This window comes from Miscanthus floridulus, chromosome 19 (genome assembly GCF_019320115.1).
Source record: "Miscanthus floridulus cultivar M001 chromosome 19, ASM1932011v1, whole genome shotgun sequence".
In the NCBI taxonomy this organism is placed as follows: Eukaryota; Viridiplantae; Streptophyta; class Magnoliopsida; order Poales; family Poaceae; genus Miscanthus; species Miscanthus floridulus.
This window is the reverse complement of record NC_089598.1, coordinates 9,710,889-9,855,067: the sequence shown is the minus strand read 5'-3', so window position 1 is coordinate 9,855,067 and position 144,179 is coordinate 9,710,889. Positions and strand designations below refer to the sequence as shown.

The following is a 144,179-nucleotide window of genomic DNA, read 5'->3' as shown; positions in this document are numbered from 1 at the left end:
CCACTACACCTAATAAGGATATCTTCAACAATAACACTCAAAATACAAGACCCATTTGTCCTTTGGGTAGCGTTATAGAACCTATTCGGCATCTTCTCCGACCCAAAAGAGAATCATTTCTGCAAATGGGTTTTCAGGAGAGAGGATGTCCATATTTTGGTTGTGCCTCTCAGGCAACCCAAAATAAGTCTCCCGTATAGGTACTCTATTAAAGACTAATTTTAGGTCTCTTGCTACCTATTTTGGGTTTGAGTGTCCATATGAGTTACTTGTTGAAGACACTCTAAGGCCTCAAGTCAACGCCGCCGCGGCGCGGATCCAAGTCCAGTGCCTCCACCATCTCCACCGACACCGTGGACTTGACGAAGTCGGCGTGGGACACGTCTGTGGACACCGAGACCTTCCACACCGGCTGCATGTTGTCGTCATCGAAGGGTGCTTTGGTGGCGGACACCGAGTAGCAGGAAGCAACAACGCCGCCGCGGGAATGCTGATCGAGGTGGCATGACACTGTGTGTGCCCGTGGGCGATAGCGGAGGGCAGCTTGCCCGCGTATGGCTCGACACAAACATCATCCGAATCGAGCCGATCTGGCGCTGCAAGACGACACCGCAACCAGCCACGATCTGAGCTGGTTTGAAAAAGGATCTTAGAGTGTCTAGCCAAATTTACTTTACCAATCTTTGGCAAAAGTTTCTGTTCGACTTTTGCTAGGCAAATTTGTTAATGCAAAGTGTAATAACAAACCAAGTATTCTAGTAGGGGCTTAAAACCCCTCCTGTTCCCTACAAAAAATAACAAACCAAGTAGAACCTCAACTTCGGTACAGAAAATTTGCACATCCCTGCGGTGACTAGTGTGTGTGTGTGTGTATATATATATATATATATATATATATATATATATATATATATATATATATAGACACGCGCGCGCCCTACTGATTTTGACGCGAGCTATGGAAACGGAGGGAGTACATTTAATTAGTTAACGGTAATGTAGCGCTAAGGACGTTCGTCCTTCCGTCTGTCGTCCGTCCGGACGCTATCGTTGATGAGCCATGACACAAATTAAATGGCCCAACTCTTCACTTGCGTATCTGCTCGCCTCAACCTTATTTGCTCATGAGCCCGTTGTCTGTTTCTCTCCATTCACCGCACCACCGTCGTGTCCGCACCGCCAAGCGTGTGCTCTAGTGCGACCATGCCGTCGCGGCGCTCTCCGTCGCGCCCGACCGGCCGTCGTCCTCTTGCTCCACCACACTCCAGTGCCACCGCCCGCCATCTTTCCTCTCCACCAGGCCATCTGCCTGCCGTGGCGTTCTCGGCTACCTTCTCCACCAAAGCTGCACGTCACTCCGTGGCATTGAGCTCTGCGTCGACGAGCCTCCAATCGTCCAGGCATCAAGTAGATGTTGCGCTGAAAATACATGTTGCAAGCGTATGTTTCAGATGTTTTAGAGGTATGTTACAAGTGTTTCGTATGAATGTTGCAAAAGTAGATCGAGATGTTGCATATGTTGCAATGGTTGTACATGTATGTTGCAAACGCCTATTCCCACTGTTTCATCTGTTTTCAAACATATGTTGCAAGTGTGTTTATCTGTATGTTGCATATGTTTCATACATATGTTGTAACTGTTTTATTTGGATGTTGCGCATGTTTGCAATGGTTTTCAAGTGTTTTCATTTGTTTTTGCAAGTGTTTCAGACTCATATTTTAAGTGTTTCATCTGTCCTTAGACATATGTTGCAAGTGTTGCATTTAGATGTTTTAAAAGTAGATCAGGTGTGCGGAAGTTGTTGGATAGGGCGCGAGGGGTTGGGCGGGGGCGCAGACGCCGCGTGCGGTCGGGTTAGGCGCAAACGCCGCGTCAGTTCGGGCATGGCGGCACTGTCGGTTAGTTAATTACTCTGTTCTGAATTGTAGGTCTTTCTTACTTTTTTTTTGAATGTAGAAAAATACAAGTCCCCAAAGGATGAGACTCGAGAACAACCCAAACCGTATAATAAAGCTTCAGCGCAAATTAATTTGAGGCATGTCCTGAGGCAGCACAACTCTAACTCTTTAAGTGTTCAACATTTTTTTTTGCTAATATGCAATCTTCACATAATTATAGTATATAGCAAAACTGAAGAACATATATGAATCTAATTATACTATCTCCTACAACTAAAAAAAACAAAGTGTGGACATCTTTTGGTGCGGCATTTATTTTGGTTCGTCCGTCTGCCCACCCCGTGTGATACCCCGCACGATAGAAAAAGAAATTGTCATCCCTGCGATCCTCGCCTGCTTTGAAGGAAACAAATCGATCACATGAGGCCACATGCATGAAAGGAAAACTTACTCTTAATTGGATTGCGAGCTAGAGATGTAGCACTTCAATGGGTGTCTTGGTTGAGTTCTACAATTGCCAAAAATTGATGGTGCTGATAAGATTGACAATCCTGTAACTCTGCAGTACCTTTCTTTTTTTCAAAAAAAGAGGGCAAATGCTACTTATGGTCGAATCTATGTTCTTTTTGTTGTTTTGATTTGATGCCCACATCCCACATGTTAACTTTCAGATGTGTTTGTAAAGAATCAAAAGAAGTTGGCCTAATGTCAATCTTTTTTGTCGTCTTTTTCATTCTTTATATTTATACTAGGTAGCGTGCCCGTGCGTTGCTACGGAATAACTAACAATTTATACTAAAAACACACGGATCGCACGATAATATAACAATACTGTAAAAATTAAATACCAATGTTAAAATGATATTTAATCCAAAAAGTAAAGTTTATGAATTTAAAACAGTCACGGAGTGTACGGCATCGCAGGCTCACAAACTCTACTTTATAGACCTTTTTCGTGATGCGGTTAAGATAATATTTTATATTGGTAGGAAGAAATCTCCGATATCTATTTCTTTCATTGTAATCCATTTATCTGGACAATGTTTAAGGTGAGGGCACGGTTACAGTTTTTAGTAGCTTTGCGATATTATCCGAAGCTATGAGATGATTGATGTCTTGCAATGATCCTTTTATTAATTTAGTTTTCTATCTATGTTTAATTGTTTATTCAGTCTATTTTATAGGCACGCCAGTAGATAATGGATGACAAAATTCAAGCAGCCATAATTTATCTCTTTGACTTTGAGCATGAGTTTTGTTTTTATTTTTTAATTGATATATTGTCATTTTGTTTTTACCGTAGCGTTAGCACGGGCATGCATAAAAAACGAAGATGTCTTTATACCGTAGAAATCTTTCAAGAAGATCAGACATAGATTATTCTTGTATTGAATATTATATATATACAATCACCTAAATATTCTAATTAAACTACAAAATTTTGAATTAGGATTCAAGGTAAGACATGCAAACAGATATTTCAAAACTACCTGTAGAGTCCAAAGAACTTAATAAATAAATCCTTCTGGAGGCAATGCAAATTCTCTCTAATATTTCATTTGGTGTAGTTAATGTTATTATAGTACCCGCATGTATTCATAGGAAATAAATCGTAGACAAAATGTGGATACTTTTTTGTGCGACATTCCAACATGGGTCCATCGTCCTATCAATATCCTTGAGGCAGATCACATAAAGAATGAGAGTCATTCTATGAGATTGCTCACAAGAGATTCAAACTTATATCTGATCATGGTAATGTTGAATTGCTTTGCATCAAAAGCATCGACAATGATAAACGGGGACATAGGTTTTAGTATGTTAGTGGAGAAAAACTCAACCTTGGCCTTCTCAGCAGCTTTTCTGAGTCTTTGTAGTGCTAACTTATTTTTACTCAGATAGTCAAGAGGTGCACCATAAAATTATGCACCACTAAGAAAAGTGTCACTATTGGTTGCCTTGACCTGAATAATATGTCAAAATTAAGAATTACAACACCTAATTCAATATCTTGGAACAGACACTCAAGTGGATATCTTATTCTACAATATATGTTTGTATAGAATAGTTCTAAAGCCACACATATTTATACGGTGAGTATAACATACTTTGTTTTAAAATTTTATAAGAGATTTTTTAAGACACGCAGTATTATCCATGTGACATGCACTAATATTTATATATATACTCGAACCTGTATGTACTGGATTATATGGAGATGTAGCGGAACTTATTCATGGATTTATTGGCGCATGAAAGAAATGGATATCAGAGAATTCTTTCTGCCGATATAAAATATTCAGCCTGTTCGTTTGGCCGTGGCATGTCGTAAACGATCGTAAATTTTTAGCCGGAACAGTATTTTTCTCACACACAAACCAGCCAGCAGTACTTCTTCACGAACCAGCAACGATACGAACCAGCCAACCGAACAGGCTGATTATCCTAGTGATATCACGAAAAAGTCTATACAGTAGAGTTTGTGAGCCTGCGACGCCGCGCTCTTCGTAACTATGTTAATTTCACGAACTTTGCTTTTTGAATTAAATATCACTTTAACATCGGTATTTAATTTAACAGTATTGTTATCTTATCGTGCGATCCATATATTTTTAATACAAAAGATTTAGTTATCCCGTAGCAACGCACGGACACGCTATCTACTTATAGTATATAGCAAAACCGAAGAATATATGATTTGAAAGGCTTGCCGCCATCCGCGCCATTAGCGGAGGTAGGGATCGATGATGTCAGACTAGACTACGTCCAACGCGTCGCCATTGCCGCTGTCGCCGCCATAGGTGCGAGCAAGCCAGACCCAGAATCCCACGAGGCCGACGATGAACGCGGCGGCGACGCCGGTGCAGGCCGCCAGCACGCGGTTGTTCTGGACCTCGAGGGCAAGGACGGCGCTCACCACCCCGTCGATGACGAGCACCCCGACGCCCCACATCCCAATGTTGTGGATCTTCTCGACGATGGCCACCGGCGTGCGCTGCAGGAAGAGATAAGCGTAGTCCCGAACCGAACCATGCAGAGGAGCGAAAAGCAGGCGCTCAACGAGATGAGCAGCGCCAGCAGCCAGGGGTTGCTGCTGAAGGGGGAAGGAGATATTTTTGATTTGTAGGCGTAGTATGCCAAAGCCAAGGCAAAGTAGAGGCACAAAATCTGGGAGAAGACAGCCATCGTCCACCTGTTGCAACGAGGCGCCAGCGACTCCCCGAGAGTCACCGGCGGTGGCGGCGACTCCCCGACGGTTAGCGACGGCGTCGTCTGCGCCGCCATGGGTCGATGCTCTTGCAGTTGCTACGAGCTAATTGTGTGTACATGCGTACGGATTTCCGAACTACGAATATACAGTCTGTTCGGTTAGCTGGTTCATATCGTTGCTGGTTCGTGAAGAAGTACTGCTGACTGGTTTGTGTGAGAGAAAAATACTGTTCCGGATGGAAATTTACGATCGTTTACGACAAACCACAGCCAAACGAATAGTCTGATAGCTGATGAAACGGCAAATAACTAAGCCAAGTTTGTTTGGACTTGGATTCTACCTTGAAGAGATAGGGAATATGAAACAAAGGGCGTGCTTGACGCTGCTTGAATCAAATTAAGATGGCAAGACATATCCCCCTTCGTCCTGAAACAATAGATTTTAAGTTGTCTTATTAAGTTAAATTATTCTAAATTTTGTCCAAAATTATAGAAAAATAATAATGTTTAGGATATCATACGAGTTCTCTCAGATAGATTATAAAATGTATATTTATCATTTACCTCTTTGATGCGATAGATGTTACTACTTTACTCTATAAAGTTGCCAGATGGAAAAAGCTGTTTTTCCCTCTAATTTTTGCCATATTAGGGAAAATAAAGCTGATTCCAATGCGTGCACATTTCTACCACCACTGTTTTGGCAGTGAACTTGTGATACCGCTCTTGCTAAGGTTACATCACTTTGATCTTTGTGAGTTGTGACTGGTATTCGAGCATCGTGGATGCGTGAGGATAGCGTGGCTTGCCTTTCCGGAGTATGTTGACGTGGTATTTCCCTTTCAATGTGGTATATGTATTGTTTTGGTGATTCGTTTAGATCTTTCCGTATTATATATAATGTTTAGCTACGATGATGAAGCGAATACACATGGGATACAAAGGAACTTAGAAAAGTATACATATGTTCAGTTTGATGTGTTCGGCAGGACTGAAAAATAAGCCAAAATACTGTTCCAGCTGATTGTTGCGAGAGAAAAATACTGTTCTGGCTGAAAATCACTGTTCACGTGAGGGGGCTGGCCAGCCAGCCATCCACCGGCCAGCCAGCCGAACAGCCCAAACGTTCTTTGCAAAAAAAAATATCCAAATTTGACCAACTATGTATTGATTATTTTAAAAATACATGGACACAGGACACATGATTTAAAAATAAAAAACAGTTCTGGCCGAACCCGCTAAGGCTCATACATCGTGACATAAGCACCGATTCACTTTCGCAAGCCAAATTTCCTAACTTTCCCTTTCACCTGTAACTTGAAATAAAAATAGAGAACATATATCAAATGAATAAACATTATACAGATTGGGGTTTGTCAGAACAAATGGAGTGTAGTTCCATTTGAACATTGGAAATTACCTTAGCTTTTATGCAACAAAAAAGAGGTGGTCTCAAGCTTTGAAGATTCACATGTTTCAAAATTGTGAAGAGGTGGTTTCAATATTCACAAGGGATCATAAAAAAAATGTGAACTGACCTCTTCCAGATTTGGTGCTCCAGCTAGTATTGTATTATAACCAAGTAAATAGTTAGTCCCCACTAAAAATATATAGAAGCCAAAAGAGTCATGTTGTAGAGGAAAATGACAGATTGTAGATGAAGTTATCTGAAGTATGACAGGATCTGGTAGCTTTCTGGACATAATGTAGAGTAGTTCTACTCCAGGTTTCATACACAAAACTGATAAAACAGAGGTTTGCAAAAGAGTGTAAAGCCATCAGGAATATATGGTATTTTTTATCATAATAAAATCATGATATCACTAACCAAAAAGACTGTCAAGCATGAATATAATTTAGTGTTAATTTTATATGCAAATTATGCTAGCACCATGAATATAAAGGTCACCTAAAGCACATTATTTCATAGTATTTGACTGTACTATAGGTTTGAAACTTTGGGCAAGTTCATTTTCTTTGAACAACTGCTTTTTGTCATGATCAATAACATCATTCAGAGGTTTTCTGAACACCTTGTCCATGTAATGATAATAACAAATGTGCCACTGACCTGTTGGATGTTGGATCTCCACTTGCAGTATGAAGCTCACAGCTGGCAGCTCCCAGGCAAGGAACCAGTCATTGCTATTCTGAGTGGTGTGTGCTCGATGCGTCATGGCTTCCATTTAGCAACTCAGTATTGTAAGCCTTCAACATTACAATTAACTTTTAGAGCAGAAACAGATCAGCAACACTACTGATCTCTCTGCTACATGATTTTTATGACAAAGAATACCACTGCAAGACATGTGTTTACCTTTTTATGGGAGAAGAGGCTTAACAAAACGATTAGCTAAAAAGATATAATGTAGAAAAGATTCATCAGGTGAACAACTTTCCTTTAACATTCCCCCCTCCCACGGGCCAAGAAGAAAAAAGAAAAATAGATTCCCAGCATTTAGTGCAGTGCAATTCAAACACAAGACGACTTATATTGTAGGCATGCAAGTTTTGATCGAAGTCATCACTCTAGTGTCCGGTAAGCACAAACATAAAAGAAATCGCCATATAGGGAACATCCCGGCACATCAGCCAAAGATGCTCGACGCATATTTTATCAGAAGTGATAATAGCAAGAAGAATAAACAAGAGTAGTGTAAACTTACATTTTAGAATCACATGATTGAGGAAGAGAATCTGAGCGCTCCTATCCATAGCCCAAGTCTTTTAATCACAAAAATTCTGTTATGATAAAAGAATTCATAGACCTGCTCCAAGGAATTTATCATTCAGTAAAATTATCTAATTTTTAAACAAATAAACATAAAGCAAGTCCTTACAATAATTACCATTGATATTTTACAGGCATAAATTATATAGGGATTCATTAGAGCTAGTTGAAGTTAGACACATAACATTGCCGATTTCCCACCTCCAAAGGCTTTTTAAAGCAAGCACATATAAGATGCTTGATTTTGAAACACCATAAAATGTACAATTTTTAGCACATGTGAGCCATCCAGGTGAGCAGAAACAGGCCAATGGAAAAACTGCGCCATCTAATTTAGACATTTTTTTAATTTCGTACATTCAATGGCAGGTACATATTTGCACAGTCAAAGCATCAGGATAAAACATTCAATAGCTAGAATCATACCATGGCATACAAGTAGCAATGTCTTGTAGCAACTTTGAATCCGGAAGAAGGAATTAGGAACATTTTGCCATTAGAAAGGACTACATGTTTGCGCTGCATGTAACAATATTCACATATGCTGATAATGCGATCCATTAGAAGTACCATGGGTGCAACGTGGGCTAGAGTCTGACATACGTCCTTCTAACATGATAGGAAGCTCTAGGATCGCTGAAGCTGATGCAACCGCCGTTCTTGAGGTCTGCACGACAGAAGAAATCAAATTGAGTCAGCAACAGTTGAAGCAAGCCAGACATATACAATGGCATACTGCAAGCGGGATGGTTGAAAAGAATGTTCTGTCTAATGTCATGAGATAGAAACATGTGTAAGAGCGATTGCCTACGAAAATAAACTATTTCAGTTAGAGAAAAAAAAACAGAACTATTTTTCCCAGGCTAGACATATAAGATGCAATAAATACTAACCTTCTATACATATGGATGCTAGGTCTCAGTTCCATCATTTGGAACTACAATCCACCATGGTATGCCCATCTACAATTCTGCGATCTCAGATAGTCTTAAAAAAAATCCACCAAAGGAAACTAAATTTCTATAGGGAAACTAAGAAGAAATCAATCTCAAGTACTGTAGTTAAGACCTAACCAAAGTAGTTAAGATGTAACCAAACACATTTTTTGTCCAAGCAGATCAAGATCGGACACCAGATCGAGATGATCAACATGGAGAAGGAGGGGGCGTGAACCTCAATGCTAGGAAGACGGCAAGGTAGACTTGGGGAGCCGCCTGCTGGCGGAGATGAGGATGAGTGCGGCCTCTGACCGTCGCTTCCGCTCTGTGGATGCCGACGCCCTAAGCACCGCCGCCTCTCCGTCCTGGTTCGGCGAGGCAGTAATAATTCTGGCAAAGTAGTAAGGATTTAGGAATTCCACCTGCAGATGTGTGTACCTTGGTCCAGCTGCTTGGTCCACTAAATTTCCAACTCTGTCAACCCAGTCGCAGAAGCACTCACATTACAAACAAGCTCACCAGGTGAGCATGCTGATGACTGTGCTAACCTATTACAAAGCACCCACACACCTGCAATTAGTTAGTCAATGCATAAGAATTGATAATTTTTAGCATACTGGTTGACAACGTAGGAATTCAGAAGAGGAGACTGAGCAGGACAAGTGACCTGAAGATGAAGAGCAGACTCCAGACCACGCTAGGGCCTCCACGTCAGGGGCCAACCTCGCTGGATCCGCCGGCGCTGCCGCGGACCGCGGCCCTCCGTGCCAGGGCCGCCCTCGCGGGGGTCGCGGAAGCATGCCAGGGCCTCCACGTCGGGGGGCCACCCTCGCTGGATCCGCCGGTGCTGCCGCGGACCATGGCCCTCCGTGCTAGGGCCACCCTCGCCGGGGCCGTCAGAGCTGCCGCGCCGGGGCCCTCCCGCGCCGCTGAGAGAGAGGGGGAGGGAGCAGGAGAGGCACGCCAGGGAGGGGGGAGGAGGGGGGAACGCCGCATCTGTATGCCGCCGCTGCCGGGGGAGAGGATGAGGCGATGAAGCCGTCGACACGCGCAGCCTTCGTGAAGGCAGGACGCCGCATCCGCGTCCGCCGCCGCTGGGGGAGAGGAAGAGGAAGAAGCGCGGACGGAGGCGGTGAGGCGCGATGCCGCGGTAGGAGAGCGGTTTTTCTGTTTTTTTTATTTACCTTGATTTGACATAGGCACGGGAAGAGACCCAATCCTGAGAGAGCAAATCGATGCGTGCACACGCACGAGACCACGTGGATGCGCTAGACTGGCTACCTTGATTTGACGCAGGCACAGGAAGAGACCCAATCCTGAGAGAGCAAATCGATGCGTGCACACGCACGAGGCCACGTGGATGCGCTAACCAAATCGCTCTCCTACCGCCGATTCTAATAACAGTATTTGGAACAGTAACCAGGTCGCTCTCCTACCGCTGATTCTAGGAGCTTTAATAATAATAATAATAATAATAATAATAATAATAATAATAATATATAATAATATATAATAATAATATATATATATATAATATAATATATAATAATATAATATATTCCAATGCGTGCACATTTCTACCACCACTGTTTTGGCATTTTGAATACTAGTATACACGATAGTTCCTCACTAGACTATTCTTTTAAAGACAGTACAAGTGCCATCAAATCAAATTATACTAGGAAGGTTATACCATCGCTAGAGGGGTATATTAGCAATCTCTTATATTTATTTTATAATTTCATATATATATATATATATATATATATATATATATATATATATATATATATACACACACACACCTAAAAAGCACGAACTGATTTTGTCCACTAGGGGCTTTGTGAACGTGTCCTGCCATCTATGCCTTTCCAGTTGAGTTCCCTTCTCGGCTCCATCTGGTTCAGTTCCCTGCTTCACTGCTTGGCTCCTCAAGCAAATAAAGGAAACAAGAATCATCGGGCCTTCGTGATTTCCAAACCTGTCCGGATCACCGCAATCGCACCCGATCCATAGGGATGAAAGCGGCCCGGAACGGTCGGGAAAACACCGTAACCATTCCCGCTCCGGCATTTTATGACCGGGAACGGTAGCGGGAATTGGAAAGCTGGACGGAAAATGAATTCGATATTACGGGATATCGGGAACGAAATATTTCGATCGGGAACGTGTCGATTACGATCGAGATTCGATAACACAAAAACGGGAACATCGATATACATGTAACCACTTAAAACAGTTAGCTCGACGCAATAATTGCAACCATGCATAATCCATATTCAAACAAATGACAGCAACATATCCACACCACAGCTTGAGTGCTTGACAGAATGACAGGTTGACAGCAACACAGAACAACAGTACGTCACATAGCCACTGAGCCACATAGCACACAAGTCACAACAGTACATCACAGTTCACAGGCAATGAGGCAAGACAACCACACACACAGGCAATGGCACAACACAGAACGCACAACCACAGGTCCAACACTCAACAAACTCACAGACAAGAGACAGTGAGACAACCTACTGGTCCAACACTCAACTCACAAGTACAAGTCTAAATTAAAAATAAAACATGCCCAGCTGCCAACAGCCCAACACACAACAGATGAACATATCATAAGCAGACAACACTACATGTCAAAGAAGCCCATATCATCTCCATGTGGTCCATCTACTTCGTCATCGCTGTCCGCGACATCGTCGTCCTACAAAAAATAGGAGGCATCAGTGTTACAGTAACAAACAATGTAGCAAAATGACTTAAAGATAACTCAATTGACAATACCTCAATGTTCAGCTTTGAAGCAATGGCCTCAATAACTTCAAGATCACCAACAATAGAACCAATCTTCTTATCTGAAATTCAAAGTAAGCCAAGACTCATATATCAGCAAACATGATTATGATAAAATATTGTACAACTAAAACTAAGATGCTTTTCTAACTTCTTCCTACAACAACCCAATCTTTCATGCATATCAAAGCTTCAACCATTTCAGGGTCAAGGCGGCTACGGAAAGGATCAACAACACGTCTACCAGCGCTAAAAGCAGACTTAGAAGCGACAGTTGAGACTTGTACAGCTAGCAAATCAGGAGCTACTTTTGAAAGAATAGGATACTCATCGGTCTGATTCTTCTACCATGCCAAGATATCAAACTGACCACTGAGCCTCAGAGGCGGATCTGCCATGTACTTGTCCAGCTCATTCATATCATCAGCACCATGCCCACTAGACTCATATAAGAAGTTCTCTAGTTCATCATCTCCACTGTCCACTAACATGTCAGTTGTATATATATCCTTAGCATCATTTGACCCACTTTTAGGCCTTGAAGATGAAGGAGCAGCAGCAGCATAGAACTGGTACAATTTCTTCATGACATCAACATGAACTTGAGATGAGATGCCATGGAATTTTCTCATGTAGAACTCTATAAGCCTTTTCTTATATCTAGGATCTAGAAAGCAGGCAACAACAAGTGTAGTGGATGATTTCTTCCAATATTTTTCAAACTTCCTACTCATAGAACTAGCCATTGCACTAATAGTGGTATCTTGACAAATAGACCATTCATCTAGTAAAATCTTTATCTCACAAAACCCTCTATAGAACAGATTTGCAGTTGGATATAAAGTACCAGACAACAGTTCAGTGAGATCAAAGAATTTCTTCAAGCATTGGAACAATTTAAATGCCATGGCCCATTCACCAGGAGAAGGAGTGATTTTTTAATACGTATGGCGATTTGATGATTTAAGCCTCATGAATGCATTCTTGTAGTACAAAGCATCTCGAAGCATCAAATACGTGGAATTCCATCTGGTTGACACATCAAGTGAAAGACCCTTGTTTGTATCCAGCCCACACTCAGTTGCACGCTTCATGAGCTCCTCCCATTGCAATGGAGATCCCTTGACAGCAAGAACTAGTTGTCTAATATTCTCAATTGTGGGTGTGATTACACTCAAACCATCCCTAGCAACAAGGTTCAGTATGTGACAAGCACACCTCACATGGAAGAATAGTCCATCACATATCAAAGACGTTGAAGTAGCATTGACCCTTAGATCAGAGATGATGTCTTTGACTGCTACTTCATTTGCTGATGCATTGTCCAAGGTCAGAGCAAACATTCTCTTGTCAATATACCACTTAACCATAAGTTCAGTAAATGTCTCAGAGAGCTTTGTACCAGTATGATGGCCCTGTACATGCACAAAGTTCACAATCCTTTTCTAGATACACCAATTGTCATCTATCCAATGTACAGTACACACACATGTATGACTTGTTCTGATTTGAAGTCCACATGTCCATGGTGGCACTAAATCGACAAGAGACAGATTTGAACATGCTATACAACCTCTCCTTTTTAGCTAAGAACATGTTCATAATTTCCTTCCTAATGGTAACCCGAGATCTGATTGGAAAGGTAGGACGCAGGGATTTGATGAAATCAACAAAATACTCATGCTCACATATATTAAATGGGTACTCATGCATGACTATTGCCAAGTAAAACTTTCTCAAGCTAGCCTCTTCATCATACTTGTATGGTACCACAGCAGTCATGTCTTTCCCCCATCTTTTTCCACTTTGAGCTGCTACTGGCCCTTCACTATAGTATGTGCCACCCACAGATGGGTCCAAAATCCAGTTGTTCTGTAGTTGTTCTCACATCTGCCCTTGTGATTGCATTTGGGCCAATCGCAATAAGCCCACAACTGAACATATGTCTTGCCATTGTCCTCAACGACCACTCTCTTCTTGGTAAAGTACTACCATACATTGGATGTGCACCTCTTGTGCCTCTTTCCACAAGGTACATCTCCCTCTTGCACAGGCTCATCTCCCTCAACGATGATTGTACTTGCAGTACTTCTTCCAGCAACAACAAGACCTCTATCACTTGCACCAGTAGCACCTATGTCACTTGCAACAGCAGCACCTATATCACTCGCACCAGCAGCACGTATGTCACTTGCAACGGCAGCACCACCTGAACCTAAACCACTGCCACCAGCACCTAGGCTAGCACCACCTAAACCACTGCCACCAGCACCACCTGAACCTGAACCACTGCCACCAGCAGCAGCACTGCCACCTTGACTTGGACTAGATGTAGGAGTTGCACTTGCAGATGATACAGACAGACATATACCAAGATCTTTACCATGGCTTTCACTTGACCTCTTAGATCCTGCCAAGACAAGAATAGAACACATCAATATGAATCTAAGACACCAGTATGAATCAAAGACACCAATAAGACAATATCTGATTTTTTTACATGGCTGTACATTTATATTAACATGGCCAAACAAAAACATTCATTTGGGAGTCAAAATGACAGTAGCAATTGGACCTTACTCGATTACTTTTACTCATGCATCTGTTAGTTTGATAGTTTCATCTAACACACAAGAAATAAAACACAAGGGGACAATATTCATCTGTTAGTTTCATCCCTAACAATAGGCAATCCCATGTAGTGATTCACACATCTAACATCTTTGCCAATAAATGAAACATACACTAATTCACACATCTTTACCTGCCATTGGAAAAGGCGCGAGGGTGCTGCTGTTCACCGGTGGGGGTGGCTCCAGGAAGAGGCAGCGCTTGGAGGCGGATGAGGCAGATGCAGAACCAGAAGCTTGCTCACTTGGTGGTGGCTTCATCTTGGCGTGTGGCCTGCCTCCCTAGCCCCCCAAGTTGTGGATCTATTGTCGCCTCATCGGAGAATCGTAGTAGGGGTGGCCGGCGGTGGAGACTCGGAGTAGGGTGGCCTAGACGCCTGGTGGTGGGCGGCGGCGGCCACCGGCTAGGCAAGGCACCAGGAGGGACCGAGGGAGGCCAGGCCGCCAGGCGCCAGGAGCCCAGGAGAGGAGACGCGCTTGAGAGTTGAGAGAGACTAAGAGTATGAGAGGGAGAGCCAGAGAGGGAATGCGGCGCGGGTGAGTTGTGGTGGGCGGCGGCGTGCCGACTGCCGAAGCCGAACTACCGATTGAGGTTGGCCCCGTGGCTTTGGGTTTGCGGTTTGCCTAGACGACGGACGAGTGGGCCGCACGGCGTGGGGTTTGGGTGGGCCGGCGGGGTGGGTTGGGCCGTTTGCAGACTTGAGACTTGGGAGGCCTTAAAATGGGAATTTCCCATGGGAGTTTTCCTTAACAAATACTGGATCCGCTAATTCGGTCGAGAAATCACTCTAACCGATTTTGATCCCAGATTCGCCGAATTTTCCTGGATTTCTTCCCGAATCCATTTTTTCCCAAGAAAATGATATCCGGTCAGGAATTCCGGTATTCGGTGTCGGTCGGTACGTGAATTTCCCGTTCCCGCTTTCATTCGTACCGATCTAGGGCGCCCCGATGGACAAGCATGAGCGATCCCGACGCTTTACCCAAAAAAAAGGGTGAAGCTGGTGTAGGTGCCATCGCGCGAGACTTAGCGCCGGATGGTAATCTTTTTAGCCTAGAAATCTTTTGACAGGTGTGGGAGTGTAGCTGAGGGCCTTCGCTGGGCAAGGGCTCGGTTGGGTTTCTTGTGGTGGAACCTGCCCAGCCAGGTTTAAGTCCTTGACTTGACACATGTGCTCGTATTTTCCTAAATTTATTTCAGGATTTAATGACACTGTGCTTTTAGTAGCAGGCGACGTCCCCGTCAACAGCGAGGCGCCTGTGGTGACTTTGTGAATCTCGAGGTCTGTTAGCTCAGTCATACTGTGTAATTCTTAAAAAAAATCAATGGGGGCTTACTCGGGTTATTATTGAATCGGACTGCGCATGTGTTATGTCTTCCTTGAAAAATCATAAACCGGATAGGTCCGAGATTGGCCATATTATAGGGGAGGTGAGAGACTTGACTCGATTGATGAATGACTGGAAGTGTTCCCAAGTAAAGAGAGAGTGCAATCAAGTAGCAAATGCTTTAACTTTTTTAGCTAGACGTTGTAAACATTCCGCGCCCTGGCTTGGACAAGTGCTTGCGTGTGCTCTGTCCTTCCATCATGCCAATTGTAATTTGCCGATACCTAGCTAGTAAAGTTTCTCTCTTTGCTAAAAAAAGTCTTGCAATGTCTCCCACTCCTCCTCTGATCTCGGTGCCATTCACCCCCAAATCCTCCATATGAATTCCTCCACGCAATCCCCCAATTCGGTGCTCCTTGAGGACACGGAGTTGATCAGGGTGCTTCACCCGCATCACGCGGCTCCCGTGAAGAAGGCAAAGTGGCACACCTTGAGGGTGACACCAGGCGATGCACACCAAGCACTACTACAAAAAAATCACGAGCCATTGCTCAAATATTAACGAAGGGGGCCAAAAATCCAACCGTGTCATAAAATACATGAGGATTTTTTGGTGCGCGGACGTCTCATTTATGGAGGCGGCCACAATTGACCGTCTCGCAAAATACATTTATAGATGTGGATATTTTATTTATGGAGGTGGTCATGATTACCCGTCTTGTAAAATCGATTTACAGAGACGGTCGCAAAATAACCACATTCTAAAATCAATTTACGGAGGTGGGCCTTTTAAGAGGTCCGCCTCCGAAAATGGAGCCTCGATTAAAAGGCCCGAGGCCCATCAGCAGCCCACTCCAAACCCTATCTATAAAAGGCAACCCTCTCTCCACCTTCTCCACCTCTTAGCCGCCGCACACACTCCTTACGCTTGGCTCTCTTGCGCTCGCAACTCCTAGAGCAGAGCACCTGCCGCTCCCTCTCCACACGCTCAGAGCAGTAGCCACTCCCTCACCACACTCCGTCTCCCACACGCCTCCTACTCCGACTCCTCTCTGGGCTGTGACTCTCTACACGCTTGCCTTCCTCCGGCGTGGGTGGCGACGCATGGGCCCTCCTCCGTCTCGTGTGGCTGGGCACCCAGGCGATGGATGTCCACGGTGAGGCCCCAAACGTCCAGCGAGCTCGCTTCTCTGACGGCCGGCGTCCTGCGTCCCGCGGGCTCGATCTGATGGAATCTGGTGGAGGGTAGCCAGATCTGGTGGAAGGCGGCAACACAGGGCAGGTACAGCTCTCTCCATCTCCCTCTCTCTCTTCCCCTCTTCATCTCTCTCATTCTTTCCCTCTCCCCTTTGCAGATCATCGGTTAAAAGCAATTATCGCAAACCTTTCATTACATATGGACTGCTTGCCTACTTGGGTAAAGCGATTTTGATGGCCTTCCAAAAAAATTCTGTAGTAACGAAGAAAACCTAGCGGTGAACATCAAGGACGCCTTGGACGTGCACCCATCTGCTTAGACTCTGATCTGGTAGCAACAACCACATGGTAATCCCTCCAACCATCTCTTGATTAAGTGCCACCATCCCCACAATAAAGGGGCAGATTCGGGCCTATTTAATGTTGTCCCATGACAAAAATGAATTTTCATGATTTCCATTATAATATGGGATTCATACATGAAGGTGACTCGTATATATAGTATAGGTGACATCAATGTATTTTTAGACTGAATCCACCCCTGGCCGTAATGGATAAGCAATAAAAGCTTTGCTTCTCCATCACCTATCAACGTCGTCGGCCGTCCTTGGGTTGTTGGTCCTTGCCGCTTTGAACTTGGGTTGCTGGCCGTCTCACCATCACTATAGCCAAACTACAGCTTGTGAAGCTCGCTCACAACACTAGGCTTGGTGTCCCACAGCTTCGTTGGCTTTGCTAGCCTTGTTCAGCTTCTTGATGAAGGTGGTCGGATCCATCGGAAAGCTACCCCATGATGCTAGTTTTGACGGCCCACAACTGCATTAGATTATCGACCCTATGCAACTTCTTGATGTCGGTTTCTGTATCCATGAGACAGGACACCAATCACCTTGCCCTGCTCCACATCTATGCTAAAGGGAAGGTGATGGTGTCCTGCCTGATGAATTCGGACACCTTCATCAAGAGGTTGAACAAGGTTGGTGCAGCCATGGGGCGCCAAACCTAGTGTCGTGATCCATCTTCTCGATGAATCCGACCACCTTCACCAAGAATGCAACTTCTTCATGAAGTTGTCCGTGTCCATTAGGCCAGACACCCGTCACCTTGCCCTACTCGCATCTATGCTACCCTAGTACATAGCTACAGATGATCCTATCATGTTTTATCTTCAAAAAAAGAGATTTTTTTAGGAAAAAAGAATAAAGTAGCAAAATTTAATACAAACACACATTCCATGTAGCAAAGTTCTTATTTTTTTTTAAAAAAAAATCTCTCTTTTTTCCTAAGAGAAAATGTGTTAGACTCATCTACGACTGTGTACCAGAGTAGGTAGCATAGATGGGTCAAGGGAAGGTGGCGGTGTCCTGCCTAATGAACTCGAACATCTTCATCAAGAAGTTGAACAAGGTTGGCGCAGCCGTGGGGCGCCAAACCTAGCGTCGTGATCCATCTTCCTGATGAATCCGACCACCTTGTCCAAGAAGTTGAATAAGGCCCACAAGCCAACATAGCTATGGGACACCAAGCCTAGCGTTGGGAGCCAGCTTCAGAAGCTACATCTTGGTTGTGGCAGTGAGACACCAGCAACCCAAGTTCGACGACAAGGATCAACAACCCAACGACAGGCGATGGCTTCTGAGAGATGATGGAGAAGCAAAACTTGTGTTGCTTCTCCATTGTGGCAGTGATATGGCACTGAATCAAGAGATGGTTGGACGGTTACCTTGGAGTCCCAGACTGGAGTGTGAACAGATGGGTAGTGAGCCTCGCGGCTGATAGCATGCTCGACAGGCACCCTTGATATGCACTACCAGATTTTCTTCATGCGGCTAGCAGCGATGGCCAGCGTCTTGGTATGTGTTGCCTAGTTGGTGATGGCCAATGTCGAGAAATGTTAACCATTGTTGATCCATGAGTAACAGTGGGACTGACAATAGGGCTCGATGTGCATTGCTTTAACTTCTTTGAGGAGGCGGCGGTGATGGCTAGGAGCGCGATGTGGCTGAAGCACCTTGATCACCTCGGCGTCCTCCTCTCCTCCCGCGAGTGAAAAACCCGATTGGGTTTTGGTAATTAGGTGACAACATTAGTGGACTAATGCATTTCATGTGAGATGAACATGTGACTTAATCCACAAACTTATCTTGAGCCAACATCATGAAGGCCATGATGAGGTGGCTAGGATTATGAAGTGCAAAGCCTCAAGATGAAAAGAGTTGATGGATGGAGATGAAGGGAATGAAAGCAAAGCAAAGCAAAGGTATATGATAGGCTTTTGCTTTCAATGACTTAAGGTGACTAGAGAAGTGAACTGGACAGACTTAGGATAGATAGTCATACTATAAAAAGGAAAAATCTTTGGTTAATATGATTATCAAGTGTCACTAGGTGAGTTCTAACATTGTATATGTGTTAGGTCGAGTGGCGCGATATGGAAGTAAGAGAAAACCTTTTAAAAATATTTTGAAATTGCTAACTTAGTGCTAAAGGTGTTGGTTGTCCTATGGAAGACCCTTAAGAGTTAGCTATTTGAAAAAGGTGTTAGAGAGGATTTCCCCGGTAGTCACTGGAGCTTCGTTTACACAGCCATGCACAATGGTGTTATGAGTGTGAACCTTACATTTCCACACTCACTAGAGTGGTAGCACCGGCTTAGGCTCTGACACATGTCAATGAGAGGCTATGCGCGGGTGTTTTCAAATGGAGCACCGAAACCCTCCAATGTAGGACACTAGAGACTATGGTTGCACCATAGCATAATTCTAGAGAGGTTATTTTGTGTGCAAAGTTGGCTTGAGATCACACTAGAATTGTTTGGTGGTCATCGGAGTTTAAATAGCGTAATGGCTAGATTCTGACACAGTTGTCAGTGATCGTTTGGGGCTCCGGTGCTACCATTGGAGACCTTTGGTGAGTATGAAGACTACTCATTAAGTGGGTAATGACTAGTTTCTTGAGTTGGCTTATATATAGAGGGTGTGGTCAGGCATGTATGCTCTCTTGGCACTCCTAACTGACACCCACGCTCATTAGAGCTCAAGAAACCTCTCCACTCACATTTTATTGCTAGAGGTTGCATTTGTTGTGATTGGAGTGGCACTAGTGGTTTGTGTTCCCTATAGATTTTTTATTACTCTTTGGTGGTTGCCGCCACCTAGATAGCTTGGAGCTACGGTGATTCCGTGAAGCACTCAATTGGAGATTGTGAGGTGCTTTAGAGATCGATTGTAAGGGGCTATTGGGTTCATTCTTGACAGAGAGGCGAATATACACTCTAGTGGATATCGAGGCTTGTTGGAATAACTTGTGATCGAGCCGGTTCATACACAAGTGCTCATGTTGGACCAACCTTGAGGGATTGTTGTGCTTATTTTAGAGGAGCGGTGATCCTTGGACTCGCAAGTCACTGAACCACGGAGATATATCTTGTGTCACCCTCTTTGTGTGTTTTGCTCACTCTACACATGTGCTTTACATTTGTGCTATTCAATCCTTGGTGTAGAAAGAGTAGGACTTGTCTTCCTAGGGTGTTTGGCTTGCTAGTTGTTTCACTTTTCTAGTGACATATCTTAGTTGTTCTTGATCACTAGGTTGAGTAGCTCTTGTTCACCCTAGGTTTGCTAAATCATAAGTTAGAAGTAGTACTTATTAGGGCCTCCTTTTATTCTAACAAGTTTGCCTAGTTATCATTCTTTGTAGAAACATTTATGCGAAGGAGTATATGAACGGGGAAGGAGATTGCGTGAAGGAATTCATGTAGAGGATTTGTGGGGAGAATGGCACTGGGGTTAGGGCAGCGACCAAGGAATAGGGGCGCGTTGCAGGATTTTCTAGCAAGGCATTGGGATCACTCACACTTGTCCATCTAGGCACCCTAGATCAGCGTGCGATTGCGGTGATAGGCCAGGTTTGTAAATCACCGAGGCCCAACAATTCTTGTTCCTTTTTTAGATTTTTTAATTGCATAATTTGTTAAGAAAATATTTTAAAAAATAATTGTTGTCCAATTTACCTCTCTAGATTATTAAAGAAGTCAAGCTTACCTTTTTTATGGCTGACGTGGCATTACGTTAGAAAAACCACCCAAGGTAAAAACATTTTTAAATGTTAAATTAAATAAAAGGGTTAAAAGCCTGGTTTTATAAAGAAGAGGGAATTGGATTATTGTCAAAGTTGAGGGTGTCTAAAGTATTTCTTTTCCTTACTATGAGCTCAAAATATGGGAGTTTGGAGAAAACTGGTGCTCGTGGGCTCTGAGGCTGGCCCATCAAGATAGATTTCCAGGCAAGGCATGGGTAGGGCCCAACCCATGGCAAATCGCCATAGGACCCGAACGCGAACGGCCGCGTAGCTCGCCGCGATTTTTCCATTTCTCTCTCCTCCCGCGCCCCTCCCTCCGCCGGTCCGCCCACCTCCCCGCGCCCCTTGCTCACACTAGTGTTCTGTTCCCCCAATGCCCCGCGCCTCCCTTCACCCCCTCCACCGCCTGCAGATCTGCCGCTCGCCGGAGGAGGGCTCGTAGTCGCGCCGGTCGTGGCCTCGCGCACTCTCGCCTGCTTGCGGGAGGCAACGGTGACCCCGTTTCGTGTGGCGACCAGGGAACTGCGTCTCCGTTCCAGCGGGGGCCGCCTCCTGTGACTCCACTCTCCGGCCCCGCGATTCCCTGCCTCTCCGGATGCTGAGGATCAAGGCCTCTCCTAGTAAGACCCTGCTGCCACATTCCAACCCCACCCCACCCCGATTCCGGCGGTAAAAACAAGCTGTCGGTTTTGTGTGCTGTGGCGTGGGTTGCCCAAATTCATGGTTGCTTCCAGTTTTCCACCACTACTCTAGGATGGGGTTTTGCAGCTAGTTAGTGTCCTTGTGGTGTTGGAAGGAGTAACACCATACCTTTGTAGGGCTCTTAGACAACTATCGTTACTTCGTTAATGTGGAAAAGGTAGAGGGTTGTTTTCTATAATGCAATGAATGCTGAGAAATGTCGAGAGCCAAGCCTTTCACGAAATCCTTGTGCTATTGGTTTGTAAACTATTTCTCAATGTTAAAAAAGATATTTGTGCATGTAGGCGAATACACCATCCTACGTTGCACTGATTAGAGGATGTGATGGTGGTTTTAATATTTGAGGATTTGTATCAATCTCGACGCATATTTGATTATGGTGATTGTTCATGTACAAGAATAGTCTTGTACTCAAATTGTTCTATTGATTTTCTCCTTTTCCTTGTTAACTAAAATATTACTGAAGTGAAGAGCTCAGCAATGATGTCCAGTGAATTGTGTTTTTTCTGGTAGTATTAGTGATTTTGAATGTTTTCAGCTAAAAAAGTGAGAAACACAAGTAAGCGTTATGCCAAATTCTTCAATGAAGATTGGTTTAATAAGGATACAAGAAGTGTACCTAAAAGTAAAGCGTAAGTACATGTGAAAAATCAACATTTTTTCTTCTTCCCACATACATATTTTCCTTATTGTGCAAAGAATGTAATTTATCCCTATGTGATTATATGACAATATGACACGGTAGTATTCTGTGGACTATCAATGAATAGTTTTTTCCCCTAGATATCTTATTTTTCAAGGAAAAAGTGTGGTTTCAAGCATGGTTTTGGGTGCTGCTAATGCATTTGAGTAGTTAGCAATACCTTCTGATAAAATAAAAACTCATTTGCAGAAGAAAAAGTTATCAGACATGCTTGGGTCTCAGTGGAGCAAGGATGAGCTCGAGTGCTTCTATGGTGCCTACAGAAAACATGGAAAAGATTGGAGAAAGGTCTGTTTTTAAGCTTTCATAGGCACAGCTGATACAAGGGAAAGGCATCAATTTGAGTTGCACTTCCCTACATTCAATATGTTAAATCATTAACTCTGGTACTGTTATGACCGGCATTCCCTATAGGCGCAGGCCCAACAACAGCTAGGGAGGCTGCCGGTCAGAGGGGGCTAAAAGCCCATAGTTATTCTATTTTATAGTATTTTAGAGATAATTTCCTATTATTTATTAGAGAGAGGCTTATATATATTGTAAACACCCTTTGGGATTAATTAAGCAGAAACAACTATTGTTTCCGGCTTCCTCAGGGAGCCGGGAGAAACCCTAGCCGCCTTCTTCCTTCTTCCTGCCGTGAACAGTACCGCGGCACTGTAGCGACGGTCCTGTAGCGCCTCCATCCTCTGCCTTCTCGCGCCTCCGCGGCGTCTTCCTCGCTCGCTCAAGCCTCGACCTTCCCCCTCCCACTCATACAACCTGAGATCAGTTCCCGGTAGGACTAGGGTTCCTATCAGGTACCTTCTTCAATTTACTGATTTTTCATTTCACTTTCTAGATTGCTGGTGCTATCCATGATAGAACATCTGACATGGTGGAGTCTCTTTACAACATGTATAAGGTAAGTATTGGGCTGGTCATGTTATACACCCACTCCCATTCCATTTGATAACCTAAATTTCTATAGATCAGTTCAATGGATCAAGGTAGCAATGGTTGGTTTGCTTGTTCTCACATTTTTCTGCTAATTTCGCAACTATATTCCTATATACGCTTTATTGTTCCAGAGTATTAAGTTATGTGGCATATCCAGGCATACTTATCTCTTCTGGAGGGAACAGCAACTGCTGCGGGGTTAATTGCAATGATGACCGATCACTACAATATTCTGGTGAGACTATATTTAAGTGGTCAAACACTATAGGGGTTACTATTTCCATGTCTTGTTTAATTCTTTTCTCAAATACATGAAAAATCGTGTGAATGTTCATAGAAGTTGACACTTGAACAAGACATTTTTCTCCTTTTCTGTTTGCATCTTTGAGACCAAGTACTTAAGAGTAATATCGTTAGCAATGCCTCAAAAACATCCCAAGAGAGCAGTGAAGCAACAAACGGTGGCTCAAGCTTTGCATAACAGAAGATGGGTGTCAGACATCAAGGGGGCCCTAACAGTAGAGGTCCTGGTGGAGTACCTGCAAATCTGGGACTTGGTTGATGATTTTAATCTCCATCTGGACATCCCTGATCATCATCAGTGGTGGCTTACGGGGTCTAGTTCTTCGTTGAGCAAATCAGCCTACAGGGCATTTTTTTACTGGGACCATCATTTTTGCACCTTGGAAGTGGGTTTGGAAATCTTGGGGCCCTCTCTGTTGCAAATTCTTCATTTGGTTGGCAATTAAGGGCCGCTGTTGGACAGCTGACCGCCTTGCAAAAAGAGGACTTCCTCACCGTCTGTTTGCCCCCTATGTGATCAAGCTGATGAAACAATACAGATTATCCTGGTTGCTTGTGTTTTCGCAAGGCAGGTTTGGACGACTATCTTTCATGTGTTGGGCTTGCTTCCCCTTGCACCGAAGCTAGTGGATTCTCGTTTTTCTAGCTGGTGGTGCAAAACAATCAAGGATGTTCCAAAAGAAATAAGAAAAGGATTGAATTCACTCATCATTCTGGTTGCTTGGGAGTTGTGGAAGCATAGGAATGCTTGTGTCTTTGAGGGTGCTAGTCCTTGTGTTCAAAGAGTTTTAGCTGTAGTTACTGATACTGAAGAGTGTATGTTGTGGTGTTGGGCTGGAGCTAAGGCTCTGCAACAGCTTCTTAGTAGGTTGCTGCCTATAGCTGTTTAGGCGCTTTTTTGGGTAGTGGTCGTCTGTTTTTCATAGTGTGTGGTGCTAAGAGTCTTGTAATTGGTTACTTGGGGGAACAGGCTCTGCCTCTCCTCCATTTGTTTTTTGTTCTCTTAATGAAATGACACAGCTCTACTGCGTCGTTTGAGGAAAAAAATGCCTCAAAAACATTTTTTTTGCTTATTATTATATGCAAAATCAGTAATTAGTTTTGCATCAGTCACAAATGCTAAGATCTGGAACTATTTGTTGCACACAAGTAATTGTACCGAATTGTCTTGCTGGGTTCAACTCCTTATGTGATGGGCTATGTGGCTTCAGCAGCCATGAATTACATTTCAGAATAATGCTATATGCTTCAGTTACATTTATTGAAAATACTGACAAGGAAATCTGTTATGGACTGTAGGATGGAAGTAACAGTGATCGAGAAAGCAATGATTCACCAAAAGCTTCTACGAGGCCACAGAAGCGTGGTCGTGCAGAATTTCAATCTGTGTTTAAGACATCTGATTCAGATTATACTTATCTATTGCAACCTCAGCCTGCTTCATTGAGCTATGGATGCCTTTCTTTGTCGAAGAAAAAACGTTTTGGAGGTAATTTGACATATTCCAATGTACACATGTCTGGTCTTTGTAACAGGACAGGAGTGATTTTTGTACAGCTAGGAAACATACATAATTTGTCAGATATTATATTGGCTGTGGGAATCTGGGATATACAGAATTGTATGGAATAATGGTTTGGTTCCACAAATGCAATATTATGGGAGCTAGTTCCAGCAGGCCAATGAAAATCGGTGATTGTTCTCTTCTGTCACTGAACTCATAATCGACTTTGATATGCTTTGGTTGCTATAGCTTGGAGTACACAATTTAGTTTGCTCAGAAGAATGTAAGACATAATCTGCTGCTCCCCCAATCTCTCTTTTGTTTGGTTGCTGCAGATTAAGATTGGCAGCTAGTAAGATTGGCAGCTAGTGAGATTGGCTTGCAGGTGCTGTAGCAAGAATGGCAACATAGGCCATCTAGTACAAAATTGGACAGGTAGTGGGCTGATATCAGCCATGTCCTAGAGGACATAGGAGTAGTTTGTACCTTATATGGTACTCGTAGCTTGCACATATACTACACCAAAAGGCAATGGAAGTTAGCTCAGTTTGCCACACCTCTGAAGCAGCAGAGCTGCTGTGTTCGTGTTGTGCTGTGTGTGTGCTCTCTGTCCTCAAACTTCTTCAACCTCCAGCCGAGTGAGTGTGTGTGGGTGTGCTGGTAAGCTTGCTGCTTACCTGTGCAGGGAGATCGAGGGCCAACAAAGAATACGGTCCTATTTCATACTAGAACCAGAATGCAGATAAAATAATTCTGGATTCTGTTTACTTTGTTAAGCTCTGTAGTGTATGTCAGTCATTTTGGCACTGGGCTTTTAGGCAGCAGAGCATCAGTCAATTGACATCTTGACTGCACAAGCATCTATCTTAAGTTTGGATTTACAATAGTATGAAGTTACTAGTACCCTAAATCTATGGCTATGCTTCGTATCCTGTTTTTGAAGTCAGTAATACGAATATCTTTTGATGATCATAAATCTGATATAAGATCCCTCATAATAACAATCCGGATGCTAGATATGATTCTGCCAAGTATCAATCATGCAGATAGCATAATCTTCTAGTCTCATGAGATCTCTTTTTGATTTGTTATTACTATTTAGTAGGGATCTGAGTTATGTCTAATTTTCTTGTTCAAGAACATACCGTTTATTTTTTTTATACTGTGAAAATATTATTCTTAAATTGATTCTGCAACTTACTAGTATTAGAGCACAAAAAAACCCATCTGATTCCTTAATGTGGCCAGTCTTGGTGTCAATGTAGTCGGCCATTAACCTTGCAAGTCCCTCTGCGGTTTCTTTTTGCACATGAGATTTTTGTCTCTTTCAGCAAAGCGAATTTTATCACAATTTATTTTTAGAGAATGCGCTGAGCACATTTTTCCATGAAGGAAAAATTAATGATTTCATTTTCTTTTCTTCTTCTTAACCAGAAACACTTGTTTTCTTTTCTTTTACCTACCTGTAAAACCTTTCATGTTTTCACCTGATTTATGTGGTTGCATTATCTTCCTTGAATGTCAAGAACTCATGTTTTGTCATGATCCAAATTCTATTATAATATTGTTTGTCTTATGTACGTGTTGCATTGCACTATAATATAAGATTTAATGATTTCTGTAACCTGGGAAACATAGGTAGAACTATAAATTTTTGTCAGGTATCAGACTGAGTTTTTCCTGCCATAAATATGTCCTAAGTGTTCGTTTTAGTTTAGTCATTTGGTTTTGATATACACTCATGCTCTACTACTTCAGTGTGATGCTTATTTAGTTTTAGGGTAACCTGTTAGTTCTTGTTTCATTACGTCTATACAGTGCAAACCATCAATCCGCCCTTGTTTTGCAGATGAAAGTTCAGCTCTTGATGCATTACATACTTTAGCTGACCTATCTGTGAATATCCTACCACCATCTCCAGTTGTTAAATCTGGTTAGTCTTATCTTATACCATATTGTTGCTGGTACTTTTTTGTGTTTATGTTTTAAATGCTACATTCTGGTGCAACCCATTTTATTCCATTATCATATTCTTGTTGGCTTATACTAGGAACATGCAACATGACTAAGGGGCTGCACATAAACACCTAGACAAAACAGGAAGCTAGCTAGACAAATTGATTGACACGATATCTGGTGCCCCCCTCCTTGTCATGATCACTACTTCTCCAGTAGTGTCGATGATGCCGAAGGAGGTAAAGAAAGGGCTTAATTCACTGATAATCTTAGTTGCTTGGGAGATTTGGAAACATAGTTACGCCTGCGTTTTTGAGGGCGTTATACTGGTATAGCAAATGTCTTTTGAATCCCTTTGGTAGAAGTGTTCCATCGATGCCCTAATTGCTATACCTTGAAGGAAAAATCAGTTTGTTTGGCTACATTGCAAGAAATCAAAATTTGGGTGTACACTGCCAAAACTGGCTTAGCTGGTTTCTGAAACCGGCTAAGCCTGATTTTGCAAAGAACTCCCAAAATTGAGTTTTGAGAAATGCATCCAATCTATCCAAGCCCTTGATCACTTCCATTGATTACATCATTGTTATATCTCTCAGTTGAGCATGTTTGTGTAAATTTTTGGCTGTTTACAAAAACTGGCTAAGCCTGTTTCTAAAATTGGCTAAGCCTGTTTCTAAAACTGTCTAAGCCTGTTTTTGCAGCCTACCTTCAAATTTGCACAAACTTAAATTCCTTGTGCTTCAAATGTTCTATCTTATTTACCTGATATCTTATGCAAACTTTATCTATCTTTTGATCTCAGGGTCAGCAAAGATGTATATTAGAAGGGATCCCCGTCAGAGAAGGGCTGTGAGGGGAAGGCATAGCACCGACACCGGGGCCACAGGAGCAGCAAATGCTCCTGAGGACAGCGGGGCTGTTCACAGGCCGAGTAGATTAGCAGCTAAGCGGCTAGCTAGTGAGGATCTTCCCCGAGGCACTTCGCACATTGATGAGGAAGCTGAGTTACCTGGCACCTCCACAGATGATGAAACTGAGGAAGAGATAAAGGAAGATGAGCCATCTGAGCGTCCTCATGGCAAAAGAAACGCTCCAAGGCAGCATGAGTCAAGCTCAAGTCAGCAAGCTCCTATTCAGGATCCAGTCATGCTTCAAATGAGAAAGCCATCAGCTCCTGCGCATATAACTCCAACCAATTACATGGGTGCTGGTATGACTCCAAGGCAGCATGGGTCAAGGTCAAGTCATCAAGCTCCTATTCAGCATCGATTCATGCTTCGAATGCGTTAGCCAGGAGCTCCGTATAGAACTCTAACCAATTACATGTATGAAGGTATGACTAAGGTTGTGAGAGATTCGAGGAGAGTGGATCCTAGGAGTACACCTAGAGATGCTTTTGACTTTAGGTTTCACACTCGCTTTCAAGAGGATTTCTGTGAGACTGTAATCATTTCAAAGGCTAATCCAGTCCTGGTGTCTCAGTATATAGATTGGGAAAGCATGAAAAAGCACAATGACCCAATCTTGAACCAGATCATTGATGCATGCACTTCTAGAGGGTTGAAGACACTTTTGGGTTATAGGAGAGATTGGAATGTGGAGTTGATAGCCCAATTCTTTGCTACTGCTTTCTTTGATGAAAGGGCTGAACATAGAAGAAACTAGCATTGGAGACTTAATGGAGGAGATTACTCCATTACATATGAGATGTTTGCTAAGGTACTTGGCTTTAGTGGCAATGACTTGAGTCGTCCTCAGATTCACAGCGAGCATGTGTTGCCTGCATCGAGGACCAAGTTCATGTACCATGCTGCAAATCAAGGAAATTTTGAGAAGGTAAATGGCTTGTACACTTACTTCTCCATTCTCAACAGGATGTTCAGGAAGACGATCTATCTTAGAGAGGGATATGGTTCTCATGTGCCCAACTACATGAGAAATTTGCTTGCTAGGATGAGGGAAAGGGCCCCACCTTTTAGTGTATTTGACTTTGTGTGGGAGGAGATCAAGATCATATCACAGAACCCTCAGAACTATTGTGGCTTGGCACCTTACATCAAGATCATGTTAGAGAATGTGGCAGGGGATGTGACAAGGATAATTCTGAATGATCTCAAGCATAAGCCTCTGCAGTTAGTGCCAGCCAAGAATCCCACTGTACCTCCCCCTCCAGCTCCCGAAGGTGAGCCAACAGCAGCAGGCACAACAGCACCCACAGCAGCAGGCACAATAGCAACTAGCACCTCAGCAGGCGCCATGGGTGCCCCCTGTCAGTCTGGCATTCCCCATGTGTGGGACTTTCCAGAGTTTAGGTCAGATAGGGACCATGACTCCTCGTCCATCGTAAAGGTTCTGAAGACCATTTTGTCTATGTGCAAGAGCACACATGAGAAGGTGCACAAGGAGAGGCAAGCAAGAAAGAAAGATTCACAGAGGATCCGAGAGAACACGAGACACCTAAAGGAGCTTAAGATGCATGCTGGTTTAGATGTGTCTCCGGCAGGCTCAGAGGAGACAGAGACAGAGGCTGAGAGTGAGCCTGAGCAGTTCCCAAACTTTGAGACACTTGTAGCTCGGGGACAGACCGAGTAGCAGAGCATGTATGGACAAGGGTTTGCCTGAGGCGGTGGATTTGTATATGGTGGTCAGTACCACACTGGTCAGTCTTCGTCCTCAGCACCACACAGTGGCAGAAGCACTGTATTGTGGCTTCTAAAGCCACCAGACCCTTAGCACCGGCATGGCACCACATGTGTATCTTATCATTCACTGCTCGTAAGGAGTAACTGGGCAGATGGAGAGCCATTGTTGAAAAACAATGTCATTACACTGCTTCCAGAGCATCCAGGCACCAAGGATGACTCAGTTTTGAACCCCTTATGCAAGTCCACACCTGTAATCGTCTATACCCTGTGCCACCATTAGGCGAAGACCGTGCCCTCAGGACTTGGCGTGAGCTCCTGCAGGCCGAACCTGCTGAAGAGCTGGTGCCACAACTCTAAGTCTCTAATGCTGAAGCAGGCTCTAGTGCTAAGATTCAGTTTCAGATTTGTGATTTTCTGCTGAACGTTGATCTCATCATTAACAAAGAGGAGGCACCTGTACTGTACTCCTACATGCTTCTCCCAAGCCACACTCTCTCTCTCAAAGAAAAAGAAAAGAAATCCTGAAACCATCTACTTTTACCTGAATTGGGATGTTAACCTTTACCTTCACACTGTACTCTAACAGTGCTTGTAAAATTTGTCATGCTTGCATCAAGCAGAGTTTATATATAGGTATATATAATGAAAGTTTCATTCACATTATACAATTGTCAAATCCTGTACCCATTCCACCAATTCGTCCGTAAATGAAAAGTGCTATTCGGAGTGCAGCAAAGGATCATGAGTCAAAACACCCGAAACCAACCCCATTTTCTTTTTTACAGCAAAAGAATGTTCCTCCTTTCTTTGTACAACAAACCAATATGTTACACTAAGCTAATGCCAGGTGAACCACCATAAAAATAAGATAAAATAAAATAAAATCCACCAATGCCGCCGGCAAGCATCAGCAAACAGAACCAAACAATCTGTCCGTCTCTGCTGTGTGTATCTACCCATGCTGTATCCTGCAGATTTCTACCGACGAAGTGATGATGCAGTAGCTTCTCTGCATCCTGTAACTGCATGCCTGCATCGCCGGTCAGGACTCAGGACTCAGGACAGGACGGCGGGAGGAGGAGCGCAGTAGAAGGGGAGGATTTCCTGGTCGGAATCCGAGCTCCGTTTCTTCTCCGGGCTGGACGACGCCTGGTGGTCGCCGGAGCCGCGGCGGCGGCCACCGCCGGCGTTCACGTCAGGCTCGTCCTCGTCCGCCGCCCGTCTCCTGAACGAGGCGATGCCGCTCCGGCAGAGCGGGCAGGGGATGGTGCCGGCGATCCCCGGCACGTCGTAGGACTTGATCACCGAGCACAGGTCCAGCGCGCACTTGACGCACAGCTCGTGCCCGCACACTGTGATGAACGAACGAACAGGGTTAGCATTTCCAAGAAGAGATTTGTAACTAATAACTAGAGACTAACGAACGAACCTTCGGCTGCGACGGTGCAGGGTCTTTCGAGGCAGACTGCGCAGGCGTCGCCGTCGTCGTCGGCGCCGCCGTCCAGGACCTCCGGCGGCGACGTGTTCAGAACCAGGCCGCAGTCCCTGCATGTCGTTCACCAACCAAGTACCAAACCATCCATCCGTGATCAGAACGAAGTTGCCTTTCCACTGCTCGTGACGATCCTTACAGTTACTACTGAAGAAACGGCGGAGATGGGTAGGTACCTTGCGAGGGTGAGCACGCTGGCGAGCGGCGACGAGAGGTAGGCGGAGGGCGGGAACTTGGGGATGGGCAGGTGAGACTTGGGGGACAGGACGTGCTCCAGCCAATGGCAGCCCCACGTCCTAGCCACGTCCACCGGGAGCCACCTGACTAGCCGAGAATAATCCGAGCGTCATGGGATGGACGGGACGGTGACCGCCTCACTGGCCGACGACATGGACGAAAGAGAAAGAAAAGAATTCCTTCAATTACATTACCCGTTGCAGTTGACGGCGGTCCTGTCGGCTCCTCGCGACACGAGGATCTGGCAGCACTTGACCTCGCCGCCCGAGGCGGCGTAGTGCAGCGGCGTGCTCCCGGCTCCGATGGACGTCATGGGCGACGCGGCGCAGGGCAGCGTGGGCGCGGCGACGTCGGCGCGCTCGTCGATGAGCAGGTGCACGCAGTCGGCGTGCCCGTGCAACGCCGCCAGGTGGAGCGCCGTCACGCCGCCGCTGGCCGCCCTGTTCACGAGCTTGCTGCTGGCGTTGCTGCCGTTGCCGCCGGCGCCGGCGAGAAGCAGGCGCGCGCACTTGACGTGGCCGCCGGCCGCCGCCAGGTGCAGCGCCGTCCGGCTGCTCAGGCTGTCCACCTTGGACACCTGTTCAGCCAACCACCGTACGTGTACAAGTCCAACCACCATCAGTTGTGTTGTGACCACACAAATCAACCAACCAAGCATTGCAAATTGCAACGATCAAAATCTGGCATTGTCAGCAGCACTGTGCTGCATTCACTCACGTTGCATCGGAAAACCAGCAGCGTCTGAACCACCTCCCAGTGACCGAACCGGCACGCCTGCATCAACGCCGTCTGCAATTTGACCCACGTGTTTGTATCAAAAACATGAGGCTGACAGGATTTAAACACAATACACCGGAAACTAGTTGCATCCGTAAACCAACCGAGGGCAATGTTCGGCAGAGCTCCCGGCCCGTAGAAGATTGCACGGCTCGGGACGGTCAACAGAGACCCGATCGAGTCGTGCAATCTTCAACGGTTCGTTTACGAATTAATAGATAATAAAGAATGACGTTGGATGGATCGGAGCGGTTTAATTGAATTACCTGACCGTAAATGTTCCTGGCATTCACATCTGCTCCGTTCTCCAGCAGCAACGCAGCAATCTGGTGATGACGACCATTGTTACATACAGGAGTTGGATTAGGACGAACGAACGAACGAATCACAATTCACAAGATCGACAACAGGGTACACGCCAAGTTTAAGGCTGATGCTCAGCTGGAGCGTACTGTAGGTCGTCGTCCCAACCGTTTTGGCAGCGATTTTTTCTTTTCGTAGCGTCCTTTTTTGCTTTGATTGTCTACTGATGATGCGATTTTTCTTCCTGGATCGAGGGTGCATTGCACGTATTTTTCATTAATATATATGAGGGGATCGGAGCGAGATGACACATACAACTTGTTCGCTGGTTGGTTTCTGGGCTAATAAGCCCAGCTGGTGTTGGTTTGTTGTGAGAGGAAAACACTGTTGGATGGCTGATAAGCCCTGGCTGAAACCAACAAGCGAACAGACCGATAATTAGCATGCATGCACTGATAGCAACATCTATGAATGGTCGTCTGTGATATTTGAGTGCACCCGAGAACTAAAATCATTTCGGTTTATTTTTTCCATTAATTGTTGCCCACCAGCGTGTGGGCAAATGTTTGCAACATGAGGAAATTTCAAAGAGTTTATTTGGGAACGAGATGGCCCTTTCACATTCTCTGGAAGGAAAAATACGTGTGGCGGTAGATTTTGTGTCACTGTCCTAGTTATTAATTCTGCGTGACACCCTCCTGTATTCAACTTTCAAGGACGAAAATGATGACGAGTCAACCAATCAAACAAACAAAAAAGCTGGATCTACTACTATTACCAATCGTCATCGCTCAGCAGGCGACAACAACGTGTAGAAATAGTAATCCCGTATTAGGAGGCCACTTGCTCAACGTTACATCTTGTATTAAAAACACGTCACGGACTGTTCCTTGGTTCGTCACATGCTAATATAACGAAATGATCTTGGTTTGATCTATATATGGTTTTGGCAAGATTTTTTTAGGTCCGGTGTCGCCTCACGAATTTATCTCAAAAAGTTTGATTGACAGCAGAATAAGGACTCCTTTAGAATGCAAGATTTTTTTTAAACATTTTTTTTGTGTGGAAATAGACTGATGCTCATATATATATTTTTTATAAAATTTCTAGGTTAAATTTGGGTACATATAACAGTTATACGTACACAAATTGAACGCAGCAATTTCATAAAAAAAAAGCTAAAAATGTCAAGGGGATCTACCCGTGCATGGACATGTTTTAGTCACTTTATTACTGCTACTACTAGCCTAGTTGAAATTTTAATTACGTGCCACGTATGCAAGCATGCCTGAAACGTTGTTATGGGCTCCAAATTCGAGCACTGCTGGACATTTTTTTGTTGTTGTTGGTAAAGAAAAAAGACACATGGAGCATTGAGATGCATGCAGGAAGAAAAAGCAGTGTACCTAAAAGTCAAAATAGACAAGGAAAGATTGTCAGGATATGCTCTAACGCTCATATACACACACTCTATCTTTGTATTTACGCTTCCTCAAGCTCAAGACGTGGCGTATTGATTTTTTAGCTAAAGCTCAAACTACTTAACACCTTTTTTTTTCTTGTCCCTATTACCAATTAAGTTGCACGCACTGACCAACAAATATAAAAGCAAGATCGGTGAACAAAGATTGAAAATAAACAATCTATGATATTTATTTTGCTATAGCTAGCAGTTGTTTTGCAAAACTATTATATATATATACTCTATAGTAGTAAAAAAAATCGGAGAGAGAGCTAGCGTGCGCTTGCATGCTAGCTCTAGTACGCCAACACAGCAGCAGCTTATGGTGCACCTCCGGCGTTATCGGCAACGGCACGTACCTCGTGGTGGCCTTTGGCGGCGGCGAGGTGGAGCGGCGAGTTGAGGCTGCCGAAGGCGGCGCAGCGGGCGAGCCCCGGGTTGGCCTCCAGTAGCCGCCGCACCTCCGCCGCGTCGCCGTCCCTCGCGGCTGCCGCCAGCCGCTCGCCGAGCCCCGTGCACCCCAGGGCGTTGCCCATGCGTCGTCGTTCACGCGCGCCGCCGCGCCGGCCGGCCGCCCGTGAGCAGTGAGCTACTTCTTCTTCTACCTGCTGGCCACCAGTTAGCTAGTAGCTCGAGTAGTTGCAACTTGCAAGGGGAGGCGTCGTGTGGCGGCGCTAGATCACGCTGCAAACGTGATCGAGGAGCCGAGCCGGCCGGGGACCGGGGCGTTGGCAAAAAACTAGCTAGCTAGATGGCTGCGGCGATTCTGCTGAGCTACGCCTACACGCCTCCGCTAGCGCTCGGCAGCCTCCCTGTCCCTCTGCCCTCTGGTGGTCTTATACGAATACGACACTGGCTAACTCTCCGGCCGGTCACTGCAGCTAGCTGCCGAGACGAGACCCAATGGCTGCGATGATGAGAGGTTTTCCTCTGGTCATCTATCTACCTCTTCGTCTAGTAGCTCTCTTGGTGAATATATGAGATTACATTAATTAGCTGGGCAGGCAGGCAGGCAGGCATTAGTGTATTGATTAAAAAAGTGTGTGATCTGTTTTGCAGGAACACCCTTGTGGATTTGCTGATTATAAATATGTGTATGGAGGAAGCGGGTTAATTTTGATATGGACGTGATCTTAAACGAAATGCATCGATCGTGCATGTGGTTTTCGCTATGGACGACACCTCTGATGGCCAGCTCGAAGCCAGTATATGTGCATGTGGGGGAAAAAAAAGAGGGACCAGAAACCTTTGAGCTAACGTGAAGAGAAGAGTCGTTACGGTCTCAATATACGAGAGACATAACTCTTCTATATATTTTTATTATCTTAACAGCGAATATATGAATAAAAAACACTCTTACTGTAGGAGGTTCCCTACCGTACAAACAATTTTTAGATGTGATCAAAGGTTATTCACTCGATCTGGTTACACATTTTGACCATTCTTTTTTACTTTAATAATATCACAGTGGCGATAATATAATTATTGAAATAATACTGTGGCGTTTTATTTCAAATATGAATCCAAGCTACCATTTTATAGCTAGTACCTGAAGATCTGCGTGAAATCATGTCGTTGAAATGAAGCGTGGGCATATATTATTATCTTATTTATTTGGCCAACAAAAAACAGCGCGTTAATTCTCAAGGCCTGGAAGTTACCACGTTGACCGGATAAAAAAAATTGAAGTGCATTTCTACATGATCCATTGCTGCCATTACGCAAGAAATAACCCAGAAATATCCCCCTTCATTATATTTCACTATTACCAACACATTCTATTATTACAAAAATACCTTCTTTATGTTAGTCAAGTGATTGAATCTTTGCTTTGGAATAAAAGGCTATTCAAAGTTGCATTTCGAAATATATTTTTACATAAAAATGGTTGAAAAACTAAACATATCAACATGAGAAAATAGGCATAGAAAATTCATAAGATAAGACTAGTAGCTAACAGGGTAACTAATGAAGGCTTGATCTTTAGAGCTAATGGAAAAACTTTGGCCCTGTTCGCTTGAGCTTATCATCTAGAATCAGCCCTACTTTTTCAGCTATGAAACAATGTTTTTCTCTCACAACAAATCAGCCCTACAAATCAACTGCAGCAGCAGTAAGTCTTGCCGAACAGGGCCTTGATATCTGGCGGCCAAAAAGGAGACATGACAGAGCTATTAAAAAACAAAGCGGGATGTAAATGTGAATTTCACAAGATAACATGAGTTCTTGTACCAAGATTGGGCTCATATATGCTTGAGGTCGTGGCGTAACCAACAATAATAGACAGAGATATAATACGCAGATCCCTCATGGTGAGGAACAACTAGTTTTGGTGAGTACAAACTCTAATGAAACCTTTGGCTTTCGAGTAGGGCATTAGAGTAAAGCGGATGAGAAGAATCCAAGCTAAGTTGTATAAAAAGATTAAATGATATTATACTAGTCGCGCAATTATGCGGGTCAATCTATATAAACATAATTTGAGGCAGTACATGCTAGTATGTAACCCCCTACCAATAACTCTAAATCGGGTATAACAACTCCACATCAATTCATACTAGCATTCAGCTAATTCACTATGTCCTTTTCTCTCTCTTGTCACTTGGCAAGTGTAACAACTAACATGTCCTTTCTCTCTTTTTGTTGTCACATATATGGTCCTAAGTCTAGATCGACTCAACTAACAGTTAGCTACTAAAAATAGCTGAAGGTGGATCTAAACAAGCCTAGCTAATTATTGGCTACATATTTAGCTAACAACCCCTTCGTCCCACAAAGAATGTCATTCTCATTATCCGAGAAGTCAAATATTTTTAACTTTGACTAATTATATATAAAAAATATTAATATTATAATGCATAACTAGTACCATTAGATGAATTGCTAAATATATTTTCATATTAATTTATTTAGTGATATAAATGTTGCTAATATTTTTAATAAAGCTGGTCAAACTTGATAACGTCATTTTTTCTAGAACGGGGGAGTATCTCACTAGCTTCCTAGCCCAGCTAATAGATCGCTAAGACAATTTTACCATCCCATATATCTCGAGAAGGTGAAGGGCATTATGGATAAAACCATCAATTCATCCACCTTTAGCTCTATGATCCAAATAACACTCAACTTAAAAGTAGCTAGCTAATATCAACTATAAACTATTGGATCCAAAAGGGCCTGTATCTCCTTTTGATTGTACATTGAGGACCTAGCTAGCCACCTACTGTTGGCTCCTTATGTCTCCTTGCCGACATATAAGTGAAACTTAATCACGAAACGAGAGATCAAACACGTGCAAGCAAAATTGTACTACTTACTTGTGGTCGGTGTATTAACATCTTTCACCTTTGTATCTACATTCTGCTAGCGAGATGAGATGTAGTTTGTGGTGCTACACTAATCACGCATATACCCTTAAGGCTTGGTGTGGATTTTGTCGGATTCACTTCAATCCACATGTGTTGGGGTGGAATTTAGTTTAACACCCCACGTGAGTAGACAGTATGGTCTATTCCTATTTACTCTAACAGATTTGGTTATACATTTTGATTGTTACTTTTTATCATAATAATATCTCAGTGGCAATGAGATAATTATTGAAATAATACATGGCGCTTTATTTGAAATATGAATCCAAGCCACCATTTTATTGCTAGTATATGAAGATCTGCGTGAAATCATGTTGTTGAAATGAAGCGTGAGCATATAGTATTATCTTATTTATTTGGCCAACAAAAAAACATCGTATTAAACTATTAATTCTCAAGGCCTGGAAATTACCACATTGACCGGAGAAATAAAATTGTAGTAGATTTCTGCATGACCCATCTCGTTGCCATTACGCAAGAAATAACCCACAAATATACCCTTCAATCTATTTCACTATTACCGACACATTTAAAGTTGCATTTCAATGTGATTGGCGATTCAAAGTTGCATTTCGCAATATATTTTTTTACATAAAAACGATAGAAAAACTAAACATATCAATATGAGAAAGTAAGCATAGAAAGTTCCCAAGATATAGACTTGTAGTTAAAATGGCAACTAATGAAGGCATGATCTATAGATATTTATAGAGCTAATGGAAAAACTATGATATCTGGCAACGAAAGGAGACATGGCAATGCCATTAAAAAACAAGTGGGGATGTAAATGTGAATTGTACAATATAACATGAATTCTTTTGTGTACTAAGATTGGGATCATATATATAGCTTGAGGTCATGGCGTAACCAACAATAGACAGAGATATAACACGCAGATCACTCATGGTGAGGAACAACTAGTTTTGGTGAGTACAAACTCTAATGAAACCTTTGGCTTTCGAGTAGGGCATTAGAGTAATGAGTACAAACTCTAATGAAACCTTTGGCTTTCGAGTAGGGCATTAGAGTAAAGCGGATGAGAAGAATCCAAGCTAAGTTGTATAAGAAGATTAAAGGATATTATACTAGTCGCGCAATTGTGCGGGTCACCTTCCTAGATCTATGTAAACATAAATTGAGGCAGTACTTGCTAGTATGTAACCCCCTACCATTAACTCTAAATCGGGTATAACAACTCCGCATCAATTCATACTAGCATTCAGCTAATTCATTATGGCCTTTTCTCTCTCTGGTCACTTGGCAAGTGTAACAACTAACATGTCTTTTCTCTCTTTTTGTCGTCACATATATGGTCCTAAGTCTAGATCGACTTAACTAACAGTTAGCTACTAAAACTAGCTAAAGGTGGATCCAAACAAGCCTAGCTAATTATTGGGTACATATTTAGCTAACAACCCCTCTGTTCCATAAAGAATGTCATTCTCACTATCCGAGAAGTCAAATATTTTTAACTTTGACCAATTATATATAAAAATATTAATATTTGTATTGCATAATTAGTACCATTAGATGAGTTGCTAAATATATTTTCATATTAAATTTATTTAGTGATACAAATGTTGCTAATATTTTCAATAAAGCTGGCCAAACTTGGTAACGTCATTTTTTCTAGGACGGGGGGTTGGGAGTATCTCACTACCTGCCTAGCCCAACTAATAGATCGCTAAGACAATTTTACCATCCCACATATCTCTAGAAGGTGAAGGGCATTATAGATAAAACCATCGATTCATCCACCTTTAGTTCTATGATCCAAATAACATTCAACTTAAAAGTAGCTACCCAAATTTCTGAGAAACCAACATGGCCCTATAAACTATTAGATCCAAAAGGGCTTGTATCTCCTTTTGATTGTATATATAGGTGAGGACCTAGCTAGCCACCTACTATTGGCTCCTTATGTCTCCTTGACGACATATGTGAAACTTAATCACGAAATGAGAGATCAAACACGTGCAAGCAAAATGGCACTACTTACCTGTGGTCGGTGTATTAACATCTTTCACCTTTGTATCTACATTCTGCTAGCGAGATGAGATGTAGTTCGTGGTGCTACACTAACCACGCATATACCTTAAAGCCTGATTTGAATTTTATCGGATTCACTTTAATCCATATGTGTTGTGTCACACCCGATTTCGTAGAGCCAAAATCGGGTGCACATCATATGTGTGCCAGGATCAATTTTCACACATATGACTTGACATCATCAATGATACAGTGTATGAAAAAGAGTAAATTAATATTATTACATGGTCATCAGAGTTTGATTACCAGCGAAGCGTCTTATTATAGAGAAAAGGCGAAACATCAATGCCCTCCATAGGAAGGTCGACGACAGCACACGCGCCTAACACGCGCCTAACACCTAGGAATATCCTCTGGATGCTCATCCCAAGCTTCATCTTCTGAGCATCCTTTAATTTTATTTGAGGAATAGCAAGGGTGAGTACTTATCGTACTCAGCAAGTACAGGCAAAAAATAATATGAAATGCAAGGCTTAAAACAAGGATAAAGCTGACTCGGACTTATTGCAGGTTCGTATTTTTAGTTGGCAAAGTTTTATTAAAACAACCTATATTCACTAAGTGAGTATAGGGATACCCAAGCCCTTAATTAAATGTGAGTATCATCATTAATTATATAAAACTATTCCAAAGATGCCATCTCCATTGTCATACAGCGTAGCCATGCCCAAAATCAAAACTGAGGTAGCCACCTCCTCATCAAAGGACATAGAAATGCCCAGCAAATTCCCAGAAACTCCATTTATAAACATGTGAGATCCATTTCTAATCATGTGAGGGTCTAGGCTGCTCGTATCTGTGAGCACGGTTAATATATCAGTTTTACACTCTGCAGAGGTTGTACACTTTCACCCCAAGTCGTGATTCCCATTTGCCCGGGGCTTGCAAGACCCTCAAACACTTCCAAGGTGAGCGGGCAGGGTTTCACTATGAGACTTTTCACAGTTTCTACTAGTAGGAAGCAACCCGCTAGGTTTTAGTCTAGCGCATGGTTAGCCGTCCCCATAGGGAGCCCAAGTAGCCACCCGCAGCATCCCTCACAAGCGAGAAATACCATAATTAGTAACCAAGACCCCCCCCCTTTTGCGCCTACCCGGTAAGCTGCCGCACTACTAGCAGAAGGTCTGCTAGTACGTCAAGCCAGAGCCATAATAGCTTGGGGTTGTACGGTATATCCTGGGTGATCGCTCCACGAACCGGTCCTTAGGGAGGGCGGACATAAGCACCCAAAAACCACAGGCACTTATTCCCCCTAGGTGGCTAAAAGCCAACTTTTAATTAACATCCGTTGCAGTGAGCCATTAGTCAGGATTACATTATCATAACATAAGTAACATGATCCTTTGTGGGTTGCAGCAGCTAAGCATATCTATAATTGCCCATGTGAAACCCCAGGTGCAAGGAAGGATTTGAAGGGCTAGTCACAGTCCTCAGGGTTTAACAAATTAAGACACATGCATAAAAGTAAAGTATAATTAAAGTTAAATAGGTAAACAATATGCTTCAAGGAATGTGCCTACACTTGCCTTCCTCGTAGTTAGGCTGCTCCAGACCTTGTTGATCGGGTTCTCCTTCCCCCACAAATTGCTCCCCGTCTATACGCGTCAAATAGTACATACAAAGCAATCATGCATTTGATTAGACACATTAAACCATTACATACCTACCAAGCTATTCTACGCGTCGAGAGGAACTCATGGGTTCGAGAATCGCTGAAATCGGAGTTAAAACGGAGAAGTTATGCTCATTTTATGAATCAGTGGCAAACTGTAATTAAACAGAACTATTTTTGGGTTTAAAATAAATAAAACAGAAATTCATTTGAAATCTGGATTGGGGGTTCAATTTGCAGAAAAGCTGAGGGCCTTTCCACAAAAGCGGCGCTGGTTCTCGGTCGTGGTCCATGGACCGGTAGTGGACCACGCCCACGGGGGTGAGTCCACGGGTCCACCATGGACCGGCGGTAGCGAGGGCGCGGCGGCGACCATGGCTGGCGCCGGCGTGCTCGGTGCGGCGACGGTTCGGTGCACGATGGGGTGAGGCGAAAATGCGGGCGCGCTGCGCGTGAGGCAGTGGACCCGGCAGGGCTCTTGCCGGTGGCATGGGGCGAGCTGAGGTGGCGGTGCACGCGGAGGGGCGGCTCACCTCACCAGAGTAACTCCGGTGAGCCTTACCGGTGTGCAGTGAGGGAGAGGGAGGAAGGGGAGGGCACCGGCGTGATGCTTACCATGTGGCGAAGCTCGTCGGTGTGACTAGTGCGGCCTAGATGTGGCGGAGAAGGGGTTTCTACGATGGCGGCGAGCTCGAGCATTGAGCGAGAGAGAACAAGTGAGCGAAAGCGAGTGAGTGCGAGGGAGTGAGGCGGCGGCAGAGGGCGCCTTTTATAGGCACTTGGCCACCGGCAAGCGTGGGCGAGCGGGCAAGGCGGGGCAGGCGGCGACAGCGCAAGCGAGCGGGCGTGGTCAAGTACGAGCGTGGCTCGCGGGCAGTGGCTGTGACGGCGCTGCGCGGGTGCACGCGCTGCGGGAGGAGGCGACGACGGCGCCCTGCATGGCTAGGCACGGAAAGGGGCACGCGACGCTCGGTGGAGCGGTGGCAGCATGCTAGAGCGGGCGCGGGGAAGGGGATGACCTTGTAGTGGGGTCGCTGACAGGTGGGGTCCACCCGTCTATGACCCTGCCGCAAGGGCCCTGTGTGGCGGTGAGAGAGAGAGAGGCACGGCGCGCCATTGCGGGCGAACTGGGCCGCCTGTCCACTTGGGTCGGCTGCGCGAGCGGGAGAAAGGGGAGGGGGAGAGCCGACAAGGCTAGGCTGGGCCAGCACAAGCGCGAGAGAGAGGAGGGAGGGGCCGGCTGGGTTGTGCCTCAGCGACAGTAGGCCAAAAGGGAGAGGAGGGGGGAGAAGGATTTTCTTTTTTCTAAAAGGATTTTTGGGAAAGACATCTATCCTATTATGACTTAAACACAACACTAAACACACTGAGATCAACCAATAAAAAGTGTGCAGTGGCATGAATGCAACAAACATTGTTTCTACCTTATATTTTTTTACTTTATTTTGTAAAATGATTTCTCCTCCCTAGAAAAATAAATACAACTAACCAAATTAAATTCAAACTAATTCAAATAAATTCTAAATTTCATAATTTGAAAATTTGGGTGTTACATGTTGGGGGTGGACTGGGGTGGAATTTAGTTTAAGTTCCACTCCAATCGAGCCCAACACATGTGGATTGATGTGATGTGAATCCGACTACATCCAAATAAAGCTTAATAGAAAATAAACAAAAAAGCGACAAAAAAACATGTGCAATTGTGCATCTCTTATTATCATTAAGAGGTATTGATGTTAGTTGCCTCTTGTTATAATTGAAAAATGTTTCTGGATTATTTGACAAATATATTAAAGAGAAAAGCGACTCGATGTGACTCGTGGAAAGGAAGAGGAAGTATGGGGTGATTGGTTGCTCAAGGGTCAGCGAGCCAGGATGGAGTGGCTGTCCAGGCTCTTTCCAGCCATGATAAGACTATGCACTTTGCTATGTTTGGTTGTCTTTGTTGTTGGTCCAGTACAAAACAAGATCATGTTTGGTTGCACGCATGCATCAAAGTTTTGAGTGTCTGACACATGGGTCCCTACACCATGTGTGTATGAAGCCATCCCGGCTCATGAGGGAAGGTGAATTTGAGAAGACTGGAGGCGTGCGGGATGGAGGGGCAGATGAATGGAACGAAGCAGGCAAAACATGCGAGGAGGGGAACCAAACATGGCCACAGTGCACCACTTGGTGCCGGATGGGGCTCTGAACGGCGCGAGCAGGGCAACCAATCACCCCCTATGAGTATCGTGGATGATGGGACATAGAGGACAGAGAGTGTGGGCAATCAACGGTACGACACCACCAACTTGCCCTCTTGAAGTGACTCAATAGTTTTTTTTGGTTTTTGGTTTTGGAGAGATTAATTAGGTAACTTTAGACTGTCTCCAACAAGAAACGTATATGGGAACCAAAATCTAAAATGGGTAGCGAGAGACCCAAAATCAGCCTCCAATAGAGTACCTATACGGGAGATCTATTTTGGGCTACCTGAGAGGCACAACCCAAATATGGGCATCCTCTCTCCTAGAAACCCATTTGTAGAAAGGATTCTCTTTTGGGTCCTGTTGTTGGAGAAGATGTTGAATAGGTATTAAACCCTTTGCCTGTAGTGCTACCCAAAGGATGAATGGTTCTTATATTATGGGCATGTTTGCTTGAACTACTTTTCAGCCGAGTCAGCCTATTTTAGCTTATTCTTCCTCATAGAACACTATTGTCGAAGACCAAATACTGGGGTACCCAAAGAGGTGGAGATAATAACTATCAAATGTTGATGCTTCCGAACAGACAAGAACACAACTACACCTCTTACCCAATGACCGAGGGTTAACTCTATGCCGTCCGACCCCCAAAGGTTGGCTCCGCCTCGCCCGACGTCTGAGGGTAGACTCTGCCTCGCCCGACGTCTGAGGGTAGACTCTGCCTCGCCCGACGTTTGATGGCGGACTCTGCTTCGCCCGACCCCGGGGCTATCTCTGCCTCGCCCGACGTTTGAGGGCTGGCTCCACCTCGCTCAACGTCCGGGGGTCAGCTTTGCCTCGCTCGATGTCCGAGGGCTGGCTCTGCCTCGCCTAATGTCCGGGGCTGGCTCTTCCTCGCCCGACGTCCGAGGGCTGGCTTTGCCTCGACTGACGTCCAAGGGCTGGCTCTGCCTCACCCAACGTCTAGGGGCTGGCTCTACCTTGCTCGACCCTTGGGGGCTGGCTTCGCCTCGCCCGACGTCCGAGGGCTGGCTCCGCCTCGCCCGACGTCTGAGGGCTAGCTCTGCCTCACTCAATGTCTGGGGGCAGGCTCCGCCTCGCCCAATGTTCGAGGGCTGGCTCCACCTCACCCAACGCCCGAGGGTAGGCTCTGCCTCGCCTGACGTCCAGGGGCTAGCTCCGCCTCTCCCGATGTCTAAGGGTAGACTCCACCTCGCCCGACGACTGCATGCTGCTCCTTCATAACTACGCACGTGGATAAGACAGAGCACTCAAGTCAACCGCACTACCGAGGACCATACCCTACATGCCTGCAGGAAAGTACCATCAGGATATGACATGTCAGAAGCCTAAATAGTGTTGTGGGCGCCGACATTTGTCTTACAGTGTTATGGGCGCCAGCATTTGCCCTCGGGCACGAATCCTGATGGAAGCATGCGACAACCACTATGGTCTAGGAGGAAACTCACATCATCTACAGTACGGACGTGGGGTCACTAAGCCGTCTGCTCCCCATAGGGTCATGGTTCAACGTCCTGGTCCGTATGCTGCTCGTCGGGGAGGGATGGGACGTGACCACTTGCTGAGAAAGCTAGAGCACGGCCCTATCAGGATTAGCGGACATGCACCCAGCATGGAGCTATCCCTGGCACCATCTACCATATCAGGATGACTCACTCAGAGGAAAAAGGAAGACCCGGCACCTTCGAAGGACCTTCGCCTCTGATTTTTTTCTTTCTCCCATCTGTAATCCCTGCTTCCCCTTGGTCTATAAAAGGGAAGGTAGGGCACCCCTCTAAGGAGACTGATCAATAGAACACACCATGCATCACATAACACACAGCTGAGCAGCAACAAAGCTCTCAGCGTCCTTTCAACCTTTCCATTAAAGACTTGGGACCTGTCGCTCTCTCGCCCGTTTGTAACCCCTACTACGAACCTTTTAGTGCTAATAACACGAGCAGCAGCCACAAACTGGATGTAGGGATATTCTGCCTGAACAAGTATAAACCTTATGTCTTTTAGCACACCATCTAGGCCAAATGTGTAATAATACAAATTTACTCATTGGTGTTTACTCGAAACACCAACAGTTATTATCGGGGACTGAATACTGGGGTACCCAAAGAGAAGGAGCTAATAAACATCAAACATTGATGCTTCCGAACAGGCAAGAACACGACTACACCACTAGCCCAACGACCGAGGGTTAACTCTGTCTCGTCCGACCCCCAAAGGTTGGCTCTGCCTCGCTCGATGTCTGAGGGCAGACTCTGCCTCGCCTGACGTCTGAGGGCGGACTCTGCTTCACCCGACCCTCGGGGCTAGCTCCGCCGCGCCCAACGTCCAGGGGCCGGCTCCACCTCACTGACATCTAGGGGCTAGCTCCGCCTTGCCCAATGTCCGGGGGCTGGCTCCGCCTTGCCCGACGTCTGCGCGCTGGTCCTTCATAACTACGCATGCGGATAAGATGGGGCACTCAAGTCAACCGCAATATCGAGGACCATACCCTGCACGCCTGCAAGAAAGTACCATCGTGATATGACAGGATAGACGCTTTAAGCCCTTCCGGGCATGTCAGAAGCCTGAACAGTGTTGTGGGCGCCGATATTTGTCTTACAGAGTTATGGGCGCCGGCATTTGCACTCGAGCATGGATCCTGATGGAAGCATACGACAACCACTATGGTCTAGGAGAAAACTCACATCATCTACAGTATGGACGTGGGGTCACTGAGCCATCTACTCCCCGTAGGGTCACGGTTCAGCGCCCTGGTCCATCGTGGTTTAGCACTATGAGAGCCTCATGGTGCAGCGGGTGCTAAGTGCATAAATGGAGAGGGCTAAACAAAATCAGCGCCACACCTTGGAAACATGGCAGCATTATTTATGGCCCAAAGAATTCGTTATACATTCTGATCATGAGTCATTGAAACACATTCGAAGCCAAGCAAAATTGAACCGTAGGCATGCTAAATGGGTTGAGTTCATTGAATCTTTCCCTTATGTCATCAAACACAAGAAGGGTAAAGAAAACATCATTGTTGATGCTTTGTCTAGGCGTTATACCATCCTGTCCAAACTTCATTTTAAAATATTTGGATTAAAAACAATTAAAGCACAATATTCTCATGATGATGATTTCAAGGATGTGTTGCTGAATTGCAAAGAGGAACAAACTTAGAACAAATTCATCCTTGCTGATGGGTTTGTATTTCGAGCCAACAAGCTATGCATTCCAGCTTGCTCCGTGTGTTTGTTATTGTTGCAGGAAGCACATGGAGGAGGACTCATAGGACATTTTGGTGTGAAAAACACAGAGGACATCCTTGCTGGTCATTTCTTTTGGCCCAAGATGAGGAGAGACATGGAGAGGTTCGTTGCTCGCTGCACAACATGCCAAAAAGCTAAGTCATGCCTTAATCCTCATGGTTTATACATGCCTCTTCCTGTTCCAAGTGCACCATGGGAAGATATTTCAATGGACTTTGTTTTAGGACTGCCTAGAACAAAGAAGGGGAGGGATAGTGTGTTTGTTGTTATGGACAGATTTTCTAAAATGGCACATTTCATACCATGTCATAAGAGCGATGATGCTACACATGTTGCTGATTTGTTCTTTCATTAGATTGTTCGATTGCACGGTGTGCCTAACACCATTGTTTCTGATCGGGATGCAAAATTTCTTAGTCATTTTTGGAGAACTTTGTGGGCTAAGCTAGGGACTAAGCTTTTATTTTCTACTACTTGTCATCCCCAAACTGATGAACAAACTGAGGTTGTCAATAGAACATTATCTACTTTGCTTAGGGCTGTTTTGAAAAAGAACATAAAAATGTGGGAAGAGTGCTTGCTTCATGTTGAGTTTGCTTATAATCGTTCACAGCATTCTACCACTAAGAAAAGCCCTTTTGAGATTGTTTATGGATTTGTGCCACGTGCTCCTATTGATTTGTTACCTCTTCCAACCTCGGAGCGAGTGAACTTTGATGCTAAACAACGTGCTGAACTGATCTTAAAATTGCATAAAACCACTAAAGAGAAAATAGAGTGCATGAATGCAAAGTATAAACTAGATGGTAGCAAAGGGAAGAAACATGTCATTTTTGTACCTGGTGATCTAGTTTGGCTCCATTTGAGAAAAGATAGGTTCCCTAATTTGCGAAAGTCTAAGTTGCTGCCTAGAGCCGATGGTACTTTTAAAGTGTTAGAAAGGATTAATGATAATGCCTACAAACTTGAGCTATCTGCAGCTTTTGGGGTTAGCCCCACATTTAACATTGCAGATTTGAAGCCATATTTGGGAGGAGAGGATGAACTGGAGTCGAGGACGACTCCAATGCAAGAAGGGGAGGATGATGAGGACATCCCTTCCATTGATACAACCACACCTGTTGCACAACGAGGTTCGATGACAAGAGCTCGAGCACGACAACTTAATTATTAGGTAAAGTTGTTCCTCGCTGTTCATACAAACTTGTCTCAGAATTGGATGCTACTAAATCATGGTGATGATTGTCTTATTCTTAGGAATGTTGGTCAAGACCCTATTGCCTCACGTTTAGACCCCATGATGAGGATGGAGCTATCGAACAAGTGGGAGTCATCATTAATGGGGCGCTCAGCTCATCTCGAGACAGCAGGAAACACTCCATTAAAAATACCATAACTCCTTGATATGGGATCCAATGAAGCTGGTTTTTGACTTGTTGGAAAGAGCTCGGCGTCCTCTTTCAGATGGGTCCAACCCCACTATTAGAATCTACCTAAGTTGTGCGTAGCAAGCAAAAGGATGCACAAACCTACAGCTTGGGCCTACGACTTGTACTGACTAGAGCCCATTGAGGGACGCCCAGATTAGGGTTTCCCTCTCTCCCTTGTGCTCTACTCCTTATAAATAGAACCAGTAGCCATCAAAATGTGGGTGGGTTTTGTTTAGATGCAAGATAGCTACTGCTTCTTCCTTGTAAACACGTGTGTCGGCTAGACCACCCGATTTGCTTGTTTCAAGACCCCAACTTGTGATTCTGATTCAGCCTTTGGCTTAAATCCGTGAGTTATTTACGTGTTCATCTTGTTCTTGCTTGTTCTCGGTTGCTTGCAGGTTCATGGTGTTCTTGGCACGGCAAGAACATCACAATCGGAGCCGGTGTACCTATTGCTAAGGCGCAGCAACCTTATGGTCGTTGTAGTCAGACAGGTAACGTCGAATCCACCCCAAATCGAGTTTATCCACACTCACCAAAAGATCAGGAACAACCCCTTGTCCCATCACCTCTTGCCCAATGATCGAGGGCTAACTCTGTCTTGTCCGACCTCCAAAGGTTGGCTCTGCATCGCCTGACGTCTGAGGGCAGACTCCGCCTCACCCGACATCTGAGGGTGGACTCTGCTTCGCCAGACCCTCGGGGCTGGCTCCGCCTCACCCGACCCCCAGGGGCTGGCTCCACCTCGCCGACAACTAGGGGCTAGCTCTGCCTTGCTCGATGTCCGAGGGTAGGCTCCACCTCGCTCGATGTCCGGGGCTGGCTCCGCCTCGCCCGACGTCCGGGGGCTAGCTCCGCATCTCCCGATGTCTACGCGCTGGTCCTTCATAACTACGCATGCAGATAAGATGGGGCACTCAAGTCAACCGCAATATCGAGGACCATACCCTGCACGCCTGCAGGAAAGTACCATCAGGATATGACAGGACAGGCGCTTTAAGCCCTTCCGGGCATGTCAGAAGCCCGAATAGTGTTGTCGACGCTGACATTTGTCTTACAGTGTTATGGGCACCGGCATTTGCCCTCGGGCACAGATCCTAATGGAAGCATGCAACAACCACTATGGTCCAGGAGGAAACTCACATCATCTACAGTACATACGTGGGGTCACTGAGCCATCTACTCCCCGTAGGGTCGCTGTTCAGTGTCCTGGTCCGTCGTGCTGCCCACCGGGGAGGGATGGGACGTGACCACTTGCTGAGAAAGCTAGAGCACGGCCCTATCAGGATCAGCGGACATGCACCCAGCATGGAGCTGTCCCTGGCACCATCTATCATGTCAGGATGGCTCACTCAAAGGAAAAAAGAAGACCTGGCACCTTCCAAGGACCTTCACCTCTGGTTTTTCTTCTTTCTCCCATCTGTAATCCCTACTTCCCCTTGGTCTATAAAAGGGAAGGCAGGGCACCCCTCTAAGGAGACTGATCAATAGAACACACCATGCATCACATAACACACAGCTGAGCAGCAACAAAGCTCTCAACGTCCTTTCAACCTTTCCATTAGAGACTTGGGACCAACTGCTCTCTCGCCCGTTTGTAACCCCTACTATGAACCTTTTAGTGCTAATAACATGAGCAACAGCCGCAAACTGGATGTAGGGACATTCTGCCCTAACAAGTATAAACCTTATGTCTTTTAGCACACCATCCAGGCCAAACGTGCAATAATACAAATTTACTCATTGGTGTTTACTCGAAACACCGACAGTTACTATCGGGGACTGAATATTGGGGTACCCAAAGAGAAGGAGCTAATAAACACCAAACGTTGATGCTTCCGAACAGGCAAGAACGTGACTACACCTCTAGCCCAACGACCGAGGGTTAACTCTGTCTCGTCTGACCCCCAAAGGTTGGCTCTGCCTCACCGGACGTCTAAGGGCAGACTCCGCCTCGCCTGATGTATGAGGGCGGACTCTACTTTGCTCGACCCTTAGGGCTGGCTCCGCCTCGCCCGATGTCCAGGGGGCGGCTCCGCCTCACCCGACCCCCGGGGGTTGACTCCGCCTCGCCCGACGTCCGAGGGCTGGCTCCGCCTCGCCCGACGTCTGCACGCTGGTCCTTCATAACTACGCATGCGGATAAGATGGGGCACTCAAGTCAACCGCAATATCGAGGACCATACCTTGCACGCCTGCAGGAAAGTACCATCATGATATGATAGGACAGGCACTTTAAGCCCTTCCGGGCATGTCAGAAGCTCGAACAGTGTTGTGGGCATCGACATTTGTCTTACAGTGTTATGGGCGCCGGCATTTGCACTCGGGCATGGATCCTGATAGAAGTATACAACAACCACTACGGTCCAGGAGGAAACTCACATCATCTATAGTATGGACGTGGGGTCACTGAGCCATCTGCTCCCCGTAGGGTCGCGGTTCAGCGCCCTGGTACGTCGCGCTGACCGTCGGGGAGGGATGGGACATGACCACTTGCTGAGAAAGCAAGAGCACGACCCTATCAGGATCAGCGGACATGCACCCAGCATGGTGCTGTCCCTAGCACCATCTACCGTGTCAGGATGGCTCACTCAGAGGAAAAAAAGAAGACCCAGCATCTTCGAAGGACCTTCACCTCTGGTTTTTCTTCTTTCTCCCATCTATAATCCTTGCTTCCCCTTAGTCTATAAAAGAGAAGGCAGGGCACCCCTCTAAGGAGACCGATCAATAGAACACACCATGCATCACATAACACACAGCTGAGCGGCAACCAGGCTCTCAACGTCCTTTCAACCTTTCCATCAGAGACTTGGGACATGTCGCTCTCTTGCCCGTTTGTAACCCCTACTACGAACCTTTTAGTGCTAATAACACGAGCAACAGCCACAAACTAGATGTCAGGACATTCTGCCCGAACAAGTACCATCAGGATATGACAGGACATGCGCTTTAAGCCCTTCCGGGCATGTCAGAAGCCCAAACAGTATTGTGGGCGTCGACATTTGCCTTTATAGTGTTATGGGCGCCGGCATTTGCCCTCAGGCATGGATCCTGATGGAAGCATATGACAACCACTACAATCTAGGAGGAAACTTACATCATCTATAGTATGGACGTGGGGTCACTGAGCCGTCTGCTCCCCGTAGGGTCACGGTTCAGCGCCCTGGTCCGTTGCGCTGCCCGCCGGGGAGGGATGGGATGTGACCACTTGCTGAGAAAGCTAGAACACGGCCCTATCAGGATCAACGGACATGCACCCAGCATGGAGCTATCCCTAGCACCATCTACCGTGTCAGGATGGCTCACTCAGAGGAAAAAAGAAGACCTGGCACCTTTGAAGGACCTTCGCCTCTAGTTTTTCTTCTTTCTCCCATCTGTAATCCCTGCTTCCCCTTGGTCTATAAAAGGGAATGCAGGGCACCCCTCTAAGGAGACCGATCAATAGAACACACCATGCATCACATAACACACAGCTAAGCAGCAACAAAGCTCTCAGCGTCCTTTCAACCTTTCCATCAGAGACTTGGGACCTGTCCCTCTCTCGCCCGTTTGTAACCCCTACTACGAACCTTTCAGTGCTAATAACACGAGCAATAGCTGTAAACTGGATGTAGGGATATTATGCCCGAACTAGTATAAACCCGAAACACCGATAGTTACTATCGGGGACCGAATATTAGGGTACCCAAAGAGAAGGAGCTAATAACCATCAAACGTTGATGCTTCCGAACAGGCAAGAACGTGACTACACCTCTTGCCCAACGACCGAGGGTTAACTCCGTCTTGTCTGACCCCCAAAGGTTGGCTCTACCTCGCCCGAAGTCTGAGGGCAGACTCTGCCTCGCCCGACGTCTGAGGGCGGACTCTGCTTCGCTCGACCCTCAGGGCTGGCTCTGCCTTGCCCGACGTCCGAGGGCTGGCTTCGCCTCACCCGACCCCCAAGGGCTGGCTCCGCCTCGCCGACATCTGGGGGCTAGCTCCGCCTTGCCCGATGTCCGGGGGTTGGCTCTGCCTCGCCCGACGTCTGCACGTTGGTCCTTCATAACTACGCATGCAGATAAGATGGGGCACTCAAGTCAACCGTAATATCGAGGACCGTCCCCTACACGCCTGTAGGAAAGTACCATCAGGATATGACATGACAGGCGCTTTAAGCCCTTCCGAACATGTCAGAAACCCAAACAGTGTTGTGGGCGTCGACATTTGTCTTATAGTGTTATGGGCGCTGGCATTTGCCCTCGGGCATGGATCCTGATGGAAGCATATGACAACCACTACGGTCCAAGAGGAAACTTACATCATCTACAGTACGGACGTGGGGTCACTGAGCAGTCTGCTCCCCGTAGGGTCGTGGTTCAGCGCCTTAGTCCGTCGCGCTGCCCGCCGGGGAGGGATGGGACGTGACCACTTGCTGAGAAAGCTAGAGCACGACCCTATCAGGATCAGCGGACATGCACCCAGCATGGAGCTGTCCCTGGCACCATCTACCGTGTCAGGATGGCTCACTCAGAGGAAAAAAGAAGACCCGGCACCTTCGAAGGACCTTCGCCTCTGATTTTCTTCTTTCTCCCATCTGTAATCCCTGCTTTCCCTTGGTCTATAAAAGGGAAGGCAGGGCACCCCTCTAAGGAGGCCGATCAATAGAACACATCACGCATCACATAATACACAGCTGAGCAGCAACCAAGCTCTCAGCGTCCTTTCAACCTTTCCATCAGAGACTTGGGACTTGTCCCTCTCTCGCCCGTTTATAACCCCTACTACGAACCTTTCAGTGCTAATAACACGAGCAGCAGCCACGAACTGGACGTAGGGATATTCTGTCCGAACCAGTATAAACCTTGTATCTTTTAGCACACCATCCGGGTCTAACGCGCAATAATACAAATTTACTCGTTTGTGTTTACTCAAAACACCGATAACTATTGAATCAGCCGAAACCAGCCGGCTTATATACCAGCCGAACAGGCCCTATAGTTGGTCAACAACGAGATGTTGCTGCTCCATCGACTATTCTGTTGAGACCCGGCAGGTTGTTGTGTTAGATCATATATACTTCTTCCATTCCAAAATTCATGACGTTTTTTATCTTTAGACATTTTGTTTGATTGTTCGTTTTCTTCAAATCTTTTGTATAAATATTTTTTATTTTGATATGACTTATTTTATTATTAGAAAATACTTTAATAATAACTTAATTATTTATTATTTGCACAGAAAAACTGAATAAGACGAATGGTCAAACATTAATTTCTAAAAGTCAAAAGCGTCATCTTTTATGGAACGGAGGAGTATATCCATGTCTCAAACCGTAACAATATGTATTTTTTGTTTTTTAAAAGAAATTAGAGGAAAATGCACGAGACTTTTGCTAGCAGCTACTTGTATGTTTGAAAGGATAACATTGGAAGATATGGCACCACAAAAGACAGCCAAAAGCTGTATATTAATATAAATATACTAAATGAGAACTTGGTATTTCAGATTTGCAGGACCACTGGACGAAGTAGTGCATGGGTCTTACATTATTTGCTTCACACAATATTATAACGTGTATTCAACGTCCACCAAAGATCGATTAATATGGCGTGGACCCAACTAGTTTGAATGCTTGCACATCGAGTGGCTAGTGGCTAGAATAAAATATATTTATTTTATGCGATTTGCTGGATTTTTTTAAAGGACGATAAGAGTTTTGCCATAATTTTTATTAGACGAAGGAAAATAAAGAGAGTGTACAGACGCTACTCAAGAAAAAGCGAAACACTTCAACCGGGTTCAAAAGAAACTCCAAAACAAGAAACCACTGACCGCTCCGAACCGAAAAAGGAACCGGCTGAAGCGCACTCCAAAAAACACCCAAATGGCCCAGCAAAGAGCAGCCACAGCCACAAAGATCTCTCATTTAATTTTTTTTTCAATTCTAAAAAGGCAACTCCCGTGCATATATATGAGAAATGGATGTAGGAGTGTTAACCCAGTAGCTATATGAACAACTCTCAAATAGACTAACAACAATAAAAGAAAAGGTGCTTAAATTTGACGTACTACGTCTGGTGATACACTTGGGTATCTTGTTAACTCCCTATCATAGATTAGGTGTGTCATGCTTCACAAAATAAAGTTGACAAGAAAAGGTGTTAACTCCCTAGCATAGGTTAGCACAAAGTCATGTAGTGCCAACTTTGGTAAAAAAAAGTATAACTGACATTAAGTAGACAAAATAGTTCTATATTGTTGGATTCTTGTGGCATATTTTTACCTTTGGAAGAAGAGTAATGACACCAAATTTAAGGTTGTATACAGGTAATCGATCTTCAAATATAATCGTGGAGAGCACACAAATCATGTTCTATTAAAGTTCCAAACACTTGATAGATCGGGGCAGGAGACTTATTGTGTTCCATTTGAAAAACATCATTTCTTACCTCTTTCTCAGTGAAATGTGAAGATAGGAATCTATCCTCCTAGGTCACTTGGGAAATATGATTTGTCTAGTCTTTTGGGAAACTAAAATTATTTTCTTCAGTTGAACCAAACAACCCTTTTGATATAGTTTGTGATCTATGCTTTGAATTGAGCATCACCCACTATTACTCCATCTTGTTGTTCTAATAATTTGGAAGTTTTTTATTGTCTATGTTTATTTCCCATTAGCAACTAAATGGAAAAATTGGCTACCATCCCCTCCCAAAAAGGTTCTTAACTTCAGCCCTTTCACTCCATTAAGTATTTCCTCTTCCCTCGTAGAGAAAACCATTTCGTCTTTTGTACCATCCATCAACATTCTCATGTAGTTGTAGAAAATGATTGATTGAGGGAGCACAAAGTGACTAAAGTGAACATTACCCGATTATGTACCGTAGTCCGTAGCCACAATCGAAATAATTGTGGGGATGCACAATACAAGCATGTGTTGAAAAGGGAAAAAATGAAAGATAATGACACTACAAAGACATGCTGATAATCACCTTGTTCGCTTAATCGTTTGTGTGGCTTATAAGCCGGCTGATGTTGTTCTGTTGTGAGAGAAAAACATTGTATCATGGCTGATAAGCATGGCTGATACGATCAAGTGAACAGGCTGTAAAGAATGAATTGTACAAAAAGTCTGCACGGAAAGTATCGTATATAAATTCTTGTCAATTTAATTTGTTTCTGATGGTGAAAGTTATTAGTAAAGTTACTGTAACGATAGAGCCATGATTGTTCTTGTCAATTTATTTTGCTGATGGTGAGAGTTAGTAAAGTTACTGTAATCAGAGAGCCATAATTTTTCAGAATATCAACTTCATGGAGGACCGTGTTGTAAAATTCAAGAGTCATCATTGTGCTGAAGTAACTTATTTGTCAAATAATTCAGGGAAAGTCACTTGTGTAGTATCTCCATTTCCCAGTAGTATCTCCTTACGTAAGAAAACAGAATCTCTCAAAGAATCTGACCACACCAAAACTCATTCATGTTTATCCAGGGATGTTGCTGGATTCTTGCAAGGAAAAGGAATCAGAGAATAATCGGTGCTCAACTACTGCGTCCACACCAAACTATGAAGCCATGCCCACTGACAAACTCAGGTAAGAATTATGGTCCGTAGTACAATTCTCGGTGGTTTTTTTTCCCCATGAACTGAGATACGAAAAGTTTACGGAGAACAAAAAAAATTCACAAAACCAATTACGGAACCTAGAGAAGTTCCAAGACGCCTACAAAATTCAACCTAGCATATATGCACATTTGCCTCGACTAATAATAACTAATGGTTGCCTTGCTCTTCTGTGGCAAATGTTTATCACAGAAGAGATCCTCAGCTGTAGCAAGGCGCCAAGGCCATGTGTCCCATGCTACGTGTGCAGAGCAGTGAATCAACGAGTGCAATCCAGCAGGGTACACGTAGCAGAGCGAGGTGTAAAGTATTCCCCTCTCGCGTCGAGGTGGGGAGGCGTGTCGTGTGAATGATTGGCGAGGGGGTGAAAATGACACGCGCAATTGGCGAATGCCCCCACGGAATCACCTGCTGCCGTGCTCGCAAGCAAGTTGCACCCAATGGCCGGCCGGGCTGGGGAATATCTTGGTGGTACACGCCTAGACCCCAGCTTACGTCTCGTGGCTTCCATTGCTGGTGGCGTGTCATTCTTTATTCGTTCTTGCACGGCCGTGCACGGCTGCCCAGCTAGTGTCTTGTTGATACATCAGCACACGTGGCAACGCCGCCACGTGGGTCCCATGTACTGGACGATAGAAAGATTTACCGAGATGATGGATTAGTAGTGTAGCGGTATAGCTCTCTTTGGCGTGCCTTCAATCATCTCTTCTTCCAGTCCCAGATTAGATGGCAGTTAATTGTAGTGGCGATCTCACCGTTGTGGATAAGGGAAAGAGTGTAGTCATCCCCCCCTCCTTTTTTTTTGTTCTCTTGTTTTTCCAAAGAAATACTCTGAGCACTACGCCACAACTTGCATTCACCGCTGGTTCCAAACCAGTTTTTACTCGTAGTGGGTAAATGGCGATGATAGCACTTTCTCTGCCGGATTTTGAAGTGGCCGGTGTGGGGTAAACGACAGTGATAGTCCTGACGTTTCACTATTGGTTGTCCACCAGTAGTGATGCCCATTTTCAAAAAGAAAAGAAAAACACCAGCGCGCTCTCGCTGTGATAACCTATTTTCGAACCGAGGATTTCTCCATTTCTATTACCAAATACCAGATAACGGAAATACAGCAGAGAGTATAGACACTTTAGAAAGCAAAAGATCGGCCAGACAAGCCGTCAAAGTTAACTGAAGATTAAACTGCTCGCGCGCTCATGAAACCTACCACACAGACAAACTGGAGCCATCTACAACACTGTGTACTGTAATAACCTTAACACTTGTTTTCGATGATGATTTGGATAACCTATACTTGAGTCGCCTCTGGATTAACACAACAGGTCGTAGACGGCCGCCAGAAACTGCAGCGTTTGACAGCTCGAGGTCAAGGGGTTCGCGCTGGAATCCTGTGTGCCTGCAAGACCGATCGACAACACATTGCATGCATGTTTTCGTCGGTCTTCGAGGCACTTTATTTGACGGCTGCGCGCGCGCGTTTTTTTCAAAGCCGGCGGCCAGCCGATTCGCCGCCGGACTGGCGACGATAGCGACGGCTGCAGCCGGTCGCCCGGCCATCTGCCAGCACGTCGTCCCGCCGAGGATTTCAGAGGCGTCGGCGATATGATCAATCGGCTGCAGCGTTCGCCTGCTACCTGCTTGCATTGCATGGGCTGCGCGGACAGGCAGCGGTCCTACATGCCGTGTCCCAAGTCGGCAGCAGCTTGGCATGCATGGGGATTATTCGTGCCACAAGTGTGTCACTGGCACATGGTTTTTGCATGGGCCAGCAGCTAGCAGCTGAGATCCGATCCGAGGATGCAATTGCATTGCATGCGCCATACTGGTAGCTAGGACGAGGAGACGCCACTCTAGTTAGCTAGAGTTTCAGAACATGGCAATATTACGTACTCCATGTCTCGTCGGTGTGAGCGAATCGATATATATCCACCATATATATACAGCGTTTTTCTAAACGCTAAATTATAAATAGTCGGTAAATCTACCATTTTGCTATTATTCAGGCTAAACAGCATTTAATCTAGCTAAATGGTTCATTAAACATTACAAACGACTGATTAAATAGAAACAGTATACTACTGTGTAGCATTCGGACAATATTTAAATGGGAAAAAACACTACAAATTAAGCTGCTTAAAAGTATAATAAAAGTTGACAGATTACAAAAGTTTATGACTAATTTAGCTAAGTGAACAGCCCTGGCCCAAGACAGTTTATGGATCCGCCGCCACTGGTGGCGGGCATATGTAATCATTTCGCACAAACCACGATTAATTAATGATTGCACCATGAGACCGTGGCCTGTATTTCCATGGAGTGGACTACACAGGAGTCCCCGGTGCATGGATTTATCACCAAAAGTGTAAAACCATATGCTGCTAAAGGTTAAATAAATTTGGAGCAAACGCACTTCAGCATTGCAGCTCAAAGGAACATTTGAATTGACAACCACATTGAGGCTCAATTATACGATCATGCATACATATGACATTAATTATCACATTAATATTGTAATTTGGTAACATCTGAATGAACGAAGCGGGTCAAAATCCTTGATCTGGCCGTGATGTTACAACCTGTTTCGTTTATGGAGTGATGACATCCGGAACGAGTCGATGCGGAAGGAGGTGGTCCGATAGTCTTTTACGGAATGAGTCGGTGACGGACTTGCGCACGAAAACAGACTTACTCGATGAGGGACGGGTTCAACCCATGACAGAAACCAAACGCTGTGGCTAGCTTTCATATCTAGGATCGGATCACTCCGCATCGGTGTGTGAGAAGATCTTCTTCTTAAGCCGGAATACCCAGGGCTGTCTAGCCACCGCGGATTAACCTTTTTTTTTAACCAAACACGCTGAGAATGTCCAAAGTCCAATCGTCGAAAAATTAAACTTAATTTGGTCGATCGTACACGCCATCTGCCCAGGATAATAAACAATAAAAGCTGGTGCTACTCAAGCTTTTGACGTAGCATCCGATGAATTTCGCCGAACCTCATTCAAACACAGATTAATTAGTTAGTTCATTCATTATTGAAAGGGAATAATAAAGGAAGAGATGCATATGGGCCGTAAAGTCATTTTCTCTTGCCAGCCCAGCACGGACGAGCTCGGGTGCTAACAGATGGATTCCACGCTCCGGCCTGGACCGGCTCGCGTGATCCCTACGTGGAGGTGGGCCCTTCGTTGCCACGTGAAACCTTCCATGTCTAGACCAATGTAGCAAAAAATGATTACAGCGAGCTCTTAAGTTTAATTAAGTCATGTTAAGCACCTTCGGAATATTTTTTGTTCTCTATTGTATATTGAGTTCCTCTAGAGGTGTTTAATGACGTGATACTTTTTCTCTCTCTATCATTAAGCATCTCTATAAAAAAACCTATGTATTGTACATACATACCGTAACACATAAATCACAGGTGAAGAATACTACCTTGGGTACAATTTTCCTGTCAGAATGACAACCAAACAAGAGCGAGGTAGCAAAATCAATAGAAAAAAATCAATTAGGCGTAACTTAATTTAGTCATTAACAACATAATCAGCAAAAACCATTTAATCTTAGAGTAACAACATGCAAGAGGGACAAAATCAGATGCACTGATTCACTGATCACTTGGAGAGTGATCATGACTTTCCTATCTGGCTGGCCTACGAATTTGCGCCACGACAACCAACTGCAATACTACTTTCGTCATGAAACATAGTGCATTGTGACTTCTAAAATATGTGTTGAAATATAGTGCATCCTACAGGTGTCAATGCCTAGATTTGGCAAAGTTTATTAAAAACGAAACCATAATTTGAAGAGAAACACCTTAATTGGTATTAATCTATGAGTACATACGTTATTTGAGGATTCCTCTTAAATTTTTTTGGAATACGCTATATTACAGGACAGAGGGAGTAATGTATAGACGACCGAGGAACAGCCTCACAATAGAAAATCTAGGATCCTTGAGCTATAATTAATTAAATTAAGGAGGTCTATCATTTGTACTCGACACACAGTTGAATGAGTTTCCATCTTCTCCTCACTCTCATTAGTAGAGCTAGGTTAAGGTGGTTAGGATCGGAGTTCAGAGCTAGGTGCCTAGGTTTATGTAGTTAGGATTGGAGGTTTTAGTCAAGCCGAGTCAAGTGTTGCCTTGAGGTTCCAGAGTTTGTCTTTAGGAAGTTATGGTATAATCTCTTCTATTATATTATATCCTTTCTTTTTGAAAGAGTTGGAGGCTTGGAGCATTTCAATTCAAGTGTCGTAATCCTTTATTTTGGGTTAAGATTTTATTTTGCATTTACTTTATTCTACTTGCGAAATATTCTAGCCATTCCAAATTATATAATTCACTTTAGGTTTGTTCTAAGTCAAACTCATCTAACTTATCAGATCAAGTTTATAAAAAAATGCATTGACGTCTACAACATTAAATTAGTTTCATTTGTTTAAAAATTCAAAAATTTAATTTTTTAGTGACTAATAGACCTAAGAAAACTCGGCCTACCCTGAGCCTGACGGGATTGGCCCGACCCGTTCACCTTACTGAACAAGGTATATATCGCTGTCCAGAAACATTTTTCTTGGACAAAAAAAATATTTTCATTTTTTTATACTAAAAACTCACATGTAGCTTGCCTGGGACGGGTCAGGCTCGAACCTTCTATACCCAAAATCAGTAGGGCTTTTTGCAGGCCTGCGGCTTGTAACACCTCGGGTGTTTAAATATTAAAAACAGGACATGTCATCATATGCATTGCAAGGCATTGGTCATATTGCAAACTTTGATATGCATTCACTAAAACAAGTTTACATTTATGTTATGAATATTGAATTGAATTGTTTGAATCAAGTTCAAAATTTGGTTTGGATTTGAATTTTCGAGAAAACCCTGATTTTCAACATTTAAATTCTACCCTGAAAACTCATTTCAAAATCTAAGCATATTTTGGGGTTGAGCCTAAAAGCAAAAGTGTAGAGCTTGACAAGTTATACAAAGTTTGTTTTTGGAGTTTTCAAAGTTGTTATGAAAAATTTGAAGTAATTTGAAAAGGCGTAATTCCTTAAATGTCCCCTATTTGAATTCAAAAGTTCATTTCAAAATGTAGACCGAATTAGGGGTTGGTTATAAAAGCAAAGTTGTAGAACTTGGAATTTTGAACAACTTTTATTTTTGGAGATTTTTGAGTTGTTATACAAATTTGGGAGTAATTTGAATTTGAAAACGAATGGCAATTCTGTAATTACTGTGAACAGTGTTCACCGCCTAAGCTACATGGCCGACGATCTTCTTCGGCGTTCCAGGCGCGTCGTGGCCGTCTGTGGCATCGCGCTGGCGCGGGGAAAGGCTCCGTCGTGGCTTCCTTGAGCTTCTGAGCCGCGTTATAAATACTGAGACGCCGCCGTCGTCGTTTTTCTTCTTCCTCTGTTTTCACCGCCGCCGCCGTTGCCATAGTTCCGTTGAGCTTTTGCCATTGACCTAGCGCCGTTGCCCTCTCGGTAAAGGCTGTCCCAGCTTCGTCTCTTCCTTGCGAACACAGCTAGCCAACCTTGGTCGCCTGAAATTGTCGGGAACTCGCTGTCCACGCTCTTCTTCCTCACGGCTGGCCGAACCACCGTCGACCTTACCTCACCGTGGCCAGGCCGCTCCAGTCCGTCTCCGTCTTCACCAAGCACACCGTCGTGTTCGCGGTGAGCTCCTGAGCGTGATGCTCTCTCCGCTTTTGTCTCTACCACGTTTTAGCCGGAGTTGTGCCGTGCGCCGCCATGTCTGCGCCACCGTGGCCGCCATGGCTGGCGTGGAGCTTCCTCCGGTGTGCCTGCTACTGTTCTAAGGGTCGGGATAGGTTCACGGGGTGATGTTGATCATGATGGTGCTGTCCACCTCGCTGGAGTCTCGCCGTCGGCGCGTTTTGGCCGACCGGAGTCGGCAGCACCGCCGTGCACTCTGTTTGGGTCGCTGACATGCGGGGCCGGGTCGTCAGTGAGAGAGAGAACAGAGAGATTTCTTATTTTCTGAATTTTGAATAGTGCAGCAACTTTAGAAATTCATAGGAAAATAATTACAGCTCCAAAAATTCTAAAAAATTTTGTGTAGCATCTGTACATGTTCTATTATGGTTTAAAAATATGAAACTTGAAATTTGAATAAATTTTTAATGTTCAAAAATTCAGTCAATTAATTGATAAATGCAATTTCCATAATTTTTGTAGGCCACTGTATAACTCCAAAAATTATGAAATTTATTTTGATACACTAATTTGTCATGAGGAAGCTTGCATAAAATTTTAAGGTCATTTGGACCAAGTTCATTTTAAGCTCATTTTCCAAATTAATTCAAAATTTAATAAAAGCAAACCCTAAGTGTTAGGTTAGGGGTTGATCTTGTTTTGGTCATGTTTTGTGATCAGTAGGGTTTCAAGATCAGTTTGATCAAGTCACCTATGTCTTAATCCTTAGGTCATTAATAAGTTAACTTGTCGTAACCCTAGATGTTAGTGTCAGTTGGTTTTGTTGGCTTGTAACTGTACCGCGAAGGAAAGTTATATTCGAATTATTAAATTTTGCATCCATCATCGAGCATCATGTTAAACATGGCATTGTTACTATGTGTAGTGAATGAAGGTGAACACGTGGTAGTTAATCAAGTTACGGAGGAGGTTAATCCGTCTGTTGAGGTCGGATCAAATACTTATGGAACGCCACAGGAACCGGACTTTTTCGTCAACGAAGGCAAGCCCCGGATGCATACAACCCTACCTTGTGTTTTACAAATTAATTTCGCTTTTGCTTTTCTATACTGCATTAAGTGATTAGGGGTTAAGTGGAAACCTAATTGGTGCATTACCAACCTTGTTTTTCTATATTTACCTTGTTACCAGTTTTAATTCATTAATACCTAGTTATGGTTAGTCATGCTTAGTCGGGTGATTACCTGTCACCTGCGGGTTTTAAATGGATCTTTGGTTTCTTATGTTATCATGAGATATGAGAATGTGAAGTAATAAACTTAGATCGGGCGGACTCGGTATGTGAGAGCCACATGACATGGAGGTCTTGTGAGCGGCTTCTTTCCGCCTGTGTCGATTAAGGTCCGTCCGTTGTTGAACTGTGTGCGGTGAGACTTTGTAGTACTAACCACATACTCCGGTAAGCCTTAACTTGGTTATTCTATTACGAGAATGGCTACTCGCGTACTGGGAGTGGAGAGATGGCGGGAATAGCATGTACCCACATGGCAATGGGCTGGATTGGTAGAGTACTGTATTCTCGGGTGGCGCATACCCGTTCTTGTTTTAGAGGATCCAAGAGTAGGTTGGTATATGTAGGTCGGGGACATGCATATGTCGTGTGGTCTAGAATTCCCAGCTGGGTCATAATCAGTTCGAATCATCATTGCTCCTCGGTTATGGAGACTCACTTCTCTGTTCATCATCGTAGTTTAATAACTGAAATTTTAGAAAGTGTTGGATATGAAGTTTCATGAGCTCAATACGGATCGTGTCATCTTTGTATATGATTTTATGAAGTTTCAAATGTCGAATTAAAGAATTTTGTTAAAAAGCTTTTACGCAAAATAACTTTGATTATTGCTAAAGCTATACCTTGAATCCCTGAGCCTGCATTCCTGAGTTTATTAGTTTCTATTTCGGTTAAGTCTTGTTGAGTACTTTTGTACTCAGGGTTCGTTGACCCTTGTTGCAGGTGAGCCTCATGAGCAGATCTATTTTGGATCGTGCTGCATGACTATTGTTCGATCTGACGATGAAAAGTAAATGTGTGGCCCTTGGGCAGGGCAGTTCTATTGTGTGTTTTGTATTATGTTATAACGCAACTCCACTACTACGTTTTGTATTAATTATCGAACTTAGTTTGTAAGGTTTGAAACCACTGGTTTGTAAACTAAGTTATCGTAAGACTTCCGCTGTTTTTACTCTGATGTATATATTTGAATAAATGTTGTAATACTGCAATGACTCTGTAATGTGATCCTGCTCGGAAATCGTGGATGATTCGGGGTTCCCCGAGGACACCCGACAGATTTCTTAAGTTACCAGGAACATATGCATAGTTGTCAAAGGTCGTTGGACAGTGACAAGTGCATGTGGGTCCTATAATTTAGGAGGTTCTGCCACACGGCTTGGCCTGACTTTTGCTCAGGTCTAGTGACTATCACACGAGCTAGAAATTAGGGTGCTATAGACTAGCCACTTATTGGAAACTCGTAGTGGAATTCACTAGTCTTGGGGCCGGTGAATGAGAGTTCTAAAATCTTCATCAATTTGTGCCTGACTTCCGTCTTACCAAGTGTTGTTGATGTGTAACATTTCTTCTTTTGCCATGTAGTTTAACCATGTCATTCTGCTATATCTGATGTCTATTCTTGTTCATGGCTCTAGGGTTCCATGTCATACTTAGCGCGTGTTTAGTTGCTGAAAAGTTGGAAATCTGGCTACTGTAGCACTTTCGTTTTTATTTGGCAATTAGTGTCCAATCATGGACTAATTAGGCTCAAAACGTTCGTCTCGTAATTTCCAACCAAACTGTGCAATTAGTTTTTTCGTCTACATTTAATGCTCCATGCACGTATCGCAAGATTCGATGTGATGGGTACTGTAGCACTTTTTGGGAAAACTTTTCGCGAACTAAACAAGGGCTTAAAACTTCTTCATATCCTTCCCAGATGCTTATACCTAGGTTTATATACTCGGTATTGAGGGGGTCAATACTAGAAGGCAGGAATAGGGTTCAATTAGAGGGGTTTTCACGTAGCGCTATTACAGTGCAGCCAAGATAGCAGAATGTATTGGTTTTGTTTGCATTCACTACGTCACGACACCGAGATTGGTGATGAACGATCTGACGCTAAAAGCGGATAGAGAGACAGATGATCTGTCGCTAAAAGTTATAGTGACAGACTTGCTTCGACGGTGTAAGTCCTGTCGCTAAAAATCTTTAGCGACAGACAGTACTTTTAACGACAGATAGTCTGTTGCCCTGAATTTTTATAACGACAGATAGTCCATTTCTACTTTTTAGCGACATATGCTTTGCTACCAAGCATATACCGACAGATCATCCAATAGTCCATATATTTATAGCGACAGATCGTTCAACAGGACAATATAAATATACAAAAAAAAATACAATTAGAAAATATTTAGCACATATCATACCCAGATTCAAACTTAATATAGCGTCCACATGTCACAGGAAGATACACAAACACACATATATATCACATGGAGGTCAATATTTATTACATCAAATTTTTTATCTTCTACAGCAGAGAACATCAACACAGCCAACATCTACACTTTTGTCCCCTCCATCCTGGAACTTCCCCTCCATTCATGTAACTGTTATTTCGAGCTGGTTTGGCACCCGTTCAGAATTATAATAAAATAGTAAAATACGAAGCAAAATGACAGCTACAATTAAACTACAATAAAGCTAAGTAACAACGGCACAATTAAAAGATAGCTACAAAGGTCATGTTCGCTTTGCTGGATAGTCATGGCTAAAAGTAATATTCGCTGATTTGTTATGAGAGAAAAATAGTATTCGTTCGTTGAAATAGTACGGCTTATAAGACAAGCGAACAGGGTCAAATATTCTCAAATGTACAGGTTAGTTGTGCCGAACAGCACCACCCGAACTTTAAACCGAGTAACTAAACGTCTGTACAGAATAGTAGGCAACTCAACTTCAAACTCATCAATAATATCACATACCTTAAATCGAATGACTCAGGCCTTGTTTAGTTCCTCCTCCTAAAGTTTACTCCCTATCACATCGGATGTTTGACACATGCATGGAGTATTAAATATAGACTAAAAAATAACTAATTGCACATATTATGACTAATTTGCAAGATGAATTTTTTAAGCCTAATTAGTTCATGATTTGACAATGTGGTGCTACAATAAATATGTGATAATGACAGATTAATTAGGCTTAATAAATTCGTCTCGCGAATTACTGAGGACTTCTATAATTTGTTTTATTATTACTATCCGAACACTCTCATGTAACACCTCAATGTGATACGTGATGTGACATCCTAAACTTTACTCCCTGTATTTAAACATCACCTCAATGATGTACAGATGCAGCTGCAGCTCTACTACTACTATTCCTGCTGGCACTAATTTATTATTTACTATTTTCAAAACATTTGGAACTAATTTACTATTTTCTATATCTTAAATGAATTTCTACGCGCTTTTGAAAAAATAACCACAACTTGAACTACACGTCCCATCTAACAATGTCCGAAAATTAAAAAAAAATCATATAAGTATGTATATATTCTATTTGAGCTCACATCCTGAGAACCAATGAAAAATTAAGTGTTTTGCTGAACATTACTCAAATTACTTATTTGGTGACTCCGATGAAAAAAATCAATAATATCATAAAGTGGTAAAAAAAATCTAGGAATTGGTATGTGGGCATAATGTTGGTGTATAAGCTTGTCATGAAAATTTTAAATCATTTTAACAAAGTAAGAGTATACATTGTTCACAAATAGACAGATCCCTCACCTAGTTTCATAAAACTATGTGAGAGATGTATCATTTGTGAGCAATGTATGGCACCTCTTTTTTAAAACCATTTGAAATTTTTATTGGAACATTATGCACCAAAAACATGTTATCTAGAGTTTTCTGTGCCAAGGGCCAGGCCAAAATTTGCGGGCGAGCAGAATGTAAGCGGGCGCGTGAGTTGAAGGCGCGTGAGCAGGGTTGGGCCCATTTATTTTTAGCGACAAACAGATTGACGGTATACCTATTTTTAGCGACAGATAGTTCAATGTTAAACATGATTATCTATAGCGACATATAGTTAATCGCTAAATGGGGAATTAGCGATAGATCGTCTGTAAGTTATCTTAAGCGACAGATCCTCCATCGATAAATATAATTTTTAGCGTCAGATGTCTGATGTTGATGCGGTGTTGTGGTGTAGTGATTGTTGCATCTCTTTCCAACTAACATAAACACCCTTATAACCTCTAGGTGCTCCATCTTGTTTGCATATTCATGTTAGGGTTTAGTATGTTCAGTAGCCAGAAAGGCATTTTGCACTATTTTTATGTGTCGTCCTAATTACATGACATCTTTTTCCGTTTCGTAAATAATTTTTATCAACAAAAAAGGAGAACTTCATATACATTTGGTTTTTCAAAAGAATATATTTGATGAAAAAACTGATTGGATCAACCTATTAGATTCTCTAGAAAAGGTGTGCATTGATCTCATTTTTGCACAATTGACATGAGAATGCCTTGTACATTTAAGTATCACCAGAATGGCACAATTGCACATTGCACTGTCTCTATCAAGTAAGTCATTTTGAACATTAGTTATGTTTCATAATTTGCAATATTTTTTACCTAAGACCATCAGAATCAGGCAAACGATTTCAATCAAGAAAAAAAAATCCTTAATACCCACTCACTCATTATCTTTGGTTAATCAAGCAAACGATTTCAATCAAGAAAATAACCTTAATACCCACTCAATCATCATCTTTGGTAACCAAAGAACATTTACAATTGAAAAAATGACCCACTCGTTATCATTGTTAACCAAAGAACATTTGCAATCAACCAAAAGGAGCAACATGTATCGACTAATCTTATTACCATACTATTCAAATCTTAACCTTGCTACCAATTTGCCATATCAATTCTTAGTTTCCTCTAAAATCTCATACCCCATGCGCATGAGTTTCTTTAGGGGAAAAAATGAAATGCTAATTCACCATGAATGTCTAAGGCTGAGTTGCATCTCATAAGCTCACGATGCTGCCAAGATATCAAGATATATATTTGAGCCAAATGACCAACAGCCTGTTCGGTTGGCTGGTTCGTATCGTGGCTGGTTCGTAAAGAAGTGCTGCTGGCTGGTTTGTGTGAGAGAAAAATACTGTTCTGGCTAGAAATTTACGATCGTTTACGACAAGCCACAGTCAAACGAACAGGCCGCAAAATTTCAGACTAACATAACAAGTTGCACTGATTCTTGAGTGATACAATCTCATGAGCAACGTGGTTGCATAGCATGACCATAAGTAAGAAGAGCTACCATGGCATGCCATGAGCAACACAACTAGCATGACTAGCATGAAGAGAATGAAACATAATTGATAAGTGCAACTATAATAACATCAGCTCTATCGATACAGTAAAGCTAAAACCTCAAATGTACTAGTTCTTGTTTGCATGTTTTTTTTAAATGAAATAATAAAAAATATTATCCCAAAACTTCTAGTTCCCTGACCTTTGCATGTTTCGATTAGAGCTTAGTAAGGTTTGTAGCCGTGAAACATTTGCATGTTTGGATTAGTGCTTAGTGAGGTTTGTAGCCCAGGAAATGTTTCCACTGTTTTTTTTTTTTTTTTGTATGTAGCCACCACAAGCGCGCATCATTTTGTTATGAACAACTTAAAATAGTTTTAGTTTAACCAAACCACTGTTACAAAAAGAAAGAAGAATGAGGACTCATTAAACGCCTTGCATAGTTGCAGGTACAAAATTCCAGCACTGCTGCTCAAACGAGCAGTTGAACTGAACCAAATTAAGGACCAAATTGCAGATCAGAATGCAAAAAAGCTCAAGGATCAATTATTGGATCGAATATGTTAATGTCAATAAATTTTTGAGAGCATATATCATGGGTATCTAAAAGATTTGGTCTTACACGTCTTCTGATAAAGATACAACAGAAGCAAGCAAATCTTTCTCTAACTGCCACTCATTCCTTATCCCTAGTCCCACGGGAATGCATGAGTGAATCACAGGGCGTTTATCATCCGCTTCATTTCCGAAGATCTCCTTGGATCAGGCTCGGCTATAGCCCTCTCAGTCAAGACATGCTTTATCCGGCACATTGATTTTTTTACCTGAAATTATTTAAAGCAAAAAAAAATTGTCAAGTATCAGATGTAAAAAAATAAATAGCATGGAAAAAACATATGCTGGACATACAATGATGAGAAATGCAGAGCGCATCAACAAGAACACTGGTTAATTTATTTATTTATTTATATTTTTTTTTGGGGGGGGGGGGGGGGGGGGGGGAGGGGAGCATTTTTCTTTGGTATGTTTTAAAAATGTTAATAATTATTTTGCATGGTGAGTTCACCTTGCACATGTTGCCGTTGCTTCTGAAATTTGTTTTTAATAATTCTCATGTTCCCAAACAAAATTTAATTCTCAACTCTATCTGTATATGCTGGGAACTAACAGGATACTATTGTTAGTTATTATGAGCCATTGTCTTTTAACACATGAACTTTACTTGTGGATTACATTGGTTACATGGTTCGGTTATCAGGCACCCAGATTCAAGAATATTATTCACTAACATACAAAATATAACGAGAACCCACTTAGTTTAAGCCTGGTTTAGTTCCTCCCCGTAAAGTTTACTCCCTATCCCATCGAATGTTTGGACACATGTATGAAGTATTAAATATAGACTAAAAAAATAACTAATTGCATAGTTTACTACTAATTTGCGAGACGAATCTTTTAAGCCTAATTAGTCCATGATTTGACAATGTGGCACTACAGTAACACATGTGCTAATGACGGATTAATTAGGCTTACTAAATTCGTCTCGTGGTTTACTGACGGATTCTGTAATTTTGTTTTTTTATTAGTATCCGAACACCCCATGCGACACCCCCATGTGACACCCGATGTGACACCCCAAAACTTTACATCCTGGATTTAAACAAGGCCTTAGTCAAATGTATCAGATTGTGCTTTAGAGCAACTCCAACAGGCCCCTACTTGAGCCCCCATAGCTAAATATGGGGGCTCAGGCCAAAATACGAGCTCCTGCAGGGCCCCTACTCGGGCCCCGAAATATGTGTGGGCACCAAAATCCACCCTCCAGACCCCATTCCTGTTGGGTCACCCCTCCTGCCCCCATCCCGCGTGCCCATACGGAACGGCGACGTACCTCCAGCCCTGCGCGGGCTTCCTCCGACGACACGTGGGCGCGCTGCTCCTCCGCCGAAGCCAAAGAGGAGGCTGGAGAGGTACAAGGGGCGACCTCCGGCGAGCGGAGTGGGGTTCGTGGGCACCATGACTGTGGAGGCCAGGAGGAGGTGCTATCGGAGGAGGAATCAGAGCTATCTCCTAGCAATGGAGGAAGGGGAAGGAGCGTGACTGCCCCGCCACCGGATCCTTCAACTCCCTCGGGTCGGGGTCGGAGGAAGGGGAACGAGGAGGAGCATGCCCGCCCCGCCCCGCTGCCGGATCCTTCCTCACTCGGGAAGAGAGTAAGGGGAAGCAGGAGCCTGCCCCCGACCCTGGGCCGCCTGCTCCTCCGATACTACGTGCGTGAGTTGCGATAGGTCAGATGGGGAAAGATTGAAGATGACAAGTGAGTCCTAATGGTCAGTGTCTATTAAGAGAATTTGGGGGGGCTTTGGTTTAGGGACTTCTGCTGAAGCAAATGAAAAATAGAGGGCCAATAAAAAGGGGGTGAGCACCCAAATAAAAAATGGGGGCTCTGATTTGGGGTCTACTGCTGGAGTTGCTCTTAGACAAGATCAATAGGAAAATAAGTGTTTAGTATGCTATATTTACAATTATACAAGGACAATAAATCAGTAATAACTAGGAAGCTCGTGAAAATGAAATCCCAAATGTAAACAGTGAGCAAACAAAAACCAAGGCAGGGCCAGGAAAAGTGGAAAAATATTTCTAAGAAGGAAAAACTTTTGATATGTAGAAGAATTGTAAAGGCATGGCTTCACACCAACATATCAAACAACCTATCATCTTACAAAGCATGCCATAGTTATTTGATGAAATCAAAGCTGCTTTAACTATTGTTAGACATGACATCAAAATGATTCTGCAGAAAGCAAATACTGTGCAGTTATTATTGTTGGCAGTCAGATACCTTGGAAATTCGTTCTGGATTTGGAAACCGCATGTTCTCTGAATGCAGCATCTGACGCTGTGTCATTAGCATGTTCTTTTCTTTTAGAAGAACATACCACAGCTTCTGAAGGTCATCCCAAGATTTTATACGCAATTCAGAAGCCTTCCAACTGCGACCTAGCAATTGACGCAACAAAGAAAAGGGGAACAGTAAGCTTTCTAGAGAAGTAGTGTTCAAACTTCAAACAACAAAAATGTGTGGAAACAACAGCGCAAAGTATCTAAAGTTATGACTTCCAAAATTTGCCAACCATGATTTTGGCTCTTATTTGGTTCGCTACCAAAACTTGCCAATCTCTCACATTTGGCTTGCCAAATCTATGGTTGTTTTGCCATACTTTTGCTTGCCAAATCTTTGGCATGGCAAAAATTTGGTCGCAAACCAAGCAAGCCCGAAATGACCATAAGGAAAGGACCAGCTTGTCAACAGTTACATGAGTAGTATTTGCAGTATGAAGGCAAGCGGGTTCAAACATTTCCATAACACAACCAAAGAAACCGTCTCGATCACATGTTCATATCCTAAGGTTTACTTGAACACAAGCAACAGCGGGCCCATAATTTTTCCAGAGCAAACAAAGCCCATTTGTCAACACCACATTGGGAGTTTCTCACAAGACATAATCTTCAGGCATGTCTAGTGTTTATCAAAGAAATAGATAGAAGCATATGTACTGTCCTAATCGTGACTCATATGGGGCCTACAACTAATAATCATTCAGATATAAATGTCAGCCAAGTATACAGCAACTTTTACCACTAGTGATTCAGATATCGAATGTCAGCCAGGTACACATCAATGTGAGGATTGGCCAATTCGAGCTCATATCAGGAGCAATAGCGCACTTAAATCAACAGCATACGCTCCAATCAACACAATCAATGGGTTGGCTTCGTCGACCATCTGCGCTAGCCACAGTACTAATCAACGAACACTACAAGCCGATGCGCTGCGCGAGGGAGAATGAATACCGTAGTGGGGAGGGGGCTTGTCTTCCTCGGTGCTCCGCTCGACCTCGAAGAACTCCTCGAGCGGGTTCTGCGCCTTCCTGACCGCCGACGTCGACGCGGCCGCGGCTGACTCCGACGCGGCGGCGGCAGATGAGAAGAGCCGCCTCCCGAGCGCCCTCGACAGGGACAGCATCACAGCGGCGGCAGTAGCGGCGTCCTGCAGCACAACGGATCGGATCAGGGAATCCGGATTCGGGGGGGCGGGGGGGAGCGGTAGAGGGAGGAGGCTAGTGAGATACCGGCGGCGGCGAGTGATCCGCTAGAGAGGTGGGGATGAGAAGGGTTTAGATGCGATGCGACATGCGAGAGGGTTTTCGCTTGGAAATCTAGCACTTCTACTCGAGTAGGCACTGACAGTGTGGACCAACTTCTGTTCCCTCTGCAGCTCTGCTTTATGCAGCATTCGTTGCAGGGAGACCAGGCCTTTTTTTTTCCCAAAACTTTAGTCCTTATCGTATATAATATTTTGACACATACATAAAATATTAAATATAGACTAAAAATAACTAATTATACATATTACAACTAATTTGTTTGACGAATTTTTTAAACATAATTAGTTCATGATTTGATAATGTTGTGATACATTAAAGCTACAGTAACATGTACTAATGACGGGTTAATTAGACTTAATAGATTCGTCTTGCGGATTACTGAGGACTTATGTAATTTATTTTATTATTAATATTCGAACACTCCCATGTGACACCCAATGTGACACCCCTAACTTTAGCCCCTAGATTTAAACACCACCTGAATGAGAATATAAGATGAAGGAATCATAAACTCATGAACGCATGTCAAATACGGATTACAAACCATAGTTAAATTTTGTTTTAATAAGTTAATAACGTTAACCAATAACAATAGCAACAACATTGAGCAACGATCCTAACGTTGGCCCCGTTCGCTTCGCTGAAAAAACAAGCCAAAACACTGTTCTAGTTGATTTGCTGTGAGAGAAAAACACGGTTCCGACGAAAAAAAAAAGCTGAAAAGTATGGATTACAAGAGAAGCGAACAGAGCCATTACTCCCTTCAACTCAAATAAAGAAATGTAATTCTCGTTTTCAATGGGTCAAACAATTTTAAGTTCAATCAAATTCATCTAAAAGTTATTCGCATTGCTGACACCTAATATGTATCATTAGATTAATCATAAAATATATTTTCAAAGAACTATTTATAGGCATAAATGTTGATGCTATTTTTAAGAAAAGATGAGGTAGGTCATGTACTAATCATGGCTTTGGAGAGCTTTCAGCACTCGAAAATGAAAATGCCAGGGTTGTTCCCTCCTACAAAAATGTTACATCGTACGCAGAGACATCCAGCACACTTTTGCCCAAGCAATAATTTAGAATACACAGCAAGGTCGCCACGTCGCCTCTGTTTCTTGAGGCAACAATCCGTTACAAGATAGACCATAAGAGATCTAATATTATCTAACAAATTTCTCTTCCCAAAATTTTTGGAGCAACCATCCTCGCTACTCTAGCTCTTGCCTATGTTGTGAAGGAACACACTTTCTACTCACCACATGTCCTGGAGCTTTTGGCCAGTTAAATGTATTCCAGGGAAGTGTCCCCATTTTTGAAGTTTGCCAAAACCCTGCAAAGGCAGGAACGGGGTCAATGGATAGCCATTCATCCTCGGCCCCTGCCCCTACCCCTCCCTCCACCCCTTCCACGACCGCCTCTCCCTCTGCCACGACCGCCTCTACCTCTGCCACGATTTCCACCAAACATATAGAACTCGGCTTTTCCCTGCTTCAAACCCAGGGTCTGTACACCTCTCTTTTTGACATCCTTGGGTTCATCGTCACCAGACGATTCTTCCTTGTGCCTTCTTCGGCTTTTAGAGATAAATGAAATCTCCCGTGAGCCACCAGGCCCATACTTGACCGCGTCAAGTGCTTTCGAGTTCTGTTTCCTTTCCAGGGCAGCTATCCTATCCCCAAGGGGAACAGCATCCTCGTTTGATAAAGACACGCTATTCACAAATGCTTCAGCATGGTGCTCATCCTTGACCTCGTATAACCTGAAACATATAAAGCAGTAAGGACATCTTCGATGTACCAGTAGAATAGAATGTACATCAAATGAGACACAATAGTCTAGCTACTCAAATTTAGAAATACAATAGGTCAGCATGAGACTGAACTAAGAACTCCGTAAATGAGAATTGCAGGGTTTTTTTCTGGAAGTTAATAATTTTTCATGTAAGTTCACTTTCCTTATGAATTGGAAATATGGACCGAATATACAAGAAATGATTCAATTTTGAAGGGGTGTTTGGTTCCCCCTACTAAAATTTAGTCCATGTCACATCAGATGTTTGGACACTAATTTAGAGTATTAAACGTAGACTAATTACAAAACTAATTACACAGATTAAGATTAATTTACGAGACGAATCTATTAAGCCTAATTAGGCTCATGTTTAGTCTTTCTAATTAGTATACAAATACCCGATGTGACATCTACTAAACTTTAGTCTCTGGATCCAAACACCCTCGCACCTTCTAATACCATAGGCAACATGGCAAAATTTCAAAAGGGAAAATGTGCAGTTCAAGTTATAACCAAAATAAAGCAAGATCTCACCTTATACGCTTTGAATTATGCATGCCATCATCACTGTCAGATTCTGCTGAAGCATCAGATGCATTACCATCAGATTGTTGATCATCCTCACTAACACTATCAAAATGTTCTTCAATTAGGCGAGGCTCCTTTGTAGCTGCTTGAGGATGAAGTGCAAGATATTCCTTTGATTCTACATCAATTTCAAAATCCTGCTCATAAGATCAATGGGATTAGAAATCAAGTATCATGAAAAAAAATAGTACTGATTAGCTTACAATATGATACATGATTAAATAGCACAAGTAGGACAAGATTCAAGCTGGAGTGGTGGCCACAGTAAGAGGTTAGATGCAGAAAATGGTTAAATTACAGCTGAAATTCGCCACATTCAGTTTCTCATACACAAGAGTGGATCATGAACAAAAGCTGTACAGCACACATCAGTGACATTAGCAAGAATGTGCACACAAAGTTTCACATGCTAAAATAAACAGCAGCAGCATTGCACAAGCACAAGATCAGGTAAAAATCATGATAAATTGATTGAGATATGCTGTAATTTCTTTTTATATACCACTACCAACATGGACAGTACAAATCCATCTGCAAGACTGCAATCTAATAGCAGTACTGAAAAACAACCAGTAAAATTCCACACCTTATTCTCAAACATTGGTTTGAACCGTTCATCATGCAAAATCGCCTTATTGAGTTCTAGCTTTCTTTTCTTCTTCTTAATACTTGATTTATCAACATTCTCCGTATCAAGATCTATTTCATCTTCCATTATACTGTCCATAATATGCCTGTTAACCTTCGGTATTTTGACGACTTGCTGCACGAGAAAAAAAAAGAAAGTTCATCAGGTTTGTAATATAGAGCCTGTACCACAGATAAGCAGGTGAAAAACATACCGTTATACGAGATTTTCTCTGAGCTTCTATTTTCTTTTTCTTTATCTCTTCTTTAATTGTCTCGTACTCAACAGGAGCAACTTCTGCCCGTTGCTGCAAAGAAATAGAAATCCTGGTAAATACTGTTTCGTGTCTTTTCTTTAACCCATCCGACCATACAGAAAAATAATATAAGCAGTCCATAATAGAGATCATTTATACAGTTGATGCCTAACAAAGATCTAATTTACAAAGAACAATCTAGTATGTCAACAAAGGGAAGTGTCTTAATTTCAGGAAATCAAACATCTAGTCGTAACTAAATGAATTGCTAAGTATAATAGAGTAAACAACCAGCACAAGATATATGGCTAAACATTCTAAAGAAATTCTAATGAATTATATGTAAATGTGTAAAAGAAGCCAATTTTACCTTCTTGTATAGTTCATAACGTACGACAAATCCATGTAAATATGCTCTTACAGCACTGCTGCCAATGTATTGAGTAAGGTTCAGTCGCTCCATCTCTTCTTTAGTCAAGAACTTGTACTCATCAAACAGTGTTGTATCTGGTTTCTCTTCCATCTCCTCCTATAAATGGAGGAAGGCAAATGATGAAATGCTCACTTAAGGATTACTAGATCAACTACTAGAAAGCAATGAAGAAGTCTCACGCACAGTTAGGTTATCAAGATGTGAGCACCACTTTGGAGCAGGGCCAAGTGCAGGAATGAAGTGGGCAGGTATCTGGCTATTGTCCAGGGCTAATAGCATTAAACCACTATTCCGGAAGATGCAGACATCGTTTATAGCACCACCATCTGGTTCAATGCTAGTCATGTTATTTCCCTGCAGAAAAGATTGAGGGCATCATGGCATCATCCAACAAAGAACTTCAAATAATGAAAATGCATATTGAAATTGGAAAGATATAAAGGAATGAGTTTCACCAAAGAAATAAAAAGTTAAGAAATTATACAGGTTTATAATGGACTATGGCAGCCCATGAGAGTATTGTTATGTTCTTTAAAATAGCATTGCAAATTATGGTTCAAAAAGACATACACCTTTTCAAGCATTGCTTGGCTAATTTCTAATAAATCACATTATTTGGTTTGCCTACTAAATGCATAAGAGCTCCCAAGTCCTTGAACTGGGTTCAGAGCAAGAGTCAAGCAGTTATGAAAACCTAAAAATGTCATTTCAGTTTTCCTATCGCTGTGTTGTAAAAAAGGGTCATGTTAGTTCATGTGTAAAATAAATATTCCAGATTATCAAATTTAGTGTTATAAAAAATGGAATAAATTTAGTGCCATGAGAAACATATTCCTCATAGACATACATGTAGCCTGGAACCACAGATAATTTGGTAAAACTGATAACTCCCATATTCCCTAAGAATTTGCTGATATGTTGGGAGGTACCTGGGTTAAAAGTGCCATGCAAGTATGCAACTACATGCTTCCCAAATAAACCCAAAGTGAAACAAGGGCAAATAAGCAATAAAGGTGTCAGCAGTCAGCACAACCTAATATACAAAATTTGGGTTCTGTTCTAATAACTTCCCTAATCTGCTTCAGATATTGAGGCTAGGGCATGCATTACCAGTACAGATTCAAAAATGTTACAGGAATAATTCATGATACATTCAGACTGCACCATAATAAAAACTAGGTTAAAGCCCTTTAAGGTGTAACCACAGCCATGTTTGACTTCAAGAATGGCAAGCGAGCAAACATCCAATTGATCATAAAATATCAGTATGTCTTAAATTAGAGTTTGTTTTAAATCCATATCAAACCCAATATGGACTGTGTCAAATCACACCATGAATAATAATGAAGAAAACATTTGAACAAAATGGAAAGGAAAGAACTCACTGTATTAGGATCCCAGACTCTCACTATGTGCTTATCAGCAGTGATCAGTTTAGGTTCAGTAGAATTAAGTGTCTGGTGCCACTTGATATTTAATATTGGGCTACCATACCTGAAACAGATGATAACAGCAACTACATGCTCAGCGAAAGGTACAATATGTAACTCAAGAAGCATTCAACTATTGATTGCAATTCAAACGTAATAGAGATATGGCCCCAATGTTTGCAGCTTATTCTTTCAAGACTCATTAATAAAAACATACAGTTTTAAAAATCTTATTGCAGCAGTTGTATCTGTTAATTTATTTGAAGAAAACGGGTGGAATGTGTGTGAAATGATATGATATTAGGATGGGGAAATTAGAAAAGGTAAGGCCCCGTTTGCAGGTGGAAATAGAGTAAGAAAAAACCATCTACTTATCTAGTGAGAGAATTCCTTCAGAAGGTTCATATAGAAATGGTCGAATGGCTGGAACTAACTTTTGATAATAATGATTAACAAGTGAAAACCCTTTCTTCATAAGAAGAAATGTAGGACTTACATGTGATCCTTAACTCGCAGAGGAGAAGACATGCGTAAATCATATATTGATATCTGCAGAAAACCCCAAAATTGTTGAAGCATACTGAGACTAAAACAATTCATGAAACTAATATAGCAATTTTTAAAGGGATAGCTGACATGTTTCTATAGAAGAAAAAAATCTATAAACACCACTAGATTAGCATACAGCACACCGCTGTTAAGTACAATAGCCAAACTGAAGAAATGGGAAGTGGTAGAGCACAGAACTACCGTATAGAGTTTTGCTTAATGTAAAAATAGTTTCCTCAAACCCTGTTGGGATCTGAATCCCTTCACGGTTTGTGGCTGGTCGTTGTCATTTGTTGCCTTGCATCATGTTGGTTGCATAAGGCTGTTTAAGACATCTTTTAGTGGTTGTTTTGGTCACGTGAGGTTGTTGTTTTAGTTGTAAGGTCACGTAAGGTTGTTCTGGTCGTGCATGGTCATGCAAGGTCATTGTTCTGATCGTTGTGGTCATGTAAGGCCATCGCACTTTGCTATTTTGGCCTTACTTCTCTCTTAATGCACTGTATGTTCGAGAAAAAAAAAACTAGATGATGCTGAGTAAATAAGGTCAATTATTTGAGTGTCCAAAAAACCTGTTGTTAAGACAAAACTTCCCAGTTCTATGTTGGGTATTGAGCACAAATAGGATGGCCCGGAGAGATATCACATAAGGTCAACCCAAGACCCCACTGTCTGAACAACCAGTAACAACAAGAGGTTAATAGAACAAAGGAGGAATGCATGATGCCATTTTCCCCATTTTGCTCCTTAAGTAAAAGGTATTAATACAATACAGATGAAGTTATATTATCCAACTTTGTAGGTGACAACACCAAGGAGCACACTTCAGAAAGAACATAAAGGTCAAACATGCAATAGCCTGTAATGGCACAGTTATCATGGCATAATTTTATCTGAAGTTACAAAGGTCAAACAAAGTAGGCAAGTAGCTATCACAATGTTAATTTACATAGAATTAAAGCAGAAAACAGAGGCATAAATGGAGCAAAACGGATTAAATTGTTGTAAGGATAGAAAAGGCGCAAAATATACTATGCATAATGCAAAACACTGACACATGGTTCCTAGTTTCTGTCATGGTAGTGGGGGAAATAAAAAAATAACTAGGCACATTGAGAGAGAGAGAGAGCAGTGAAAATCAAGCAGGAAAACAGCTAATAACAACATATACCTTTCCTGTACTGGTCCCCACTGCCATAAGGTATCCCTGATCTTCATCAAATTGCAAAGACGTGACCTCCTGCAGTTTCAAACATGAGAGGCAGTTACAAACTTAAGCATCAACATACTAATTTGCTGTCAAAGTAAAACATGAACCTGATAATAATCTTCAGAAGAAACAACTGGAATATTAATTCTGCCAACAGAAGTTTTTTTCCTCATATCAAAGCACTCAACCGCACCATCCTCACCACCACAACCAACAAGTCCATGGATCTTACTGGGAGCACAGCAATTAATCTTGGGGGTTAACAATACTTGATAATCTAGTCACTAAGCAAGCCATGTAATAAGTTAATAAAAAATATTACCTTCGTGTAACCGCATTTATTGCTGGTGATTGGGAGGAAAGAGAAGCAAGGAATCGTCCCTGCACAAGTGATTGGGAGGAAGTGGATTCAATAAACCAACAGAAGGAATATGTGCATATAATGCAGTCACAACCAGAATTGATACCACCAAAATCAAATCAAGCATGTGTAATATAGCTAAGTAGAACACCATTCAAAATAATATGCTTATGTGCTTATGTTACATGTGGATCTTTGATTCTGTACTAGGTGTCAAATAAAAGCGTAAAATATGATGTTTTGCTGATGACTAATAAAAGATAAACAAACTATTCATATCTGTACGACTAATTAAGCACTGAAATTAGACCTGCTCTAAGTTGATCCTGTACAGATCTGGTGATGAAGCAGCACATAGCAAGTCGCAGGACCAACAATCGTAGGCCATGTCCCTTCCCATTCTGTCAATGAATCATTATGGGGATTAACAATATGTAAGATAGATATTTGGACAAGCACTGTTTTTACAACCTTTGAAAGGATTCCCTACTACTAGTTGTTATCATTAAAGAATGGACTTCTCTGTTTAAACTCAGAATCTGAGAAGAAATACACTATGTGTTAAATTAGCACAGGATATTTTATAATGCGAAAAAACCTTATATTTTCCTAATCCTAAAGAGGAAGACAACTAAATCCACAGAGGTGAGAAGTTAATATTACTACCTCACAGGCACACCACACATCTTAAACTAGAAATACATATCTATGATCGGTCATCAAGATCAAGACATAAAAGTATGCTATAGTAGAGATGCTAACCTTGGAATTCTCAAGCTATAATGGCTTCCATACTTAGCGTGCAAATTTACAGAACGATCAGCACACAAAAACGCAAGTTTTGAATAGTCGTCACCAAGGATCTGAAGAAACAAACAATCAAGCTTGTTAGATAGGAAATACAAGAGCAGCTCTAGTCGGTAACAAAAGGGAAGGTACAAAATGTCGACATTTTCATAAGCAAATTATTAGGAAATTTTGAGCAGTAATCTCCTATGGATGCATCAACTGGTAATAAGACCCATATTGCTTGAGGAAAGTAAACAGCAACAATTTTAACTAATAATAAAATACTAACTCGCCTAGCAATAGATAAACAACCCATGTGTGTTCTCCACCATCCCACAGTTACTTCTACTGCATATGGGGAAAGCTAAAACCACCCTCTATGTATAGAAGTCCAGGGTAGTGATCAGGTGCATAAGAATGCACCTCGAACTTTATCGACAATTACTTAAAAGTTAAAACTCATGTGCCTGGAAATGAGGTTCAATAGGAGTATACCTGGAAAGTTACAATTTCTGAGATCAGGTGCCGCTCGAACTTCATCGACAGTTCCTTCAACTCATAGACTTTAACTTGCGGGGGATAAATGCCTAGCACATAAGACAGATATAAACATGCCGCACTGCCACTACCTCAACAGCACGCAAATTAAGCTAAACACAGCCATGTCAAGCTTATAATAGTTAACACACCTGAGGCGATCACGTACTGGTCATCAGGCGTCAGCTTGATCTTGGTGGTGGCAGTCTCGAACCTCAGGTCATGGATCAAATCCAATTTCCGCTGATACTCTACGACCAAAGAAAGCGTAGTTTCCCATCATTGCTACCCCTGACTAAAATCTCCACACACAAAGAAAGGGAACGCCGGCGGGTGGGTTCCGGAGGTACCTTTGTCCTTGCGGAGGGCGCGCTTCTTCTTGGCGACGACCCAGGGGGCGACGTAGCGGCTGCCGGTGAGCGAGTAGAGCTTGACCCCGTTGATGGAGGTGGACTTGAGCGTCCCCGCGCCGTGGCTCGCCGCCATCTCCGACGCGGTCGCCGGAGCCCCTTTACTCCGCGCTCCCCCTCGTCTTCGACGGCGCCGTCGCGGTGGCGGTGGAGGTGGCGGGCGCTGCTGCTGCTAGGGTTTAAGGAATTTGGAGAGAGTCGGAGTCGGAGTCGGCAGCTGTCCCGGCGCTAGTGGTGCGTGCGCAGGAGAGAGGAGACTGCCCGACAGGTCAGGAGGCGGCGGCGGCGCGACGAAAGCTCTCGCAGCCGTTGGATGATCATCTCGTCTCATCATCTATTCATCTGTAATAAATGGTTGGGCCTCGTCCCTGCTGTTCGTGGGTCATTCGATATCGGCCCATGAGTCCGGACTCCGGAACTGTCATTCTCAGATTCATCTCTTCTCCTCCCTCGATAGAAAAAAAAATGTGTTCTTTCTCAGCTTTCTCCGGACAGTTGGTCTTTCTCTTCTGTCCAATCCAACCTGTTCTGTTCTGTTCTACGTCGACCTGAACAGCTTGTGAGCTCGTGACCATCTTCAATGCATGCATGGATAGGCCCGTGAGCAGCCGCCATGCACGCAATGTAGTGTACTCACATCCTTCAGTCACATATACTCAAGCTCACCAGGAGGTGAGGAAAAATATCAGGTGCAATTTTGCAAATCACCTTCTCATCATATTTAGGAGTTCTCGAAAAATATAAAACAAAAATCACACGAAAATGATAATTGCATATGTGCACTAGAAGACAAAATTTATGAGATTTTTGGGTGCATATATGCAATAGAAGACGAAATTTTTGGGTCCACATTTGCCCTTATGCAGCTGAAATTTGTTCTTTTTTATTTTATGTTTTTTTCTAGATGGATGCGGAGTTTTGAATCTCAATGTTTTTCCCCCCACATGGTGCACAAGACAGTTGCTTTGAGTCCTGTTGCTGAGTGCAGGGGCTTGTTTGGATGCCAAATTTTTTGGCAAAGTGCTACTGTAGCTTTTTCGTTGTTATTTGACAAATAGTGTCCAATCATAGTCTAATTAGGCTTAAAAGATTCGTCTCGTGGATTTCGTCTAAACTGTGTAATTAGTTTTATTTTTTATTTATATTTAATACTTCATGCATGCGTCTAAAGATTCGATGTGACCGGAAATCTTGAAAAAATTTGCAAAATGGGGTGGAACTAAACTGGCACCAAGCTGCAGCAGAGGGGAAAACAGCGCGTATTTGGCAGAGATGCCGCTGGACGCCGCCGATTCCGAGGACTTGTCGCCGGTGAGTTTGGATGGATGAAAGATGACCGGCGAGAAAATTCGCACGACGTCACTGCACTTGCTCTGCGCCGAGGTCACGGGCTTGGTGCTGTCAGTCACTCAGTCTGGCGTACTACCAACGCCTGTTTAGTTCCTTTTCTATCCCCTCAAATACGTAGACAAATACATGCGGTATTAAATATAGATTAAAAAAATAACTAATTATATAGTTTGTGACTAATTTGTGAGACGAATCTTTTAAGTCTAATTAGTTCATGATTTGCCAATGTTGTGCTACAGTCCACACATGTGCTAATGACGGATAAATTAGGCTTAATAAATTCGTCTCGCGGATTACTGACGGATTCTGTAATTTATTTTTTTATTAGTATCTGAACGCCCCATGCAACATTCCATGTGACATCCGATGTGATACCCTAAAACTTTACACCCTAGATTTAAATCAGGCCTTAGCTCTGGCTCAGCGGAAGCGTCGCCGCTCTCGTGCACTGCCTGCAGATCGCGTCACGGTCGACCTCGACCGACAACAGTGGTCGTGCAGGTGTTTAAATGCATGGAGTAAAGTTTAGGGATGTCAAATCGGGTGTTATATCACGGTGTAAAGTTTTGATGTATCACATCGGGTGTCACATCGGGTGTTGCATGGGACGTTCGAATACTAATAAAAAACAAATTACAGAAGTCATCAGTAATTCATGAGATAGTTTTATTAAACCTAATTAATCCGTCATTAGCACATGTTTACAGTAGCACCACATTATCAAATCATGGACTAATTAGGCTAAAAAATCGTCTCATAAATTAGTCGTAATCTGTGCAATTAGTTATTTTTTAGTCTATATTTAATACTCCATGCATTATCAAACATCCGATATGATAGGGAGTAAACTTTAGAGGAATGAACTAAACAAGGCCAAAATGTCAGCTTTTTCACACTGTTTGTGTTCTTCGTTCCGGTACTAGGGAAAATACAACAGCGAATGAAAAAAAAATTATGCTTAACTTGGCAGAGAGGGTCGCTTTGTTGTCTGTGTTTCGAGTTATCAACTAGTAAATTTTTAGTATTGCGCGTCTGGCTCGGATAGTGTGCTTAGATGACATGAGGTTTATAATGGTTCGAGTAGAAAGTCTCTACGTCCAATTCGTCGCTGCTGCTCGTGTTACTAACACTGAAAGTTTATAGTAGAGATTACAAACGAGCGAGACAGGAACAGGTTCCAAGTTTCTGATGTGCGTGTGCTCCTAAAACGTGTTAGGGCGTGTGTTTTGATGTCTACAGCCATGTAGAGTGGTGAACCGCTGAAAGGTCCTTGTGTGATTTTGGTAATTGAGTGACAACCTAGGTGGACTAATTGTGTTTATGTGAGATACACAGGTGATTAGTCCACATGTACATGTGTGTAAGCAACATATGCCATGAAGGTGAAAATGGCTTGGAGATGTTGCAAAGCTCACACATGTGATGATGAAGGAGCTTATTGCACATGAGACATGACATTGAGTCATGTGATCAAGGTGGAGAAGATCAAGACAAGACTTGGCTTAATGGACCGGTTGCAAACGTGAAGGGCAAGTCGGAGGCTTTGGAGCGATGGACCGCGTGGCGGTGAAGCTTGAGCAAGACTTGGCGCCGATGGAATAAGGCAACGGTGAAAAGCAAGTGAAGTCAAGATCGATGAACCAATATGATCACGTGATGATATGAAGTGTATCATATTATTGTTGATCGTGTTGGTGCATATGTTGCATCGACATTGGAGGAGATGGAATGGAATGCGCAAGGCAAAGGTATAACCTAGGGTATTTTATTTCACCGGTCATAGGTGTGTAGAGAAGTTTGTGACCGAGTTTAGGATAGATGGCCGTACTATCAAGAGGGGCAAACTTGTTTGCATATCGGTCATCTATGTGCCACTCGAGTGATCTAACTTTGCATCGTCGCTAGGATTGAATGGCGTGACAAGTTGAGTCGCTAACATCCTTTAGGAAATGATTGTGAAAAGCTAACACACATACACATGGTGGTGTACACTTGGTGGTGTTGGCACATTTATAAAGGAGATGAAGTTGGAGTTGATGTGGATCAACTCGGTGAAGAAATGGAGATGAGAAAGATCCCATAGAGTGGACCGAACTCTGATCACGCAGTGACCGGACGCTGAGGTTCAACGTCCGGTCAGTAGTGGCAGTCAACGTGCAGCGTCGGTCTATCGACCGGACGCTGGCTCTGAAAATGATCGGACGCTGGAGGCAGTGTCTGGTCCTGTTGTCGAACGAAGCAGTGTCGCTGGAGAGTGACCGAACGCTGGGGCTGTGTCTGATCATGTCCGACCGGACGCGTCCGGTCGGGGTCGGTACCTTACTGTAAATGACCGGACGCTGAGGGTTCAGCGTCCGGTCAGTTGAAGCTGTTGTGTCCGGTCAGAAGATGACCGTTGAGATCGAAAGAATGTCGTTGAACGCAGGTGACACGTGGCTGTCATCGGGCGACCGGACGCTGAGGTCCAGCGTCTGGTCAACACGACCGGAGCATCCGGTCGACCCGACAGTTGCCCAGTAAAGGGGTAACGGCTAGTTTAGCCCTTGGGGCTATAAATAGAAGTGGCCTTCGGCCATGGCTGGTGCTGAGCACCTTGGGGGACTTTGTGTCCATGCTTGAGAGTGCTTGGGAGCTCTCTATCTCACACATACTTGATAGTGATCATCCGATTATATGAGAGAGCGATTCTAGTGCGATTGCATCATGAGGTTGCATCGAGCGGCACTAGGTGATCGAGTTGCAAGCCGGGGGTGCTTGTTACTCTTGGAGGTTGTCACCTCCTAGACGGCTTGGTGGTGGTCTCCGTCGAAGCCCGCAAGAAGCTTGTGCGGCGCTCCGGAGAAGAGCTTATGAGGGACATTGTGCTCGCCCTGCGGGAGTCGCGAAGAGCAACTTTAGTAAAGCGTGTCATTGAGCTACCCTCACCTTCGGGGTAGGTTCTTGCGGCGTCCGACGTGCGGGCTTAGCGGGTGATGCTAATTAGCCGCCGAACCACCAAGTGAGCGGTCGACACAACGAGGACTAGCGTATTGGCAAACACGTGAACCTCGGGAGAAAAATCATCGTGTCAACCCTGTTCTTCCCGTTGGTTTGCATCCCTATTATACAAGCTTGTAATTACTTTTATACATATTAAGCTTGTGTAGTTGCTCTTGTAATTAGTTAGCTTGTGTAGCTTACTAGTTACCTTATTGCTTGTGTAGCATAGAAGTAGCTCCCTTACGTGGCTAATTTGGTTTGCGTAACCTTGTTAGTCACATTGCTTAGTTTGTGTAGCTAAGTAATTGCGCTCTCTAATTTGGCATTGGTTGCCTTGTTATTGAGCATTGCTAGTGAGCTTAGTTGGCTTTGTGCTTTTGCTTACTAGCATGTGTAGGAGCTCCCTTGTCGCTTAAAGTACTAGTGGAATAGGTTTGTGTGACCTTGCTTCTAGAATTGGTTAGGAGAGCTCTATCTAGCCCGGTACATTTGTTGCCAATTAATATCTTTGAAAGGTGCTAGTAGATATAGATAGAGGGGTGTAGTCTTGGCTAGACTGATAGTTATAATTCCGCACTTGTTTCGGTTAGCCAGCCTAGATTAAGTTTTAGAAAAGACTATTCACCCCCCTCTAGTCGCCATCTTGAACCTTTCAATTGGTATCAGAGCGAGGTCTCTCATTTGTGGTCTTCACCGACCCGAGAGGATGGCGTCTAATGGGCTAGATGATTGTCCATATATTTTTTATGGCACACACTTTACACGATGGAAAAATTGAATGATATGTAATTTTAAGTATGTATGCCCTCAAATGTGGTGGATGGTAGATATATGTTTTTCTCATGTGTTGGATGAAGATAATCTAACTCAAGCACAAGAGAAATGCCTAGATCTCGACATCCATGCTATTAACATCATGTATAGATCTTTACATGATTGCATATTTAGAGAGATCATGGATATGAAGACCGCCCATGAGATTTGGAGTTATCTCAATGAGAAATATGGGATGGTCTCCGATGATGATGATGAGCCCAAGGAGAAGGCACATGAGTGTGTTGAGCATAACCACAATTTGGTGATTGTGGAAGATTGCTCCACCTCATGGTCAAGTGATGATGATGATGATCGATCCACTACAAGTTCACTTGACAAGGTTAATGATGATGCCACAAGTGTTGCAAGTGATGATGCTACCCCATGCACACTTGTTGGTGATGATGGTTCATGCTCGAGCCATGATGAAGATGCTACTACAAGCTCTCCAACTACATCACCACATTGCTTCATGTCACAAGGTGACACCAAGGTAACAAATGATAATGTGGTTGATCATGTTGATTCATATGATGAGCTTGTTAGTAGACTTGCTAGCATGACCATGTCTTTAGAAAATGAGAAAGCTAAAACATTGAACTTAGAAAATAAAAACTCATTTCTAAAGAACTCTTGTGAAGAACATAAGAAATTACTTGATGCTTATAAATCTTCACATGATAAGCTAAAATTGAATCATGAGACACTACTTGCATCTCATGATGAATTATTAGAACAACATGCTTCTCTCATTAAAGTGTTTACAAAGAAACTTAAAAATTATGAGAGCTCATCACATGGATCAAATGATAAATTGCAAAATATTGCTAACCCTTGTGATGTAGGCAAGAAGCATGTATCCACCTCTTGTGATGATTTATTAGAAATGGCATGCTCTTCACAAATAGATGCTTGTTCTACTTCTATGTCTTGTGAGACTAACCTTTTGAAGGAGAACAATGAGCTCAAAAATGAAGTAAAGAAATTGAGCAACAAGTTAGAGAGGTGCTACAACTCAAAAGTCACCTTTGAGCATATGTTAAAGACTCAAAGAAACTATGGTGACAAGTGTGGCCTTAGCTTCAAGAAGAACATGACAAAGGGTGAAAGAAAGAGAGAGAGAAAGATGAAGAAGCTACAACAAAGAAAGCTCTCTCATACCATGTGCTACCGGTGTCATGAAACGGGACACCTTGCAAATGGTTGCCCTAACATTGAGAAGCTCAAGAATATAAAAGAAGAAGAGAGGCTAAAGCATGTCAAGTGCTTCAAGTGCCGCACTTGGGGTCATCTTACCTCAATGTGCCCAACCAAGCAATTGGTGAAGCAACAAGTAAAGTCTCAACTAAAGCCACAAGTTGAGCAAGAGAAGACACCCCAAGTTCAAATCAAGATCAACCATGAAGATGGTGGTGATTTGATGATAAAGAAGAAGAAAACAAGAAGGGGTGGAAAGGCAAGGCATCCAATGCAAACTCAAGATGCCAAGATGATGAGCAAGAATGAAGATGAGAAGAAAGATCATGCTCACATCAAGTGCTTCAAGTGTGGAAGTGTGGGACACTTTGCCTCTAAGTGTCCTACCAAGCTTGAGAAGAAGGCTCAAGCAATCCATGAGAGGCAAGGCAATGAGAAGCACCACATGAGCAAAGAAGAGAAGGCTCAAGCAAAGAGAAAGTGCTACTCATGCCGGGAAAGGGGACACATGGCACATTTATGTCCCCTAGGTGACATTTCTAAGCCTATTTCAATTGTTGATAATAATATGCTTAGAAAGGATGGTAATGGTACCTCTATATTTGCTATTGCAAAACATCCCGCTACTCATACGAAGGCGTTGCCTAAGTATGTTGCTCCTAACTTGAGAGGACCCAAAGTTGTTTGGATACTATCAAAAAGCGGATGATTGTTTGTAGGTACCATTGGCATTAGAGGCTTGGTTCAAATGATATTCATCTTGTTGATTATGTAGTTGAGCCAAGTATTGCTAAGTGATGATTATTGTCTCAATGTCATGATAAATTGAGTGAAGTCCAAATGTGCTACAACATACAAGTGTCAAATTCAAGTTGTTGGTAATTTATTGGATATATTTGATGGTTTACAAATAATTAAGTTGAAGCTTGCAAGTTGGATGATCATGAGCTAACCAAGGTATATCTCTTGTTGATCATTTCATTTAGGTGCATATGAGTTGATTAAATTGGATAAATATGCAATGTTGCTTTCTATGAGATGATTGAATGGATAATTGATTAGTAGTCAAGTTTGGATTAATTTGTGTTGGATAAGTTCATAAGATAACATTTAGTAAGTGGTTTGAATAGATATATGTCTTATGTAAGTATTCAAACAAGTTAGCTTCAAGTTTGATTCATATTTGATGAAGTATAGCTCAATTGTTGAAATCTGTCCTATATTATAAAATCTGAGCTAGCTGTGATCTTAGCCATGTTTGAGCAATCAACACTTATTTGATTGGCATAAAAATTGATGTACATGCTATAGACTTATGGTATAAGATTCTGTAAAATTTTCATAAGAATTGGATAAGAAATGATTTAGTTTTGGAGTGGATCTTGTCAGCTATAGTGCAACAGTTTTCAGCATGTAGCAGTGGTGGAAGAATTGAAATATGGCAGCAATCTAGAAGTCAAATGAAGCTCAAATTTTTACAGCTGATAGATAACTTAATAAAGAACATCTCTACCAAATTTCGTGGTATTTGGATTTGTACTTTGGAAAATATGCTCATTCCTTTGAAGGGTACAAAATATGTCAGAAAAGTAACAAATGTTGGATTGATCTAGAGTCACTTTGATTGAAAGGTCCTCAAGTTGGAAACATGTTTATAAGTGTTTGAGGTACCTAAGTTTGGTTTTGAGATGATCTAGAAGCATGACAAGCAAAGAGTACAAGGCTATTTGATTGTGGAGTGTACTTTGCATACATTCGGTACTCAAATTGAAAGATCAAGATCAAACTCAAGATGAAATTGAAGTTTAAAGTTCTAGTGACTATTGAAAATCATTTGGTAGAAAGAAAATGACTTAAACAAGAAGAAAGAAAATGACTTAAAGAAGGAATCAAGGTTACTCACCAAGTTAAGTCCATCACTTGGATCAATCAATCAAGTCATTTCAAGTGAGTATCAAGAATGATTCTTGGAGAGAGGTCACTTCTCCCTAGTGTAGGGGCTTGTCGCCTATGTGTAGGTAAACCAAGTGTGGTACTTGGAAGGCTAACATGGAAGTGGTGATCCAAGAAACATTTGAGATGCTTAGTTGAAGCAATCAAAAGGGTTGATCAAGAAAAGCAAGCAACACCTAAAAGAGAGCTAGTCATGATATTTCAAGTAGTATTCTCAAATTGATGCTCTCATGTAAGCAAAGATGAAAAGATAAAGCAAGCCAACCACAACAAGAAAATGCACTTGATAATAAGTGGTATTCATTTCATATGGGTAAAGAATGGAATTCAACATGGTATCTATTGGTCTTCACCAAGCTTATAATGAGACTTCATATTGTGATGTGCATGATCATTTCATCCCTTACTAGTATACGGTTAGTGCATATAGTACATGCTTCATAGGATCATGCATAACAAATGAAATGTTTAAATTCATAGCCTACCACTATTGTTTGAATGATTACTTGATCTAGTGGTTAGTACATGAATTTGTTCATGATCTAGTAAACCCAAGTGCTTGACTCAATTTGGATTGCTAATAAGTGATAAGTACAACATTGGTAAGATAACCCTTACAAGAGGTGTAAAGAAGCTTGTCATTGGTTCAAACCGGACTTGGAAGTTTTGGCAAATCAATTTAGTTCAAGTCAATCATAGAAGCTCATGATAGTGATAAGAGTACAAGCACAAGACAACAATGCAAATGGATATCTAGTTTGTTTGTTTCAAATGGTATCTAGACTCAAAGTATTTTATCAAGAATCTACAAATGATGTCTAGATCAACTCACAAGTGATATCCTCTAAGTGGTACGCATGAAGATAGCAAATGTTCAAGAAATGGTTTTTATTGAAAAATCCAATAAGTGGTTTCATACTAGAAGATTCTTTCAAGCGATATCACATCTATACATAATATCAATCATGCAAGACGATGGTTCCACAAGTGATCCTCAACTTTAAGTGATCATCAAATGAAGAATGCATCCCTCACCTACAAGAGCTCAAGTGTATCAAATGGATGACCCATGCTATCACATAGGGGGGTGTACCACAAATTGATATCAAGATCAAAGATCCTATGTGTGGTATCTCAAGAAGCCCTACACAAGATACAAGTGGTATAAGTTACAAGTGGTATCTTCAAGCGGTGTCATTCCACCAATCAAATGATGTCCATAAAAAATGCAAGATTCAAGCCTCAACCATCTACCCCAAATGCATACCTTTGCATCAATGAGAAGCACACCTTTTATGGAAATTGATGACAAAGGGGGAGAGATTGTACAAAGATATGAAAGCTTTGAGATTGAGATTATACAAGGGGGAGAGATAAGATATAAAAGCTCAAAGAAGTAGAGGTTGGACATGGACATGGACAAAGAGGGAGCAACATTGAAGAAAAGAGATGGATCAAAATTCTTGGACAAGAGAAGCACACAAGTAGGGGGAGCAAGCTCATGAACTTTGATTGATTGCATTTGATATGTGCATATTCATGTGCTTGTTTGCATTATATAAGCTTTCAAATTCAATATGCATGCTTGTGTGGTGTATGCTAGTTGTAAAACTTGAATGATGAATTGATAACTAGCATGCATAGGATGATAGCTAGACACTTGGTATGCTTTTTCAAGTAATGCTAGTACCTTGCTTTTAATGTTGATCTCACAAAGGTATCTAGTGCTTTTATTTCCAAGTGATATCTAGCTAACCATGGTGCTAAGGATGAACTTAAAGGTGCTACTCTGATTGGTACACGCTTCAAAGGTTTATTCTATACACCTTAGCATCATTTAGTAGTAATTACTCTCCCACAATTTTAATCTAAGCATATGTGCAAGCTTAAAATCAACCACTCTAGCACATATGTAGGGGGAGCTAATACTACTATCTCGGGTTTGTGGTACTTGTCAAAAAATCATTCTCACATGGTAAAATTGCTTGGGCAAGCAACATGAATCTAAAAGAGCTTAATTTCCATATCTTTGTAGAGTTGTCATCAATTACTAAAAAGGGGGAGATTGAAAGGTCCTTGTGTGGTTTTGGTAATTGAGTGACAACCTAGGTGGACTAATTATGTTTATGTGAGATACACAGATGATTAGTCCACATGTACATGTGTGTAAGCAACATATGCCATGAAGGTGAAAATGGCTTGGAGATGTTGCAAAGCTCACACATGTGATGATGAAGGAGCTCATTGCACATGAGACATGACATTGAGTCATGTGATTAAGGTGGAGAAGATCAAGACAAGACTTGGCTTGATGGACCGGTTGCAAACGTGAAGGGCAAGTCGGAGGCTTTGGAGCGATGGACCGCGTGGCGGTGAAGCTTGAGCAAGACTTGGCGCCGATGGATGAAGGCAATGGTGAAAAGCAAGTGAAGTCAAGATCGATGAACCAATATGATCACGTGATGATATGAAGTGTATCATATCATTGTTGATCGTGTTGGTGCATGTGTTGCATCGACATTGGAGGAGATGGAATGGAATGCGTAAGGCAAAGGTATAACCTAGGGCATTTCATTTCACCAGTCATAGGTGTGTAGAGAAGTTTATGATCGGGTTTAGGATAGATGGCCGTACTATCAAAAGGGGTAAACTTGTTTGCATATTGGTCATCTACGTGTCACTCGAGTGATCTAACTTTGCATCGTCGCTAGGATTGAGTGGCGTGACAAGTTGAGTGGCTAACATCCTTTAGGAAATGGTTGTGAAAAGCTAACACATACACATGGTGGTGTACACTTGGTGGTGTTGGCACATTTACAAAGGAGATGAAGTTGGAGTTGATGTGGATCAACTCGGTGAAGAAACGGAGATGAGAAAGGTCCCACAGAGTGGACTGGACTCTAGTCATGCATTGACCGGACGCTGAGGTTCAGTGTCCGGTCAGTAGTGGCAGTCAGTGTGCAGCATGAAAGGTCCTAATATGGCTAGAGGGGGGTGAATTACCTATTTAAAAATCTATAAATCAACTAGAGCAATTTGATTAGTATGACAAATAGCGTAATGCAAACTTGCTCTAGCTCTACAAGGGTTGCAAGCCACCTATCCAACAATTCTAGTTGCAATGATTACTTAGGCACACAAACGTGCTATGTAATTACTCACTAAGAGCTCTCAATCTTGCTACTCTAAAGAGCTCAACTAGAAGAATATAAATAATAAAGCAAGCTCTCAATTCTAATTACACTAAAGAGCTTGTATCAACTAGTTTGCAAGAATGTAAATAAGTGGATAGGGTGATTATACCGACGTGTAGGGGATGAACCAATCACAAGATGAATATATAGCCAATCACTGGGAGAATGCCAAAGACAATAGACAATCGATTTTCTCCCGAGGTTCACGTGCTTGCCAACACGCTATGTCCCCATTGTGTCGACCAACACTTGGTGGTTCAGCGGCTAAGAGGTGTTTCACAAACCTCGTCCACACGATAGGACACCGCAAAAACCGACCCACAAGTGAGGTAACTCAATGACACGAGCAATTTACTAGAGTTACCTTTCGGCGCTCCATCGAGAAAGGTACAACTCCCCTCACAATCACCGGAGACGGCCATGAACAATCACCAACTCATGCCGATCCTCCACCGCTGCACCGAGCCGTCTAGGTGGTGGCAACCACCAAGAGTAACAAGCGAAATCCGTAGCACAACACGAATACCAAGTGCCTCTAGATGCAATCACTCAAGCAATGCACTTGGATTCTCTCCCAATCTCACAAAGATGATGAATCAATGATGGAGATGAGTGGGAGGACTTTGGCTAAGCTCACAAGGTTGCTATGTCAATGAAAATGTGCAAGAGATAGAGCTTGAGCCGGCTATGGGGCTTTAAATAGAAGCCCCAACAATTAGAGCCATTATACCCCTTCACTGGGCACAACGCGGGCTGAACGGATGCTCCGGTTAGACTGACCGGACGCTGGCCCTCAGCGTCCGATCGCCCGATGGACGCCACGCATCACTAGCTTCAAACGTTATTCGTCAGATTTTAACGGCTATGAAGCTGACCGGACGCTCCGGCAAAACTGACCGGACGCTGAAGCCCCAGCGTCCGGTCGTTTCTAGTAAGCTCTCTGAGGCGTATTTCTTCGACCGGACGCGTCCGGTCCACCTTGACCGGACATAGACTAGCGTCCGATGCAATACCCTAGGTACTATGTAGACCCGTCAGTTTGACCGGACGCTCTGCGTCCGGTCGCTGAGTGACCCAGTGTCCGGTCAGTAGACTGACGCCAGCATCATTTCGACCAACTCCATTTCAACTCTAACTTCTTCACCCTTGCTCAAATGTGTCAACCACCAAGTGTATCACCTTATGCACATGTGTTAGCAAATTTTCACAAACATTTTCAAGGGTGTTAGTACTTCACTAGATCCTAAATGCATATGCAATGAATTAGAGCATCTAGTGGCACTTTGATAACCGTATTTCGATATGAGTTTCACTCCTCTTAATAGTATGGCTATCTATCCTAAATGTGATCATAGTCACTAAGTGTCTTGATCACTAAAACAAAATGGCTCCTACATTTTATACCTTTGCCTTGAGCCTTTTGTTTTTCTCTTTCTTCTTTTCTAAGTTTAAGCATTTGACCATAACTATGCCATCACCATTGTCATGATCTTCACCATTGCTTCATCACTTAGAGTAGTGCTACCTATCTCATAATCATCTTGATAAACTAGGTTAGCACTTAGGGTTTCATCAATTAACCAAAACCAAACTAGAGCTTTCACAGCGTCGGTCTGTCGATCGGACGCTGGCTCTAAAAATGACCGGACGCTGGAGGCAGTGTCCGATCCTATTGTCGGATGAAGCAGTGTCGCTGGAGAGTGACCAGACGCTGGGGCTGTGTCTGATCACGTCCGACCGGACGCGTCCGGTCGGGGTCGGTACCTTACTGTAAATGATCGGACGCTGAGGGTCCAGCGTCCGGTCAGTTGAAGCTGCTACGTCTGGTTAAAAGATGACCGTTGAGATCAGAAGAATGTTGTTGAATGCAGGTGACACGTGGTTGTCATCAGGCGACCGGACGCTGAGGTCCAGTGTCCGGTCAACACGATCGGAGCGTCTGGTCGACCCGACAGTTGCCCAATAAAGGGGTAACGGCTAGTTTAGCCCTTGGGGCTATAAATAGAAGTGGCCTTCGGCCATGGCTGGTGCTGAGCACCTTGGGGGACTTTGTGTCCATGCTTGAGAGTGCTTGGGAGCCCTCCATCTCACACATACTTGATAGTGATCATCCGATTGTGTGAGAGAGCGATTCTAGTGCGATTGCATCGAGTGGCACTAGGTGATCGAGTTGTAAGCCGGTGGTGCTTGTTACTCTTGGAGGTTGCCACCTCCTAGATGGCTTGATGGTGGTCTCCGTCGAAGCCCGCAAGAAGCTTGTGCAGCGCTCTAGAGAAGAGCTTGTGAGGGGCATTGTGCTCGCCCCGCGGGAGTCACGAAGAGCAACTTTAGTAAAGCGTGTCATTGAGCTACCCTCATCTTCGGGGTAGGTTCTTGCGGCGCCCGACGTGTGAGCTTAGCGGGTGATGCTAATTAGCCACCGAACCACCAAGTGAGCGGTCGACACAACGGGGACTAGCGTGTTGGCAAACATATGAACCTCGGGAGAAAAATCATCGTGTCAACCATGTTCTTCCCATTGGTTTGCATCCCCATTACACAAGCTTGTAATTACTTTTATACATATTAAGCTTGTGTAGTTGCTCTTGTAATTAGTTAGCTTATGTAGCTTACTAGTTACCTTCTTGCTTGTGTAGCATAGAAGTATCTCCCTTGCATGGCTAATTTGGTTTGCGTAACCTTATTAGTCACATTGCTTAGTTTGTGTAGCTAAGTAATTGCGCTCTCTAATTTGGCATTGGTTGCCTTGTTATTGAGCATTGCTAGTGAGCTTAGTTGGCTTTGTGCTTTTGCTTACTAGCATGTGTAGGAGCTCTCTTGTTGCTTAAAGTACTAGTGGCATAGGTTTGTGTGACCTTGCTTCTAGAATTGGTTAGGAGAGCTCTATCTAGCCTGGCACATTTGTTGCTAATTAGTATCTTTGAAAAGGTGCTAGTAGATATAGATAGAGGGGTGTAATCGTGGCTAGACCGATAGTTATAATTCTGCACTTGTTTCGGTTAGCCGACGAGATTAAGTTTTAGAAAGGACTATTCACCCCCCCCTCTAGTCGCCATCTCAAACCTTTCAACCGCCCCCTCCTAGGACGTCATGCTTTCTCTTTTATAGACGAAGAGAAAGAGCAGGTTACACAGAGAGAAAGAGGGAGAAGAGCCAAGGAGAGGAAGGCTTCCAGAACCGTTGGGCCTTTCTTTTCCTTTATGTGAGTCCCATCGACACTATAGATGGTGACAGGGATGGCTCCACATGGGGTGCCTGTTCGCCGCTGATGCCACGCACCGATGTTGTCAGCGGGTCGTAATGTCTCATTCCGTCCCGACGGGCGACGCGGCGAACCAACATGCTGGTCAGCGACCGTACAGGGAGTAGGTAGCATAGTGACCATGCGTCCGTCACTGTTGGTGATGTGAGTTCCCTAGAGTGACATGTCGCGGGCACGGTCGTGTTAAGATGTGCCCGCTCCCTGCACGATGCCAGAAGTTTGATCTTGGGTTGTACTTACTGGCCCATAGTGATTGGCGGCGGTACAAGCTTTCATCAGGAGCCGCGCCTGAGGGGTCGGGCGAGACGGAGCCCTCGACCCAGAGGCCGGGTGAGGCGGGGGCCCTGACCCAGAGGTCAGGCGAGGCGGAGTCCCCGACCCAGAGGTTGGGCGTGGCGGAGGGTCTGGCGAGGTGGGGGTGAAAGTGCATTTGCCCCCTATGTGGGTTTTGGTGTATTGATGACATCCAAATTAGGGACTAATATGATCTAAATGAGATATGTCGCAGCTATTAGTCCCGTGAAAGTATCAAAGAGTTGATAATGATGAAATGGTATCCCTCAATTCTTGAAGTTGTAAGGGCAGAAGAACTAAAAACGATCTCCAAAGGTTTTAATTTTGATTTTGAGTTTAAGATCCACCGCACTATAAAGAGGGATGCAAATTTAGTTGGTCTGAGGGAGATAGAGTGCTCAAGCATTAAAATAAAATCAAAAGGAAGACACTCTAGCACTTCACGAACACATAGAATAATTTTCTATGACTGTTGGTGTCGGAAGTCCCGACGTAAGCTAGAACTCCCGACAGTTGGAAGTCATGTCCTTTGCCAGTAGTTCTGACTCCTAGTTATTTAGCTACGCGGTGACTGTGGACGTCGAAAGTCTCGACGTAAGTCAGAACTCCTGACGGTCGGAAGTCCTGACCTAAGCCGAGAGTCTCGGCACCTATGCTTCTGACTGGCTGGCTGTCTGTGCTCGTCGGAAGTCCTGACGATTGTCAGAAGTTCCGACCGTCGGAAGTCTCGATGTTTGTTGAGAGTTCTGACACTGACTTGACCCAAGCTGGGAGTCCCGACATCAGAGGTGTTGGCTGTTTGTTTATTTGTGCACGTCGAAAGTCCTGACGAATGTCGGAAGTTCCGACCATCGGAAGTCCCGACGTTTGCCGGGAGTTCCGACACTGACTTGCACCCACCGTCTTCTGACCCGTTGTGTACAGTGTTTTCTGTTAAAGTCAGAAGTCCCGAGATCTGCGTCGGGACTCCCGACGTAGATCTGAACGGTTGGATTTTCACTTGGAGTATAAATACTCTGCTCTTCACTTCTAACCGTTACGCACTCATTCACTGCTGACCCACTTCGTGCTCAACAGCTCCCAAGCAACTAAAGCTCCCCTCTCCTTCCCCCTTTGCTCCAATCTTCGATTCCCTTAGGGTTTTGAGTGAAAGGAGAGTGGATTAAGTGAGAGCATCACTTTGGAAAGCTTGAGCACTCGATTTCTTCATCAAGCCGGTTGATTTTTGCGTCTATTATTCTTGGGGCTTTGCCCCTAGCCGGCTAGGCATTGCCCAAGAGCTTCCATCTTGTGGAAGAGCCTTGGGAAGTTTGTATCACCCTTTGATTTCTTAGTGGAAAGCTCAAGTGACCTTTGTGGTCGCTTTGAGAGAGGCAAGGAGGTGGAATAGACTCCGACCTTGGTGGTCACCTCAACAACGAGGACGTAGGAGCTCCTTTGTGGGGTTGCCGAACCTTAGGATAAATCCTTGTATCCTGCGTGCTTGTTGTTGTTGTTGTGATTGCTTGAGATTACTTGTATGTATTTGTCTCTTTGTCTCCCAAATCTCTATTTTAGGGTTTGGTCTCGATCTACGGTTTGGAGGCATTACAACGTCAAGGGAATGACCCAACATCTTCACCAAACCACTAGGAAGTGAGGTTGTAAGATTATTTATTCACAAAGTTAAATTTGGCACTGCTTTTATAGTTCACATAGGTGTCGGAACTACTGACGTTTGCGCCAGAACTTCTGACAACGTCGGGAGTTCCAACCCAAACGTTGGGACTTCCGACAGTGACTGATAGATTTGAACTTAGTATTTGCAGTAAATTTTTAGATATGCCTATTCACCCCTCTAGGCATTGTTAGATCCTTTCAATTGGTACCAGAGCAAGGTCTTCTCTTTGCGCTTCACCGCGTGAGAAGAAACAATGTCGGAGTCCGACAAGATGCAAGCTGTTGCCGTCGAAATGGCCAAGAAAATAGCTGAAGAGTTGATGAGTGCTCAAGCCAAGCTCTTTCAAGATGAAATTAAAAAGATGCAAGATGAGATGAGCAAGTTGAAGGAAGAATTGAGCAAGAAGGTTGATGATGCAATAAGTAGCAAGAATGATACTAGTGACAAGAATGAAGCAAACAAAGATGCCGCTAATGATATTGGAGCCGGTGAGCATGCTCATGGAAAAGGAATATATTCACACATGAGTTTTGACTATAGACAAATCATGAAAGGTTCAACACTACATACTCTGTCTGTTAATATTGGCAAGCCACCTCACTTTGATGGAACAAGATACACCGATTGGTCTTACAAGATGAAGATGCATCTCATAGTCACAAGACTTTGGGAAGTTATGGATGTTGGTGTGATGATTCCTACCGATGAAGATAGAGAGATAACTCCGAAAGAAGTGCACAACCTCCATCAAAATGCACAAGTCGTAGCATTGCTTGTGTCAAGCCTAGCTCCGGATGAGTTTAGAAAAGTGAATGGAATGGAAAGTGCAAAGCAAATTTGGGATACTTTGAAAGTATCATTTGAAGGAGATAAAAGTGTGAGAAAAGGCAACATAGAGTTACTTCATGGTGAATTGGAAAGATTTTTATTCTTGCAAAATGAAACAACACAATCCATGTTTGATAGGCTCATGGTATTGGTCAACCGCATAAGAGCTCTTGGTAGCAACGAATGGGATGACAACAAAGTTGCTAGAAAGATGTTGAGAACCTATAGAGCCAAGAACAACATGCTAGCGTCTGTGATCATGGAAAGGCCTAGTTATGATGAGATGACACCTCAAGAAGTTCTTTCAAAGCTCAAGCATCATGAGTATCTAGATGAAGATGCAATCAACGCTCACAATCAAAATCCTAATGCAATGGGATTCAACAAGAGTGCCGCCCTTAAAGCAACTCAACAACATGAAGGTTCAAGTCAAGAAAAGAAGAAGAAAATGAAGGATGATTCCTCAAGTGGAGAAGAAGATTCTAATGCGGAGGTTGCATTTGTGATTAGAAATCTTAGAAAGTTTATGAAGAAGAAAAGCAACCGCAAGACCTATGGTGATGGTAAGAGAAGGTTCAAAAAGAGATTTTGCTATGGATGTGGTCAAATCGGTCACTTCATAGCCGATTGTCCTAATGAGAAAAAGAAGCACAAGCATGACAAGGATGATGACAAGAAGAACAAAGGCAAGAAGAGAGGTGAAGCTCATCTTGGGGAAGAATGGGAGTCAAGTGATAGTAACTCAAGTGATGATGAGAAGAAGAAGAAGGGAGCCACAAACATCGCCATCCACCACTCTTCTTCACCGACCATGATCTTCCCCGACTCAACTTCACCACCAAAACTCTTCTCCAACCTATCTTCACCACCGAGGCTCTTCTCCAACCTCATCGACAATGACTACTACACCCCAACTTGTCTCATGGCAAAAGGGGAGAAGGTACATACTACACCCGTTTCCTCTAGTGATGAGTATGATAGTTGTGATGATAACATAGAAGAAATTGAAGCAACCATGATAAAGAAATTTGGTAAAAAGACCTTCACTAAAATAAAAATGCTAATAAAAAAATTAGAGAAGAGGGATAGATGCTTAGAGTTGCAAGGAGATATAATTACTCAAGAGAGAGAGAAAAAAACCTTGCACTTGAAGCATCTATCACCGAGGAAAAGATGAAGGTTGAGAAGTTAACCGTTGAATTGTCTTTAGCCAATGACTCAATTGGGAAATTGACTAAGGAACATTCCTCGGTTAATGATCAAATAGCTAGCCTTAAGAATGAAAAGAGTATAGCTCAAGAAAGCCTCACAAGCTTGGAAGAAAAATATCGAAATATTGAGCTAAACTATAGTACTCTTTGGGCTAGCACTTCAACTTCTCCTAAGGCAACTGAAGACTCTAATGTCTCCACTAGTGATGGTTGTAAAAGATGTTATAAAATTGATGTGAATGCATATACAACTAATCTTGTTGAGCTAGAGAAGAAAGACAAGGAGATTCATAGGTTGGAGATGATTTTGAAGAATGAGTGCAAGTGTCAAGAGCAATCCAACAAGACTATATACAAGTCATCAAGGCACCCATCAATCAAGGAAGGCATTGGCTACAATAGGTATGATGGTAAAGCCAATGGAAGGAACATGATCAATGGTGTGCCTTGTGTGAAGTTCAACAAGGGCGTTGCTCTTGATGAGCTAATATGCAAGGCCAACAACAAGGTCTACATTCCAAAGATCTAACCTGCGAGTAACAAGACAATCAAGAAGAAGCAATCTGATGTCCCAAAGCCACAAGCACCACTTCCACGGTGCTATGCGAGTGATTATATGTGTTGTTGGGGCAAGGATGACAAAATTGTGGTTAAGTATGTTGGTGCCCAAAAGAGAAAAGAAATTATGAGGAGTGTTTGGGTGCCCAAGTTTTATATGACTAACCCCCTAGGACCCAAATCTTTTTGGGTACCTAAAACAAAAGCTTAATTTGCCTTTGTAGGAATATTCCTCCGGTGGAATAAGTTGGGTGTTGGATAGTGGATGCACAAACCATATGACCAGAGAGAAGGACATGTTCACGTCATTCCAACCAAATCATGATCATAGTGGAAATATTGTGTTTGGTGACAATGGAAAAGGAGAAGTCCTCGGTTTGGATAAAATTGCTATATCAAATGATAATTCCATTTCAAATGTTTTACTTGTGAATTCATTGAGATACAATTTGTTGTCCATCTCACAACTTTGTAAAATGGGTTACAATTGTCTCTTTATGGATAAGGGTGTGGAAGTCTATAGAAGGAAGGATTTCTCTATTGCATTTATGGGTCATTTAAAAGGGAAACTCTATCTAGTTGATTTCATATCAAATAGAGTAAATCCCGAGACTTGTTTAATGGCAAAATCTAGCATGGGTTGGTTATGGCATCACCGACTCACCCATGTTGGGATGCGGAACTTGGCCAAACTTTAAAAAGGCAAACACATCCTTGGACTAACAAATGTTTCTTTTGAGAAAGATATGATTTGTAGCGCATGCCAAGCGGGAAAACAAGTTGGAGCTAAACATCTCGTCAAGAATGTTGTGGCAACCGAAAGGCTATTGGAGTTACTTCACATGGACATATTTGGACCCGTCGCTTATATAAGCATTAGTGGTAACAAATATGGTTTTGTAATTGTTGATGATTATTCTCGTTTCACTTGGGTATTCTTTTTGCGTGAAAAGAGTGAAGTCCAATGTATCTTCAGGAAGTTTGCAAGAAGAGCCCAAAATGAGTTTGATGTCAAAATCAAGAGAGTTAGAAGTGACAACGAGACGGAGTTCAAGAACACCAACATTGAAGAGTTTCTTAATGAAGAAGGAATCAAGCATGAGTTTTTGGTTCCATACACTCCACAACAAAATGGTATTGTGGAAAGAAAGAACCGAACCCTCATAGAAGCCGCAAGAGCAATGTTGGATGAGTATAAGACTCCAACCAACTATTGGGCGGAAGCGGTCAACACGGCATGCCATGCTATCAACCGCTTATATCTTCACAAGAAAAGAGAAAAAACCGCCTATGAACTTCTAACCGGTAAAAAGCCTAAGGTGCACTACTTTAGAGTTTTTGGATCCAAGTGTTTCATACTTAACAAGAAATCCAAAAGCTCTAAGTTTGCACCAAAGGTTGATGAAGGTTTCATGCTTGGTTATGGTACTAACGAACATGGATATCGTGTTTTCAATAAAACCACCGGTTTGATTGAAATCACGGTAGATATGACTTTTGATGAAACCGACGGCTCTCAAAAAGAGCAAGTCAATATTAAGAATGTAGGTAATGAAGAAGCTCCACACGAAGCAATCAAGAAGCTTGCTATTGGTGAAGTAAAGCCCATTGAAGACGAAGATGAAAACCATGTTGTGCATGATGATCTTGATCCAACCATTCATCATGTTTCATCCAATGAACATGGTGAAGCTTCCGCAACAAGAGATAATCAAGATGGGAGATCAAATGAAGCACAAGGTCATTCTCATGAAGATGGTGTCAACAATGAGCGAGCTCAACCACAACTCAACAATGAAGAAAGAAGTGAAGTCAACCCTCCACAAGCTCATAATTATGATCTTCCAATCGATCATGACCGTGATGATGATGATGATGGCCCTATCCAAAGATCAACTCAAGTGCCACATCCTAGAGTGCATCAATCCATTCAACGGGATTATCCCGTTGATAACATATTGGGGAGCATTCGACAAGGGGTAACTACACGTTCCCGTTTAGCAAGTTCTTATGAATATTACTTGTTTGTTTCTCCTTTGGAACCTCATAGGGTGGAAGAGGCACTTGATGATCTAGATTGGATGATAGTCATGCAAGAGGAGTTGAATAACTTCACTCGGAATGAAGTCTGGTCCTTGGTGGAAAGGCCGAAGCAAAATGTGATTGGAACTAAGTGGGTCTTCCGAAACAAGCAAGATGAGCATGGCGTGGTAACAAGGAACAAGGCAAGGTTGGTGGCTCAAGGATTCACTCAAATTGAAGGCTTGGATTTTGGAGAGACCTATGCACCGATGGCTAGGCTAGAATCAATTTGTATTCTACTTGCCTATGCCACCCATCATGACTTCAAGCTATATCAAATGGACGTGAAGAGTGCATTTCTCAACGGCCCCCTATCTGAGTTGGTGTATGTAGAGCAACCACCGGGCTTTGAAGACCCCAAGTATCCAAACCACGTCTACAAACTCGACAAGACGCTCTATGGGCTCAAACAAGCCCCTAGAGCTTGGTATGATTGCTTAAAGGATTTTCTACTCAAACAAGGTTTTGAGATAGGAAAGGCTGATGCTACCTTGTTTACTTGCAAAGTCAATAATGATATCTTTGTTTGTCAAATATATGTCGATGACATAATATTTGGTAGTACTAATGTGGCTTTTTGTGAGAAATTTAGTAGGATAATGACAAATAGGTTCGAGATGTCCATGATGGGAGAGTTGAAGTTTTTCCTTGGATTTCAAATCAAGCAACTCAAGGATGGCACGTTCATAAGTCAAACCAAGTACACCAACGACATGTTGAACAAGTTTAACTTGGACAAGGCCAAGCCCATCAAGACACCCATGCCAACTAATGGGCATCTTGATCTTGATCAAGGAGGAAAGGACGTCGATGAAAAGGTATATCGCTCCATGATAGGATCACTCCTTTACCTTTGTGCATCTAGGCCCAATATTATGCTTAGTGTGTGCATGTATGCAAGATTTCAAGTTAATCCGAAAGAATATCATTTGATGGCCGTTAAGAGAATTTTTCGGTATTTAGTGCACACTCCTAATCTTGGCTTATGGTATCCTAAGGGCTCCACTTTTGAGTTACTTGGCTATTCTGATTCAGATTATGCCAGTTGCAAAGTAACCCGAAAGAGTACTACCGAGACTTGCCAATTTATTGGTAGATCCTTAGTGTCTTGGAGCTCTAAGAAGCAAAATTCCGTTGCTTTGTCCACCGCCGAGGCCGAGTATGTGGTGGCCGGCGCTTGTTGTGCCCAACTACTTTGGATGAAGCAAACACTAAAAGACTTTGGATGTGAGTTAACCAAGATTCCACTTTTGTGTGATAATGAGAGTGCCATTAAGTTGGCAAACAACCCTATAAACCACTCTCGAACAAAGCACATAGACATCCGGCATTATTTTTTGAGAGACCACGAAGCCAAAGGAGATATCGCCATTCATTATGTGAGCACCGAAAAGCAATTAGCCGATATCTTCACAAAGCCCCTAGATGTGTTAAGATTTTGTGCTTTGAGGAGTGAACTAAATATCATTGCTTCTCGTAACGTGGCTTGATCCCTTGCACACACATTTTGTTTGATCTAGTTAGGCGAAAAGAATTAAGAAAACATTGTGTGCCACTTTCAAAATCTATTTTGTAATTTTTATTAGTGACTATTGCTTTGTGTTGATTGAATGAAATCTAGTCACTTGTAAAAATGTTAGTGTTCATCTTATTTCTGCCCCACATGGTGTAGTGAGTTCAAGTTTGAGGGTTTTTCTGTTTTCCTGCGTCGGAAGTCCCAACGTACGTCGGAAGTCCCGACGGCTGGAAGTCCCAGCTTACGCCAAAACTCCCGACTGCTGGAAGTCCCGACGTACACCGAGAGTTCCGACGTAGATCTGTCCGCGCCACGTCGGTTCCTCGGCCCATTTATAACCGGCCCGGTCATTATTTTTTTTACCGCGGTTCCTCTCCTCTCGTCTCCACGCGCCGCCCCTGCCCTCCCGATGCCGCCCTTGCCCCTCCTCGCGCCGCCGCATCATGCCCTACCCCCGCCGTTGTCCTACCGCCTCCATTCCCTATTCTTGTGCTGCCGGAGGCCTTGCCGGCAGTCCCGAACTCCCCACCCCTGTTCCACCGCCCGTGCCCTAGCAATTCCTCGGATCGGTTGTGGCCATTTCGTTGGTGTGGTGGAGATTCCATTGGTGGTGGTGTTTTGCACTCATGGATTGGTTCGTCGACTGCGATTTCGTTCTTCTTCGTCTCCTCCTTTCTCGCTTCAAGGTACTACCATGGTGTCGAACCCTAACTTCAATGTACCTTGCATTTTGAATCTATTCCTTCTTCCTCTCTACTCCTCTATCTCCCTTGTATGGACGTGTGTCGTGATTTGAAGCCCCATGAATGGGATGGTCACTTTGGGCGTTGGAGGTCCTGGAGGCCGTCGGAGGTTCTGACCGTCGGAACTCTCGACGTCCGGCCGGAACTACCGGCTGTCGGAAGTCCCGACTTTGGCCGGAACTCCCAACCCTAGAGTGACCACTCTATTCCTGTTTCTTCACTTCTCGATGCTCATTCGCGTCTCCTTGTATTGTTTCTCAGTTCCACTTGGTGTTCTTCGCAGTCATGGACGGTGGAAGTCCCTCGCGTCATACGGAGAAGCGTTCCAAGAAGAACCAAGATCATGCCGCTGTTCCTAAGCCGCTCGGCCGCACCAAGGCATCTTACTAGCATGGCGGTGCTGGTGGTTCCCATGCTCCCCGTCGCCGTGTCGATCAAGGGTCATCGATTGCCGCTCCTCCTCCTGCTCCTACCCCTGTTGAGGATGTGCCGATGGTTGATGAAGCAGAGGAAGCGCTTGACCATGCCGGACGCACCATTGCTGCTCCACCGACTCGTACCCCGACTCGTGGACCGAGGTTTGTGTCTTAACTTGTTCCGTTCACCGGTGTGTCGCCGATCATGCGGGAGCCCACCATGGCTCCCAATCCTATTGGTGGCTAGACTCCTCCTCTTCTAGTGGATTATCGTCACCAGGTGAAGGACATCAGGTACAATCGGAACAGGAACCTTTATGCTGAGGACGAGAAGGACCTATGACTTGAGTATCGTTTCTAGCATCCCTTCCACTATGACTTTTATGATTCCATTCTTTATCGGAAGTTCTTGAAGAAGAGGGAGCCACCGGTCCTGCAGATGAAGTGCATTGATGCATACTCTCTTGGCAAGTACAAGGAACCTGAGTTGGAGCAAATGGTTCAGGATATCAACTCAATGGGGCTGTCTTACCTGTTAGAGTTTAGGAAGCATTGGAACAACGAGCTAATCTGTCAGTTTTATGCTTCTTATCATCATGAGAGAGACCCCACCGATGCTGTTGACATTATTCATTGGACAACTGAAGGCAAGCATTATAAAGTGGACTTCATCACTTTCTCTCATCTTCTTGGTTTGAATCACAGTGACCGCATTGCTACTGAGTTGACTGAGTATGAGGATCTCGATATGGAGGAGTACCAACACATGTATCTTGATGGACATAGGGCTGATGGACAGATAGTGTTTCTGAAGCCCTACTATTATGTTCTGAACAACATCTTGCGACAGATCTTGTATCCGAAGGTCGGTGACTCCACGTACCTTTGTGATGATTCACAGAAGGTGCTTCAGCGCTTTGGCGATGAGTTTCAGAAGTTTTCCATTAGCCGCTATATTTGGAACAAGATACATGATGCTACTGAGGATCCGGTAAAGCATCTTCCCTATGCACCGTACATTATGCATGTCATTGAGCAAGTATCCGGCATCCATTTTCCCTATGACACTCAGCAAAAGCTCCTCAAGATATCCAACAAAACCTCCATCATTGCTGCTAGAGAACTAAAGGAAAAAGCTAAGGCAGCCAAAGCTAGAGGGAAAGGTGCCTCGGGTTCTCGCTCTCGCTATGGTGCTTCAACTGCTGCTGCTGCTGCTCGCTCTTCTAGTGCCGAGCCCCTCTCCTCGTTTTCCTCTAGAAAGAATCCCAACAAGTTCAAGTTCCTAATGACATACATGTTTGGACAGTGTTGTGCTAGTGCTCAACGTGAGCACGATATGCAAGAGAGGCTATATCGGTTGGAACAGCAAGTAGGCATTGTATCCTCTCCTCCGCCGCCATTTGTGCCTCCCCATGATCTATTGGCTTTGTATGATGAGGCTTGTGCGAAGTACAAAGATGATGCGACTTCTCGCCCCCATGGCAAAGGAAAAGCGACTGAAGACGATGAAGAGTACATAGAAGAGGATGACGATGATGAAGATGACGACGGTGCTGACGACGGTGACCAAGATGACGATGATGACTACGACGATGAGTAGTTGGGTATTCACGCGGCCTACCCCTTTTGGCACTTGTTGACAAAGGGGGAGTGTTAGGCTTTGATTTCTCTTTGTAATAAGTTAGTTGGTCTTTATGTTTCGGAACTTTAAAACCTTTAGCGTGTACGAACTATGTCGTGTGGTGGCAACCTTGTGATGGACAATTATCTATATGTGTTTGATGGATGTTTGTAGGACAAGTTATGGTCATCTATTTATCTTATTAGCTTATACTTGTCTCTACTTATGATGGTGAATGCATTTTGGATGGCCATGTGTTGCTTCAAATTCCTTTTTGAAATCTTGGCCATCATATTCTCTTTTACTTGTTGTGTGAAATAACATGTCATATTGCATTTCTTTTCACGTCTATATACTTGTTCACACACACTTGTTGCACCCCATGGATTACAAAATTTAGGGGGAGCTTTTGTCTTGAGGTATGCAAATCATGTATAAGTGATTCTAGTTGATATTCAAATTCATGCATACATCAAGGGGGAGCTCTTCATAAATTTTAGGGTTCAAAAGCTTTAAATTCTTTCATTCTTATAAAAGCCTAAGTTGGTTGTCATCAATTACCAAAAATGGGAGATTGAAAGTGTATTTGCCCCCTATGTGGGTTTTGGTGTATTGATAACATCCAAATTAGGGACTAATGTAATCTAAATGAGATATGTTGTAGCTATTAGTCCCGTGAAAGTATCAAAGAGTTGATAAAGATGAAATGGTATCCCTCAATTCTTGAAGTTGTAAGGGCGGAAGAACTCAAAACGATCTCAAAAGGTTTTAATTTTGATTTTGAGTTTAGGATCCGCCGCACTATAAAGAGGGATACAAATTTAGTTGGTCTGAGGAAGATAGAGTGCTCAAGCATTAAAATAAAATCAAAAGGGAGACACTCTAGCACTTCACGAACATATAGAATAATTTTCTGTGACTGTCGGTGTTGGAAGTCCCGACGTAAGCCGGAGCTCCCGACAGTCGGAAGTCATGTCCTTTGCCGGTAGTTCTGACTCCCAGTTATTTAGCCTACGCGGTGACTGTGGACGTCGGAAGTCCCGACGTAAGTCAGAACTCCTGACGGTCGAAAGTCCCGACCTAAGTCGGGAGTCCCGGCACCTATGCTTCTGACTGGTTGGCTGTCTGTGCTCGTCGGAAGTTCCGACCGTCGAAAGTCCCGACGTTTGCCGGAAGTTCCGACACTAACTTGACCCAAGCCGGGAGTCTCGGCATCAGAGATGTTGGCTGTTTGTTTATCTGAGCACGTCGAAAGTCCCGACGAACGTCGGAAGTTCCGACCGTCGGAAGTCCTGACGTTTGTCGGGAGTTCCGACACTGACTTGCACCCGCCGTCTTCTGACCCGTTGTGTACAGTGTTTTCTGTTAACGTCGGAAGTCCCGAGATCTGCGTCGGGACTCCCAACGTAGATATGAACGGTTGGATTTTCACTTGGAGTATAAATACTCCTCTCTTCACTTCTAACTGTTACGCACTCATTCACTGCTGACCCACTTCGTGCTCAACAGCTCCCAAGCAACTAAAGCTCCCCTCTCCTTCCCCCTTTGCTCCAATCTTCGATTCCCTTAGGGTTTTGAGTGAAAGGAGAGTGGATTAAGTGAGAGCATCACTTTGGAAAGCTTGAGCACTTGATTTCTTCGTCAAGCTGGTTGATTTTTGCGTCCATTACTCTTGGGGCTTTGCCCCTAGCCGGCTAGGCATTGCCCAAGAGCTTCCATCTTATGGAAGAGCCTTGGAAAGTTTGTATCACCCTTCGATTTCTTAGTGGAAAGCTCAAGGGATTCCCGCGTGCTTGTTGTTGTTATTGTTGTGATTGTTTGAGATTACTTGTATGTGTTTGTCTCTTTGTCTCCCAAATCCTTATTTTAGGGTTTGGTCTCGATCTATGGTTTGGAGGCATTACGGCGTCAAGGGAGTGACCCAACATCTTCACCAAACCACTAGGAAGTGAGGTTGTAAGATTATTTATTCACAAAGTTAAATTTGGCACTGCTTTTGTAGTTCACGTAGGCGTCGGAACTGCTGACGTTTGCGCCGGAACTTCTGACAACGTCGGAAGTTCCAACCCAAACGTCGAGACTTCCGACAGTAACTGACAGATTTGAACTTAGCATTTGCAGTAAATTTTTAGATACGCCTATTCACCCCCTCTAAGCATTGTTAGATCCTTTTACGGGGCCCCGACCCAGAGGTCGGGCGAGGCAGGGCCCCCGACCCAGAGGTCGGGTGAGGCGGAGCCCGCTCCCCAGAGGTCGGTCGAGGCGGAGCCCATGTATCTGGAGGTCGGTTGGAGTTGTAGTCGCGCTCTTGACTACTCGGATGAATCAATATTGATGACTATTAACTTCTTCTTTTCGGGTACCCTAGTATTGATCCCTGACACTTGTCTTATGAGCCGTACTTTTTTCGTAAAGAAATGATATTTTTCTCTCACAACAAATCAGTGAGGAGTATTTTTTAGCTTGTCTTTTCAGCGAAGCGAACATGTTCCTTGAAAAGACAAGCGGCTTGTTCTGCTGGTGGTATTTTGACTGATTTTAGCTGATTCAATAGTGTTTCTGTGACGGAGAATAAGCCGAAATAAGCATAAACCGACCGAAAAATAGATGAGCAGAACATGATACAAGATAAAAAATATTGTTCACTGATTTATTATGAAAAAATACTATTTTTAGGGGGAACAGAAACAAAGCGAGAGTCAAGGGCGGTGCAGTATTAGTTTTTCGACTGATCCGGTCCTTTTACCCTGAGAATCCTGATGCATGCCGATGCAACGTACCAAGCTTTGCCCTCGACATTCCACGTATGGGGCCCACCGATGACATTTCCAACGCCACCTAAGCAGGTCATGGATGTGGTTTACAGAGGGGGACAGCCGCAACAACCAGCTGTTGACAGCTGCTTTGTCAAACTACTGCTTCCTATTTTCATCCTAAATTATAAGACGTTTGATTTTTTACATCAAATTTAATCACTCATTTTATTTAAAAATTTATGCAAAATATCATTTTTTTATCGTGGCTTGCTTTATTAATAAAAGTTCCTCAAAAATAACTTAAATTTGACTACGTTTGCATAAATATTTTAAATAAAATGAGCGATCAAACTTAGACTAAAAAAAAGTCAAATCTGGATGGAGAAAGTATTTCTTAACAACGTCCGCTGCTGGCGCAATCGCAACCCATTACTTCAAATGATGCGTGGTGTTCGGATCTGGTGACTAAAATTTAGGAGGTGTGTCGGGAGGATATTGCATGGGGTGTTCGAATACTAATAAAAAAACAAATTACATAATCCGTCAGTACTCCACGAGACGAAATTTTTAAGCCTAATTAATCCATCATTAGCACATGTTTACTGTAGCACCACATTGTTAAATCATGGACTAATTAGACTTAAAAGATTCGTCTCGCAAATTAGTCACAAACTATGCAATTAGTTTCGTAATTAGTCTATATTTAATACTTCATATATATGTCAAACATTCGACGGGAGAACGACTAAAATTTAGAAGTGGCAACCAAACGCCACCTAACGCTGGGTATGCCGTGGCTGGAAACAAACTGGTTTTTCACTATAGCTAACGTGCAAAACCGACCAAGGCCTTATTTAGATTAGGGTTAGGAATCAGTATTTGGCGCTGTAGCACTTTCGTTTGTATTTAACCATTATTGTCCAATTATGATCTAACTAGGCTCAAAAGATTCGTCTTGTAATTTACAATCAAACTGTGTAATTAGTTATTTTTTTATCTACAATTAATACTCTATGCATGTGTCCAAATATTTGATGTGATGAAGAAAGAGTGAAAAAACTTACGATCTAAACAAGGGCCAAGGATAGGGGCCGGGGGATTCATATGACAAAAATCCTTCCAAAACTTGAACTGAAAGCAATACGTGTACTACTCACCTGCTGCCATCAAGTCATCACCAACACCAACCGCCTGACCTCCAGCTCTGAGAGCCGCAAAAGCTCCAAGCATGCCAATTGCCAACTCCGGACCGGACGAGACGAGACCCTGCACCGCTGTCCGCTGTGCTCTCAGTCTGAGGTGGCCAGGTCCAACACGATCACCACCAGTGTTGCCTGTTTTTTTTTCGTCCTTGATTCATTGCGAGAGAAAATACTATTTTGATTAAAAAAATAAACTAAAAAATATGAATTATTAGACAAACGAACATGACCTTAACCATAGAAATTACTCCTACAAAAATAGTACTATACAGTACGCCAAATAGTGCGAAAATTAAAAAATAGCATACTGTCGTACTCCCATTGAACGACTTTGCAGCATCGTCATACCGGTAGTAGTACGAAAAAGCTTAAAGTCTTATGTATAAACCCTGTTTAGCTCTAGAGAGCCCTAGTCATATCTATCTAGCTCTAAAATTCTGAATCTGGAACAGCAAGCTTGTTCGGTGCATTTAATGACTTATTTCGTTTACATATTTTTTACTTTAATTTAACCTGCAAACTATAGAGCTAAAGCTATGCTAAACGGACCCATGCTCAAAGATGATTTTGATTAATTTTGTTCCGTGAGGAAATGACATTGCTTTTTGGCAAATAAAAATGATGACCTGTACAACTTTATTTCCAATGCCATTCATAAGATTGTTTTTAAGTAATTACTTGGATTGAGAAAGAGAAAATGTTATTTTGTGTGTCTATCCGGGTTATATTGATTGATTGATTGAGAAGGCGGGTGATATTTATCGATTGAGAAGGCAGCGAGTCACACCGTATTCTGCATTGGTATCAACGCCATTTAATTCTACTAGAACGCAAGAATTTCAAAAGAATTATACAAGACTTTTACGAGAATCGTTTTATTTTCACAAGAAACTGCACAATTCCATGTGTTCTAAAAAGAATCTTAGTAGGCATTTCATCATTTCATATCACATAAATATTTGTTTTTTTTGCAAAACCAATATAGTAGATGCAAACCTCGTTCGCATATGACACTTTCCTTACAAACACACCCACGCTTATAAAAGCACGCCAAACCCTATGAGTGTTTTTGAGAGACTGAATTGGACCGACATGTGTAGAGGTTGATGAAGTCATTATGGATCATGGGAGCATAGGCCAAGTTAGACATGTTTAGTTGCTGAACACGCCTTGTAGCCAGCCCCCGTAAGCCAAACCGGCCTCCTAGCCATAGCCAGGCTCCGAAAGAACGCAAAGAAGGGTTCTGGGGCCAAGCTTGAGCCAGCTCCCGCAGAGATTCTCGTCACCACCTCGCGCAGCTCCCCCCGCCGAACGTCAGCATCTTCCTCACGGGGCCCGCCGGCGGCGGCGGGGGGAGCGGTGGCAGCGGCACTGCATCTACCGCGTGCCGGTGTGCATCAAGGACCTCAAGCGCAAGGCGTACAAGCCGCAGGTGGTGTTGCTGGGCCCCTTCTACCATCGCGACGGCGAGCTGCTCTGCTCCCCATGGAGGAGCACAAGCGCTGGGCGCTGCGGCACCTGTTGCGCCACGCTAAGCTGCCGCTGGAGGAGATCGCGGAGCCGCTACGCGTACCTGGACCTCGGTAATGAATGGGCCAATGCCGACGGGAGGGAGCGGTTCCTGGAGATGATGATCGTCAACGGCTGCTTCCTGCTAGAGGTGATGAAGGCCACCGAGCAGGACGAGAGGAATAATGTCAGCGAGTAGTGGTAGGCACTAGGCAGGCGGTCAGCAGGACAGGCATTGTGGCGGATGGAATGATAGGGAGGGCATGCACAACAACATTGGTGAGGTGGTGACTCCATCAGTTTTCTTCTCGGCGGCGAAGGGGCAAACTAAACAGGTGTGCGTTCCGCCGGTGGCGCACACCAAGTGTTCGACAGATTGTCTCAAAGGCGGTAACTGAACTACACTAGATGTTACTGATCCTATCCGAACCAGACCAAACCAATCAACCCAACACACTAGTTTTTACACAGGCTTAGATAATGTATGCGATCAAACAAGCCCAACTTAGCTTGCCAGGGGCAAGCTTCCACGAAACCAAACACACCTTATATGCGTCTCGTTATCCATGGACACGTTGTCTTCCATTAAAACATAGAATTGATTGTTTTCCCGTAAAACAGAATTGGTTTAAACATTTTCGTCCTATTGTAAAACGATTTTCCAAAGTTGTCTTAGGGAGTACGATGATATGTTATTTTTGAGTTTCATATATTAATTAATTAAGTGTATTAAATACGTAAATAAATAAATAAGATAAGTGAAAGAATAAAAAATCCTGTCGCCTGCGCCCAAAAGGGGGAAAAAAACACTCACCGCCGCCCGCCGAAAAAAAAAGGCGTGCGCTGGCCGGCTGACCCCAACAACTCCGTCCGCTCCCACAGGCGGAACCCAACCAAACCCACCCCCACCCCCACCCCGACCAAACCGCCCGAGCCGGCGCCAGCCTAGCCCACGCTGTAGGCCTCCTCTGCATCTCCCAGTCGCCTCGCCCCCGTCCCTTTCCCCCTAGGCGTCGTCAACCCACCGCACCGCACCCTCACCCGCTGCTGCTCGCCCGCAGGCCGCAGCTCTCTCCCTCGCTTCCTGCACCCACCGCCCGCGGCGCTGCCCAGATCTCGCTCGCCGGTGGTGGCCCCTCACCCTCCGCCGCTGGCGCCGCCGGAGCGAGGGGGACTGCGCAAACCCTAGTAGGACTAGCAGTCGGAAGCGGAGGGGCGCGAGATCCGGCGGCGGCCGCCCCGATGGGGGACTTCAACGTGGCGCTGGTGATCGTGGCGGCGGTGGTGAGCGTGCTGGTGCTGCTCGTCAGCGTCTACCTGCTCGTCAACTACCAGCACCCCGACGACGCCAACCAGGCCTACTTCCCCAAGCTCGTCGTCGTGCTCGGCCTCACCGTCGCCGTCCTCTCCATCCTCATGCTCCCCGCCGACGTCGCCAACCGCCAGGCCTGCCGCAAGGCCGTCTACAACGGGGCTTGCAACCTCACGCTCCCCATGAAGACGCTCTGGCTCGTCGTCTACATCGTCGACGCAGTCCTCGTCTTCCTCGTCATACCCTTCGCCATGTTCTACTACGAGGGCGACCAGGACAAGTAACCTGCTCCCCCTCGCCGCTTCCCTCCTTTGTTGAAATACATCTCTATCTCTTCTTCCGTCCGTCCGCCGATGATTGGATCCGCCTTGCTCTCTGCCCTGCAGGTCCGTCGGGAAGAGGCTCAGGACCGCTCTCATGTGGGTCGTCGCGTCCGCGGTGGTGTGCGGCCTCGTCCTCGGCATCCTATACGGTGCGCGCGGATCAATCCATGCTTCCCCCATTGCTCTCCTCACCCCTCCCTCCAGGATTGGAGTGAGATTCTGAATACTACTAGCATTTTAGTGTAGTTCAGTTCAAAAAAATGTGGCATCTTTTGCCCGAATCTTGTGGTCGATTCCAGCGTGTCCCTGCATTTGGGTTCGAATTCAAGCGACAGCTTTGAGCTCTGAACCTTCTTTTTTTCTTGAGTTACCAATCTTGTATCGCTACAACTGCACAGATCCGGAATTCAGTTCCCCTTGTTGCTGCCCCTCCGTGGATGGTTCTTCCTGTGCTTCATGAGCTTAGTTTAGATTTCTTTCTACTGTGTATATGTGTTGTGGATTACATAGGCATTCCTTTACACGGGGATTTTATTTAGTTTACACAACAAAAGATTAGTTTGTCTTACAGTCACAGTCATATGACTATGGGAGAAAACTGTACTGCTTTTTTGATAGTTACATTGCATAGAATGGGTATACCTTGATACAAACCTTATTTACCCTCTATTCTATACAGATCCTATTGCACAAATTACTGACCATTAACAACATGAGATGTTTACGGCTAAAATTTTATGTCATCTAGTGATCACCAGATATCATCAAGTTCCTAAGTTTCTGCAATGTCGAACCTTTTCAGTCTCGTGATGGTGTGTGTTTACCTAAGTAGGCTGATCCCATCTCCATTTTGTCGCTTCAGGACTTGTTGGTAAAGTGGACTTCACTGTCAGGCACCTATCTTCAACGGTCCAGACATTTCCAAACTCATTTTCTGGACTCTCAAGTGGCCAGCCTTGCTTTAGTCAATTGCCTCGTGTGGTTAGTCATTGATGGAAATATGGAATTACCCTTTTCGTTATTGATGACTTTTAGTCTGTTTCTGCTCTCTGTCTTTACGTTTCACTGAACGAGTACTAGTCTCTGACTCCATCTATTTTTCAGTGTGCGGCTTCTACTGCACCGGCTAACTCGCAAACAACTTGGACAATGCGTGCTACCTTCCCTGAATATGTGGTTGCTCTTACTACAATCGTTGGATCTGTGCTTTTCACGGTGAGTTTAGTTTAAACTTAATGGCTTGTGTTATGGTCATTTTTTATATGTATTGCTTTGTTCAAATTTGCCATATTTTTTTAGATATGGTAAGTTGAATCTGAAATATGAACACTGTGCTCTCCCTACCATTTAGTACTGCTGTAACCTGTAATCATGCTGTCATCTTTCTGCATTTTTTTCTTCCATTTTGCTGACTATACTTTTGTTTGGTAGATATTTGGTGGTGTCGGAATTGCCTGCCTTCCATTGGGACTTATATTCTCATTTATCCGGCGTCCAAAAGCTGTAATTACACGCTCACAATATATAAAGGTGGGCCTACATTCTCATGTACACCATTTTGATCATAAAGGATGCTTGCCTCACTTGTGATCAATCTTTCTGTTGCTAGTAATTATTTGGATATCAATGCTTCCTCGAGGTTAAACATGTGCCCTGCAGGAAGCAACTGAATTGGGAAAGAAGGCCAGGGAGTTGAAAAAAGCGGCTGAAGCTCTTCACCAAGAAGAAAGAAGTGGGAACAAGGGCCGGAAATGGCGCAAAAACGTGAAGGCTTTAGAAAAGGTACACATTTTTTTTTATTGAAATTGCTCTTTCCAGGCATTGATAATGTTTAGCTATTACTTCCACAAAAACAACAAACCACCATATTTAGCCTTTTACGTGTGGTGTTATAAAGTAACCCCAAAAGATTAGTTAATGGCATGTCCTTTCCTTTACAGATGTAGTCATGCTACTTCAAATACGTAAAAGCTACGTACTTAGCTATATATTTAGTGTAATGATAACAACTTAGGTTCTTGAGGGTCTCTGCCTCCCTTTTAGCTACTGGGAACTCTGCAGTTTGCAATACTTAGTCTCATGTCTGTCAATGATCAGAATAAAGAAGATATCAATTTCAAATATTTGGTTTAAAGAAAAGTTGAAAGTATTTTTAACATGTATTTATAGAAGTCATCTCATTTTGGAGTTTTGGTGATTAGCAAGTTCTCTCGTTAAGTTGGTGTCCATGTGCATGCCACATGATGTTGTTCATATGATACTTGGTCCCTGATTATTGTAGTGTAGACCTTTTTCCCAACGTTCCTGTCATGCCTTCTTGTGTATTGTAGTGACACTAACTGCTAAGTTCAATCTTTCAAATATCAGGAGTTATTACTTCTGGAAGATGACATGAAGGCTCTAGAAGAGATGTATCCTCAAGGAGAAAAGGTAATCCGACATAAATTATCATGTCATACGTTTTTTTATGTTTAAGATCCTCTCCTTGACACCTGTTATGGTACAGGCTGAGGCTACTTGGGCATTCACAGTCCTTGGGTACATTGGAAAACTTATATTCGGTGTTGTTGGGTGAGTGCAAAACTTTTGTCCTGTACTTGTCCTGTATCTTAATCAAGTGCACTTTCCAAAGTGATCTCTTCAAAACGTTGTTGTGCTTGCAGGTTAATTGTTTCAATAGCTTGGGTTGCACATATCGTCATATACTTGTTGATTGATCCTCCTCTATCTTCTTTCCTGAATGAAGTCTTCATAAAGTTGGATGGTGTTTGGGGTATCTTCTGATCTTCCATTCTTTGTCAACTTATGCTGCTGATGAGAACAATCCAATTAATCTTCTGATTTATGTACCAGGTCTCCTTGGGACTGCTGCTTTCGCGTTCTTCTGCTTCTATCTCCTTATTGCAGTGATTGCTGGGGAGATGATGCTTGGTTTGAAACTTGTTTTCATCACAATTCACCCGATGAAGTAACCAGCTCATACCTTGGCATACTATTTTTTTCTGCAGTTTTACTTATTATAAATCTCATTAACACAAACAAATCAATTTGTTTCAGATGGGGAGGCACTTTAATGAACTCCTTCCTGTTTAATGTTGGGCTCATACTACTTTGCTCCATCAGGTATGCCATCAATGCCTTCCTTACATAACATGTTATGAATTGTCAAAGGGTTTAATTTTCATTTTCACTGAACATTACAGGGTAATGGATATTTATTACATTTCTGCAGCATGATTTGTATCTTCTCCACAACAGTTGAAACCCAATTTCATTACCAAACATGCATGATTTGTATCTGAAATTGTTTTTAAGCTTTCATTTGGAAAGACAATCGTAGTCAATTAGAATGATCATATTGGAATGTTCCTCAATCTACCATGGTGAATGGAATTAGAATTGTTTGTCTTATGTTGCATGCACTGAAGATGAAAATGACTTCTGTATGAGCATGAGTTTTGTTGATTTACTTGGTTTAAAGAAATGTCATAACCCTTCCATGAGTATTGACTGCCTATTTTTGTTTACTTCGTATTTCATGATTTAAAACCCCTAATCTAATTATCATAATTTCCTGCTATTCTATGTGCAGTGTGATTCAGTTCTGTGCCACGGCTTTTGCCTACTATGCACAAGCAACTGCTGCTCAAGAGATCTTTGGCCACACATTGCAATCCCTTCGTGGAATTAAGTATCTTTACAAGTGAGTCTCTCAAATGAAGAGTGAAGTTAGTTGCTTTGTTTACAGGTGTTGCTGACATTTAAAACTTGAATGTATTTTGATACTTAAACCACAAAATATGCAGGTACAATGTTTTCCAGTATGGCTTTGTTGCTCTTGCCATCCTTACACTCTTCTACTATGCTATATTTGTAAGTCTTCTTCATCAAGTGCTTAGTCATTTACATTAATAACTATAAAGTTTGACTGTGTGTTATTCCCAATACTTGTTAGGGATGGAGAAAGAGGAAACCAACAGGAAGGTTCCAGCTCTCAAATTGATTTGCTCTGTAAGTGAAGCTTGACGGATTCATCATATTTGCCCCCTGAGTGATAGTTCAGTTAGCGTCTTAGGGATGTATATGATCAACCAAACGAAACCAAATCATCTTCTCAAAGAGTTGAGGAACTGCAAATGGTGTAAATTATCAGCTATGAGACCTCGAAGGCGAGAATGGGGGAACTGTTGGTTACCACGGACATGGATGTTAAAGTAGAACCCAGTTGACTTTGCAGTGTACACATTTCTCGTATCGGCTCTTCATTTACGTCTGTATTATTGCTTTATGATTGGCTGGTGATGTTATTCATGAGATGTTTGGTGTGTCTGGGGGCGCTGTGCCCCCCTTTGATATTCATTTCTTGGCTGTGTCTGGAGTTAGGTCAGTTCATTGCTTTCATATGTATTATATACTGTGATTACAACACAAGGTTCTAGGTTATATTAATGATGTCTTGATCATCCTTGTGTCTGTCTGTGATCCCTGCTTGCGTGTCAACTATAAGCTTATCCATTCTTGGCTGTTGCCACTGCCAAACAAGGCTGTTTATCAGTTCTATTGTGAAGCCAGCTATCGCGAAGAATTGCCCGCGTTTGTCTCTTGCTATTGCCACTCGATATGGATGTCTCATCTGTAACGCCTTGAATGTGCAAAGTTTTTTTTTTCTTTTTATAATAACTTGTTATGTGTTATTATATGGGGGGTGTCATGTGGGGCCAAGGCTACGTCAGGCGCCGGCGCAACCGCGACGCACGCCGCGCCGAGGAACGCGCGGCCCGCGCGGGCCAGGCTGTCCCAGCGAGCCTTGGCTAGATGGGAAAGTAGGGCTGTTAGTTTGTTAAGTCCCTAGAATCAAGGAGTGATTAGTTTCCCTTTCGGTTGGCCTCATGACTATATGTATCCAGCGACAAGAAGTTAAGAATTAAGCATTGAATTATCCCTAAACTCCTCTCTCGCTCTCGTTCAACTAAAGCCTGCGGCGGAGGGGTAAACCTCGTCGGAGAAGACGGATCGTGACTACGAGTTACGTAGTCGGGGTCGTGCTATCCTAGGGTTTGAGGCCCTTGACAACCTGGTATCACGGTCACATCGATCCTCTTCACCATCCGCTGCCGCACCACCAGACCAGCCGCCGCCGCTTCCGCATCACCACCTCACGCCGCTGCCGCATCCCTAACCCCATCTTCCGTCGCTTCCTGCTCCGACGACGACATGGGTGATGACCTCAAGGCCGCCATCGCAGCGCTCACCAAGACAATGGCCTTGATGCAACAATCAATCGAGGCCAACGCCAAGGCGATCCATGATCTCTCCATCGCGAGCTCTTCGGCATCCGGTGGCCGCCCGGGCACCGGCGAGCACCACCAAGACCGGCCGCCGAAACACTGGCGTCCCGAATTCCCGCACTATGACGGCAAGAGTGACCCGCTGATCTTCATCAACAAATGCGAGTCCTTGTAGCAGCGGATCATGCCAGAGGAACGCGTTTGGATGGCGTCGTACAACCTCCAAGATGGGGCGCAACTGTGGTACATGCAGGTCCAGGAGGACAAAGGCACGCCGACGTGGCCGCGCTTCAAGGACCTCCTCAACCTTCGCTATGGGCCCCCGCTCAGATCGGCGCCCCTCTTCAAGCTTTCGTCCTGCCGCTGCACGGGAACGGTGGAAGACTACCAGGACCGCTTTCAAGCGCTGCTTCCCCGCGCCGGTCGTCTCGATGAGGCCCAACGGGTGCAGCTCTTCACGGGGGGTCTCTTGCCGCCGCTCAGTCTCCAAGTCCAGACGCAGAACCCGCAAACCCTAGCCGCCGCCATGAGCCTCGCCCGCCAATTCGAGCTCATGGAGCAGTACTCTGCCGCCCCGGCCAGGGCTCCTGCACGGGGCGTTCTGCCCACGCCAGGAACGCGCCTGGTCCTGCCCCAGCCACAGGCGCCCAAGCCGGCTGCACCCACTACTACGATCGAAGGGCGGCCCGTGCGACGGCTCTCCCAGGCCGAGCAGGAGGAACGACGCCGCCTTGGGCTGTGCTTCAACTGCGATGACAAGTACAGCCGCGGCCACAACAAGGTGTGCAAACACCTCTTCCTCCTGGACTGCGCCGCGGACGACGACGAAGATGACGCTTCTGCGGCTGAGGACTCGGCAGACATAGAGTCCCCGGTGTTCTCCCTCCATGCCGTCGTGGGGGGCGCGTCCTTCCTCGCCCTGCTCGACAGCGGGTCGACTCACAGCTTCATCGGCGAGGACGCGGCGCGCCGCACTGGGCTGCTGGTCTAGGCCCAACCACGCATGACCGCGACGGTCGCCAACGGCGAGCGAGTGGCCTGCCCTGGCGTCATCCAGAACGCCCTGTTCTCCATCGCCGACACGATGTTCCACACCGATCTGTTTGTGATGCCTCTCGCAGGGTATGACGTGGTGCTCGGTACACGGTGGCTGGGGACGTTGGGACCTATCGTTTGGGACTTCGCCACAAGATCCATGTCGTTCCAGCATCAAGGGCGCTCCGTCTGCTGGTCGAGCGTGCCCTCGTCCTCCGCCGCGCGCCTGCGCACCATCGCCGCGGCCAGTGGGACGCTCCTGGATGAGCTCCTGACCGCCTACAGGGACATCTTCACCGAGCCGACCGGCCTTCCACCCCAGCGCACCCGCGACCACGCGATCGTCCTCAAGCCAGGCTCCGCTCCCGTCGCAGTTCGCCCGTATCGGTACCCGGCGGCCCACAAGGACGAACTAGAACGCCAGTGCGCTGCGATGATTGAGCAGGGCGTCGTTCGACGCAGCGACTCGCCCTTCTCCTCACCGGTCCTCCTCGTCAAGAAGGCCGACGGCTCGTGGCGGTTCTACATCGACTACCGCGCCCTCAACGCTCTTACTGTCAAGGACGCCTTCCCGATCCCTGTCGTCGACGAACTCCTCGACGAGCTCCACGGCGCGCGCTTCTTCACCAAGCTGGACTTGCGTTCGGGGTACCATCAAGTGCGGATGTGGCCGGAGGACATCCACAAGACGGCGTTCCGCACCCACGATGGCCTCTACGAGTTCCTGGTGATGCCCTTCGGGCTTTGCAACGCCCCGGCAACATTCCAGGCACTGATGAACGACATCCTCCGGGCCTACCTCCGGCGGTTTGTACTCGTGTTCTTTGATGACATTTTGATCTACAGCACCACATGGGCAGATCACCTCCGGCACCTCCACATCGTCCTCTCACTACTGCGCCAGCACCGCCTGTTCGTAAAGCGGTCCAAGTGCTCCTTTGGTGTGGCCTCCATCGCCTACCTCGGCCACACCATCTCCGCGGCCGGCGTCGCCATGGACCCCGCCAAGGTCCAGGCCATCCACGACTGGCCCCGTCCTCAATCGGCTCGCGCGGTGCGCGGCTTCCTCGGCTTGGCCGGCTACTACAGGAAGTTCATCCACAACTACGGTGCCATTGCGGCGCCCCTCACGGCGCTCCTCAAGAAGGAAGGGTTCGCATGGAACCCTGACGCGGAGGCAGCGTTCGGCGCCCTCAAAGGGGCCGTGACTTCGGCGCCGGTACTGACCCTGCCGAACTTCACCAAGTCCTTCGTCGTCGAGTGTGACGCGTCCACACATGGCTTTGGCGCCGTCCTGCTCCAGGAGGGCCACCCGGTCGCATTCTTCAGCCGGCCCGTCGCGCCCAGGCACCGCTCCCTCGCGGCATATGAGCGGGAGCTCATCGGTCTCGTGCTCGCGGTACGGCACTGGAGGCCATATCTGTGGGGCCGCCGCTTCCTCGTTAAGACGGACCACCACAGCCTCAAGTTCCTGCTGGACCAGCGCCTCGCCACCATACCGCAGCACCACTGGGTTGGCAAGCTACTTGGCTTTGACTTCACCATCGAGTACAAGTCTGGGGCAACCAACACTGTGGCGGACGCCCTCTCCCGTCGCGACGCCGAGGAGGACAGCATGGGCGGCATCCGCGCAGTCTCAGCACCGCGCTTCGACTTCATCGGCCGTCTTCGCCACGCTCAGGCCGTCGACCCTGCCTTGGTCGCCATCCACGACGACGTATGGGCCAGCACGCACGCCGCGCCTTAGACGATGGTCGATGACATGGTGTTGTACGATGGGCGCCTGTACATACCGCCCGCGTCGTCCCTGCTCCTGGAGATCGTCGCGGCGGTCCATAACGATGGCCACGAGGGCGTTTAGCGCACCCTGCACCGACTTCGCCGTGACTTTCACTTTCCCAACATGCGTCGTGTTGTGCAGGATTTCGTGCGGAAGTGCGTCACGTGCCAACGCTACAAGTCTGAGCACCTCAACCTGGCGGGACTTCTCATGCCCTTGCCCGTTCCCACCGTCGTATGGGCGGACATCGGTCTCGACTTCATCGAAGCTCTTCCCCGGGTCAACGGCAAGTCGGTCATCCTCTCCGTCGTCGACCGCTTCAGCAAGTACTGCCACTTCATCGCCCTCGCCCACCCGTACACCGCCGAGTCCGTGGCCCAAGCATTCTTCGCCGACATCGTCCGCCTCCACGGCGTGCCGCAGTCCATGGTCTCCGACCATGACCCGGTGTTTACCTCCACGTTTTGGTGCGAGCTCATGAGCCTGATGGGGACCAAGCTGCACATGTCCTCCGCCTTCCACCCACAGTCGGATGGCCAGACCAAGGCGGCGAACAGGGTTATTGTCATGTACTTGCGCTGCTTCACCGGAGATCGTCCCCGCCAATGGCTCCGATGGCTGCCGTGGGCCGAGTACGTCTACAACACGGCCTTCCAGTCGTCCCTTCGGGAGACACCGTTCCGCGTGGTGTACGGCCGCGACCCGCCCACCATCAGCTCGTACGAGCCCGGCGAGACTCGGGTCGCCGCTGTTGCCCGGGACATGGAGGAGCGCGACGCCTTCCTCGCCGATGTACGCCATCGCTTGGAGCAAGCCCAGGCGGTCCAGAAGCTGCACTACGACAAGCATCATCGGCAGGTGTCTTACTCCGTCGGGGACTGGGCCCTCCTTCGCCTCCGCCAGCGTGCCGCGTCGTCCCTGCCTCAAGCACCTACGGGCAAGCTGAAGGCCCGCTTCCTCGGCCCGTACCGCGTCGTCGAGCTCATCAACGATGTCGCGGTGCGCCTGGAGCTACCCCCGCAGGCTCACATTCACGACGTGTTCCACGTGGGCACCCTCAAGAAGTTCATCGGAACACCGCCGACGACTCCCCCGCCCCTGCCTGACATCAAGCATGGCTCGGTCGTCCCTGCGCCAGACCGCGTGACTCAGACTCGTTTGGCCCGTGGAGTCCGTCAGGTCTTGGTCTACTGGCGCGGCGAGCCGACATCATCAGCCACCTGGGAGGACCTCGACGAGTTTCGCACCACATATCCAGAATTTCAGCTCGAGGACGAGCTGGATCTCGAGGGGGGGAGAGATGTCATGTGGGGCCAAGGCTACGTCAGGCGCCGGCGCAACCGCGACGCACGCCGCGCCGAGGAACGCGCGGCCCGCGCGGGCCAGGCTGTCCCAGTGAGCCTTGGCTAGATGGGAAAGTAGGGCTGTTAGTTTGTTAAGTCCCTAGAATCAAGGAGTGATTAGTTTCTCTTTCGGTTGGCCGCATGGCTATATGTATCCAGCGACAAGAAGTTAAGAATTAAGCATTGAATTATCCCTAAACTCCTCTCTCGCTCTCGTTCAACTAAAGCCTGCGGCGGAGGGGTAAACCTCGCCGGAGAAGACGGATCGCGACTACGAGTTACGTAGTCGGGGTCGTGCTATCCTAGGGTTTGAGGGCCTTGACAGGGGGATAGTGTTATTATTTGTTGGAAGCAGCGTTACAAAATCATCTGCAAAGGAGATGGTTAAGAGAAAAATCTTTGCCAATTTATACTTTCAGGGAAGAGCCAAATATACCCCCTCTACAGACAAAATGCACAACCTCATATTTCTATCAAATATCTACTGATAGGGAAGGGTCAAACATACACTATCAAATTTTGTTATACGGAAGGGCCAAATATACATAAATTTTACTGATATAGGCTATACGACTACTAGCAAACTTGTACTGACAGGGAAGGACCAAATATACAACCACTAGGTACAATGGTACAAAGTGTACAGATGTAGCAAACTTGATTGTAGAAAAAATGGTACAAAGTGTACAGGGCAGTGGCGGAGCTGGTGAAAATCCATATGCCTGGAGCCACTAAGCGCCTAAGCAATTCATAATGGGCTCTCCTTATAGTTCACATAAGCAACGGATAAAATAATAATTTATAATATATGTCAGTTCACATGAGCAACGGATAAAACAATAATTTAGAATATATGTTAATTACACACACAATTGTACACAGCTATAATTAAAAATACATAAAAATAACTCTACATATATGAGCAGCCATAATTAAAAAAATACATCAATACATTGAGAGAAAAATCGGAATGGCGTAGTTGAAGTAGTCTGTCGCTTATCAATTACCATGACGCAACCATACTTGATCAGGTATAACTATAATTCCGACTCCACGTATCTACATTGTATAAAACTATAATTGGTGACTCATATTTTCAGTTTCCTCTAAAATCTCAAATATTGCCCACAAATTAATTAAACTAATTTTGTTTGGGAGCAAAGTAGCTCAACATAGACCACACAATTAATTAATTTACTAGTGTCGCCAATGTATGCAGATATATATTGAGCGATAGACCAATGTCTCAAAAAAATAAACCATGCATGTAGGAGGATGTACCTCATCAAGAATGTGTTTACATATAGCATGACTATCATAATAAGTTAAAAAAACACTAGTACTTTTTTTTTCATAAGAAGAGCATGATGAAGAAATTGTAGTGAAATAGTGAACTAGGGACCAGATCTTTAGTTGAACCAACACAACGAGTATGATGCAGAAAGGTATAACCGACCATGTGCAGGCTATGCACAGGAATTGTAATAGTTGATGCACACGGCGATTAATTAGCATGCCCATAAGTAAGAAGGGCATGACCTTTCGAAGATTGCGGATGAGTTGCTACATTTATTACCTAAGACTCAGATAAGGTACAACCATACAAGCATAGGAAACCTACCCAAGAGCACAGACGAAACTTGTTTAAATTGCCTCATGAAAAGACGTAGATGATATCATGAAAACAGACACTTTCTGCCGGATCAAACGAAGGCCAAAGTGGGTAGACTCCTGAGGGCGGAGGCCGTCGGCAATGCCATTGTGAAGCAGCGTGGCAGATGATAGGGATGCAAAGATGCAAATGACATGGTAGCATGACGCTAGGTATCGTAACTTGTATTCTGGGATGGGAAGCACTCAGTGATGTTCACTGAACTCATGGCTGGCGACAATGGCGGTTGATATCCAGTAGTGTAGATTGAGGACAGAGGAGACATGGAAAGGTAGCGACGACTGTTGTTCTCAGTTGAGCATATAACTCGATAGTTATCGGAAAAAGAATTGTCGTCTAGTGAGGATTTTTTTTTTGTTTTTTGGGTAGGTTCTGTCACCCTGCACGAAATTGCAGAGGTGGCGATCGATGAGGTTACATCTCCTTGTTCTCGTGGAACTGCTGTTCAAGGCCGGCCGAGCCACACCTCACGTGCCGGCCGGTGTGGAAGGCAGCCATGTGATTAATTGATCACCAGCCTGATACCATGAGAGACAAAACACGCAATAATCATTGATCGCTGAATCAGATGAGCACAAAAATAGGTACATGCTGAAATACGTCACGCTAACACAGAGGGAGCCTCTCAATGCGGCCCGCCCGATCACACCACTGTATCGCGTCTGCGAGGCAAGGCAAGGCGAGGCGAGGGTGTACTTGTCTCGGATTGATTGTCTAGGCCATACAAGCATGGACTGGTGGAGGAGAACATGAGGTCGCTTATTGTGTCAGGACTCAGGATGTTGCACTGAACAAATTTTAGTAATGATCAATCCTGATTTTTTTCTCTCAAATCAAACATTAGGGGAGAATGCCAGTAATGTGTTCATGAACATTTGATGATGCTCACCAAATTTCTAGTTTCCTCTAAAATTTCAACTCGCAGTCTCATATGCAGTCCTAATATAATAAGTTTTAAAAATCTTTTGTCATCTCCAGCTATGGCCCTTGCATCTCCACCAGAACAGAGCAATAACGCAGGATAATGGAGCTAGGCTGCTTGGTAAAAAACCTGGGTGCAGCTGGTCTCGAAATAAGATACATCCTCTGCATATATCATTCAAAGATCAAATCCTTCATTTCAGTTCCCATGGAGTTCCCTTTTTTGAGTTTCACGGAGTTCCTAATTTTATTATGAAAGTACCGAACCTATTCTAGTGTTTCACTCTTTCATTCTCCAAACCGTGAATCACCCCTAAAAATATGAGCGGATGTAGCATTCATTTTTGAAGTAGTGTGAGAATGTGACGTATCGGTATGTAAAACACGCAATAATCTTTCACTGATTGGTGAATTAATTTATATATATAAGATAAACACAAAAATAGGCAACAAAATTACAGATGAGTACTATCCAAATCTACATGTTGTTGCCATTTGATGGCTAATCTCCTCAGGTCACCGTTCCATAGATTAGAGTGTCGAACGGCAACTTCAACTTTTGGTTTCCTCTAAAATCTCAAATCATAGTCTCATATGCAAAGCCTCAGCTAGACACAAATAAAAGTGTTGCTCATGAAGAATAACTTATTGCAAAATTGCATAACCTTGCTAAATATACGCATATGTTGCAAGACTGAAGCTATATATATAGTGAGCAAGAAGGCCAAACTAGGTTCGTATAAATAGTGTAATGAATAAAATTCATGAGCGACTTAATTTATGAACATAGTGGATGTGTTTAGCATGACCTAGTAAGAGCATGACATTCACACAAATGGAAAGAAAGACAATGAACTTCCCCATGTGAAAATAGCCATGGTCAGGACCTTGTTATGAAAAATCCTCTTTGAAGCATTCCAATTTTCCTATCTTAATGGATGGAAAGCATCCCTAAACAAATCCGATAATATGTTCATGAGCATCCTGTAAGCAATACTCAATTATCAAGAACACCATTTTTAAGTGACATCATGCATAAAATGACATTGCATTACACCTTTTTTTCTCTCGAGCATGCAGAACATTGCTCTTACACGTAAAGCAACAATAGCACAGTTTCAGTACAAGGGCCATCAGATAAAATTCTTGGTTTTATAGATGGAGAAGTTTCAGTTAAAGGCCTTTAATTAGTTAGACATTTCTTGGTCTTTATAGGTGGAAAATTTTCTGTTAAGCACAAAAATTTGCATCATCAAGAGGACTTGGAACATTAGTAGTTTGGGCCACAGTGTAATACTCTGAATCTTTATATGTATAAATTGAAGTGTTGACCGAATGGACTAGAGAGAAGGGGAAAATTGACTTTTTGGACCATAATCTCTATGGACGATCAAGACGTCTTTGTGTAGTTTGAATCCGTTTGACTATTAACAAGTCTCGTTTGGAGGTCGGATGAATTTAAGATGAGCCGTTAAAGTTGGGCCGCCAGGTATGGCAGCTTAGGTTATCCTTTTCTCTTCTCTGGTTCATTAATAAAAAACCAGACCCTTCTCGGGCTCACGCCGCCTCCTAGCGCCGACTTCCTGCTCATGGCTTCTCCTAGAGCGTCGCCTCCTGCTCAGGACTCTCCTGGCAAAGCCGTTGCCTTTCCCTATGGAGCCACCGCTGCCCTTCTGCTGGTCAATCGTCTCCATCTGCAACTTCAGTTCAGTGCTGGCCACCTGCATCGATCAAGCTGCTGCTTGTTGGATCGCCACTGCAGCAGTCCCAGCCTCCCAGGTAGCTACAAGTTGTTGCCGTTCATGCTTATTATTATCCGTAATGCTATGCGTCTTACGTTCGACACGAGCAAATCGTCGGACGTTCCTGTAGACCCACCGCCTCGTTGCTTGTGCTTTTACCCTGCTTCTTGCTCTACCTGCGAGTTCATTAAAAAAATCACCCATCCTTATCCCTTCCGCTTCCTCCTCCCCGGTCGCAGCGCCTTGCGGCTGCCCCGTCCAGGTCGCGGACACGCACTCCCCTCGCTGCTGCTGCGCGCCCCATCCGTCGCCGCTCGCTCGCGCCCCATTGTGCGTGTCTCTGGACCCCTACTGTCGCGCGCGCCGCCCGCTCCCTCCCATTGTGCGAGCTATGCTGCTGGTGGCACTGGTGGCGGTGGTGCTCGCGTGCGCCACTGGCGCTAGATGCTAGTGGTGCTCGCGCGCCGCCACTCGCCGTCGGCTCCCACCCCGATGGTCGGAATTGACCGGCATAGGCGTTCCCTCTACCCTATGTTGCAAATATATGTTTCAAATGTTTTAGACTTTTCAGATGTATGTTGCAGTTGCTTCGTATGGATATTGCAAAAAGTAGATCGTGGATGTTGCACATGTTGTATACGTTGCAAGTTTTTCAGAGACATATTGCAAGAGTTTGTTCAAAATGTTTCATCTGTTCCAGATGTATGTTGCAAGCGTTTTGATCTGGATGTTGCATCTCTTCCAGTCTTCCATTGGAGCAAGTGTTTTTATGTTGCAAGTTGCAAGTGTTATATCCGGATGTTGTATATGTTTTCACACATATGTTGCAAATGTATGTTCTAGATATTTCATCTGTTTTAAACGTATGTTGCATTCAAGCGTTTCATGTCGCATGTGTTTCATGCTGTTCGGAGAGTCAGGGAGCGCAGGAGAGTGATGGTGGCACGCCATGGGCGCCGGGGAATGGGGCGCGGCGAGCCGGTGGCCGGCGGATGTGGCGCGCGGCGCGCTTGGGCTAGCGGTCGGGGGCATGATGGGGCGGGGTAAATGGATGGGGGCGGGGTGCGTGGATTGGGGCGGGTCAAATCAAGGCAGACGGGGCGGATTGCGAGCGAGTCGTACGGACACGACGATGGCGTGACGCGCGTGCGGGCAGGGTGAATTAGCATACGAGGGGCAGGCTGTGCAAGCGCGCTTGGGAAACGGCCGTCCGACGGAATCCTATCCCGTCGGATGTCCGGGCGCCAGCACGTCCGTATTATTATCCCCAGCGTTCCCCTATATTAGTTTTTGGATTGTGACTTTTGCTGCATGAAACAGATGAACCATGTGGGGGAAGACAGAGCACCAGGGAAAGGAGGGCTGGGTAAAAAAGAGGAGAAAAAGGGTTGGACAAGAATTTATTTGTGTGGACCTTTTCGAACTGCTGCATTTAGTGATCTCCCTTCAAGGGTAAGCTCTAATTACTCCCCACATGCTTATGTAGGGGTTTGGCTGATCCAATTCCATATCGAGATTCGAGCTTGGTAGGTTATTAACTCGAAGACAACATATTTCTATTAATTTCTGGTAACACAGACCCTGCAAGATTTTAATATTTCCATACAATAGAGTTGGAGCTCTCATTTTTATCTTTCCAATGGCTCTGTTTTCACTTGAATCGAATTAACTGTTTAGGAGTAATGGCCAAAACGGTGCTGTTGTCCTGTCCAGCTAGAATTTGCACGTGCAGAATCTTTCAACTATTTATAGACCTATTGAGAACCAAAATTTGCCCTAGTCACTTAAACGAAAGTTGTAGGAATTTTTTAGATTTCCGAGATGTATTTATTTGCCCCAATTGGTTAAGCGGATTCAGAGTTATGTTTAAAACAGTTGGAAACTCAGAAACTTACCAAATTATCCCGAAAAGTTGAGAACAAGCGATTCATGGTTTGAGTGTTTATGAAATAGGTTCTGGATCATCGTGGTCTAGTTCTCAAGTTAGTTTATTCTACAGGTTTTAGGAGTACTGATCCTGAGGGTGTGATGCCGGATTCTTGCCAAAGCTAAGGCAAGTGCATGATCAACCTATGTGCGGCCTTGTGCCTATTGTTTGAGATTTCAATTGAATTAGTTGTTTCATGTGCTATATTTCTGTTCCGTGTGATTCAAGTGTTTCTTCACATTCACTTCATGTTCTGGTGGATTCGGATATGGAATTTGGTTTATTCAAGTTCAAGTTTTCATTTACAACCAATTCCGGTGCCGATTTATCCAGAGGTATAATTTGGTTATTATATTCAGGTACTGGTAAATGTTAAGGATGTATTCAGGTTGTACACCGTTGTGTTTATCTGGCTTTTAGGTACTACTTGGTTGCGACACACAAGGAATTGGGAGTAGCACCTCCATGAGCATCAAATCTTAGTTTAAATATATGTCTATTTCTCCGACTCAAAGTTTTTTCCAACTGTAATAGTTTAATTAAAGATCATTTAAAGGTTGTTTTGGGTGAGATGGCCTTTGCAATTGGGATAGTCCTTTTATTCTGTTATTGGGTTGGGTTGTGATGATTATGTCTTTACTTATGAGGTTACATCATCTAGGTTGTATGCTAGGTCCAACTTATTGGGGAGACTGTGAATTTTTTAATAATTTCTAAAACTTACTAGAATTTAAATGTTGTTTGGTAGCCTTTGGTGGCATTTCTAGCCGGGCTGTTACACACACCTCACGAACAACTGAGCTACACTTCATGCTTCTGTTAAGTATTCCTCGTTCTGCATCAAGTTTGTAATAATATGAAAGATACCTTCTGCATCAAGTTTGTAATAGTCTGGAAGATACCAAATCTTTTTGTTTAACCAAATAAAACAATTTATCATTAGAAGTTTTTCAACTCTTCTCTTTGACAGATGAAGAATACAATTCACAAGGTAATAATGTTTGGTATTTTGTATGGATTACTTAAACCAAACAACACAACTTTCATGTTTGTTTCCTCAATGAATTGTTATGATGATATTAGTGGTTATGGTCATAACCATCTTGAGATTCAGAATAACAATTACGAACCGTCACATAACTTTGTGACTCTATAGATGCACAACGATGTTAGTAGATGAAGTTAAACAGCAATGCTAGATAATAGTGCCCCTCCTGCTGTGGAGTCTACACCTGTGACAACATACATTTTCCGTTCCCTATAACATCTCAATTTTTTTTTGGATAAGCTATATCTCAAGTACCGATGGAAACAAGACAAAACACGCGTAGCGAAGACATGTAAATATATATGGAGGCATCGAGGAGCCAAGGAACCAATTCAGTTAAGCCAACAACATAGAAGGAACATGAGTGAGTAAAATAATTCATAAATGATGTGTGGTTAAATAGCATGAGCGCATGACTATCAAGTATGAAGAGCATCACAACTTTCATGGTAGAGATGGATAAATTATAATAAATTGGTAAAAAAAATTCATCCGTACCACTAGCCACAGAAGTTACATGAAAGTGAATCACTGAAGGTCAATTGGTCATGCATGTAGTTATGGGCTGCCATGGTGCTCATTCACACCACATTCTTCTAGATTGGCTTCCCACGAAGGCTGGCCATGGTGCAGTGACATTGGTCGAACCTTTGATCACGTTGCGGCATTGCACACCCTTCCCACCTTACCATACTCTGTGAATCCCAAACCCAAGGCCGCCAAGCCACAACCCTCAACGCATAGCCGCCTCCTACTCCTGCCTCTAAACACCACCCATACTGTCATCCAAGCAATTTTTTGAGGCCAAGTCAGAAAAATTACTAAGGTTTTTTTGGCATACCGGATGTCCAAGCAGTTTTTTTCAGGTTAAGTCTGAAAATCACTAGAGCCTGTCAACCTACACGAAGTTGTGGAGGCGGCGTTAAGGTAGAGCGCACATCTCCTTGTTTATGAGGAATTGTTGTTCAAGGCCGTGTGGGACATGACGACAGTGTCAATGAGATCGGAATGAGATATTCACGTATATCAAGGAGAGGACGATGCAATCATTGCGCACCCATTCTTCGTCATCGCGATAGCCGGCGTCAGAGAAGCCATACCTGCCAAGCGCATTGAGAAGGGTAGACCACTTGCCGTAGTTGGCCTAGTGACACTCTGGGCATGCAAGGCAGCATAGGCCTCTGGGAGGTCTCTTTGGCGGGCTTGGTGCCTTGGCGGCACGCCTCATCATATGGTCTTGGGTGGGACTTGAGCCGCGCCGTGACGACACGGCCCGACCCTCTCGTGCTTTGTACTACTCCGGATTATGACCTCTAGTCACGCGAGATAGGTCCGGCCGTGCTGGTAATATATGGCATGGCAAGTATTTGTTTTGGTCTAAACACGGCTAATGGCATGCTGGCAGTCTGGCATGCCTACGTATGATCCGGTCCAAGCACGACTCAAAAAATATCTTTGCTAGTTTTCTTTGCCTGCTTGTAACATAAAAAAATATTGTACGCATCATTTTCATGAAAGTTTCAAAGATTTTCATAATCGACTCAAGAATTATTTTCATGACAGTTTCAATAATTTTCATAATCCATTCAAGAATTAGATGAGAGGTGGCCTAGTAAATACTAGAAAATTATATTATAGCATTATATATGTGCTTACCTACCATTTACACGCCGTGCTGACTCAAGCATGGTCCAAAATAGGTGCCGTGCTTTCAGCCGTTACCTTCGAACCCATCGTCGTCTCCATCGCCATCGGACGGAGACCACAACAAAGATTTCACAGACTACGAGGGCGGCGGGTATTACCAGGACAAGCGGCGGAACTGAGAACGTTCACTAACTCTTAATCGTCGGTTACGGCTATGACTACTACATCCTACAGACAAGACTAAGACGAGGGCTACCTGCTCCTGCCACGTGATCGGAACTGCAGCATGCTGAATGATGGCGGCTAGCTCTACCCCCAGATGGATCGGATAGTGATGCATTTTCAGTTCCCTCTAACATCTTAACTCTTTTTGGATAAGCCATTTCTCAAGTTTAGGTGGAAACAAGACAAAACACGCTTAGCAAAGACATGTAATTAAATATATATCGTGGAGGCAAGTAGCCAATTTAAGTTAAGCCAACAACATAGAAGGTACATGAGTGAGTAAAATAATTCATAGATGATGTGATTAAATAGCATGAGCGCATGACTATCAAGTATGAAGAGCATGGCAACTTTCATGAATTGGTTACTAAAATTCATCCGAACTACACCAGCCACAGAAGTTACATGAAAGTGAATGACCGATGGTCAATTGGTCATGCAAGAGTTATGGGCCGCCATGGTGCTTATCCGCACCACACTTTCCTCTAGATTGGCTTCCCACACCAAGGCCAAGGTGCAGTGACATTGATCGAACCTTTGATCACGTTGCGGCATTGCATACCCTTCCCACTTTACCATACTCTTTGATGAATACCAAACCCGGCTACCAAGCCTCAGCCCTCAATGCATAGCCGCCACCTGCCCCTGCCTCTGAAGTCTGAACACCACCCACTAAAATCGAAAAACCTTACTCAGACATGTCGTGGCCCGGCCATGCCCCAAGTAAGAAGAGGCAGTGCCACAGGCCACGAATCCCCGTAGTGCTGTGCTGGGATGAACTTGATCTAGTTGGACCATAATAACTCATCCATACAACAAACAACATCAGCAAAATCATTTTTAACAAATTGCCAGGGAGCTAGAGGGCATCAATTGTTGAGTACAGCCGCCTCGTTGATCACACAATGAATCAAACAGGCATTAATTGGAGACCAAAATAAAGCAGGAGATTTATATCAAAAGATCAAACTAGAGCTCAACATTTTCAGATCAAAGTTGAATGAATCCAAGTCTCCCAAAGAGAGACATATGATACTCCTGCTACTAAAATACAATACTCCTTTGTTTTCAGATTTATTTTGGGAATTAGTAGTATATACTTCCAGCAAAATAATATCATACTTCCTTTTATTATAGAACTGTAGTACATCTATCCCTAATAATAAAGAGATAAAATTTCCGCCATATTTTTTTTTCGTCCAACCTACCGCTCCCGCGTTTGATAATAAGAAAGTTTCGATTTCCAGCGTCCTCCCTCTGGTCTTTGTATCCGTGTCCATATCCTCTACTTTCCAATCCAAATGCGGTGTCCATGTCCATATCCTCTACAACTCTTTCTTTTCGGATCATAATAAAATCAAATAGGCAAGCGCTAGGCCTAATTAATCATATCCTATATATATACGTATCAATTATAATAGAACGAAACACCCAACCAAACAATCAAATTACTCGAGCGAATCAGATATTCCAAACAGCTAGACCCGTCGTGGAATCAACCTCACTGGCCTCGAATCGAGCATGGCGGGGGCGGCAACAGCGAGCAGGCCGAACATGGCGCCGTACGTGACGCAGGCTAGAGCGTGGTAGGCCAGGCGAGCGCCGCTGAGGTGGAGGCGGAGCCGTAGAGGAGGCGGCGTAGTGCCAAGCACGCGGACGGAGGCGGGCAGGACCAGGAGGAGGGGAGCAGGCGAGTAGCGTGGCGTACACAGCAAGGAAGAGCGTCACCCAGATCCGTCGCCGGCTAAGCACCCGTAGTAGGAGAGACGTCCACAGGGGCCACGCCGCCGGTTTTCGGCCGCCCCTGCCGCCGGATCCATGGACGGACGGAAAGCGAGGAGCAAAGCTGAACTGAGCAGGGGGATTCTCGGCCTCGAATTGAGTTTGACATGAGCAGTTGTATGAGGTGAGGCAAGTGACGGCAAGAGAAGCGAACGCCCCTTGGAAGCTTGACTCTTTGTTGGACGAGGCTAGGCAAGCGGGTGAGGCGAGGCGAGAGGCGGTGAAGGAACCAAACAGGCTCTCGTTCGAGCCTTCTAGGTGAGGAAAGAAACAGATTTACAGCAGCCACACACAGCTTTTACGGAGAAAATAAGGTTCGTGCATGAACTTTTGTAACTGACCCGAATAAATACCATAACTTTTCACTACCTTTAAGTTTTTTTTCCGTTCCCGTTAGTAAGGAGTATGGGACAGTTTTCCCTCTTTTGTTTTTTCGTCCCATGCATCCGTGAATGGAGTTCTTATTTACTCCATCCATTGCAAATTATAAGTCGTTTTGTCTTTTTTAGTACATCCATTTTGCTATGCAGCTAGATAAATAATATGTCTAGATACATAACAAAATGGATGAACCATAAAAGTCAAAATGACTTATAATTTGGAACAGATGAAGTATTTTTCTTATTTGTTTCCCATAAATACTAAAGAAAAAAAATCATAAATACAATAATAAAAGACCTTTGAACTATTGACCTATTTCTATATAATAAAGATTTTCACCTCCAGATTGCAGTACAATTTTGATTAAGAACAAGACTTTTCTTATTGGAACATGGTCCAATCAATTACCACATGGTCCAATCGATGGTCCAATCAATTACCACATGGTCCGATTAATTAAACTGTAAATTAAAATATTGGGTAATTTGTTGTCCAGTCCGGTCTAAATGAATACACCTCTACATGTACTAGTGTAATCCACGATGAGTGTTGCCACGTGGATAATAAAGAGATTATAATGACCGTCTGTGGGCAACCGCAGAGCCGCTCGTTGCGAAATCCAATCCACCCGGTGCTGTACTGCTGTGCAGGATCGTCTTCAGCGAAGCGCAGCGACGGGCGGCAGGTGCAGTGCGGGTGCCGGGCGGTGGGACGATGGCGTGACGGGCGCGGCCTCGGTCAGGGCGGCTCGCTCTCGGTCATCGCCCTCCTCCTTTCTCGTGAGCGAGAGGGCCCGGCCGGCGGGCAGTGAGAAGCGGCCGGCAGGGCTCAACGTCCCCCTGCCACGGTCGGCTGTTGGTCGGGGCTGGCCCGGCTCGTGGGCGAGGCAGGCGAGAGAGAGGTGAGAGGCAACGGGGTCCGCGCGGGTGAGGAGGAAGAAGAGCAGTGCGGGCGAGCCGCAGGCGGCAGTGACCGACCCGATGAATTCCAATGGTTCACGGTGGAGTACGTACGAGCGCTGCCTCTTCGAGAACACGGACGAGGGGCGGCGGCGGAAGGAGGGTGTTCGGCATCGAGTTCATCGCGTGGGCGCGGCCAGCCGAGGCCGCAGACACTGTTTGGGCCGACGCACCAGCGAAGGACCCTGCTTGTGAGGAGTTTGAGTAGGAGGCCGTCAACGCGACAACACAGACTCTAGATCCTCCTGCTTTGCTTGGGGCGCTTGATGGAAGGGCGTGTCGGTGAGGATCTCGTGAAGCCGCCGTGGCGGCGAGGCAACATGGTGCTGATGAGCCCAGCAAAGACTCTGCATTTCAATGAACATACGCACATCAATTGGATCCTGATAGAGATGGTGGAAAATATCTTTCTGCGTATGGGGTTAGAAGTGTGCAACCTATATACTCTTCACAGATAATAGTTCGATAATCACTCCATCTGCATATATTGTTTTCTTTTGTCACTCAAAAAACCAAAATCCTTAAAGGATAAAAAATAATACTGTGTATGTGAGAATTTACATCTTACCAATATTCGAGCGGTGCTCATCTTATTTTAGGTGATTCCACTTGCAGCAGGTTGTAACGATGGACTAGCAAACATGGTGAAAAAAGGTATTTCTTAAATATTTCATGACACTAATCTGTTTTTCACAATTCTGTAGTAGTTGGTTAACTGCAGAATTATGGGTTTTCAGTTTTTTCGAGCAGTTTGGATCTTTGTAGTAATACTTGTAGCTTCTATTCAATGTAGCGTACTAGTTCATAGTGGCGGAGTTCATGAAGGACACTATTATGCCTTTATTTGCTCAAACCTATTTGCAAATTGAAAATTTAGGTACAAGTTTCAAGATGAACCGGTAACAAATGATTACATGAAGATGGCATTGGAAGAGCAATCTGGTGCTACATGCAGACACTAAGACTTCTTCGTGATCTTTCTCCGATAATCCTTCGTTGCAACTCAGATCCCTCATACCAACCCTGGAGTCAATACTACCCCTCCTTCGTTGCAACTCAGATCCCTCATACCAACCCTGGAGTCAATACTACCCCACCAAGCATTCAAATGTTTACATGCTTGTTTACATTCAAGAAAGTAACAAAGAGAAATTTTATCTGTTATTTGGACGATGAAGACATATTAACAACATCCACTTTCAGTTTCCTCTAATACATCAATTCATAGTCTCCCACTCACATGGACATAAATTGGTTTCGGACTGGATGAATTCCAACATGGTTGAATAGATGCAAAGTTTCATCTCATCATATGTGCTGACGCACGCACACAACAAGAAATAGACATGTCCAAAACCCTCAAGGCTCTGTGGATCTATATAAGGAGCTAGAGGCCAAAAGTGAAACAGAGTTTTTTTTAGAAACAATGTGAATTTTATAACTCATGAACAATTTAGCCGATTAGGTTGATTATTAGTAAGATGGGCGCATGCCATTTTAATGAAACATAGTCACGCTCTTAATGAAATATTGGCCGCATGTCATGTTTTTGAAGATGAATGATTCAGTAAACCACAATTCTGCTCAAGAAAATTCTGATTCTAAATTGCACTACTCATCATGAGCATTCCGTGATCAATGCATTAAAATGTTACCCTCATATATGATACACGCTAAAGCAAGAATTTTACACCTTTATTACGACCTGATATTTGGATCTCATCTGATATCCGAAAAACCGGAAGTTCTAACTCCACATTTTACTGTTTGGCTGTCATTTGAAATTTATTTTCCATTTCTGTAGGATCCATACCAGTGTGCAAATGAAAATCTTTTAGTTATTAGTTCATCGCATTTCGAAAGCGAAAGAAAAAAATAGTGCTTTACTACATCACATTCCACACGACAGCTATAGAACTGATCTGCATTAATTAAACAGGACCGAGTTCAAGCACAAATGGCAAATACAAAGGTGGCTACTGATTCACTTCACAAAAGCATGGCCACAAATTAAATGCAGGTTAATGGAAGATTGGAAGAAGCTTCTCTACAAAGCGAATGCGAATCTATCGTCCATCAATCATCGTTAATTGTCGTTCTAGAATCATGCATGTTTTCAGTCGTCGTTGAGGTCGATCTTCACCGTGTCCAAGGCTCGTTCCCCTCTGGTGAACCTCTCGAACAGCACCGCCAGATAATCCTTGGTCGTCGTCTTCCTGTACCGCCTCGGCCTCTTGTCGTCCACCAGCTCCGGCAGCGGCTCCATCTCTTTCTCCGGGTCCAACGTGTAGAACATCGCCAGCGACACCCGGTCGCTCTCGGCGTTTGTCACCGCGCGGTGCACGGGGCTCCTGAACAAGCCGTCGCTCATGATCTGCAGCAATTTTTACAGAGTGCGCAATCCGGCCATCAGATCAAGAACGCGATTTGCACATTTGCACTTGCAGCAGATACCTACCTCTGTTACGTCCCCAACGTTGACGAGCAACGCGTTGGGAACGATGGGCACGTCGTACCATCCGCCGTCGTTGGGCTTCTGCACCTGGAGCCCGCTGACGGCGTCGTCGATGAGGACGACGGTGATCACGGAGGCGTCGGAGTGGGGTCTCAGGCCGAAGACGCGGTCCGGCTCGGGGCATCGCGGGTAGTAGTTGAACCTGGCGTGCGTCATGGCGACGCCCTCGCTCATCATGCTGACGAAGCGGCCCTCGTGCAGGCCCAGCAGCCTGGCGACGCTGGCTAGCACGACGCCGGCGATCTCCCGGCACCTGGCGGTGTACTCGCGAAGGACGTCGCAGAAGGCAGGGGGCTGCGCCGGCCAGAGGCTCCGGACGATCCGGGACTCCGGCTCCACGATGAGGTACAGCCTGTCGCACCAGTCTAGGACCTGGTCCTCCGACAGCACCACGTCGTTGCCATACCCTTCGTTCCTGAACTCCTTGCCGTTCGCCAGGTTGGAGTACTTCTGCTTCTCGTCGAGCGGGAGGTTGAAGAATCCCCTCGTCACTCCCATCATCTCGGCTAGAAATCCTGGATCCATTCCATGCCCGACTGCCTGGACAGAGCTTGGTCTCTGTTATACGAGGAAACTAGAAGAAAAGAGGGAGCTTTAGCTTTAATTTATTATTACCAGGAAGAGGCCCCAGTTCTGCAGGGCGGACAGGAGCTTGGCGGCCTCGTCGGCGCCGTCGTCGGTAGAGGACAGCCGGCTGAGGTCAACGATGGGAATGGGCTCGGGCATGGCGGCAACGGCCACGGCTGGACGATCTTGCCCGCCAACCACGTACCGGCTCGGTGGCTCCTGCACGCCGGCGGCCAGCTCCTGAACGATCGGCGGTATCTTCCATGCTGGTTGGTCGTCGGCCATGGTTGCTTGCTTGCCACTTGCTAGTTGTCACTACTCACTATAGTCGTTGGTCGTCACATACCGTGTCCATTACCTCGTTTTCTGTTTTTAACTCGCAGTGGACGGCATTACTTTAAGGAAGACGACGAATCGATTAGATGCGGACACGGACGGCGATGAACTATAGAATATACTGTACAGGATCATCATCTAGTACAATTTATCGCATATACAAAGTCAAACTTAATAATATCTTTTATTAATATGGTATTATTTTTGTTCAATCAGTGACGTATTGCAAGAGAAAAACATGATGCCTAAGGTATACATTATTGTGCATTATAAAAATGCAAGCAGGTACATACGTAGCACTCTTATGTGTTGGGAGAAGAATATATGTTGACGAAGAAACATTTGGGTTTATCGTTTCTCTTTAAAACTGTCGTGTGCTATATAGGCCATTAATTGTGAGAAAGTGTAAAAATAGTGCCCATATATATTTTCATAAAATCTGTGTCGGGTCTCTCCATCTCCACAAAGTGTAAACCAGTGAGGGAGTAGAGCAAGAGCAGGAGAAGGTTAGCAAGACTACAGCAAGAGATAGCAGGACTTGTATTAGTTTGACTTGTATTACTCAGTCCATCTATTCTTCTCCTTCGGCCCACGCACACTTACATGGGCCGACTCCACCCTGAGCCAGAGATGCCCACACTATATATATCCTTTCTGGGCTAAGAAGTGCTTCCAGGCTCATCTTCAGTTTCCCGCACTTCTTCAGAAGCAGCAGCAGAAGCTGCAGAAGTTATTCGATACACAACTAATTAGAGGGCATACATCCAGTGGAATACAACAAAGTCTGCTGTGCAGATTATTACACACAAAGAGTAAGCAAGCACAAGGTACAATTACATAAATGGATAACAAATCAGTTCTCACGGCAGGAGGTACATGCAATTGAACAGAGTGATGATGATTCAGAAGGACGATGCCGAAGAAGATGTGCAGGAACAGGGGTTGTCCTGTCGTGGATTGTCGATGATGACAAGGCACGTGGCAACATGAAGGCAGATCAAGACCGCGAGTTCTCTGCTGGTTCGAAAACATCCAACATTTGCAGCACAGGGTGATTCGTGTGATTCTCCACTTCCTTCCGTAGCATATCTTGCTTCCCCAAACAACCGTACCGAATAGAAATCTTCTTGAGCTTTGGAAGGTGGTTAATACCATTGATCCCTGTTGTCAAATTGCAATCCAAGATGTCTATTGTTTCCATGTTAGGCGAGGTGCTCTGCTCAAAGGTCACCTCCCTCAGTGCCATTCCATAATGATTCTGTATGAGGAAGATCCTGAGCTTTGGGAATCCATGCTCCCGGAACACTAACTTCTCTGCATTGAATGCATTTTCTTTAAGACGAAGTTGCACCATGTTGGGTAGTTCAGCCAAGGCCTCCAATTCCTTTTGCTCACAATATTTGAAGTCAACCTTCACCAAGTTGTCACATTTACCAACCCAAGCAGGTATCTGCTGAAGACGCCCCTTCAATTTGAGACGCTCAAGATAGGGGAGAGGGGATGTAAAAGAAACAACCAGATCCAGCACCTCAGCTGTTTTTTTTCCTCTCCTTAGTACTCACGCTGAGGGAACGGAGGGAGGACAATTTTAGCATAGCCTCACAGAATGCCTCCCAGTTTTTCTTGGAGGCCCCTCTCCCTTTCACAACTATCTTCCTCAGCTGAGTTAGTTCCCCTAGCTCCTTGATTGCTTTCCGACTTGCTCGCTTGATATCCACTTTCTCTAGTATTTGTAGCTCTTTTAATTTTCTCACTCCTCTAGGCAACTTAATGCCAGATGAATTAGACCAGCAGCTAGACAGGGCCATGTGCAGGTCAGCAGTTGCAATAGCATTACACTTTAAATAATCTATGGCATCCTTGAACCACTCCCCAGGTTTGAATTCATCTGTATCGAAACGACCATAAGAGCGTACCTTGCTGCATCGAAGGCTGCGAAGGTTATGGAGCTTAGTGATTTCTGTTGGTAGAGTCGAAACACTTGATCTCTGTAGATCTAGAGACTGTAAGCAAAGCAGATTGCCTGTAGACTTTGGAAGTGCATACATATTATTTGGATAATTTGGATAATGCAAGTACTTCAAGTGTAGCAACAACCCTATGTATTTTATATCTTGTTGGCTTGCCGCAAATTGAGCATGTTTTAAATCCAGAATCCTCAACATCTTGAATTTGTATGAGCAAAGTAAGGATGCTAGCTCCAGAGGCTCACTGAACGCAGTTAAAGACCGGACACACCTTAGATCCAAAGCAGTGTTCAGTTTCCTGCTAGCAACACATAATAGATGTCGGATGCCTACTCTTGTTGATATGTTGGAGGTGTGTTCTCCATGTATGAATGCATAGTTCTCCTGCCTAGAGATTGACACCGCAATATCATGCACAATGTCATGAACTCTGCATGTTTTCACATTCCCCAGATTACCTAACATAGATGGTTGAATCATGCACCGGCTGATGAGCTCATAGAAGTAACTTTCAGCAACTTCTTCAAGGGTTCTTGTAGTTGTGTCATCTACTACCAACCCTTTAGCTACCCACCTATGGCCCCGTTCGCTTCGCTGAAAAAACAAGCCGAAACACTATTCCGGCTGATTTGTTGTGAGAGGGAAACACTGTTCCGGCTGAAAAAACAAGCTGAAAAGTACGGATTATAAGACAAGCGAACAGGGCCTGCGCATCAAGGCTTGGATTGGTAGCTAGATCCGAGGGGAGTTGCTTGTATATACTCTCCCACTCCTCTGTGTCTTTATTGGCAAGTAGGGCTCCAATTGTCAGAATGGCAAGTGGGAGTCCACCACATTTGTTCAGTATTTTTTCAACTATTCCTTTGGTTTTGTCACCTCTCTCTAGGTCATCAAGACTTCTATTAGTCTTTTACAGAAACAAGGTTCTAGCCTCTTCTTTCCCTAGGAATTCAGGTTGGTGAATGTGTGATGGGTGACTAATACAGTATTCAGCTAATGTATGATTCCTTGTAGTCACTACCACACAACTATCATCCTTACCACTATATGGAAAAGTAACCTTAATGCTATTCCATGCATCAATGGTCCAAACATCATCCAAAACAATAAGGTACCTTGTTTCCTTAAGTCTTTTGGATATGTAGTCAGCAAGATGTACTTCTCGCACCAGTTGCCCTTGATGATCTTCTAAGAGCTTGTTCAATGACTCAACTCCAAATAGCTGCTTCACCATCTCCTTTAAAATCTCCTTTTCGTCAAATGACTGTGACACTGTTATCCAAGCACAGGTGGTGAACATGTCACTGAGATCCTTGCTATCAAACACCTTCTTCGTGAGAGTTGTCTTGCCAATGCCACCCATACCAACAAGGGATACCATTATGTTCTTCTTCGGCTCATCCAAACTAACAAGTTGGGATTCCTCAACATTTAGAGCCGTGAAATTCCGGGTAAACTCTGTGTCACCTATCACATCAGTGGAGGTGGATGGTGTGAGCTTGATTGCATTGTAGACGAAGACCATGAAATCCTCTAGGTTATCTTCAATGTCATAGGCCAAATCGCGGATGAGCTCTGAATACGCCTTCACCACCCCAATGTTCTCACGTGCTCCATCAGCGGCTCTAAGGAATGCTTGCATCATCTTTAGCTCATCGCTGATGAACCTGACAACGAAAAAGATAAATAAACATGCATTGCATGCATTTTGAATATATATATACTTCATTTTTTTCTAATACATTCCACAGCCAATACGTTTCCAGGAAACTGAATAGTATGCTGGCAAAATCCAAAAAAGTATTTTATGTCTGGGGCTAAAAATTTAACAACTTAGCATATAAGTACTAACCACGAGTTCACTAATATGCTGTGGTAGTATAGCTGTAAGGCTACAGCTAGACTTACATTCTATATATTTTGGATTAAAATCCTAATAAGATATATATTTCGAACTAGTGCATATCATTTGTTTTCTTTTGAAACCAGTTCCAAAGAATGTGCAATGCAGGTGTGTGAATCTTATTAGTCTTAATTAAAGGCTTCTTTTGCAGCTTCCACATTAATCCTCACGAAATTTGCTTGAGAGAAAAGATGAATCCTATAATTCGTAAAGGTACAGAAATATCTAACCATTAATTATGTATTGTATAACCATTATTATTAACAATAGTAGCCATTGAACCTTTTCTTTTAAATATCCATCCCTGCCATTACAAAAGTAAACCTTAAATAAGCCCTTTAAATCTCCATCAAAATTACTTACCTTTGCCATTATAAAAATATATAAACAATTCTGTATTTTTTAATCTAAAGTACTCATTTATGTACCTATTTAAATAATATCAAATAATCCATAAAATTACATGTAAACTACTCGCCTCCTCCACGATAGTTAACTAATAACTTGAAAATAACCTCTACATTCTTATTCTTCTAGATTACCCACCTCTACCATTATGAAAAATAACACAAAGTATACACATGTATATATTCTAAATTGCCAACTTCTACTATTTATAATAAATAAGAAAAAGTAGCTCAAAGAATGCAAGCTTGATGCTTCACACCATGCATTCCCACGTTAAATGCAAGCGGAGACCAATAAGCCTAAACTTTCATAGTTTGCCAACAATTTATAGCAACGGGTAATTGAAGTCTATTAGATCCAGATAAATCCTTTGTGTCTATAAGTCTATAACAAATGGCAGAAAGCAAAGAGAAGCTAAATGATTAACTGTGGCTCAAATGTATCCATGAACTTCTAACACGTACTCATGTTTCTTAAAAAAATCTTATGGAGGAGCATGGGTTGATGGACTAGTTTTTGCGGAAACATGTAAAACTAACAGTTTCATATATCTCTTGAATTCAATAAAATTTATTATAATAATGTTGACAGCATAGACATGGATTTACAGAAACAAAGATGGCAATATATATTTCAATCATGTAGGACCGCTTTACTTCAAGGGGAAATCATGCAAAAACCTAAAAATTAAAAATCATTATGTAAAATGAAACCTAAAACGAGTGAAAACAACGTGGTAAGTATTCCATTCATTCCAAATTGAATGTAGTTATTATTTAATTAGGTGCAGCGTAATATGAAACTAATCATTTTTTCTTATGTTACATTGCCCATGACAATAAAACAATACTATCCCCATCCTAAAGTATAAGTGATTTTGAATTGTCCCAAGTATAACTATTTTAAGTTTGATCAAATTTATAGAATAGAACAATAATATTGATAATACCAAAATGCATTTTCGTAATTTACCTCTTTGATGTGGTAGGTGCTAGCACTTTTTTCTACAAATTTTGTCAAACTCATGATAGTGTGCTTAGCACAAATTGAGATCCTAGTAACAAAAAGATAATTTCAAATAATCTAGTAGAACTGCTTAAGTTTTATCCTAAATTTACAGATTATTAATCATAATTTTTTATAAAAGATTCTGAAGTTTGACATAGCTTCAAAATAATAATAAAAAAATCCATGGAAGCCCCCACTAGATAGATGCTTTTGTTTTCACTTTACTAGATTTTGAAATGAATATTTAGGACCCTAAAAGAATTCAAATGAAAAAGGTGTTGCAGATATCATCTACTAAAACTTTGTTTTGATCGTTTCTCCATCCAAAGTTGTTTGC

At 44.0% G+C, this 144,179-nt stretch overlaps 6 protein-coding genes, 1 long non-coding RNA gene and 1 pseudogene across 7 annotated transcripts; 2 read left to right on the top strand and 6 right to left on the bottom strand.

Moving 5' to 3' along the window:
• Window positions 1-8,284: 8,284 nt before the first annotated feature.
• On the bottom strand, window positions 8,285-9,147 carry LOC136527757 (uncharacterized). The gene is made up of 3 exons (XR_010776919.1): window positions 9,014-9,147; window positions 8,734-8,810; window positions 8,285-8,507 (listed from the first exon to the last, which is right to left on the bottom strand). It is a non-coding gene; the product is annotated as an uncharacterized lncRNA (long non-coding RNA).
• Window positions 9,148-21,308: 12,161 nt separating this feature from the next.
• LOC136528189 (uncharacterized) lies at window positions 21,309-30,096 on the top strand. Its single transcript, XM_066521116.1, has 7 exons — window positions 21,309-21,436; window positions 22,411-22,509; window positions 23,063-23,125; window positions 23,318-23,395; window positions 24,763-24,952; window positions 26,817-26,900; window positions 27,726-30,096. The coding sequence occupies exons 2-7, from the start codon at window positions 22,429-22,431 to the stop codon at window positions 28,211-28,213; spliced, it is 984 nt and encodes a 327-aa protein (XP_066377213.1). The 5' UTR covers window positions 21,309-21,436; window positions 22,411-22,428; the 3' UTR covers window positions 28,214-30,096.
• A 213-nt stretch (window positions 30,097-30,309) lies between these two features.
• Window positions 30,310-34,813, bottom strand: LOC136528188 (probable E3 ubiquitin-protein ligase XBOS36). The gene is made up of 7 exons (XM_066521115.1): window positions 34,199-34,813; window positions 32,341-32,400; window positions 32,015-32,086; window positions 31,492-31,874; window positions 31,237-31,380; window positions 30,998-31,113; window positions 30,310-30,920 (listed from the first exon to the last, which is right to left on the bottom strand). Exons 1-7 carry the CDS (start codon window positions 34,373-34,375, stop codon window positions 30,625-30,627), a joined length of 1,248 nt encoding a protein of 415 aa, XP_066377212.1. The 5' UTR covers window positions 34,376-34,813; the 3' UTR covers window positions 30,310-30,624.
• A 33,146-nt stretch (window positions 34,814-67,959) lies between these two features.
• On the bottom strand, window positions 67,960-71,701 carry LOC136529456 (uncharacterized). Its single transcript, XM_066522536.1, has 4 exons — window positions 71,586-71,701; window positions 71,308-71,503; window positions 70,295-70,452; window positions 67,960-68,276 (listed from the first exon to the last, which is right to left on the bottom strand). The coding sequence occupies exons 2-4, from the start codon at window positions 71,477-71,479 to the stop codon at window positions 68,169-68,171; spliced, it is 438 nt and encodes a 145-aa protein (XP_066378633.1). The 5' UTR covers window positions 71,480-71,503; window positions 71,586-71,701; the 3' UTR covers window positions 67,960-68,168.
• Window positions 71,702-72,634: 933 nt separating this feature from the next.
• Window positions 72,635-80,869, bottom strand: LOC136527734 (uncharacterized). The gene is made up of 16 exons (XM_066520551.1): window positions 80,547-80,869; window positions 80,349-80,447; window positions 80,155-80,246; window positions 79,633-79,733; window positions 79,181-79,271; window positions 78,832-78,890; window positions 78,617-78,740; window positions 78,471-78,539; window positions 77,250-77,302; window positions 76,709-76,817; window positions 75,507-75,677; window positions 75,261-75,419; window positions 74,849-74,941; window positions 74,593-74,769; window positions 73,953-74,143; window positions 72,635-73,386 (listed from the first exon to the last, which is right to left on the bottom strand). The coding sequence occupies exons 1-16, from the start codon at window positions 80,680-80,682 to the stop codon at window positions 72,993-72,995; spliced, it is 2,118 nt and encodes a 705-aa protein (XP_066376648.1). The 5' UTR covers window positions 80,683-80,869; the 3' UTR covers window positions 72,635-72,992.
• A 31,820-nt stretch (window positions 80,870-112,689) lies between these two features.
• LOC136527199 (LIMR family protein Os06g0128200-like) lies at window positions 112,690-117,851 on the top strand. Its single transcript, XM_066519824.1, has 14 exons — window positions 112,690-113,345; window positions 113,452-113,537; window positions 114,251-114,369; window positions 114,493-114,603; window positions 114,820-114,918; window positions 115,048-115,170; window positions 115,756-115,818; window positions 115,895-115,959; window positions 116,052-116,161; window positions 116,242-116,356; window positions 116,446-116,511; window positions 116,981-117,091; window positions 117,195-117,261; window positions 117,344-117,851. Exons 1-14 carry the CDS (start codon window positions 112,996-112,998, stop codon window positions 117,389-117,391), a joined length of 1,533 nt encoding a protein of 510 aa, XP_066375921.1. The 5' UTR covers window positions 112,690-112,995; the 3' UTR covers window positions 117,392-117,851.
• Window positions 117,852-137,074: 19,223 nt separating this feature from the next.
• LOC136529515 (protein SRG1-like) lies at window positions 137,075-138,629 on the bottom strand. The gene is made up of 3 exons (XM_066522585.1): window positions 138,269-138,629; window positions 137,597-138,193; window positions 137,075-137,512 (listed from the first exon to the last, which is right to left on the bottom strand). Exons 1-3 carry the CDS (start codon window positions 138,503-138,505, stop codon window positions 137,255-137,257), a joined length of 1,092 nt encoding a protein of 363 aa, XP_066378682.1. The 5' UTR covers window positions 138,506-138,629; the 3' UTR covers window positions 137,075-137,254.
• Window positions 138,630-139,553: 924 nt separating this feature from the next.
• LOC136525521 (disease resistance protein RPM1-like) overlaps window positions 139,554-144,179 on the bottom strand; it is a 7,904-nt pseudogene continuing 3,278 nt past the window's right edge.

Excerpts from the sequence above, each read along its gene's own strand:
- LOC136529456 (XM_066522536.1), bottom strand. The coding sequence starts at position 71,479 with ATGCTGTCCCTGTCGAGGGCGCTCGGGAGGCGGCTCTTCTCATCTGCC. Across the intron at positions 70,453-71,307 it reads CAAGCCCCCTCCCCACTACG|GTCGCAGTTGGAAGGCTTCT; the intron begins GTATTCATTCTC and ends GTCAATTGCTAG. Across the intron at positions 68,277-70,294 it reads ATCCAGAACGAATTTCCAAG|GTAAAAAAATCAATGTGCCG; the intron begins GTATCTGACTGC and ends AAATAATTTCAG.
- LOC136527734 (XM_066520551.1), bottom strand. The coding sequence starts at position 80,682 with ATGGCGGCGAGCCACGGCGCGGGGACGCTCAAGTCCACCTCCATCAAC. Across the intron at positions 78,741-78,831 it reads ATAAATGCGGTTACACGAAG|TAAGATCCATGGACTTGTTG; the intron begins GTAATATTTTTT and ends CTGTGCTCCCAG. Across the intron at positions 75,678-76,708 it reads GAGTCTGGGATCCTAATACA|GGAAATAACATGACTAGCAT; the intron begins GTGAGTTCTTTC and ends TCTTTTCTGCAG.
- LOC136529515 (XM_066522585.1), bottom strand. The coding sequence starts at position 138,505 with ATGGCCGACGACCAACCAGCATGGAAGATACCGCCGATCGTTCAGGAG. Across the intron at positions 138,194-138,268 it reads AGAACTGGGGCCTCTTCCTG|GCAGTCGGGCATGGAATGGA; the intron begins GTAATAATAAAT and ends AGCTCTGTCCAG. Across the intron at positions 137,513-137,596 it reads ACGTTGGGGACGTAACAGAG|ATCATGAGCGACGGCTTGTT; the intron begins GTAGGTATCTGC and ends AAATTGCTGCAG.
- LOC136528188 (XM_066521115.1), bottom strand. The coding sequence starts at position 34,375 with ATGGGCAACGCCCTGGGGTGCACGGGGCTCGGCGAGCGGCTGGCGGCA. Across the intron at positions 32,087-32,340 it reads CCAGGAACATTTACGGTCAG|ACGGCGTTGATGCAGGCGTG; the intron begins GTAATTCAATTA and ends GTCAAATTGCAG. Across the intron at positions 31,114-31,236 it reads AGCGTGCTCACCCTCGCAAG|GGACTGCGGCCTGGTTCTGA; the intron begins GTACCTACCCAT and ends AACGACATGCAG.
- LOC136528189 (XM_066521116.1), top strand. The coding sequence starts at position 22,429 with ATGCTTGGGTCTCAGTGGAGCAAGGATGAGCTCGAGTGCTTCTATGGT. Across the intron at positions 23,396-24,762 it reads CCGATCACTACAATATTCTG|GATGGAAGTAACAGTGATCG; the intron begins GTGAGACTATAT and ends TATGGACTGTAG. Across the intron at positions 24,953-26,816 it reads GAAGAAAAAACGTTTTGGAG|ATGAAAGTTCAGCTCTTGAT; the intron begins GTAATTTGACAT and ends CTTGTTTTGCAG.
- LOC136527199 (XM_066519824.1), top strand. The coding sequence starts at position 112,996 with ATGGGGGACTTCAACGTGGCGCTGGTGATCGTGGCGGCGGTGGTGAGC. Across the intron at positions 116,357-116,445 it reads ATCACAATTCACCCGATGAA|ATGGGGAGGCACTTTAATGA; the intron begins GTAACCAGCTCA and ends AATTTGTTTCAG. Across the intron at positions 117,262-117,343 it reads TCTTCTACTATGCTATATTT|GGATGGAGAAAGAGGAAACC; the intron begins GTAAGTCTTCTT and ends AATACTTGTTAG.